The sequence below is a fragment of the Cryptomeria japonica genome, chromosome 8 (assembly GCF_030272615.1).
Source record: "Cryptomeria japonica chromosome 8, Sugi_1.0, whole genome shotgun sequence".
Classification (NCBI taxonomy): Eukaryota; Viridiplantae; Streptophyta; class Pinopsida; order Cupressales; family Cupressaceae; genus Cryptomeria; species Cryptomeria japonica.
The window spans coordinates 394,936,005-395,080,183 of record NC_081412.1 but is presented as its reverse complement, the minus strand read 5'-3'; the positions used below and the strand labels follow the sequence as shown (position 1 = coordinate 395,080,183).

General features: G+C 37.9%; 1 protein-coding gene across 1 annotated transcript; it reads left to right on the top strand.

Moving 5' to 3' along the window:
- The first annotated feature begins 32,804 nt into the window (after positions 1 to 32,804).
- Positions 32,805 to 122,169, top strand: LOC131079436 (serine/threonine-protein phosphatase PP1 isozyme 3). Its single transcript, XM_058017384.2, has 3 exons — positions 32,805 to 33,410; positions 120,965 to 121,527; positions 121,642 to 122,169. The coding sequence occupies exons 1-3, from the start codon at positions 33,233 to 33,235 to the stop codon at positions 121,861 to 121,863; spliced, it is 963 nt and encodes a 320-aa protein (XP_057873367.2). The 5' UTR covers positions 32,805 to 33,232; the 3' UTR covers positions 121,864 to 122,169.
- Positions 122,170 to 144,179: the final 22,010 nt, after the last annotated feature.

Here is a 144,179-nt window from a genome sequence, read left to right as displayed (position 1 = left end):
GAGTGAAGAGGATACATGGAGTTTGAGATGGAAGGGGATCACAAGATGGATTGGAGGGGATAGTTTCCTCTTGAAATGTAATGAGATTATGAGATGGAGTGATTTGATCTTGACATGGAGAGGAATATGTGCTAGCATTCTCTAGAACAATGTATTGACATGTTTGGGGTTGTGGGGATTGTGTGATGGAGGAGGAGGTGATTTCTTTGACTTGGATGGATGGGGGATGGGAGCATCATGAAGTATAGGGGATTGAGATGTTTCTTGATGGGGAGGGGATGTAGGTGGATGTAGGACTTGAGAAGATTGAGAAACTTTTATTTGAGGTGGAGATTTGGTCTCCTTTGCTAGTATTTCTTGGATAAAATTATGGAGAAAGGACTTGGAGGATGGGGATGATGTGGATTTTAGAGGATAAGGATTATGTGGAGGTTTAGTATTGGATGGAGGATTGGGTTTATGGATTGGGGGATTAGGATTAAGGCTAGGAGAAATTTGGTGTAAATGGTTTGGATGGGGAGTGGATATGATGGAGGTGTTATAAAAAGATTGGGATTGAGATATGAATGGGTAGAAAGATGGGTATACATGTTGGATCAGAGGGGTAGGTGGATGAGGGATAATATGGGTACATGGATGGGGGATAAGATGGGTTTCCCTTGTCAAAGGTAGGGGAAGGATAAGGAATGTGAGATGAATTGGGATTGACTTGGTAAGTGGGTTGGGGAGAGAGACATGGGTAGATGGAATTTGGATAGAATTGAGTCATGTATGAGCTAGATGGGCATGGTTGATAGGGTAATCCTTTAACTTACATGACCATTTCCTCAAACCAACCCATGATGTTTGAATGTGGATTTTGAATAGCTAACTTTTCTTTTTGTGAGTGTGTATAGACCATGCAAGGGTAACCTCAAAATGACGAGAATGGGGTGACAAGTTAGAATTGAATGGATAGACTTGATCAATAAAAATGATGAGATGATGTTAGATGAAGATGAGGATTAGGACTTAGCAACTTTGGATTTGATTGAGGATTGATTAGATTTGATTTGATTTGCTTGGATTAGATTGGGTTTGATTTGATTGGATTGGATTGGGTTTGATTTGATTTGATTTGGTTGGATTGGGTTTTATTTGATTAGATTGGATTGGGTTTAATTTGATTTGATTGGATTCGGTTGGATTAGGACAAGATTGATTAGATTAAGATGACACCTTAGCCCTTGGATTAGGACTTAGATGAGAATTGATGATGTTAACCACAAAGCAAGGTGACAACCAAGCTAGGTAAAATTTAGACCTTTGCAATTGCTCAAGCCTTTTTCTATTTAGGGTAGTCTTACGTTCCTAAGAAAAAGAGGGCAAAAGGATTAGGGTTTTGATCAACCCAAAATGATTTAGAAAAGGTACTTGGGGGAGATTATTTCCCAAGCACAAGAGCCAATTGATGATTGATTAAAAATAAAGGTCTAAATAAAACTTTCACATGTATTGACCTTAGGATGAGGTTGATTGATTGACTAATGATTGGATAATTCGATTGATTGGATTGATTAGGATTGATTGGGATTGATTAGGTTGATGTGCTAAGTCCTCAAAGGTGGAAGGGAAATGATTATGGAAGAATGAATTGATGATAAGAAGAAGGGGAAGGTTAACCAAGATTGGATTTATGATTTGATAGATATATTAATTGGGGATTGATGATTGTTTGGATGGATAAAAATTGATTAGAGATTTGACTTGAGCAGAGGGGTTTGACAGTGACAAAATGAAGATTGAAGGGTTTGGTTGAATGTTTGGTCAAATTTGGGAATCTTTTGGATGTTATCTACTCTTGGTAAGAGAAATCAAATAATGAAAAGCACATTGGCCAAGGCAACACTTTAAGACAAGCATGAAAGTGAATGGGGCCTAGATTAGCCCAAACAAATTTCACTTATTTTGCACAAAATGAAGACACTCATTAGACATACAACTTAGGCTGGAAGATGGAAATTGTTTATGGTAAAAATGGAAACAACAAATATTGAAAGACTAAATAGATTCAACCATAAAACCCTAGCCTAACAACAACAAAGATCCACCATAACATATGAAGATTACCTAAGACAAATGCAAATCAACAAAATCACAAAGATTATACCATCACATGTCCAATAGGGTTTGGATCTCCATTCTTCCTATCTCCATTGATCTTGCTTGATATATTTGCTCTCAGATTTTATGTGTACACAAGAGCTCAACAAAGAACGGAAATGTGGTTGATAGCTAGATCGCATATGAAATTTCAAATGCTAGTCGAGGAGGAGTGCTAGTAGTCGAATTGAATAGTTTTGATAATGAAATAGAGTATCCTCTTATATAGAAGACACTATAAGAAATGGAGGGATAAGATTGAGAGGTGTACAAGATGAATGGTCAGCTAGGATTAGAGGGTAGGCAGAGAAAATAAGAAAATAATGAGAGGCTAGGTAGTGTAGGAATTAAGAAATGAATGACATGTGTCATGGGTAGAAAAGGTTAATGAATTAATTAAATAAATAAAGATTCATTTAATTAATAGAGGAAGTGGGATCAATTAAATAAATGAAATATTTATTTAATTTAGGAAAAGGATAATTGAAATAAATAAATGTATTTATTTAAATGAGAAATAAGGCTAGAAGAGGATAAATGAATTAATTAAATAAATAAAGATTTATTTAATTAATAGAAGAATTAGGCTTAAAATAATTAAATAAAATAAAAATATTGATTTAATTAGACAGGACAATTTTAGGTGTCTACAAAAACCATTCAATAGGCATCACGCACAAGCAATACCTCAAACAAGCAGACAGATAGAAATTATGGTAGCACTGGCTTCCCCTTACAGTGCACACACTTCTCAAGCATACCAAATTCTCTTACCACAAAGATTTGAGGATCTATTATATGGAGAATTCTTGTCTCATCTTAAGTGGGTACATGAGAGGTAACTTTGGGGTATGATTTGTATCCCCTGCACTATGCATGTGGGATTTGGGCTACTACAACAAGATTCTTAGTGTAATTATGAGGGATCACCAATCCAGCAATGGATTCTTGAAGCAAGCCACTTAATGCTTTAACTAAGCTTATCGGTGAAGAGGGGGCCTCCACATATGTTGAATTCACTCAGCACTTCAGCAACCTAACTGACATATTTATATAGCGGCTCAGAAAACCCGCTCGAGATCGCGTTGGGAGAGTCGATATCCCCGACGTGTCCCAATTCGAACTACCCTTGTGAGGTGATGAAATCCCCAATCAAGAATAGCCCTCAACTACAAAAGAAAAATATGGGTGTTGTCAATCACCTTTCTCATCACCCAAGCTCCGCAAAGGCGAGGGGAGAGGATAATAGTTGTGACAGTGGATCCACCCTACACAATGTGCAAGTGCACCAAACACAAAATACGCATGTTCTTTTTAGGCCCAAATGAAATATTTTTGCTAATCTAGAATGCAAGAAAAAGAAACTAAATCTAGTGAAAAAGGTGATGGTCTTCAACAAAACATCCTGCAAAAGAGTGTTGGCAGTTTGATTTTATGTCTCGGATATACAAAAAAATTGCAAGGACAGAGAAAAGTTAGCAAAAATTTGAAAATAAGCACTTAAAGAGGCGCAATTGTTGAAATGTTTGTGCAGACGTCGATCGAGGCCCTGCACAGAAAAAATTTAGCATGCAAATTCTAAATTTTAAAAATTGAGAGTAAGCAGGAATAAGTGGAGATGCTGAAGGGTAGGCATAAACATTGATTGAGATCCTTCATAGAAAAAAGAAAAAATGATTAGCCTTCAAAAATTCAAAATTTTAAATTTAAAAAATAAGTGGGAAAAGTACTCAAGCGGAGATGTTGAAAGTATGTGCAAACGTTGATCCATGGATTGAACTATGCTCGGACATTGAAATTATGTGCATATGTTGATCTGCAGATTGAACTATGCGTAGACGTTGAAATTATGTGCATATGTTGATCTATGGATTGAACTATGCGCAAATATTGAAATTATGCGCATAGGTTGATTTGCAGTTTTTATGAAAAATTTCAAAAAAATTAGGCGAGTTTTTTTTAAAAATGGAGTCGTTGATTTGGGATTGCAGAGACACCAAAACAATAAAGTGGAGACGTAGATGCATAGTCTCAGACGCCAATCTGCTAACATGTGGGGAAAATGCTTAAAAAACAAAAAAAAACATTAGCTAAAAGGGATGTGGGTCCCACCGGGCGTGCCAAAATGAACCAAGGGAAATATTTGCAAGGGTTAGAAGGTTAGTTCAAATACAAATAAACATAAAAAATTCAAATAACAATGTGAAAATAACCTTACACCTTGCAATGAGAGCTCACTTGTTCCTCCTATAGAGCCTTTAATGAAGCCAAAGATGCACCCCTCCTTAGCTTGTTTGGATTGACTCTTTGCTTCATTGTGGATTTCTCTCTACACAACAAGATTAGTGGATTTGGATTGGATTTTAATGATGATGGATATGGATTAGATGAGAGAAGATTTAACTTAGATGAGGTAAGATTTGGGCATTATGAGAGTATGATACAGGATTTTCATTCTCAAATGGACAACATAAGAATATGATGGAAGTGGATGATTTGTGAGGAGATGAGACTCCAATTTATAGATTGGAGGAGGCCAAAATTAAGGGCCAAGATTGATTTGAGAATGAAGGGTTGAGATTGATTTGAGATGGAGGAGAGGATTGAGAGGACAAAGTGGGAGAACCAAGAGATTTGCCATAAAGGCATTTCTTGTCTCCACACTTCTCAAGATTCATGGGGAAGAGCTCCCAAGTACATTTGGAAGAGAAAAAGGAATATAAATTTCCTTTAGGGAAGGGAGGAGGAATTAAAAATTCCAAAGTAGAGGATGCATGGGCAGATTCAAAGAATTTGAATTTCCTTGAAAGGATCAAAGTTGACTCATCCCTAATAACCTTGATTAGGGATGTACAAATGATTAGGGAGATTGATTAGGTGGGTTAATGAGGGATTAGAGTGTAAGTGGGAAATTTAGGAGGATGTGACAGGAGGAGAGAGAATGAGTGGATGAATTTAAAATTGAGGAATAATAATAAGCATGCTTCTAGAAGAATTAATTAGGGTAGATGATAAGATTAGAAAGGGTGATTTGTAGGAATCACATGACTTAAGTTAATTAATTAAAATTAATTAACTAAGAGGAATTTAGAAGGATTAATGATTGAGATGACTTTAGTAGAATGGGAGAATAATTAATTTATTCATAAATTAACTATTGGACTATAGTGATAAAATTAATTAAATTATTTCATTTAATTAATTTTAAGAAGGGGATCACACAATTAAATTAATTAATTATATGGAGAGGCTTAAATTAATTAAATATTAATTTAATAAATTTTAGGTGTCTACACTTTGTATTGAAAAGATATGACATAGTCACTTCATGTTCACAATTGTATGCATAGTGTGAGATAAACTTATCTACCAATTCTTGAAATGACTTAATAGTAGGAGGTAATTTTGAAAACCATTCCATGGCTCTGCCCCCGAGAGCACAAGAGAATAATCTCATAAGGTAAGTCTGATCAATAACAAATTCCTAAGTTGCAGCACAAAATTCTCTCAAATGGTCCTTAGGGTCACCTTTCCCTCTATGCTTATCAGGTTTAGGTATCTCCCAATTGCTAGGAAAAGGTGGCATTGAAATGCTAGGATCAAAAGGACATGGACAAATATCTTCAATGGAAAACTTGTGAAGAGTATGTTTTAGCATTCTTGATAGTATCCAATTCATGTCGTAATTCTCTAAGCTCATCAAAATTAGGATCATCTATGGGTGTTGGTTTTGAAGGCTTTGTGGAACTCTTGTAATCCGATCTTAAATAAAAAGTTCTATGATCCTTGACTTTATCCTCTTTGTGATTTTTTGAGCTTTTAGACTTATTAGATCTAGGTTTTCCATCTATGAGTAACAATGCATCAAAATCGGGTGGCATTTTTATTCCCTCATCAACCATGGCTTTGAAATAAGGTTTTGGATTAATCTTTGCCACTTTTTTGAACACTTTGAGAAATATTTTATCTCTAAGTACTCATTCCACAACTATTGGGTCTACCTCCTCACCACTACTACTGCAACTACTACTGGTACTACTATTTTCATTTTCATTTTATTGATCCTCTGGAATGTCAACATGTGGTTCTTCTTCATCAAGTGAGTCATGATGTTTTCATTTTTCATATTCCATTCTTATTTGTTCCACTTCTCTTTCATGATCTTTTTGCAATTGTTCAAATTTCAATTGATATCTAGTCTTAGGTGGCATAACTGATAATTTTGATCTTTGACTTATATGACGATGTATATGAGACACAAAATTTGGATGAAATGCAAGTTCTAGAATGCAAGGACAACCTAAAGAGTGTAGTGGGATGAGACTTGAAATGGATTAAGAAGACTAATATGAAATTTGGATTGACTTGAATGATGACAACTCTAAAAGTGAGATAAAGGTAACTCTAGGTCTAAAAATGATCATGTAGGCAAGATTAACTTGTGCTATGATGGATAGACACAAGGAAAATGATCAAAGAATGGTATGCATGCTAAGGTAGGAGATGATGATCTCCAAGTAAGTTACCTTGTTCTAAGATATTGATATGATTCCCAACTCAAGTATGATAGACCTCAAGCGATAAAGGTGTTATGATAGCCAAGGTTTGATTTAAGACCAAAGAGAGTAACCTAAATGCTAGCTAAGAGTTTTTTTTTTTAGGAAATGAGGGATATGCAAATGGATGTGATGACTGATGAAGTGACTTTGGATATTCAAAGACTAATGACTCAAATTTTAAAAGATCAGACAATTTTCGATCACTAAAGTGTAATGTTCTCAATTCTTTGTCACTAAAGTGTAAGATCACTAATCAAATGTGCAAAGTTCTAATATTGTGACAAGTTTGGTTGATCTCTGAACAACTGTGGTTACTTTTCCTTATTTGTTGTGACCAATTGTGACAAGTAGACACTCAAGCACAAGAACACAATGTCTGAATGTCTAAAAGGTAATAGTGTAAATGCAATGTGTATGTTTAATAGCCCCTCCAGGCCAAGTTTTCAATTGTCTCAACACAATTGAAAACACTTGAAAACAAAATCCTATGGTCAATTAGTTTACAATGTGAATGATCCAACCCACAACTTGGTATTTCTTCACCTCGAATGCTCAACATCTTAAGGAGTGTTTAACAATCTTGGCTTTGTGAGAGAGGATAGGTAGGGGGGCCCAAACCTGGAGGCATAACCCAATCACCCTTTTTTCCAGAAAGCTATACATATCCTATACAAAGCCATAAAGTTCTATCTCATCTCAAGGAAATACATATGGTGAGTATCTTGGGGGGAAAACCAACTATCCCCTTGCACTGAAATCGCCACACCAAGGCAAAAAAGGGTAGGCTTCTTTAGTGATGTTCCAAGGGATCCCAATCCACCGATGAATTCTCAAAGAAAGTCACTTAAGGCTTTAATTGAGTTTATCGATGTAGATAAGGCCTTCACATATGTCAAATTCACTCAACACTTCAACTGCCTAGCCGATATATTTATATAGTGGCTCAAAAACCCACTCGAGATCGTGTTGGGAGAGATGATATCCTCAACGTGTCCCAATTTTAAATACCCTTGTGAGGTGATGAAATCCTCAATCAAAGATATCCCTCTACTGAAATATAAAAAATGGGCGTTGTTAATCACCTTTCTCTTACACCCAATATCCACGAAGGCAAGGGGAGAGGATACTTGATGTAACGATGGGTCCACCCTAAAGATGTGCAAGCACACCAAACACAGAATATAGTTATTCATTTTTAAGCACCAAAAATTTAATGTTTTCTATACTATAAGACAATTGATTTCAAAATCAAGTCTTCATCAAACATCCTGCACCAAATGTCATTAGTAGTTTCAAGATATTGTCCTAATAAAAAAAATCCAACTAATAAGACCACTGACACTAGAACATACTAACAACAAAGACCCACTAACAACAAATACACAAAAACACACTAACTCAACTAAGAAAATTAAAACTAACAAAGACCCTTAAACACCAACTAACAACTAACAAAGACAAAAAATGAAACTAACAAAGAACCCTTAAACACCAACCAACAACAAAAATAAAGACTCACTAACAAACTTAACAAAAGACTCCACTAACAAACTAAAACTAACAAGCAAACAAACAAAGATCCAAACTAACAAAACACTCTAAACACAACTTAATAAGACACAATAACAAAACTAACAACAAAACAAAACTAACACAAAACAAACTAAACACACAAATTAAACTAACACAAACAATCACTTACCAACTATTAAATCAAAACAAAAACAAAAAATAATAAACTAACTAACTACTAAAACAAAAACACTAACAAACAAAAACAAAGACACAAAACAAACAACCTACTAACACTAAACTAACCCAAAAAAAAACTAAATACTAACACAAAAACAAAATCAAACACAAAAACAAACTAAAACCAAAACAACTAAAACTTACTAACTAAACAAACTAAAACAAGCAATACTAACCTTTAAAGAAAAAACCAATACAATACCAACAAAATACTAACTAAAACAGTTATACAAAATACTCACCAACTATTGACAAAAACAACTAGCACTAACTAATCAACAAAACTTTAATGCTAAAAACCAATCTCAACATTGAATTGCTTGACCAAAAATACCCCTAAAATCTCTCCATAATAGCTACCAAATATATTGCAAAAACATATGCTTTTACAGACTGTAATAATTGTCAGATATATTGCCAAAAAATATATATTTTACCTGCCAAAACGTGAGTATTTAAAATGCACCAAAAATGTTTTAAATGGCAGCCAAAATGTGGACAATATGAACAAGGTTTGATCTAGTTTCCAAGAATACATCTTTCCGCTTGCAAATGTAAACAAAAATAAAACAAACAAATGTACTAATATAGCACATAGGCATTCAATTAGATCAACAAAAGGACAAGCAAAAATAAAACAAACAAATGTACTAATATAGCACATAGGCATTCAATTAGATCAACAAAAGGACAAGGATCATTTCATCGGGCGTGCCAATGTTAGATGGATGAAAATGATTGAAATTTTATTAGATTAACTTAATAGAGTACCTGCAAGAATAAAACAAGTGCAACACTAAAACAAACTAACATGCATATTTAACAGGCATTTTAACTATATTGCCTTCATATCTTCAAGATCCAACAATGAATAAATATACTCTTAGATTTTTAGCACTAAGCATCAAAAGGTATGAATAATAGAAGAAAATTATATCAAGTGTGAGAAACAATGAGATGATGACCAAAATGATGCAATATGCAAGCTAAAATGTAAGAACAAGATTTGCACATACAAGAAAACAAAATAACATTACGATCTCAAGGTTATGAGAAGTGAGAGAGGCTTATATGAGAGGTGCAAATGCATTTATAGGTTCCTCATGAAGGAAGTTCATTATGGGAGGAATGTGGGACAAAAGAAGGTGGTTGAAGGTAAGCATTATCCCACATTTCTAAATGGATGTGATTGATGGGAGGGCGGAAGGGATAAATAGGATGAATAATATGAAATTAGGGATGAATTTGAAAATGAGTTTAAGATAAAAAAGAGTTTAAATGATTTAAGAAAATGAAATGATTTTAGAATTAAAGAAGGTATTGATGAATAAATATAAAATGAAATCTATTTAATGAATAGAGGAATTATGATTACATCATGAGGATATTAATGAATAAATATAAAATGAAATCCATTTAATGAATAGAGGAATTATGATTACTGCATGAGGATAAATCGTATAGAAAATTTATGTGTCTATAGACCCCAATGATTTACCCTTGGAAGTCAAACATATAAACAATACTCCTACTCTTGTAAAAACCTATCCTCGAGCCTAGATTAAAGACTTTTGGGATCTTGATACAAAATTGGAAGAAAACAATGTTGAAACTTTTTGATGATACCTTTGTCCTGACCATAACCCCAATAACCCAAGACTTTTATCACATTGATGATAACATTCCCTTAGTCTACCCTAAGCTTATAAATTGGGACTAGAAAGGACCACCAAGCTTGGATTATTTTTAAAATGATGAAGCTATTGTTGGCATTTTTTATTATTAATGTTGTGATTGTCATTGATGGACACACACTTGATTTGAGATCACTCTTTGTATGTATGAGTTAAAGCTCAACCGGTATTTGTTCCAATCGGTATGATGTATTATAGTCTTTAGACTACTGGTGTTTTGCAGAAAGTGTTTACTGATCTGAAGCAGTATGAAGACCCCAAGCGGTTCGAGGATCTCAAGCGGTACGAAGGAACGAAGCGGCACAACTCATATTTCCCAGTCTTCATTATTGTCAAACCGGCAACCGGTATTTTTCTTTAACCGGTATTTTGTATGAATCGGTAATACTCTGTAATGAGTTACCAACCGGCATTTTGTGATGAGATACCTTCCACCGATTGTTTGGTGGTGTCGACACTTTAACGGTGCTTTTTGTGTCATGTTACAGAATATGTCTAGATGCATTGAACCTAGGAAATTGTAATGTGATCCTATTGGACCAACATGAAATTAGATTCCTTTATAAGGACATCATGTCTAGGTTTTTATGTTGTTGCTAGGGTTTAAGGTGGTTGAAGAGTTTTTGTGAGTGTGAAGATAGAAGAAAAGTTCAGGTCTGCGAGAAGAGGCAGAGAGTGAATGTGTTGAAGACTGAAGTAATGCTAGAATGCATTAGGAATGAGCTATCAAGGATCTAACCAAGCAATCTGTGCTATTTACTAGATCACTCACTTGTTGATTACTCACATCTTCAACAAGTCTAAAGCCCTTAACCGGGTAGGCCCAAAAGCCTTTTGTAAATCCTCTAACAAGGTGGTTCACATCTATGAATCTAAAATCCTCTAGCAAGGTAGTCTTTAATCAAACTTATCTCCTAACAGAGATTGAGATTCCTAACAGGATCTGTTCTGGTAAAGAACATTGTATGACCTTAACCGGTCTGGTTCCTATTCTGCAGATAGTTACTTGTGAGTTTCATCTCATCGTGGTTTTTCCCATTTGGGTTTCCACGTCAAAATCTCTCATGTTATGGTGTTTGTGCTTCTGTGGGTGAATGCATTATTTGCTATTTGGTTTGCATGTGTGCTAACCGGTTTGTCTGCTAAACTATTTTACCGGTTTACTGGTAGTCTAGTAAAGTGTTTAAGTACAGTAATTTTTGGCATACTAATTCACCCCCCCCTCTTAGTATTCATCAGCTATACTTAAATTTTTTGAGCTTCAAGAAGGCCTACCATTGGGTGATCACAAAGTAGGATTCACTATAGATCTGGATGCTATAAAATATTTTGGAGATTGAACTCTGTCTTCAAGTCACAAAAATTTAAAAAATGGATCTATTGGTGAAAACTGCAAGACGCCTATAGACCATAATTTTATTTTTTTAAATGGCATATTCAAGAATGAAAACCTCTCTAAGGCACCCAAGGATGGAATATTGGACATACCCCTGTCATATCGAGAAAAATATTCGTTGTTGGTAGAAATCACACAAGAAATTAATCTACGAACAACTAACAATCCCAAAAGCATCCACTTTGTAGCTTCTCTGACTAGACAAGAAAAAGAAAATTTCATCAAGTTTTTCTTGGAAAGGAAAATAGATTTTGCATGATCTTATGTAGATATGTTGGGACTCAATCTTGAATTGGTCCTTCACCATCTACCACTACAATCTGGTGCAAAACCAATTAAGCAAAACTTGATAAAAATGCATCCCTAGATAGCACTACTAGTCAAAGTGGAGCTAAAGAAAATGTTAAATGTGGGCTTCATCAAACCCATTGATTACACAAAATGGATTTTAAATCTAGTCCTAGTTAGCAAGCCTATTAGGGGCATCAAAATATACACTGACTTTAGGGACTTAAACAAATCATGTCCTAAAGATGACTTCCCCTTACAAAACATTGACACCATAGTGGATCTGATAGCTGGTTATGAAATGTTATCATTGATGGATGATTTTTCAACTACAATCAAATCAAAATAGCCCCTAAGAATCAACACAAAATAGTCTTCACATGTGCCTAGGGAACATACTGTTGGAACATGATGCCCTTCGGCCTTAAAAATGTCAAATCTACTTATCAAAAGGCAATGACAACAATCTTTCATGATTTTATGCATATTCTGATGGAAAATTATGTAGATGATTTGTTATGAAAATTAACCACCAAAGACAACATCTAGATATCCTAGATATGATATTTTCTAGAATGGAGAAGTATAAGCTTCATGTAATCCCTAAGAAGAATGTATTCAGGGTAATATCAAGATTACTCTTAGGCTATATTGTTTTTCGTTGAGGCATTGTAGTAGACCCAACAAAAGTATAATCAATAATGGATGTCTCTACCCTAAAAATTTAACACAACTAAGAAGCCTTCATGGCAAATTATAGTCCATCAGGAGATTTGTTGCATAGTTAGTTGATAAATATCACCCCTTTCGACATTTTCTCCATAAGGGTGTAACTTTTAGATAGAATGATCAATGCCAGCAAGTGTTTCAATAACTTAAAGATTACTTGTTATCCCCACCAATCTTGATGCCTCTAATTGAAGGCGGGACATTCATTATATATATCTCTGCAACAACAATAGCACTAGGAGATCTCCTAGAACAACATAATGAAGAAGGAAAAGAGAGAGCAATCCATTATATCAACTGAACACTTGTTAGCTATGAACTGAATTATACCCCCATTGAGCGTGCATGTCTAGCAGTTGTCTTCACTACCCAAAATCTTAGACACTATATGTTGAATCACAAGACATTGTTGGTAGCAAAAATAGATCCATTAAAACACTTACTTAGCACACCGACCCTCACGAGGCGATTAGCTAAATGGGTAATAATTCTGAGCAAGTTTGATATTGAATACACAGACTTAAAAGCAATCAAAGACAAATCGTAGAAAATCAACTCATAGATGCCCTAGTTCAAGATGATAAACCTTTGTTATCTGACTTTCAAGATGAGCCAGTGTTTATTATCACATCCTCAAATGAGTGGAAAAATTTATTTGATGGTTCGCACACAAGAAATGAATCGGGGGCATAAATTCTATATATCACTTCATAAGGAGATGCAATTCCCAAGTCCTATAGAATAATTTTTTAATGTATCAACAATATTATTGAATATGAGGCTTTGATTATAGGACTAAGGATTGTAGTGCAAAGGAATATCAAGAACCTTCATGTTTATGGTGACTCCTATTAGAGTAAAAGGTATTAGTTTACTTAATTAATTAAATCATATTAATTTATTAATTAAGTCACCTTTTCTCTATTTTTCACTTAAGCTAAACTTAGGAATATTAATAATTAATTTATTATTATTATTAAATTTTTTTAGGGTTTATGTTTTTAGGTTTTGATCTCCTTTTATAAGGATTGATCCCTTTGTAATCCTTAACCAATTTGATTATCATTATTGCATTCCTTTTCTCTGGGTTTTCAAAGCAATCTTTGTGTTTTGTGAATCTTCCATTTTTGTGACAGGTTATTTGCATACAGGTGTTCACTGGGTTCTGTGAGGTTGTATTTCTACAACTTTAACATGGTATCAGAGCTTCAAAACAAATGCTTTCTTGTTCTTTGATTGAGAGATTCTATCTATAGCAGGTCTTCTATGCAGTTTGGGTTGATTTGGAACTCACCATTGAATCCAGCACGTGTCAAATAGTCAAGATTGACCTTTTGTTTGTCAATTTTTGATTCACGGGGCTAGATCTATGAGGGTTTGAAGATTCAACTTTTTTTCTTGATCCAGGGGGCACCTATTTTTCAGAGCAATTTGGCAAAAAAGGACCTCATGGTTGGCTTTAGGAGGCCGATTCCACGAATTTTGATATATAATTTAATATATTTTGGCATCGCTGACCTCTGAGGCAATTTTTTTTTGCTTGTACAGTCGTACCGCCTACACACACTTCGAGAAAAAAAATTAGGTATTTTAATTTCTCCTTCTGGTTTTAATTTTTTTTTCTAGAATTTTAAAAAAAAAAAAAAATCATTTTACAAAAACAAATCAATTTTTTTTTTGTAAATTTACAAAAAGTAAAAAGTTAAAGGGGCGGCGTACCTCCTGCTGCAGTCCATCAGGCCTGCAACCGTATGACCCGCAACAAGGCTGGCAGTACCACCCCTGCTGCCCTCTGCCACGACCTTGTCTCTAGCCCTTTTCCGACCACCTGCCATTGCTAACCCTCGCTGCCCTCTGCCACGGCCCTACCTTTCCAATGTCGTCGCCACCTCAACCATTTTCTGGCCCGCATTCCAGTGTCACCACCGCTTCGACTGTCACCCACCTTTTTCCAGTGCACGTTTCTGGCACCCACGCGACCCTTTTTCGACCACAATTTTTTTTCCAATAGAATTTTCCAGCATGCGAGTATGTTTTTTGGTAGGAAGGGGAATATTCTTGGAATATTTCGTTGACATCAGCAGTACAGATAGTCTTATGGCCCCTTTTGAACCCTCTTTATGCCCTAAAAGAGGGGTTTTTTTCTTTTGGCTATAAGTTGGGCATACGATATCATTTTTTGGCAAACGAGATATTGTTGGAAATATGGTTTTGTTTACTTTCTAGATATGTGGGTTTCATCACTTGTTTTTGCTTATGGTACATTCTACATCCATTTGAAGTCAAAGGTGTTGTTTACAGTCCCGAGCTCATAACTTTTCACCAGTTTCTCAAGTTTTTGTGATTCCAGCGACGTTGGGATGATGTTTTAGAGATCTTCATAGCCATCCATGCACTTTTTCTATATTGTACTCTAGGTACATTTTATTCAATTTTTTATGTTTTTACACTTTGGTGAATTACTTGGACATATGAGATCGTGGAAACTTCTCGTTTGCGTGGGATGACTTGTTTTTGGTTGTTCTTCATGTATTTCCAATCTTGTGTCTTTTTTTGACATTATGAGCTTTCATTGTAAGCACTTATGATTTTGTAATCGCACTGAGATAAAGTGCCTTTATATTACACATGTATTATGGGATCTTGCACACCAGTTTTGTGCCTTATTGTACTCACACTATGATATAAAGTGACATGGGGGTTTGATATTTGCCTTTTTTTGCCTTCATACTTTTCTCATGCGAGTGTGCCTTGGTTTGCACGCCCTTTGTATTTGCTTGTACTTTCATGTCTGCTCGGTCAGATGTTCTTGGTTCTTCTTCATGCACTACATTATGGCTTTCAAATTCAGTGTACCTATCATATCTCTCCCTTGTCAGTATTATGGGGGGGTTTCTACTATTGGTGTTAATGCTTCCTTGGTTTCACGTTGGTGTGAGCTATGTATTCAGTAGTTGTTCCTATGTACTAAGAGGATGCAGTGACTGGTTACCCATGCATTTCAGTGAGATGGAATACTTACCATATGGACACTCTTGCATTCCTATTCCTGGAGGTGACCTTTCTTTTTTCATTTGATCAGTTCTTCAGACTATTGGTACTTGTGCCATTTGTATCTTCAGATTCCAGATGTTTTGTCTGTGTTTGCCATCTGATTCGGATTCGAGTAGTGTCATTGAGGGAAATCATGTAGATTAATGTCTTCTTGATCCTAATCATCTTTTTTTTCAAAGGAGGTTCTTATTTCAACATCTTAGTAGTCAATCTACGACAGAGTTTACAACTTCTACACGCTCTTCTTTCGTTCCTATCTTATGGAACATTCTTGTTTGGAGGCTTCTTAGTCCTTCACTTGATCTTTCATCTCTTCTTGGAGAGGAGTTTTGTTCCAACAGGGTTTTCTCCTTTTTCTCCATTTTATAGAGATTTCATTGTACTTGGGTACCTCATCAAGCCTTGTTGTTGGGACCCATTTTAGCTTTCTAGCATCTAGTCCTTAGTTTTTTTAGCTTCTCCCTAACTTCATCTTAAGGGGGGGTGTTAGAGTAAAAGGTATTAGTTTACTTAATTAATTAAATCATATTAATTTATTAATTAAGTCACCTTTTCTCTATTTTTTACTTAAGATAAATTTAGGAAGCTAAACTTAGGAATATTAATAATTAATTCAATATTAATTATTAATTACTTTTAGGGTTTATGTTTTTAGGTTTTGATCTCCTTTTATAAGGATTAATCCCTTTGTAATCCTTAAGCAATTTGATTATCATTATTGCATTCTTTTGCTCTAGGTTTTCAAAATAATCTTTGTGTTTGGTGAATCTTCCATTGTTGTGACAGGTTATTTGCATACAGGTGTTCACTGGGTTCTGTGAGGTTGTATTTCTACAACTTTAACAACTCCCTACTATTCATTCGTCAAGTGAATGATGAATATGAAACAAAAGATGAAAAACTTGTCCCCTACAAGAAATTGGTTGACTTCTTCAAGACCAATTTTGTTATAATCAAGTTGCATCAAGTGCCACAACTATAAAACAAACTAGTGGATTCTATGCCGACAATTGCATCCATGCTTGATATGCCATTGAATGTTGAAAAATGTGAGATCTTAGTGGAACAACAATTGATACCTACTTTTGAAGTTCCACAATTTGAGCTCATGTGCAAAATTGTTGGTCCCAATTCTCCCTGGTACCAATACATTTATGATTACTTGAATGCCCAAACATTACCCCTAAACCTGTCTAGCAACCAATGTCGATCTTCCATTCGCTAGGCCTCTAGATACATTATCATCGATTACACCCTTTATCATCATTTCTTTGACCAAACCCTCCTTAGGTGTCTTGATTCAGAAGAGGTACAAACTGCTTTACATGAGGTACACAATGGTATATGTGGAAGTCATTTCAAAGACCTAAATCTAGTAAAGAAACTCATCAAAGTTGGATATTATTGGCCTATAATGGAGCAAGAGGCCCACAACTTTGCAAAGAAATGTTACAAGTTTCAAATGCATGGGGACCTAATTCACACACCTGCACAAGAGCTTCAACCTGTTACATCTCCATGGCCTTTCTCTCAATGGGGACTTGAGCTCATAGGAAAGATCCATCCTACTTCTACAAATGGCCACAAGTTTATAATCACTGCCACTAAATACTTTACCAAGTGGATTGAGGCCATTCTTATGACATACATCATTGGCAAGAGAAATTCCAAGTTCATTTTGAATTACATTATATGCTCGTATGGTATCCCTTTGGCAATTGTTACTGATAATGGGTGTCCATTCAAAAACTAAGATGTTAGGGAATTTTGTGGTAAATTCCACATTCAACACCACTCTTCCACCCCATATTATCCACAAAGTAATGGTCAAGTTGATGCATCAAATAAAACCATAATCAAAGTACTCAAAAATATTGTCAATGACATTGGTGGGCGATCCCATAGTACTGGGTTACACTTTTTGGTACATCGTGATTTTTGTTGAAATCATACATTTTCTAAAAAATATAATGATTTAATACTTGAGAGGTCCTAGTTGAAGTAAATAATTTAAGAGAGTTAGATCAAACTCTCTTAGATCAAAACCCCTTGGATAGAACCTCTCTACTCTTAAATCATACCTACAGCATAGTCTCCTTCGTACCTATCAAAATGCTGATAAAAAACCACTTTTACATTAGCTTTTGGAGGTTCAAATGAATTCATTTAATTTTTTTTTCAAGTATGTAAGTCCTTATTATAAGCTTTCCAAATAGTATAACTTTTAATATATTTATGTTTTATTTCTTATTAATGTTGGTTTTTCATCAAACATTAAGGATTATGTTTCACAGATGTAGAAAATTCAAAAAATAGAGAATAAAAATTATAAAAAATATCTTTTCCCTGGGTATTGATATCCTCATTTCAACACAAAAAGAAGAAGTTAATTAAAATGCCTACAAAAAAAGTTATGCATTATGAAATAGACCTTTGTCCAAATTGCAATTACTTTGACTTCAAAAATTAACTAAAAAAATATATGTAACCAAAAATTAACTAAAAAATTATATGTAACAAAAAATTATGGAAAACTATCCATGCACTAGATATTTGTGTGACAAATCTATATTTTAAAAATTAGAATTTCCTTCTTGCTATTAAAAATGTTATGCATTACAGAATAAATGTCACTTCTGAAAATGTTGATTATTGTAAATATTAAGTTATTAAAAGTTACATAACAATATGAACAATTCATTTCTAATTATTTAAAAATATATATATTTAGAATCTATATAAAAAATCTCACAAATCACTAGTTCACTTCATCTTCAAATTCTTAATATTTTAGCTGCTATAAGTGTTAGAAAAGAAAGATATGGTGCAAAATGTTGATTTCAGTGTCATGTTTGGCCAAAAAGTGTGACCTAGTATTATAGGATCACCCTGGTCGGGATTGACATATGTAGCTAAATCCTTCCTTGTGTGCATATCGTATCAGTGCCACTCCCTATTCCGTAGTCTATGATATTGCAGACATACTTCCTGTTGAAGTTGAGATCCCATCATTGAGAGTCTCCTTGCACCACCTGATTGATGAAGAAAACTATAGAGTATCTAGACTACATGAGCTAGAAATGTTAGATGAGAGATGATAAGCTGCCCTAGTTCACCTGCAAGCATATGAAAATCATCTTTGTTAGAACTACAATAAAAAAAGTTTGATTTTGACACTTTGATATTGGAGACTTGGTCATTAGAGCAAATCCCAAGAATCAACAAGTCAAAGGAAAGCTAGGCAAATTCGAGCCTAATTGGCTAGGACCCTTTATAGTTTCTGCACCTTATGGGTTAAGGGCATATCAACTTGCAACACCAGGGGGAGAACCACTATCAGATCTCGTCAATAATATGCACCTCCACAAGTATTTCACATGATCTCGAAAAAAATAAACTAAAAAAATGATCCTAAAAAAAGAAACAAAAAAAATCACCTTGATGAAAACCTGACAAACAGGCATCTTGTGCGACAAAATAAAATAAATATAAAATAAAGAGAAACCATTAACCCTATAGTGAAAACCTAGCAAACATACACTTTAGGTAAGTATCGTGGTGAAAACCTGGCAGACAGGTGTCACGTGTAGCAAGTCAATGCTATGCCATCTATCCTCAATCTATATGTACTTGACCTGCATTGATGAGAAACCTTTCCTCCATTTCTTGATTTGACCCCATTGTCCTCTTGTGGCCTAAGACTGGTCGATGTTTAGCATCATTTCCTTTCGGATCCAGTTTTGTACATAAATTAATTTGCTTTTGCAGGACCCCTGTACATAGCTTTGAACTTGATTGGGGGAAATTCCCTAAACATGATTGAAAAATAGAGTCATTTCCACCAACAGATTGAAGGATGCAACATGCACACATCATAAAATTCCTAAAAAAAATCCTTAAAATTGCATGAAGTCCTGAAAAAATCCTAAAAATTTGCATAAAGTCTTGACAAAATTCAAAAAATTGCAATAATGTCCTAAATTTTTTTAAAAAAACATTCAAATAATGTCCCAAAAAAGAACACAAACATTCATATAATATCTTGAAGAAAGCATAAAAAAATCAAATATCCAAAAAAAACCTTAAAAATTAAAATAATTCAAAAACCCCAAAAAATAATCATCATTTCATTAAAAAATTATCCCTTGCAAAGACAGACATTTGAGAAAACACAGACTAGAAACATGCAAAACACTATGCTTAACAAATCATGCAACAATAGACAAACTATCTAATCACATTAGCAATTAGACATATCAAACTTGTCATGTTAATCAATCAACATTATCAGTCCTCTATCAACTATCATCTATCTTATATAGGTTGCAGTATACTCGAAACGGAACCGTAACTGTCTTAGATGGGGTACTTCATCCCTAAAACCAAACATCATGATTGTCATGTCACACAAATAATCAACTTTGACAACAAGATTAGAATGGTTATTGACTTGCTTGGTCTAGTGAATCTTATCTTTCATTGATTTATTTTTATTCATGTTCTTATGCTACTCAAGGATATCTACAAGTGGTTAGAGTGGTCGGGATAGTTCATGGTCTTTTGTTTTTTATTTTTGCTTGTTGGATGTTTTCATGAAGTTTTGGGGCAAGTATGTCTTGAGTGTCTGTGTTGGCACGTTCACTTAATGACTATCGCACATACCTCGAATTGTAACCTACAAGTTTCGGGTGGATGAGAATATTCCTTGTTTGCATTGTGTATGTTATTGTGAAGGGATATCATCATCACCTTCGTCTTTTCTATGCCTTGGTGCAAAGATATCCATTTTCCACATAATAAAGTTGAATGATGATAAAAGTGCACCAATGAAAGATCATTTCATCACACTAATCATTCCTCACTTCTTACTAATCTTTCTTTTGGCTAACATTTCTTTTATCAATCAGACAAATAATTAATCTACCAATCAATCAATCTATCATTTTATCTATCAATGAACAAATCAATCAATACCATGATACCTACTCTATCTTATCAATCACGATTTTTTTTTAGATATCAATCAACCCTTTTCTACAATCAATTAACATTATTCACTTCTTACTAACCATTTTTCTCTTTTATCATATTTCCTCTTTCATCCAACATTCTTCTCTTCTTTTGAGAGATCATTCATTTCTTTTATACGCAAACAATCTCTCGAGGGGGAATTGTACATCCATCCCTCAGTTTGCTAGTGCATGATTTTTCAATATTTCTTTGAAACATCATTCAAAATTACATTGTCTCAAAGAGGGGCAAAATGTAGACACTGAAAATTGTCTCAAATCTTCAATGACACTTTTAACTAACTTTTCATCTAAACTGACTATATACTTTTATTATTTAATTAATACTAATATTCTTCTTCTAATTTCCTATAGTTAAATAATTTTTAATTATTTATTTGTTCTAATTCTAAACCATTAATTAAATAATCTTCATTATTTAATTAATGTTCACCATTTTCTCTTTCTAATCAATTAATCTCAATTTTAATAGCCTAATTCTAACTATTCCTCTTTGATTAAATATTTCACTTAATTATTTAATCCTTTTATTCTGAGATAATTATTATTCCATGATTAAATAATTATTTAATTCCTTTCTCCAAATTATTTTTATTAAATAAATTTAGTCAGCGTGTGTAGATGAAATAAATTTTATTTATTTATTTATGACCCCACTCAACTCTTCCACTTGTTATTTTTTCTCCCCACTTAACTCTTTCCTCTTTCCATTTTAACTCCTCTCTTTCTCCACTTAACTCATTCCTCACTACTCCTTTCCTCCACTTTCAAATAACATATTTTATTGAAAATAAATATTTCCATTATTATTTTTCACTTAACTCTACCTCATTTCTATTTTCTCCTCCACTTGTAAATGCAACTTTCCCATTTTCTAATAAATCCAACCACAAAAAGCTAAATATCATGTAAACAACATCCTAATCACATCAATGAAACTATGAATATGAAATGCACAAAACAATATAACAAACTCAAAAAAACATTATGCATCTCCTTCGTTGCATTCCATCATTTTTCTTTCTCCTCTAATTGATGTTGCTCTCAAAATAGATGAGTGCACACATATGATAAAGCAAAGGCAAATTGAAAAAGTAATTGTGAGGAGAATGAAAGATCATGGTCTTTAGAATGAGAAATGAGAGTCCAATTTAGAGATTTTCAACATCAATTGGATGGACGAGATCAAAGAGCAATTGGCAGGCAAGATCAAATGTGATGGCCAGTTAAGTGGAGCCAAATGGGCAAGTGTTATTTGGAAGTGGAGAGGGAAATGACATGTTAATAGAGTTAAGTGGAGCAGAATAAGGAAGGTGGAAGAGTGAGGTGGAGTGAGGGGGAGTTAAAAGTGGAGAGGGAAGTGGAAAGAAATGAGGGAAGTGGAGTTAAAAAATAGAGTGAAATTAATAATTAAAAATGATTAATTCCCTCAAATGTTAGTAAATTAGTCAATAAAATAAATTAAGTTATTTAATTGTGAGAAAAAGGGTAAAGGGGTAAATAAATAAATGTATTTACCAAAAAGCTAACATTAGAAAAAGGGACAAATTAAATGATTATTTGTCCTAGACAAAGAATAAATAATTGACAAAATTATTTAATCGAACTAGTGATCGAGAACAAATTGACAGGACATAGTCAAATTAGAGAACAAAAATTAATAATTAATCAAATAATAAACATCATTTAATTGATGGAGGAATGCTACCATTTTGATGAATGATAAAAACCAAATGTACGATATAGAAGACATGTTAAAAAGCGTAGCTACAAGTGTCGATAATTTTTAAGTGTTTACATTAAATATAGAGAAGGATAATGGAAGGTCTGAAAATCTGGAAGATATGATGAACAATGAAAAACTAGTAAATGGGAAGACTGCATTGCATGCAAAAGTAGAGCCTAAAATGTAGATAATTGATTCTAGATGTAAAATCATATGATAGGGGAAAACAAAAAGTTCATTGATTTTGAAAAGCATGATGGTGGATCTGTAAAGTTTGCAGGTGAGGAAGTTGCACCTATTTGTGGTAAACATACTATCTCCACTGATGGTAAGTAAGAATAAGACTGATGATGTTTATTATGTTAAGGTTTCAAGACATAATTTATTGAGAGTGAGTCAGTTGTGTAGTAAAGGTTATAAGCTCATATTTCATGGGTTCATATGTGAAATCAAAAAAGGAAGTTCTAGGAGATTAGTCGTAAAAGGTATAAGAACTAATGGTAATGTCTACTATGTGAAAGATAATAGAGGAAGAAGTTGTAATTTGGCACATAGTAGTGAATGTTGGTTATGACACAAAAGGATGGGACATATAAACTTTGAAAATATGGTGAATGATGCATAGATACTTGGAGTTGCTCTCAGTCACCTAGTTGTCTTTTTTGTTCTCTCCAACCTTCTAACTCCTCAAGCCCATCCAATGGTACTTGGTAAGGGTTTTTATAGTTTGACCTCCATAGTACTTGGTAAGGGTTTTTATAGTTTGACCTCCAAGGCTTAATCCACCTTGGCTTGCCTCCAAGGTATAGTCACAAATGTTTTACAACAACACTTTCCTATTGAGGATTCCACCTCAATCCCTACCACAACGCTCCAACAACCTCTGCAAAGGATCTTTAATCACAAACTTGTTCCATGAGTGTAAATGAAGTTGACATAGTGTCTTTGGTGTCTTCTAAGGGTTTTATCACCTTTAAACCCATCACCAAGCCTTCTCAAGCTCACTTTGTCTATACCGAGCTCCAAATAGACCTAATTCAATTATGCCTTTTTTTACTGTTTTTAGGGCTTAAGATCACATCTACCCACACAAGGCCCCCAAAAAAATACTTTTATGAGTACCCTTTTCATATTTACATACAATATTGCAGAATGGCATTTGGGTTCTCCATACACATGGGGTTTCTAGAACTGTCCTATTTTTAAGGGTTTTAGGGCTACCCGGGTGACTTGCAAACTTGGCCTTAGAAATCTTCACCAGTCAAAACCTCTGCACAAACTAATCATGTATTATTAAAGGGAATTCAATGGGGTCTCCAAACATGTATCAATGTTTTCTCTATCAATCCATTTGTGCTCTGAAAATGCACATCTTCTACTATCCTAGTCTCACCAACTCCTAGTTGTGAGCCTAGGGTATCATTGTAAAACCACCAAAAATGTCTACAAAGCCAAAAAACCTACACTAAACATATTTAAAGACCCTAACCTAGCATTCCATTGGATTTTAACCGGTGCCATCAATGGGTGCTCAGGTTAGAGCCATTTATTGCTTAAGCCCTAGCCTACAAGGGTTTTGTACCTAGTTCATAGAGAATGGTTTGAATATATGCAACCAGACACAACCAAACCTTTAAATCTACCTTTATGGAAAGTAGATTCACCATTCCTTCATGCCCTGTAGGTAGGTTCCTCTAACAAGTACGTACTGGACCGTACAACACAACAAAAATTAAGGAAAAACAGTGAAAGTGGTGTAAAACAAGGTTTTTTTTCCTTACAAACAAAACTTGCTCTATATTCCAAACTCTTCCAACCTGTACAATGATGTTGTCTTTGGATTTTAACATCATGATTCATTTGGTTAGAACCAACTTCTTCACCGCCAACAACATAAAGTGTAACTTTTAACAATGTTGCAAATGTTGCTTAGCATTTTACATCTTTTTAATCCTTAGGATGCAACCTTGCACTCAAGTGTACTCCAAGTCTCCAAAGGCCCTCTATGCATTATAGGAGACCTAAAACAATGCAGTACACCCTTATTACATGAGGACTCTATTTTTAGAGTAGTGCACTTGTGAACAACATCAATATTACATCTTTCTAGGATATCAACATCCTGAATACAACAAAAGCTTGGACAACTCAACCATGACTTCATTAAGTCCCAAATGGTTGGTCCACTTATTACAATATGAAAGACAACATAAAATAATTAAGAACAAACCAAAATTTGCATGGAGTGATAGGTGCCCTGCACCATACTCCCCTGGGACAAAGAACTCAAGTCCCTTGAGTTAAGAGGTCTGCGATTTCCACCATGCTGAAGTATATCTGATTCTGACATCCACATAGCATTTGATTCAGGTAACCCTGCCCACTTTACAAGATAATACTTGCAGACCCCTTTCATTGTCTTCTTTATTACCTTGGTGTCCAAGATACTTTCCAACTTGACTGGTGGGCTTGGTGACAAATCTCTCACCCAATCTTCAGTACTCCATGATGAAGTGTCCAACTGATGTGTTTGTGATTTTCCCTTGTATGGATAGAGATCACATAAGTTAAAGATAGGATAAATACCCAAGGTGGGAGGGAGTTCAACTTCGTATGCATTATGACCATATTTATGCACCACCTTGAGAGGCCAAATCTTCTTCATCAATAGCTTAGTAGGCTGCCCTTTTGGAAGTCTCTCTTTCCTTAGGTATGCTAGGACAAAATATCCAATCTTAAATTGCACAGTCCTTCTTATTTTATCGGAATTCATCTTATACTACTTGGACTTTTGTTGTAAGGTTTGTCTTACCTTATCATGCACTTCTTTGATTCCTTCTGCAAAACTCTCACCTTGTGCACTCTTAGGTGTCATAGAACTGAGATTCCTGAGCTCTAGTGTGCCCCTAGGATGAAAACCATACACTATTTCAAAGGGACTTTTACCTGTACTTCGTTTAACTGAGTCATTGTATGCATATTTTGCCTGGTCGATTACCAAATCCCAAGTCTACCCGTGTTGTTTGGTGAGGCATATTAGTAGATTACCCAAGGATTTGTTTACTACCTCTGTCTAAGCATCTGATTAGGGATGGTAGGCAGATGAAAAAGATAATTTTGTGCACAAATTTCTCCAAAGTGTTCTCCAAAAGTGGCTTAAGAACTTTACATCTCTATCACTAACTGTGCTGATTGGAAGGCCATGAATTCTAACTATCTCTTTGAAGAAGAGTCCTGCAATGTAGGTGGCATCATTAGTGCTTTTGCAAGGTATAAAATGTGACATCTTGTTGAACCTATCAACCACTACATACACACTATCAAATCCCCTTGGAGTTCTTGGTAAGCCTAACACAAAATCCATGCTTAAATATTCCCAAGGCCTCTGAGGTATGACCAAAGGCTGGTACAAACCTGCCTTACTTGATGAACCTTTTGCTCTTTGGAAAATTTCACATTGTTCTACAAGCCTTCTCGCTTCTGATTGCAACTTGGGCCAATGGTAAAACCTACTAACCTGCTCCATAGTTTTATCTATGCCAAAATGACCTCCTAGACCTCCTTGATGATTTTCTTGAATAATGTTTTATCTCATAGAACATTGGGGAATGCAAAGAAGGTGTCCTTTGAACAAAAGACCTCTTGTATCATATACTCTAACTAAGAAACATGTGAGGTGTTAGAAAAATCAGAACAAACAACATACATCTCAGCAAAGTCTTTATCATCCTTGTAGAGGTCTTTTAACTCATTCAATCCCACACTTTGCAATTGTATCTCCTGCATAGTCATGACTCTCCTACTTAATGCATCAATTGTCTTGTTTGTAGTGCCCTTTTTGTGCTTGGTAGTGAAGGTATAGGATTGTAAGTATGTAGCCCACTTTAGGTGTCTTTGACTCAATTTCTCTTGCCCATTAAGGAAGCTAAGGGCATGGTTGTTGGTATAAACTACAAACTCTTTGGGTAGAAAGTAATGACACAACTTCTTCAAGGCTTGCACCATGGAATACAACTCCAAATCATATGTGGAGTATCTTTGCTTGGCTTCATTCAATTTCTCTGAAAAGAATTCTATATGATGATCTTCTTGACTCAAAACGACCCCTATTGCCCTTTGGCTAACATCACACTCTACTGTAAACAACTGACTGAAATCGGGCAATCTAAGGGTTGGTAACTCTGCTATCTTAGCTTTCAACAATTCAAATCCCTTATTGGCTTCCTCTATCCACTTAAATTGACATTTAACCCCTCCTTTAATGGTGTTAAGGATAGGAGCACAAACATGGCTAAAGTTTCTCACAAACTTCCTATAAAAAGATGCCATTCCATGAAAACTTCTAACATCACTTATGCTCCTAGGTGTAGGACAATTAAGTATTGCCTCTACTTTACTTGGATCCATCTTTAAACAACCTTGTGAAATGACAAAACCAAGGTAAACTAACTCTATTTTCAAGAACTCACATTTTTCAAGGTTGATTTTGAGTTGAGCCTCCTTCAACTTCTTCAAGACCATCTCCACATGCTTAAGGTGTTCCTCCTTGAACCTGTTGAAGACCAAAATGTCATCAAGATATACAATAACAAACTTGCCAATAAACTCATTTAAGACTTCATTCACGAGTCTTTAAAAGGTACTAGGTGCATTGGTGAGGCCAAAAGGCATCACCAACCACTCATATAGGCCTGCATTGGTTCTAAATGTTGTCTTCCATTCATCACTAGGTCTGATTCTTATCTGATGATAACCAGATTTCAAGTCCACCTTTGAGAAGTAGCATGCTCCACCTAGATTGTCCAATAGGTCCTCTATCCTTGGCATGAGAAATCGATATCTTATGGTGATCTTATTAATTGCTCTTGAGTCAGTGCACATCCTCCATTTTCCTCCCTTTTTAGGCACTAGAATAGTGGGAACAACACAAGGACTCAAACTCTTTTTAATAAACCCTTTGTCTAAGAGTTTTTGTACTTGTTTGGCAATCTCCTCATTTTGGCTAGGTGTCATTTTATAAGCAGCTTTGTTAGGTAGATTTGCCCCTGGTATCAAGTCTATTAACATCCCTCATTGGAGGCAAATAATTAGGCATATCATCTCCTATAACCTCTGCATATTGCTTTGATAAACCTTGCACTTCTTGAGGCACTTCACTCATTGGCTCTGCCTTAGCTTCATCTTTAGGCTTTGGTACTATAACATAGCCCTGATTACCTTCTTGTTTTAACACTTAAAGGAACTCTTTGCCACTCATCAACATAACACTTGAACCTACTTGTTTTTCCTCCTTTGGATCAGGTAATGGATCCATTTGATACTTCTTACCATTCTTGGTGATGAGATACTATTCTTTTCTCCATCATGATAGGCTTTCACATCATATTGCCATGGACGGCCCAAGAGCAGATGGCAGGCATCCATAGACAATATGTCACATAGGAGTTTGTCTTTGTATTCACCAATTTCAAAGTCCACCCATGCTTGTTCATCAACTAAGACATGTTGACCCCGGTTGAGCCATGATACCTTATAGGGAATGAGATGAGGCAATCTTTTCCATTTGAGCTTATTCACCATTTCAATAGAGACAATATTCTCTATGGAACCTGGATCCACATCCACCTTACAAATTTTGCCATATGACTTACAAGTGGTCCTAAATAGACTTTTCCTCTGTGGTGGCTCTTGAGCTTGGGGTATCTTTAACATTGTTCTTCTCATCATCAAATTTTCTCCATCTGTCACTGGCCCTGCCTTGTTGATTAGAGAGGTCACACTTTGAGTATCCTCCTCTTGCACTAACTGAGTCCTTCTCTCACTCACATATGAACTTGATGAACTTGAGGCTTTTCCCGAGCACCTACTCATGGTATGTCCAACTTGGTTGTAGTGGTAACACCTACCAGTGAAGATTGTATTTCCTCTCCCTGAGCTTCCAAACTTGCCTCTAAAATTGCTTCTCCCTCTAAAGGATCCTCTATATGTCCCTATTTGAGAGTCCCCACTTCCTTCTTGGTTTTGATGCTCTTCATTTCTTGAAGCACTCTGCCCTCTGCCAAAGGTTCCTCTACCCCTGAAGTTCTTACCACCTGTATGCTTCTGATTTTGCTCACTTCTCCTTTTGATCTTTTCCTCTGCCCTTAATGCCAATTGAAAACACTTGTGAACAGTGTCTGGTGTGAGGATTCTTATTTCATGTTGTATGTTTTGCCTAAGACCATTCATGTATCTAGCCAATTTCTCCACTTCATTCTCATGTTTCCTAGCCCTCAAACTTAGTTTGTGGAATTCCTCAGTGTATGCATTGACATATAGTTCCCTTTGTTTAAAATTTTGTAGACTCTTGTGGATTTGAACTTCATAATCCCCTGGTAGGAATTGAACTTTAATCCTTATCTTTATATGCTCCCATGAAGTTATCTTTTTCTTACCCACCTATACCCTTTCTTCTTCAATCGTGTTCCACCAAACCAGGGCTGATCCCCTCAATCTTGACTTGGATACATTTACTATTTTCTCCTCTACTACCACCTTATAATCAAAATGATTATTCAATGCTTCTATCCAATCTAATAACTCCTCTCCATTGAGATTTCCTCCATAGGTGGGTAATCCATCCAAATTATCCTTGGAGATGGATTTGATTGCATCCAAGAATAGTTTTTGGTCTTGAGGTATTTCTACTATTGTCTGGTCCTCCTCATCTTCCAATTATTCATCTGTCTCATCTCCCCATTCTGTCTTAATCTTCTCCTTCCCCTTCTTGGCATCTTGGGTCCCTTTATTTTCTCCTTGAGCCTTCAATTCTTCTAACATCTTTGTCACCATCTGTTGGATGGATTCTTGAGTCATTGCCTTTGGAGGCATTGAACTTGCTTCTGATTCCACAAAGTCTGACATACACCAATGTTTAAAAGGGTGGCTCTGATACCATTCTGATGCAAAGATTCTTGGAGTTGCTCTCAGTCGCCTAGTTGTCTTTTTTGTTCTCTCCAACCTTCTAACTCCTCAAGTCCATCCAATGGTACTTGATAAGGGTTCTTCTATGTTGACCTCCAAGGATTAATCTACTTTGTCTTGCCTCCAAGGTATAGCCACAAATGTTTTACAACAACGCTTTCCTATTGAGGATTCCACCTCAATCCCTATCACACCTTCCCAACACTCCAACAACCTCTGCAAAGGATCTTTAATCACAAACTTGTTCCATGAGTGTAAATGAAGTTGACACAGTGTCTTTGGTCTCTTCTAAAGGTTTGATCACCTTTAAACCCATCACCAAGCCTTCTCAAGCTCACTTTGTCTATATCGGGCTCCAAACAGACCTAATTCAATTAGGCCTCTTTTTACTATTTTTAGGGTTTAAGTTCACATCTACCCACACAAGGCCCCCAAAAAGTTACATTTATGAGTACCCTTTTCCTATTTACATACAATATTGCAGAATGGCATTTGGGTTCTCCGTACACATGGGGTTTCTAGAACTATCCTATTTTTAAGGGTTTTAGGGCTACCCGGGTGACTTGCAAACTTGGCCTTAGAAAGCTTCACCAGTCAAAACCTATGCACAAACTAATCATGAATTATTAAAGGGAATTGAATGGGGTCTCCAAACATGTATCAACGTTTTCTCTACCAATCCATGTGTGCTGTGAAAACGCACATCTTCTGTTGTCCTAGTCTCACCAACTCCTAGTTGTGAGCCTAGGGTATCACTGTAAAACCACCAAAAAGGTCCGCAAAGCCAAAAAACCTACACTAAACATATTTATAGACCCTAACCTAGCATTCCACTAGATTTCAACCGGTGCCATCAGTGGGTGCTCATGTTAGAGCCATTTATTGCTTAAACCCTAGGCTACAAAGGTTTTGTACCTAGTTCATAGAGAATGGTTTGAATCTCTGCAACCAGACACAATCAAACCTTGAAATCTATCTTGATGGAAAGTAGATTCACCAGTCCTTCATGCCTTGTAGGTAGGTTCCTCTGACAAGTTTGTATTGGACCGTACAACATAGGAAAAAACAAAGAAAAACAGTGAAAGCGGTGTAAAACAAGGTTTTTTCCTTACAAACAAAACTTGATATGCATTCCAAACTCTTCCAACCTATACAATGATGTTGTCTTTGGATTTTAACATCATGATTCAGTTGGTTAGAACCAACTTCTTCACCACCAACAACATAAAGTGCAACTTTTTGCAATGTTGCAAATGTTGCTTAACATTTTACATCTTTTTGATCCTTAGGATGCAACCTTGCACTCAAGTGTACTCCAAGGCTCCAAAGGCCCTCTATGCATTCCAGGAGACCTAAAACAATGCATTACACCCTTATTACATGATGACCCTATTTTTAGAGTAGTGCACTTGTGAACAACATCGACATTACATCTTTCTAGGATATCAACATCCCGAACACAACAAAAGCTTGGACAACTCAACCATGTCTTCATTAAGTCCCAAATGGTTGGTCCACTTATTACAGCATGAAAGAAAACATAAAAGACTTAAGAACAAACCAAAATTTGCATGGAGTGATAGGTGCCCTGCACCAGTGAAGATCAGTTCTACTCATGTTCTGAGAGACTTGCGAAGGATTATCAAACACGTCGATACTATGTGCAAGGAGTGTCAGTTGGGAAAGCAAACAAAAAGGAGATTCAAGAACAAGGAGTATTGAACTTAAAACCTCTAGAGTTAATTCATACAGATCTATGCGAGCCTGCAAGGACAAGAGGACTAAACGATGAAAGGTATTTTATGTTGCTTATTGATGATTATTCTAAAATGACATGGGTTACTTTCTCGAGAGAAAAAACAAGAGCATAATATTAAAAAGGCATCTTTTTTTGCTCCCAGGACCCCTCAACATAATGGAGTTGTAGAAAGAAAGATTATGAGTATTTTTGAAATGGCTAGAACTATGTTGAAGGATGCTAACCTGTCTAATGTGCATTAGAGAGAAGTTGTGCATAATGATATTTGCATTCTTAATAGAATGCAAATAATAGTGAATCACACAAAGACACCCTATGAACTATGGAATGGAAGATCTTCTATAGTTAGGTATTTCAAAATCTTTGGAAGCAAATGCTACATAAGGAGAGATGAGGAAGATCTAGGTTAGTTTGATGCAAGGTTGGATGAAGGAATATTTTAAGGATATTTTACAAGGAGTAAGGTGTACTGATGTTACAACAAGAGATTGAGTAAGATTGTGGAGAGTGCTAATGTCAGAGTTAGTCAAGATTGGAATTAAACTGAGACTATGCTTGAATCTAAGACTAAAATGGAAGTTGTCCCTGTTACAAAAGAAGAGCCAACTACTCCATAAGATAAAGAAGAGATAAGTGTAGAAGAAAAAGAACATAAGCAAACACCTAAGACACCAACAAAGTATATGCAGAAGAATTATTCAGAGGAGCAGATCATTAGAAACAGGAATAAAGGAGTTAAAACACAAAGAAGACTTGTAGAAACCAGTGAACAAATAAATAACTATATCTTAGGTGGAGACAAAGACTTATGTAGATGCAAGCAAGGATAAAAGTTGGATAAAGTCAATGGAAGAGGAGCTAAATCAGATAGAAAAGAATTAGACATGGGAATTGGTACCTAGATTAGTGGATAATAATGTGATAGAAATTAAGGGGGTGTTCTGGAACAAGCTAAATGAAGATGGAAAAGTCACAAGGAATAAGACAAGATTGGTGTGTAAGGGTTATTCACAAGTTGAAAGCATATATTTTTAGGAGAAAATTGCTCTAGTAGTAAAAATGAAGGCTATAAGGATGTTTCTTGTATTTGCTACATATAAGAACTTTAAGGTATATTAGATGGATATCAAGTCAACATTCTTGAATGGAGAACTTGAAGAAGTATACGTTGAACAACCAGATGGGTTCAAGCTGTCAAAAAGCTGTCAAAATATCTGGATATGGTCTATAGATTCAAGAAGTCACTTTATAGATTCAAACAAACTCCTTGGGCTTGGTATACAAGGTTGGAAATATATTTGTTGTAGTAACATTTCAAAAAAGGTACTATAGATAACAATCTTTATTTTAAAATTGGTAGAGACCTGCATTACTTGATGAACCTTTTGCTGTACCAACCTTTGGTCAAGATCAATAATAGAAGATTCAACATTGAAAAAAATTTAAAGATAAATTAAAGATTGGTTTTTTCTATCCCATAAACTATTTAATTTCATAAACATAAACGTCATTAAAATCTTTCATTCATTAATTCATCCAAGATATCATCCAAAATTTTTATTGCTTTCCGAATAACCATTACACCTTTAGTATAAAAGCTCTTTATCAATATCCATTCCAAACAATTATAAAGACGCATGCCATGACATTTGTTTACGACCACAAAGAATGAAAGTGACGGATATAATACCTTTCAGGACTGGAGGCTTAGTCAGAAAGCATCGATGGTTATTTGCTTTCTTAAAACTAAAAATGACAGTTTTGTTTTCTTACATTTTGAATTATGCCCACAAGGGAGAGAGTTCACGGCATTTTGAGCACTAGAACTCGAATATGATGGGAGCCCTGTCTCCGTCTCCACCGGTATGATGCCCCTGTAAATAAACACGCTGATTTATACACTGGTTATCGCGGTTGGATTCAGATAAGTGAAAGGAATCGATACGCAGAAAGTGCACTTGTTATTCCCATTATCATACAATGATTCTTATTCTCATTCTCCACTCCACTCCACCCCACCCCACCATCACCACGACCATTAAATTTCCCGTCCTGGGCTTTGTTGTGGTCTGGTGTTTTGAGGGTGTGAAGAAAGGAGGAAAATTAATTGTTTTGTCTTGGGCTTTTAAATTTGGATTGGATGGAAGCTGCAGCATTAGATAGTTTGATAAAGAGGCTGCTGGACGTTCGAGGTTCGCCCCCGGGGAAGAAGCTACAATTATCAGAAGCAGAGATACGACAGCTATGCGTGGTCGCCAAGGACATATTTATGAAGGAGCCTATGTTGTTGGAGCTGGAGGCGCCCATTAATATCTTGGGTACCCTTTTCTCATAATAGTTTTCCAATTCTTTAATCTCTTGACGGAGTTTTGAGTTTGCTTTCTCAATTATTGCATAAATTTTTTTGGGACTATTTTTTCTGTCAAATTCATTTGGGGGTTGTATTGATATCGTCTGCTAGGATAGGATACATGAGATTTTATTATTGTGCTCAATTTTCAGCCCTTCTAATGAGGGAGTAACTTTACTATTGGCTCAGTTTCAGCTCTACATGTTTCCTGGGGATATAAACTTAGGCCCCTGCTTAAAGCTGAATGCTTTATTTTAGCTCATTTTATTTGATGAATTTCTATTAATGATTTTAATGAATATAATGGCAGATATAGAGACATTTAATTTTACACAGATATTTGAAATGGATGCACAATTACACTATATTGACGCCAGCTTTGATTGACTGGTTGAGATAGTATCTAACCGAGCAAAAGATCCTCTTTCAAATACTGGAGGCCTTAGAGTCGGTTAATATTTTAAAAGGGAGGAGTTTGACCTCCAAAAGGTTATTTAAATGTTATTGAAGGTCTCCTGACTCTTTTATGTATTTATAAAGCACATATAACCATACCAAAATCAAAACGTCACAGTTCACACAATATCATAATTTATGATTTCATCAAAGATTGTCAAAGGGTCTACGGAGTCTATTGCAAAGCTGATAATTACTGGAGTCTTAAAGAAAACAAATTTGAGCCATCTTTTACACATTCAATAGGTTCACCGAGGAGAATGCTTGAAATAGTCAGTTTTGAGATCTTTTTATTATTACTATGTTAGGGGCTATTCTTAGACATTATCCACTTCAATATTCAAAGTTCAATTTTGGCCAATAAAAAAAGGACAAATATTTACCACATTATGGTGTGGATGAGGTGTAAAATTGCTATTAATTGTTTGATCACTGAACTAAGTAGTCTTATTTAGGGGAAAGACTTAATTTCTTTGTTGATATTGCTAAGAAAATTATAAAACCTTTCTTTCCTCTGCTTATATGTCACAATTTTTTCAGTTACTACATTATTAAGGGGTGTGCATTTAAAACTACTACATAATAAATACTTTAAACAAATACTGTCTGAAAAATTGCATAATACTAATGCTGCCATTTGACAACAAAGTTCCAAAACTTTTCCAATTAGAGAAAATATTTCTAGCATTTCTCTCAAGCAACTACTCAAATACTCCCTCTTGAAAATGGTTGTATAGGAATCAATCAGGTTTCTCTGCTTATATGGCACATTTTTTTTAGTTACTGCATTGTTAAGGAGTGTGCATTTAAAACTACCACATAACATTTTAAACAAATACTGTCTCAAAAATTGCATAATACTAATGATGCCATTTAACAATGAAGTTCCAAAAAATTTCCAATTAGTGAAAATATTTCTAGCGTTTCTCTCTAGCAAATACTCAAATACTCCCTCTTGAAAATGGCTGTATAGGAATCAATTAGGTTTCACTAATCAACTGAGAAATGAAAATTGGAGTTACATTCTTCTTCATGGTATGGAATAGTACATTTCAATTGGAGTTACATTCTTCTTCATGGTATGGAATAGTACATTTCCGATATTGTTGGGTTTGCCCATCCCAACCCTTGTACCAAGTTGCACATAGGTACATTTAGGGTCAAGTTTTTCACGATGGTTGGTTTGACCAACTTGATCCCATACCCAATTGAATAGGTTTGTTTCCCCATAGCTTCATCCAAGGCACGACCCAAATGGCCTAGACACCCCACAAGTGTTTTTGGGATAGGTTTCTTATTGATCTATGCACAACACGACCCATATGAACTGGGTACCCCATAGGTACATTTGAGATGTACTTGGGGAGCATCTAAGTTGTTCGGTCGTGCCTTCGATAGAGATGTGGGGAATCCACAAGGGTAGAGTTTGTAGAATATGTTTTGAGCCACAATTGTCCCTACAGTAAGTGTCACTCTCAGACATAGAAACATAATTGAAATTAACTTTGGAGCCGCCTAGTAGCTCTTGCAATTGAGTAGCCAAAACTTTGAGTCCAGAGAAGATGATGGAAGATGCCAACCATCTTGTAGTGAACAAGAATATATTTTGTCTAATAGTAGGGTTGTGCCCAGGAAATCTTGGTTTAGTGTCATTGCTGCAGCTTTTGGCAAACACCATGGCCAAAGATTTTGTTGATGGCATTGATGGAGGATCACAAGCTATTCATTACAAGACAATATCTTATATTTATGACATCACATGTCCTACTTGTGCAAGAAGAAACAAGCAGTTTTTGAAGAGACAAAAGTTGCTTTCTTTCTTTTGTTTCAAGATCTTAAAGACTTTTTAAAATGTATATATCATTTAATGTCATGTCTCTTTTTCAAAATTTCCTAAAAATAGCAATCTACTAAAAATAGTAAGTTGTTAGTCTTCAAATAGCAAATCAGGAACATTTGACATATTAGAAAATAAAATTCATTTTGGTGAATTGGTTATGATCAGAATATTTTTTATTTTTATTTTTATATTTTTCAAATTTAATGCCTGGTAAACTTTTTAACGTGACTGGCGATGCTGGCATGACACGCCCTCCGACTTCATGTGAAACGCTTTTGACCCGGAGTTGTGAACCGGTGAGACCACAAACGGGGGACCTCATCCCCACACTTCACTTGTTCAAACCCGTGAGCACAACAGCCCAACGAAGACACAAGACCTGTGAGCACAGTGGCCCAGCAGGGGTTTGAACCTTGGTGGCCGCTTCACCAACGAAGTGTTTTAACTACGACACTACACGTCCGAAAACTTAGAATATTATTTTATTGCCACATATATTTTAATTTAATTATTTTCCCAATCTTGGTGTGTGATCTTTGTGTAGCCTATTTTTGGCATTTAGTGGCTATGACAAGCCAGAGCAAGTGGCACGATGCTTTGGGAATGGAAGAAATTAGTGGACACTTGGCATCAGAGGTTACATGCACTTCATGCAAAGGAATCTCTCTCTTTGGCCATGGGTTTTGGTGCCCAACTTGGTTTTTGGATTGGTTTTCAATAAAAGAGGGTTTTTAACTTCATTTATGAGCATTCAAGTTACAGATTATGCTAAGCTTTTGCTTGTTTCTTCAGTGGCTTATAAACCAATGGAGAAGGAGAGTGTATAATAGGAGTTTGAAAGTTGAACTAAGGACGGGAGTTTGAGGGTTATCAAGGTGCAATCTCATTCAGAGTTTTCCATTGTGCCGAAGGTTTTAGATTTCAGAGTTTCTTTTAGCAGTTTGTAGGAATTTGCTAGTTGTTTTGGGGTGTTAGTTGTGGGCTTGTGATTTCAATTTGTTTACAGCATTTTGGCTTTATGTTGTTATTATTTTATTATTCAAATTGATAATTTATCATTAAGTAGAGATTTTGTGTGTTGGGTGTTTCTTGAAAGTCAGTATTGTTCGGTAGTGCCTGTTGGCACCCTTTTTGGAGTATTTTTGATTTGAGTTTGCAGAAGTCCATTGGCAGCCTTGAGGCCGTGGGTTTGCTTTTATTTCATGTATTTCCATGATATTTTGTCATCAATAAAGCTGACTTGAAGTTTGGTGAGTTATTCTTGAATTTTGTTGAAGTTTGCAGTGGGTTTCCTTTCAGATTTGCTTCCATATTTTGTATCAGATTCACAGCAAGTTTAATATGCTGTTGATGACAGAAAATTAGTGTATTTTCATGTAATAAATCTGAGATATTCATTTTCAAGAAGTTTCCTAAAGTTTGGTGAATTTTAGAGAACACTTCAGGTGCATAAATTGTGAAGGATATTGTTGAATCTTTAAGGATTTTTCGGTTTAATTTGGTTAAGATATTTTCAAAGGATTTTGAATTGATGAATTAAATTCAATTGATGTCCATTGCTTCAAATTGATTAAATTATCAAATTAATCTAATTTGGGACACTTAGTGGTATCGGAGCCAAGATCTTGCTAACGTGCAGGGTTTTTATTTGCTAACCATGGGAGGTTTCTACAAATCAATTTTCAGGGAGATCTCACTGAGAAAGTTCTTCCTAAAGGTGTGGTTTTTAGAACTTTTGAGGACTACATTTTGGAGGGCAAATTTGAAGTATCATTTGAAGAATACTTCACGAAAATAAGAAAGGAAGGAGTTGAGATGGAAACAGCTGCAAACAAGAAAAGTCATGAAGAATAGATGAAAGCAAATATTCAGGTTGTCTTTGAGCCAAACAAGGAGAAACAATAGAAAGAATGCATACATCAAACAAAAGGTTAGAATCTCTTGGTTGAAAATTTCAATCCAATTTCTGAAAAATCATTTATTTCAGGCTAACATTAATGAAGATAAAGACGAGGAAACCAAGTTTCAAGAAAAGATGGAACATGGAGATAAACAGATTGTCCTTTCAGAAGTTTTAGTAGAAGAGCTTGATGATTCCTGAAATGAATACTTAATGATTACTTTGCACAACACTAAGCTAGAAGCTTGGAGTCACAAAGATGAAAAGGTTGAGATTATCTCAAGTTCTCAACAATATCTATCATGGTAAAAAGAGGTATGAACATATTGATTATAGCACCAGAGTAGCTCAACGGAAGTCTTGATGTGTTTTTGATGCACTACATACATAGAATAAAATACCAAGGTATCTTATCCTCCCTTGAATAAAATCCTGCTAAATGCTAAACTAAGTGATCACTTGAGGTGACTCCAAGGTTTTAAATGTCAGGTCTTGATGTGTGGATAAGCTCAATGGTTGATGTGATTTTGTTGGAATCACAAGGGGGACTTACGTTTGTACTTGAACTCTTGCTTGAATGCTGCTGGAATGTGAAATTTACTCGATTTAGAAAAAGATAAAAAAGGTTGAGGATTTAGAAAGCTAGTCTAATCCTAGGGATGCAAGAGACTATGAATGACTTAGTGAAACTCTACTTGGCTTTGCTTTGCCCTGCAAAGAATAGCTACGCAAAGCTAGTGCGATCTTTTAAGATAATCTTATGATGTTCAAATCACCATCAACAACATAGACACCATGTGATGCATATCAATGGGTAAGTAGCAATCGAAGTTGGGCTTGTATAGAGAGTTCATTTGACCACACAAGGTATTTAGCAATCAGCAAAATACAAGTAGTATGAACATGCGAATTTCACCTTTAATAATCCACAATAGCTTCCATCTGAGAAGTAGAGGTCATGTAAATGTTGAATCAACACATGAATTTCACCATATCTTCAATGAAAATAATATGCTTCTTGCAACAAAGTCTTGGCAGCAATCTCTTTTCTTCTACACTACTCTATCTATTTGCTATCTCCTATTGATTAATTATCAACTATTATCGTCTGGCTGTTAACTATTAACCTTTACAATGAGAGAGTGGAGCCTTATCTAGTGCTCTCTATACAATTGAATGGCCAGGATCAAATCCACATGAATGGCCAAGATTGAAAGATGGAAACCCTAATTAGGGTTTTCTACACCCATTACATAACATTTAATATTTGACTGATGATAAAATTACAATAAATAGGACACATGTCCTTCTTTGAATTTTGACCAATGAATGATGAGGTTAGTACATCGAACTTTGCGCCTCTACATGTGGTAGTTATCCTCCTCATTGGATGAGTAAAGTGCATTGAATCTGGATGCCCTGACTTGGAATTATGTGATTGGATTGGTGATGACTAAGTGCCACCTTGGCTTCCTCCTCTTGTAACTCATCACAAATGTTTTTGATTTGGGCAATATCTCTTATACTCAACATTTCCAAGCGCCCGAGGTGATGATGGTGGGAGATATTCCCAAATTGTATCATCTTATCTGATTTGATCACCTTCACCTACCCTTCCTTATACTTGGGAATTCACCTTTGTGTGTTTCACCTTGCATTAGAGATGAATCCCTTCGCTTAAAGCCTTCGTCTTGGATTACTTGCCCATTGTACTGGCAACAATTCTTGGATTTCTGGAGGAAATTCTAGATTACTTTAGCATCTCCTTCATCATCACTATGATGTCTTTGAATATCCTAGTTCTTGATCTTGTATGTTCATTGCTGTCTCCTTCATTTTTCATTTAACAACATCCTTGAAGGTGTTGATCATTCATCCTTGAAACATGATTCTTTCACTTGTGTTTGCCCTTCTTAACCTTGAATGCATTGCTCTTATTCTTCCCTTTCCATGCTGATGAATCTTGAAAGTGTACTTCGTTACAGAGCAATCAACTTCCTTGCTTAGCTTGATATCTTCCCTCGTGGAATCTTCTCTCTTGCAATGTTGTCTTTGTGTTTGATTCCTTGAGCCTTGAATATCTTGATCTCTCCAAGTTGTAATGTCTTCTCTCTGTCATTCCTCATGCTTGCTTCTTGCATCGGACCTTGATGCTGCTTGCAGCTAGTTCCTTCATTCTTTTTCCTTAGCTATCTGCAAAACAAACAAGAGTATCATCAAACATGACTGATATATACTGATTTTACCTATTTTCAAACTTCTCTAATCTGATATGCATTGCATTCCTAATGATTTTACATGTCTGAATTTTTATTGATTTCAGGTTTGATCTGGAGCTTTCAGTCTGAGGTGATTTTCATATCAGCAGGTCTGAGTTTTCACCTGTACTATCGTGGATTTTGATGTGAAGTGGAAGACTTCTTCATGCTGGCCGGGCTTTTTGATGGTGAGTGTATAATATCGATAGAGGGAGGTATGGATGTCAACATATTGTGCTAACGAGTTGCAGATTGTAAGCTTTAATTTAAGCTACTGCTTCACAGAGACATAAGATTCATTGAAATGACAAAAAGGTATTAAACATGCCTGCTATTGGTTGAAAGATGATTGTGAGGGTGCACGGATATGAACCTCTGCGTTCTTGATCCACATCCACTACTCTCCAAGCTTGTTACAAAATCTACCATCTATGTTATCTATGCTCCATCCAAAATATGTCCCTCAAGGTTTGTGATATTGCAGTGTTTTTGTTCTCATTTTACCCATTTTTGCCCCAAACCTGACAAGACCCCATCCAAACATTGTTATGAGATATTCTAACTCTTGAAAGAAATTTATTACTTGCACTCTTGGAAAGAATTCCTCGAGAGTCGTGGGTGGAGTCAAGTCCCACACCCTCCTAACATGTAGAAAAAGCATCGGTTAAGACTGCCGTGGTAACAACCGATCACAAATCAATTCTTGATTCTTATTTTTATAATATATATATAAATATATGCATATGAGCCAATAAACTCATATATATATATAGGTTACTGGGTTCGGCCCCCTACCCCCTTGGTCTTGGTCCGGACAGGGTCCGTGTTCCACAGGCGTGGTTCAAGCAAGGACGGACCCGAGCGGACCAAAGCGGACCCAGGTGGCCGGTGGCCAAAAAACGTGTTCTTTTGCAAAGGTTAATTTTTTTTTTAAAAATCCGCATGTTAAAAAATGAAAATAAAACCCAGGAAGTGACTTTTAAACATAAACTTGGCTCATTTCTCCTCATTTGTGTTGCAAACAAAAGTTTTTTGCTAGCAGGTTGAAGAAAGGGTGAACAAAGTTTGGCTTCCAAAATCAAATAGGAGGAGTTGAAGACTGATTTTTGAAGCTTCAACAAGTGTTGCAGCATCATTTCCACACATTTGCAAGCTTCCATTGGCTACAAGAGGAAGGTTTTTGAACATTTTTTTTCAACTATTTTTGTTTTACAAATTGTCAAACATGAAACATTAATTGTTTTTTCATTATTTTGTTTTTGTTTTTGAATATGTTCGTATTATTTCTTGCCATAGGAACTAGAATGGCATCTACCTCTTCCTCCATTGGCACAAATGAACAATCAAAACAAAGAAATTATCCAAATTCTCCCCAATGGATGTATGTTGACATTATAAGACCGTTTCCAGGAGGTGGCGGATTCCGTTGGAGATGCCAAGGATGTTGTATAGAACATAATAGTTCATATTATCGGGTGGTAGGCCATTTGTGTGGAATACCAGGAAGAGGCATCAAAAAATGCCTTGGAAAATAGGGTAAACCTATATCAGATGAGACGGTGATGAAATATATTTGGGAGCATGAGGCAGTAGACGAGAAAGAAGCCTGCAGATTGAATCAAACCGCACCAAAAAAAACAAAGGGAATGCAAGCCCCATCTAATCCCAATGTTGTAGTAGAAAACCAACCCCTTCTTTTCCACAACTGAACCTCAAAGTGAAGCACCCTTGACATGCAAAAGAACAAAGGAGCCTTTAGAAACCACATTTCAAAATGAGTTGAGACAATGGTAACCAAGATGTAGCAAGGTGCATATATGCAAATGGGTTGGCTTTCAATGTTGTTTGCTCCCCATATTGGAAGCAAATGTTGAGAAGTGTTAATGAAGCTCCAAGAGGGTATAAGGGCCCAGGTTATGAAAAGGTACATGGAACCTTATTGGGAAAAGAGGTGAAGGGGGTTGAAGATGCATTGAAACCCATAAAGGATTCATGGGCTGAGACAGGTGTATCAATTGTTTTTGATGGGTGGAAAGATTCTAAAAATCGTCCCTTGATCAATGTCATAGCGGTGTCCCCTAAAGGGGCAATGTTTTTGAAAGTTGTGGATTGTGAGGGCCAAGTAAAAGATGGCCAATTTATTGCAGATGTTCTCATCTCCGCCATTGAGTCAGTGGGACCCCGCAATATTGTCCAAGTCATAACGGACAAAGCAAAAAATTGTAGAGCTACTGGTTTGTTGGTTGAGGAGCGCTATGATCACATCTTTTGGACACTTTGTGCGATCCATTCACTCAATCTTATGCTCCAAAAGATTGGGAATAAAATTAAATGGATCAAAGATGTGTATGCAGAGGCTGAGGACATCCAGATGTTCATCACAAACCACCACATGTCTCAAGGGACTTTTAGATCTGTTGACGTGTTTTTTTATGACTACGTTGAACACAGAATAAAGTTGCCTAACGGTCACTTCACTCTCTCTTGATCAAAGTGCGATTGCATGCTAAGATTGCAAGAAGTTCAAACAATCGACTCCAAGGTTCCTTTAAGCTACGGACGTGACTCAGTTGGCTGATGTGAATGCTGGTAATCCAAGGGGCCTTACGTTTGCATCGTTCTTTCACTTCTTTGCTGTGGCTAGAACTCCATCATCGGATATAGCGAATATGTGATGTTTCTGCTTCAAACGAACTAAAATGAACTGAAAGTAAAAGGGAAAGGGTTTAGAAGGATCTAAATCTACTCCTAAAGGCAGTGATAACAATGAATAGTGCTCTGGTGGACAAATTCCAAATAAACCAAGCTCTGCTTCGCCAAGTTTAACTACAACTCCGCAAGAACCGGTGCAATCTTCTGGGGATGCTAGAGGATTTTCAAATTGAGAAGGTGCATTTGAATACCTAAAAACGACGCAATCCAAACGACTATCCACAATCGAACTTAGCACAAATTTAGGGGTTCAGGCTAACTTTACACAACATCTTATAATTAACAAGATGCCAAAAGTATGAACCATGGAAATTCATCAAACACCATTACATTCTCCATTGAAATCAAAGCACTTTACTATTTCTAATCTAAGTGAGGAAGGTGAAACCATGCAAGTTTTGAAAAAATAACTTAAGTGGACACCATCAGAGAACAATGTTTCACTGTTATTATCTCAAAACTTATCGCAACAATTTCATACAAGTCTCCCCCTTCTGTTACAAATGAGGGGGGTCACCCCTTTATATAGGCCTCAGGCCATGATTACATGCAAAACCTTAATTAGGTTTTCACCCTAGAAGATTCCCCACTCAAGATGCAACAAGGTGGGAATCGGTAATTAATACCTACTAAGCCCATGTACAATTAATTCAAAAGTACCCAAAATAGCATCCATTGTGCATTAAATGCACCACCTCTTTCAAATTCGCCCAACATGAGTTGAATATTCATCCATGCAAAAATCACCCCATTATGTCATAAATGCTCCATCATTTCCACATGCGGCGATTGCATGCAAAAAGAATCTACCATAAATTCAACATGCAATGACCGAGTCGCCATTTGGTCAAATATTCCGGCAATGAATGCGCCACCATACTGCCATGCGTTCAATAGATCCTGGCCATGCAAGTGGAACCTGCTGTCATATATCCGCTCCTGCACATCTCAAATTGTTGGAGAGGGAAAATTTGATTCAAGAAGAATTTTCTTGAAGTCTCTTCAACTTTCCTTGCCTTTGAATTTTCATCTTCTTCCTTGGGCGGAATTTTCATGTCATGGAGGAATTTCATCTTGGAAGGAAAATTCCTTCCTTACCTTCATTTGGCGCCCATTCCTTTCTTGGAGTGCATTTTCTCCATGGTGAAGGAATTTCGATGTGGAGGAAAAATTCCTCCTTAACCTCATTTTGACCTTGATTCTACTTTACCCCTTGAGGAAGGAATTCCTTCATGCCTTAGCCAAATTTCACAATTCCCAAGAATTTTGTCCTGAAGGAAGGAATTTCCAACACTTCTCAATTTTCACTTTCCTGGAATTCTGTCCTGAAGGAATCATTTTTTTTGAATTTTGAATTTTTCTTCCTGAACCTTGATTTTTATGTCTTGTTTCCAACCTTGGGCACATTTTGGAACTAGAGAAGAAATTCTGGAAATTCGTTCCTTCATGTCCGCAGGGAGCTTTTTGACCAACTTTTGACAACTCCTATTTTTTAGGAACTTTCCTATAATTTAGGTCCCGAGTCCAGGAGATAGAAAATTCTCCTACAAATCCAAATCTGCAAAAAATTTGAAATTCAGACGAGATTTGGTGTCCAAAAATGGATTTTTTAAAATTTTTCTCGAGGGGTTTTTTCTGCTTTTTCAATCCATTCCTAACCTTCAATTTCCTCCTTGACCCTTGGATTTTCATGCCTTAGACAAATTTTCAGTTTTCCACCTTAGGCATGGAATTCCCTATGTCTTGGAATTTCATCATTTCCTTGATTCTCTTTGACTTAGCCATTTCAACATTCTTCCTTGGCCAGGGCGCAATTCCTCAAGGAGGGAGGAATTCATGATTTTTTTTACATTTTCCATGTATTCTTCATTTTGGCGCCCCTTCCCAGTGCTTGGGCGGATTTTGACCATGAAGGAGGAATTCACACTTTTTCCATTCCTCCCTGACATACCATTTTGGCGCCCTCCTTCACTCCTAGGTGGCATTTTGACTTGGTCAAGGATTCATCAAATTCCCGTGCATTCCAAGGAGACTCCATTTTAGCACTCTCACTTGGCTTTGGGCGGAATTTTGGCTTGAGGAAGGAATTTATGATTTTTTGGCTTCTCCATGACCACTCTTCCATATATGGATTTGATGTGATTTCTCGAGCTTTCCACTTCAGGAATGGGCTTTCAACACTTAGCCATTTTTTTTGATTCAACTTGTTTTTTCTTCTGACTCTTCCGGATTTAGAAATGATCTTCAGGAGCATTCAGTCTTCAGCGTCTTCAGGGATGTTCAGTTTTCAGTGTTTTCCTGTGAAGAACCTGCCAAAAATAGATGTTCCCAAATAGTAAGTGTTTCAAAATGTCAAGGTTTGGGCAAAATAGGTCAGGAAAGCACTTACTAGAAATAGAAACTTACTAAAAATAGAAATTACTAAAAATAGTAAGTTTGATTTTTGGCAAAATTAGACCAATTAGGGAGGCAGTGAAACTTACTAAAAATAGTAAGTGCTCAGAATTCGCTCAAATTTTACTGGGAGGTTCCTTGAAGGGTCCTAATTCTAGTTCTGCATTTAGTTTTTCCAAAACCCTAAAAGAAATCCCTAAAATCTAGGACTAAAGACAAAAACCCTAAAATTGACAAAACGAGCCCTAGACTTCATCAAATTCACCCAAACGAAAAACAAACTTAATCAATATGACCCCCAAACACTTGCAAAGCGGAGAGAGTGACGAGACTGCTGTGAAAAGATCCAAAAAACAAAGCCAAAAGAACGGAAGGGCCTAAAAAGTAGGGGGTCTCCATTTGCAATGGGGCGATGTGTGAAAACGTCACAACAAGATCCTTTTCGAATTTGGAGCTATTGAAGGTAAGTGAAATAGTAATTTAATTTTACATTTTTTGATTTTTAAAATTTTTTAATGTTCATAATATCATTGTGTAAGCTATATTGCGTATTCTTCTTTAAAGTTTGGCTTAATTTTTTTAATCATTTTGGCATTAATTTGTGTTATAGGTTGTTGAGACCTGTTTTGAATCAAACACAATCGTCTTGAGATGACTTGTGAAAGTTAGAGTGGCACTATGCAATATGGTGGTTAGCACCAATTGGACTATATGGAAGCAGAGTAGCAGTGAGAGGACAACAAAAATTAGGGACCTCATCATCCTTCACGATCCAATCATTGTAGGGCCCAATGTCATCCAAATCGATGTGTTTGTCTGGCTGGTCTTGCACCTTTCTTGTGCAAAGCCGAAGGTTATATTGCACAAAAACATGATCATTGAGGCGTTTTTGAGTCAACTTATTATGCTTCTTCGTGTGAGTGGCATCAAACACACTCCAGTTGCACTACAACCAGAAGCACTACAAGGTTGAGACAAAATGCAAAGGGCTAGCCTTTGCAAATTTGAGGTATTTCCACCAAAATCTTCCCACCGAGAACCTACAAATAAGATAATCAAATTTTTTGTAAATAAACAATATTCTATTAGTAATTGTAATTCATAACTTACAAAATATAAGGCTTCACTTTTTCTTACTTGGTGTTTGGATCTCTTTTCCTCGTATACATATTTTGGAAGAAAATAGTTGCCCCCTATCTGCCTTATAATTCTGCAACTCTAAAAGGACGAAGTCTATTGTTGCACTTGTAGGTGTAATCCTCTCAATACATGTGAATAGTGTTGAAGAAATTAGATTGTAATGGCCCCACTTTGAAATATAATTTAATAATAAATAATAATAAAATTAAAAATACAAAAGAATAAAAAAAATAAAAAATAAAATAAAAATATTAAAAAAGTATATAATTTTTTTTTTCAATAAAAGTGGATTATTCAACTAAACTTTTTTTATTAATATTTTTTATTTTTTACATAGGATTCAAAGAGCATACCAGAGGAAAGAACTCTGGGAAGAAAACTTTCGGTCACAACTCATAAAATAAACCTATAGTATCTAACGGATCATTTTATACACCCCGCCCAAAACCACATACAAAATGCGGTCACAACACACATAATATCAGTTTTGCATAGAGCCCATATGACAATTTGCCAAAAAAAAAACAAAAAAAAACCCATCGGATGATTTTCAAATGTAGACTTCCACAACTGCTATCAAAGGAAGAAGACAAATTTTCCAAAGCCCTATGCCAAATCCCATGAGCCAAAAACCTTCCTGCCAAAAAAGAAAGTATCAAAAAACCTTTGGAAAAACACTATTGTATCAAATACCATGAGCTCGAACTCTCCTCCAGACAACGAACATGAATACTTGAAATGAAAGGGGAAAGCGTGAATAATTATCATCATAAAATTTTACATCAAGACTACTCAAGAAAATCATATGACTATTGCTGCAAACCTTCCCATACCCTAGAAGGAATTTCCTCAAAACCCACCTCTTGCTGATTAGCATTGCTATCAATGGCTAAATTTGCCAAATAATCTGCAATCTTATTAACTTCTCTGTAACAATGGGATACCAAGAAAGATTCAAACAATTCTAACTTTTGTAAAATGGGATCAAGTATATACTACAAATTCCAACAATTCGATTTCTTTTTCATAACAAATTGAATAATCACCATAGAATCACCTTCAATTATTAAGTCCTTAATTCCCAAAGAGATTGCCATATCCAATCCAAAAGACAAAGCATGAAATTCCGCATAATTGTTAATTTTAAAACCAATAGCATGACACTTAGCTCGAATAAAATTTGCATTGTGATCATAAATTACCATGCCTACCCCAGCCGACCCAGGGTTACCACGAGAGGCCCCATCAAAATTCAGTTTAAAGTGCCTCTGTGGAGGAGGTTTCCATCTAGCAGAGCATCTCTTACCTATTGCATCATTCTTTTTTAAAATTGAACCATGAGAGGGTAAAACTGACAGCAGCTTCCAAACTCTAGTAACTCTACTATCCCAGTGCGAAAAAGAAGTAAGATTTTCCAAATTCTTATAAATAAACGACAAAGCAACCTCAGAGATTGAAGACTCAATTTTTAATAGAACCTCAGACACAGGAGACCTTGTTTTTTTAAATATCCTGTTGTTTCTCTCTAGCCAAACATTCCAAAGCACCTTAGATGGAGATATGATCCAAAGGCATGCATAAAAAGATGAGGCAAACATAAAGGGCCAAGATCTAAAATGGGAAATGAGATCCTTACCAATAACAAAGGATATATTTAACTTCTCAGACAACCATTGCCAACATTCATAAGCATAATCACAATTTCGGAACAGGTGTGAAGAAGATTCCAAATTTTTGTTACAAAGGACACAAGGGAAAACAACAGTAATACCAAGCCTGTCTAGTCTCATACCTGTAAGGACTCTGTCCTGAACTGCCAACCAAGCAAAGGCTCCAGCTTTAGGAAGACAAGCCGAATGCCAAAACAACTTATAAGGCCAAGAAGATAAATCTTTAGCAACCATAAGAGAGTTGTAACCATTTTTAACATTGTACTTACCAGAAATATTCTTTGTCCAAATAAGTTCATCCTCAGAATCAGAAAGAAATACAATTCTATCCCCCAAAATCTTCTCAAAATCTAATTTCATGCTTTGATCAACATCTAAGAGATCAATCGACTTCCATCTAGCTAGCTTATGGGGTCCACTAGTCACAATTTCAAAATAATCTGCTACAAAAACACCCCAAAGGGAGGAAAGAACAGTGATCAGAGGAGACCAATCCCTAATATTCACCAAAGGTATGTGTCCATTCCATACTTCATCCCAGAATCTGACCTTTCTACCATTATGAACAATCCATGAGAGATGAGGCAAAATAACTGATCTACATTTACAAAGGAAATTCCAAATAGCAGAACCCGAAGGCAAATTTGAGACTTTAAAAAGGTACTCTCTCGGTCCATTATTTAAATATTTGGCAAACATAATCTGTGCCCATAAGGAGCTAGGCTTGTCATATAATTTCCAAACCAACTTAGCACCTAAGGCTAAATTCTGATTCTCCAGACTCCGAATTCCTATTCCCCCAAGTTCCTTAGGCAAACATACCTTACCCCATGCAACTAAAGGGAGTTTCTTCTTGCCATCTTTATTATTGTTCCAAAGAAAATCTCTAAGAATATCCTGTAAACTAACAATAGCTACTTTTGGAGACTTCAAAACAGACATGAGATATATGGGAACAACATTCAAAACAAACTTGATGAGAACAATTTTACCCGCCAAAGTTAACCATCTATGATTCCATGAGAGAATTCTTTTAGAAATGACCAAAATAATCTTATCCCCAAAACCAATCTTATCCTGTTTAACAAAGAAAGGAATCCCAAGGTAAGTACATGGAAGATTTCCAGTCTCAAATCCCCAAAAGGATTGCAACCTATGCTGAACCAGTTGTGATGTATTAAGGAAAAAAATCTTTGATTTATCACCATTCACTTTCTGACCAGAAAACGATGCATAATTTTGTATTATTCCTTTAATCACTTTTGCCTCAACTAACGAAGCATGTCCAAATAATAGAGTATCATCTGCAAAGAGACAATGAGAAATACGTTGGGGAATATTCTGAATCCTTATACCTTTCCAAAGCCCCCCCACTTTAGCAGCCCTAATAGCCCAACTAAAGGTTTCGGCTAGGAGAGAATAAACAAAAAGGGAGAAAGGGGATCTCCCTATCTCAAACCCCTAGAGGAAGTGAAAAAACCACAAGGAGAACCATTAATTAAAACCAAGAATCTTGCAGAAGAAATACATGCACGAATCCATTTGACCTAGGCCTTGGAAAAACCTAACTTCTCAAGAACAACACATAAAGCCCCCCACTCTACTCTATCATAAGCCTTCATCATGTCTAGTTTAAGTATCGTGGCCGGGGTTCTTTGGGTGGAAATAGAATGCAACACCTCATGTGCTACAATTGCACCCTCTGTTGTCTCCCTTCCGGGAACAAAACCACCTTGCTCCAATGAAATGATCCTAGATATAATTTTTGCCAACCTAAGGGAAATTGCCTTCGTAAATATTTTATACATAGTGTTACATAAAGCAATGGGGCGAAAGTCAGCAAAAGTCTTAGTATCCTCTTTTTTAGGAATAATTGCAATCATTGTAGTATTAAGTTCTTTTAAAATAGACCTATTTCTCCTAGCTTCCTCAAGAGCCAATAAAACATCATTTCCCACAAAATCCCAACATTTCTGAAAAAATAAAGGAGTAAAACCATCTGGTCCCGGAGCTTTATCCGGATTCATAGCAAAGACAACACTCTTAACTTCTTCTAAGGAAAAGGGAGACATCAACATCTTGTTGTCTTCCAAAGATACTAAAGGAGGAATATTAGATATAATAGCATTGTTGAGATTTCCATTTTCCGAAGATAATAATGACTTAAAAAACCTAACTGCCTCTGAAGCAATGTCCTCTGGCTCTGTCAATAAATTCCCATTCTGACACTGAATACAAGATATCCCATTCTTACATCTTTTAATCTTAGTTGAAGAATGAATTTTTTTTTTGTTCCTGTCACCATCTGAAAGCCATAACTCTCTAGATTTCTGTCTCCAATAGATTTCCTCTCTAGCTAACACCTCCTCAAGCTGTAATTTTAGTGACTTCAATTCATCAAAAACTTGTGGCACCATACCATGTTGAAGCATGAGTATTAAAACACTCAATTATATCTTGAATCCTTTGTTTCTCCTAGAAAATGTTCTTAAAATGCGAGATATTCCATTCCCTAATATTTAATTTCAAATAACTTAACTTCTTAGCAATCTGAAACATACAGGACCCTGAACAAAAAGGAGCAGAATTCCACCATTTCATAAGCAGAGGCAAAAAGGAAGAATCCCTAAACCACATGGGCTCAAATTTAAATGGAGACTTAAAAGAAGCCCTATCCTCAATAACTGAAAGGGAAAGTGGAAAATGATTAGAACCCGAGACCGGTAGAATAGAGGAAAAGAATTCAAAATCTGAATCAATCCAATTCTCAGATAACAAAAACCAATCTAATCTCTCAGCAATCTGAGAAAAATCCCTTCTCATGTTTGTCCATGTGAAAACCCCATTCTGAGACTTACAATAAAAAAGGCTCATATTAGAAATGAAATCCCCAAAGTCATCCATAATCCTTTTATTAGGGAAAACACCTCCTCTTTTTTCATCTAAATCAGTGATAGCATTAAAATCACCCCCGAAGGTAATAAAGGAACCATGTTTTAAGGGAGAAGAAATCCTCTTTAATTCACCCCATAACTTACTCTTCCCTTGAATTCTTGATGGAGCATAAATGTTAAAAAGCTAGAATTTAACCTTCGAAATCTTGCTTATAACTAAAGCCAACATCCAATTTGTAGCAGATGCCACTAACTGTACCTCAATATTATAATTATTCCAAAGCAGTGCCAAACCTCCTGAAGCACCACAAGTCGGAGAAGAAAGAAAATTCCACCTTCTCCAAGATGAAAAAACCAAATCAGTAGACTCCATTGACAACTTTGTTTCTTGCAACATAAAAATATCACACTTAATTAAGTCCATCTGGGACTTAATTAAGCGTCTCTTGTTAGGGGCATTTAAGCCCCTAACATTCGAAGAAATAATTGTTAAAAATATCATGTACTTGCTGAACCAGATTCTCATCTGGCATAATAACAGGGACAACCTCTGACGGATTACTATTCCCTAAGGAAGATTCATTAGCCATATTAATTTCAACATTCAGAAGGGAATTATTAGACACGAAATTCTTAATTTCCTGAACTAAAGAAGCATCATTAGGAAAACCTATGGCAGGTACCTGTTTAATAGTTTCCATATCAACCACTGCATTTTTATCTAAATTCACATTCTTTGAAGATTCCAAAACCTCCTTTTGAGTGCATGAAGACAAATTGCCGTCCTTCCCCTTTGTGTGATTATTTGGCATCTTAGGGCAATCTATCATCAATGGATGATCTACTCCATTCATCAGGGGATTACCATCCACTATACCCTCGTTATTAGAAAATGTCTTCAGTAAAGACGAAAGTGAAACCGAACCCAAAGTGTGATCATTTGGTTTCCCAGAACTATGACACAATGGATTATTTTAAAGATTAATGTGACCTGTTTCTACCAATTTATGCGAAGAGACATTTCCACATCCTTCAGTTGAAGGTCCCGCCGACAAACTATCTTTATTAAGGGATTTAGGGACAAAGCCAACAACCTGCTGGTTTTTCTTAAAAACCATAAGTAAAGGAGCATCCAAAAGTAAAGGAGACTTAAGAAGCTCCGTATCTAATTTCTCAATTGACTGGTGCCAAATACCATCACGAGACTTGATATTACAAGTACGGGGGCAAACATTGTTAGGGTTAATAAGAACACAAATTTTTACCAGAATCTTCCCCTCCACAAAGTCCATTTTAGATGTTAAAAAAGTTCCAATAGTATTTCCAATTTTCTCAAGAACATCTGGATCCATAAATTCAAAAGGAATTTTAGGTAAACCAAACCAGAAAGGAATAAGTTTCGAACTAGACCAAGAAGGAACAAAAAAAGGTTTCCAAGCCGCAATTGAAATTAAATGTTTTCCAAACCAATGATGCAAAGTTCTTAATACCTCATCTCTGAAAGAAGGAGAATCAAAGACAATAATAAAAGCATTCGCAGACAATAATTGAAAATAATGCATATCCCTCCATCTTTTCTGCAATTTATGATAAAGCTTTAACAAACTAATTTGATCACCCCAAATTTCCTCAGAAATAGCATTCGTATGCAAACAATTCGCTTTCTTATCGACATAGGAACCTAAAAGATCGATACAAGGGATAGGAGCCCAAACCTGTGATGAAGAAACCCCCGACAAAATAGGATCAGAAGGTATCTTACTTACCTTTTCCGGACTAGCTTCCTTGAGGTTCACATTTACCTTATTTCCCACCTGCTGTGAAGAAATAGAAACCCTAGCCATAGTCTCCTTATTTGCCAAGCCAACAACCCTAACAAACGTTCGTTGATTGCCCAGATCCAAAGACCATTTCCTCGAAAAGTCCTTGAATTGCTTCTTAGAATTCCCTTGATTCGCACCAATATTAAAATGCCCTTGAGTGAATCTCCTTCCATTGTTATTCTGCCTCCATGCCACACTGTGTCTGTTCCCAAAGAAGCCTTGAAAGTATTTTGAAGCTGGCTGAAAAATCTTGTTATTTCCGCTCCGGTTTACCTGTATCGCCATGTCCTTCCATCTGCCGTTCGTGTAGACCCACTGCGGAACATGAGGCGGGTCTTCCCAGCCCCACATCCACCCATGAACCCAAATGTCCTCTAGCCATGTCCGATCACTGTATTATTTATGAATTGCTCGATTGTATGAAATGATCCATAACAAGATCGATCTCAGTCAGCCGTTTTGATACAATTGGATCCAACCATCGTTAAATATAATGTTCGCCGATCCTGAAATTCTCTGAAATGAGATCTGCGGTAAATAAGATATATCTTGACCTAGAAATCGCACTTAGTCGCCAACTGTGGAATGGCAATGCCGAAAGGTATGTGCAAGGAGCGTCCCGGTTTTCGTAAACTCCTGTAAATTCTGATCTCACATGCTCTATTTTGAAACGATACTGCCGAAAATTTTCTTTTCTGAAGCGTTGCAGTTGAAACTTTTCATTTCCTGAAGCGTTGCAATTGAAATATATTTTTTTATTCGAAGTTGAAACCCCTGCACTCTCTCTCAACAGATCCGCTGAGGCGGGCCATGGTTTCGTGTGGTTTCCTGTTGACGAAAATGTCAATCTGCTGGCTAATGTGCAGATCGAGTTCAAACCTTAGATCTGCTGCCTCGGCTGTGCCAAGCTCACAGAAGTGGATCCCGGCGCTTTTGAGATCTGGTTTGAGGTTGCTGACCCATCGGAGGTGGCAGGATTTACCAGTGCAAGCAATAAACCCTTGATACGATTCAAATTCCAATTGCGCGATTCACTTGACCAGTATTTTCATTATTATTCTATCTTCTCTGATACTTGTATTTGATGTCCTTAGGCTTAAACAACGAAGGATTTGATGCGCTGGGCTTCAATCCTGCTGAATCTGTATTTCCGAGTGTGAAAACAGCGTGTAGAAGTCCAACGAATATTGCAATTGATTTGCAAAATATTTGACTCCCCCAAATATAAAGTATAAAAGGGAGAACAAAACTCATTTGAAGGGGGGATAATTTGGGAATCAGAAGTGAAGATCTGATTTAAATAAAAAGTGCAGACCTGATTGTGAAAGGTTGCGTCCCTCTCAAAGGGCAGAAGTGATGAAGAGTTGCACTGTTTCAAAGGGTGCTAATGGTGAAAGGGTGTGCCTGATTTAAATAAAAAGTGCAGACCTGATTGTGAAAGGTTGCGGGGCAGAAGTGATGAAGAGTTGCACTGTTTCAAAGGGTGCTAATGGTGAAAGGGTGTGCCTCTTGCCAAAGGGCATCCATAATGAAGAGGTGTGACGTCTCCCTCACATTGGAGGATATAAAGTAGAGAAGTTTTCATTTTAGAAGGAAGGATCCATGGAATAGAACAAAACATCAGAAACATTAGAAGCAGATTTAGGAGCAGACCTAAATTAGAGTAATAAAAAAATCTGTAAGAATGATACGAGCATTTACCAAAGAGATCAGAACACAAATACAAATCTGCAAACAATAATAAAGCAAGCATTGAAGGAATAGAAGAGGGAACATTGAATCAATAACCAGGGAATCAGACCTGATGGAATAGAAAGGATTCTCATACACACATATATATATATATCTGAGTATTGATAGTAGATCAGATTGATATAAACAGCATACCTGTGCATTTAAAGAGGGAAGCAACATCGAATTGAATCTGTCCAAATTACCACAGCAGACTGAGAATACATAACTTGCAATAATTCTACAAGTATATTGGGCAAGAATTAGTGTCCTCCTAAAAGGGGACATTACATAGATGCCCAAGATGAAGTTGGTCAAGCTTCACAAGCAAGTAATAACCAACCACACCAAAGAGAATGCTGCAACTGAGTAATGAACACGAAAAGAGATCGAGAAGCAATGCTTGAATGGATAATTAATTGATGATTACAAATATACAAGATAGCTTGCTTATATAGGCAAGTGAGATGGAGTAGGTACAACTACTTGTTGATGTGTGTTTTATGCACTATCGAACACAAAATAAAGTATTGAATACTCTATCCTCTCTTGAACAAAGACCTCTCTAGTACCGAGTGCTAGGATCACTTGAGACGATTCCAAGGTTAACAATGTCAGGTCTTGACGTGTTGGATAGCTTCAATGTTTGATATGTTTGCTGCTCCTTCAAAGGGACTTACGTAATTGTTTTTCAAAGAGATGAAAATTCTTAATCACAAGGAATGCTCTTCTTATCAATGATATTGCAATGATGTTCTTTCTACTACTACTAATGATCTCTTGATAAGAAAATTCGCAAAAGGGGTTAAAGGTTTTGGAATGCTAAACTAACAATAGGAATGCAAGAATGTTGGACGACTTCAAGTGAGGCTCAACTAAACTTTGCTTTAACATGCCAAGAACATCTCCACAAAGTTAGTGTGATTTTCTAAGGATAGCTAATGATATTCAAATCACCACTACAAACTTAGATACCATCAAGACGATGCATATCAATGAAGAAGTAGTAATTGAAGTTAATCTTGGCTAAAATGAGTTCAACCGACTATGCAAGATACTTCACAATCAATGAAATACTAGTAGTATGAACAATAAGAGCTTCACCATCAATCATGCATGTAAGTCTTTCATTCATCTAATTACTTGAGCAAATTCTATTCTATCTTTTTTTTCGTTTTTTAAATTTTAAGTTCTATCTTAAAAAGATGAAGAAACAAGCAAATGCTCCAAAATACAATAAGTTACCAACACTTTAATGATTTTATTATTCTTGGTAGCATCAAAGCAACTATTCTTCAAAACTCTTCTAATCGATCCCTTACAAATGAAATGAGTGGAGCTTATATAGTGCTCTCAAATACAATGGATGGCTGAGATTAAATCAAAATCAAGGGCCAAGATCATGCCACCTAAACCCTAATTAGGGTTTGTTAAAACAAAATACCTAACTATTGCAAATTATTTAAATTCAGCCAATGGGAATGTGACATCCATTTTGGGAGGTTTTCATCGTTTAGCCTGTCTAGATTGAAAGAATTAGCCTCCTTGCAACCTATAATCACATAGGGGCCACTCCAAATGGCATCAAATTTCAAGTACCTACCTAGTTTTGCTTTGTCAGCATCCTATTTTAGGACAAAATCTCCAACTTGGAAGGTCCTCCAAATGGCTTTCTTGTCAAAGTATCTCTTTACCTGTCCCTGATGGACATTTGAAGTTTGCTTGACTCTTTCTTTGACCTCTTCAAGCTCAGTTAGCTTTGCATATCTTACTGAGATAGCATCATTTTCGAAGAGCTCCAATTGATGTGCTAGGTCTAGAGATGCAACTCAAGGGATAAGGGAAGCTGTGCTAGGTCTAGAGATGCAACTCAAGGGATAAGGGAAGCTCTGCTTTCCTTCCATATACTAACGTGAAAGGTGAGTTGCTCAAAGCTCTTTTGGGCGTGATTCTATTAGCCCATAGGGCTGTTCCCAACTTGAGGTGCCATGACCTCTGATTGTCTTCAAGAGTCCTCTTGATGATTCTAATGAGATTTTTGTTGGAGGACTTAGCCAAGCCATTGCCTTGAGGATAGTAATCTGGTGATGTTTTCAGAAACACATCATGCTGTACTACCCATAATCTGATCTGAGATCCCACAAAAGACTTAGCATTGTCTGATATAATTGTGGAGGGAGCTCCAAATCTAGTTGCAATCCCCTCAAGGAATTGAACTACCGAATTTTTCAGTTGCATCCTTCAAAGCAACTGCCTCTGTCCACCTTGTGAAATAGTTTGTGGTGGCCAAAATCCACTTGTGGCCTGCACTCGACACTGGATTGATAGGGCCAATAAAGTCAAGCCCCCACTGAGCAAAGGGCTGATCAGCAGAGATGGGGTGAAGGGGCAGAGCTGCAATCTTTGTTTGCTTGCTAAGAGTGCACACTCCTTGCACTTCCCGACCCACTTGTGAGCATCACCAAATAGTTAAGGCCAGTAATAGCCTGCTCTGATGGTCTTCATGGCTGTGGTCCTTGCTGAGAAATGACCACCTGAGGGTCCATTATGAAATTCTTCTAGCAACCTGAGGGTCTGATTACCCTGAATGCACCTTAGCTAGACACCGTATAGGTCCCTCTTGAATAGAACCCCATCCACCAAAGCATAAGGGATGGACTCCAGTCTGAGATGTCTCCTCTTGGTTCTATCAAAGTGAGGAGGATAGCTGCCATCCCTTAGAAAGGCAATCATGTTCTCAAACCCATAGATGAACTACTCGCCACTTGGCAAAACTCGCCAAGGCCTGAAAAAAAAAACTCGGGAAAAACTCGGCAACTTAAAAACACGCTTAAATTTAATTAAAAATGCATTTTTTTTGCAAAATTTAATGAGAAGATGCATCCAATGAGTCAATAAATGAGAGCACAAAAGAAACAAGCTGATTCTAGATATATTTAAATGCAAAGTGTCTACAAAATCGCATCCTCATGAGGAATGCTGATGGTTGGAAGTTTGGAAGCAAAATAGTAAATAGTTTTTGTAAAACCAAAAGTAAATACATCATTACAATTACAACTTCCTCTTCCCAGCTCTAACAAAAACTAGGGGAGAGGTAGAACTAGAGGGTCTAGTCCTAGAAGTCTGCAGTCGGCGTGACTGTGCCTCCTCGCTCAGTATGGCTGGCTCGTTCTCCATCCTGGATGAAGCTATGTCTCCACCTTCTTCTGGCATTGGCAATGACCCTTCATCCTCATCCTCTTCCTCTTCCTCCTCAATGTCATCCAACGTGAAACCAAATCCACCCCCCTCCTTGTAATGTCCCCACTTCTCTAGTTGCTATCTAGATGCTTAGATTCACCTGTTACCCATCTCCACAGGTGAAATTCAGTGTTGGGAGATGATTGGTTAGCCAAAGGGGGACATTTACTTAGACATAATTTACTTTGGGGAATCATTAATAATAAAACTTTATAATTTATGTTATAAATTTATTTTTTCTAAATTTAAAAAAAGTTAATAAAAGTGGCTTATAGGTTACTTTATTCTTTTAATAAAAGACTTTATTAAAAAGTCCTTTGCACACCTTCCTAGGCGAATCTCAATAACTTAAAAGTGGTTATTATTTCATGTGGAGACCCCCCCCCCCAAAGTTGGCACTATTTCTTGGAGGAGAAAGACTCCAAGGAATCTTCCATAGATGCTTCTAAGAGTTCAATTGGGTTAAGGAGGCTTGTACGATTCATTTTGGTCATTCATGATTATTGATTTTGCTTGCATTTTGGAGAATTACAGGTCTGGACCAGCATGTTTCAGCTTGGCAGTCATTGGAGGATGAAATCCCTCCTGATTTTTGGAAGTGTAGACGAAACCCCACACCTCTTGCACTTGTACGACAGCATTGGGACTTGAAATTGGGGTTTGGAAGTGATAACCAGCAGGAGAAATCACATTTGCAGCTTTGGTAGGATCGATTCTGCAGATCTGAGCATATTTCAAACAATTATCACCAGGTTGAAGTCCCTAAAGTACAAAATTACACCACCCAGGGCCAGTCGTACCATTCCTTCTTGCTTGGGGTTTACAAGAAATAAATTGGAGGGCTTTGCACTTGGGTTTCTGTGCAAATTCTATTATCAGCAGTAGGAATAAAGGTTTGAATCATTCTTTCAGGCTTATGATGTCACTGGAGAGAGATATGAGCAATTCAGTGTGGAAAATTGTCCATTTTCAGTGAAGTCTCCTAGGGGTTTGAAGGAAACTGCAACAGTTTGGTCTATTTATGTTAGATTTGTTTTTGGTAATTATTTTCTAGAGGATTTAAACTCATTGGAGCAGATAGGACTCATTGGTAGCTCCTGTAGCAGCATCTGGACTTACTTATGCTAATAAAGTAGCCCTCTTGGCAAGGCGTTGGACCTCTGGTAGGCCAATTTTGGCATGTCTTTGGTGAATTCCATTGTTTATTGGCTTTTGATAATTGCTGTTACAAAAATCAGTCAATCTGAAATTTAATTTTAGTCATTAGTTTATGTCTATTATTGTCGTTCAATTGCATTACTAAAATTCCAAAGCATACATACTTTGCAAAAACACAAAAAAAGTAAAAATCCACAAAACAAACAAACAAAACCAATTTTCCTTTATCGCTGGTCAAAGAATACAAAATCAGAAAACTAAGTCAGATTGCTACGTTCCATAGTTGACATCTTTCAGTGGTATCAGAGCGATGATCCTGCCAGCCTAGGGGTCATCAAAGTAATTCTATGCATCGGGGCAGATTTGGTACCTACAGATATTACACACAATGAGATCTAGAGTGGATTTAAATTTTGTCACAAAACCTCCTTTTGAGACTAATATGGGTGATATACTAGGACACAAGAGCCCACCCAGACAGGAGAGACAGGCACCACTCAATCCTGATGAGATTATGAGGAGCTTAGCTGAATCACAGCCAATAATTGTTCAGGCAATCAACAGGTTACAGGACACACTTGACAAATTGGACTTGGGAAATCATAGGGAAAGGCATAGGAGCCGTAGCAGGACAATTTCAGCTGTAGGGAGTAGGGGCAGCAGTAGGACTCCATCTTCCCTGGGTAGTGCATCCATCTCACCATGGAGAGACAGGACCCATACGGGGACAATAGACAGGCCCATGATCCCACGGTTCACTCCTAGAGATGAACCACCCTTGGCAGATCCACATAATGGAATCGCTTTCCAAGATACAGTTATGGCTGCCAGCGATGAATGGGCACGATTACCAGCACATGTCAGAGATGCATTTCCGTTGCATCAGTATTGTATGCAACATTGTGATTCTATGAGGGGACAAAATGACAGTGGACCCCGACAGCTGTGGAATAATGATCTGAAGAAATCTACTGATAAGCTGACCTTATCCACTTTTGATGGCAGTGGCTCTACTAGTGCACGAGCGTGGGTTCACAAGCTAGACATATACCTATCCTTGAAACCCATGGCTGAAAATGAAGCCATTCAGTTTGCTGTCTTGCATTTGGAGGGTGTCGCATATGACTGGTGGCACCATGGATTGGTCACCCAAAATCACGCCCTTATTCATTTATATGCAGAATTCACAGAGAGATTGATTTCCAGATTTGACAGGAAAGATGTGGAACTTTATTGTAGGGATTTAGCTCTCCTGAAATAGTCGGGACATGTTGATACATATATTAATGAATTTCAGCATATAGTAGTGATGGTTCCCGAGATGCCTGATAGGAGGGTAGTTATGCTCTTCATAGAGGGACTTCATGAGAGATATCGTGGTTTAGTCAAGGCTTTGAAGCCTAAAACTCTGTAGGAGGCTATACAACTCACTTTAGACTTGGACACCACACCTCCATCCTCCACTTTTTAGCAAAACAAAAACTTTCCCAGGAACTCCAAACCCTTCCAAAAGCCTTTTAATCCGCAGAAGGGTAAGACATCTTCCCCCAAGATTGATTAGGAGTCTAGAAATGAATTGAGGAGAAAGAAACCGTGTTTTACTTGCAAGGAACCTTGGGAACCGGGTCACAGATGCCTTGGCAAAGGCAAAGCCCATCTCATTGAGGTGAGTTCAGATGTGGAGGATGAGCACTTACAGAACACTGATGATGAGGGAGTGCATACTGATCCACCACAGATAGAGCTTGATTCTACTGATGCACAGGCTACGACCAATGTTACCATGGCCACTCTCTCGAGTTATCCTAAGTTTCATGCTTTCAGATTGAAGGGAACTATTTAGGGGCAGCGTGTAGTGTGTTTAGTAGATACTGGAGCAACCCATAATTTTATTGACCAACACTTGGTAGAGAAACGTGGGTTATAGACAGAGGAATTTTTAGGATTTGGTGTGAAGGAAGCAGATGGTTCAGTGTTAAGATGTACCAGTAGGATTCCTCAGCTTAGTATCCAGATGGGAGACTACACTTTGACAGATAATTTTTATGTTTTGCCATTAGAGGACTATGATGCAGTTATTGGTATGCAGTGGTTACAGGGAAATGGCAGATATGTTATTGATCACTGCAGGATGTAGTTGGAGTTCTTAGCTGATGGTAAGAAGAGAATACCGAGAGATGGAGGCCCCAAGGAGGTTTCTTCCCACAGGATGGAGACTATTATCAGCCACAAAGGTATCCTTTGGGCTACACAGTGCTTTATTTCATCTAAAGCACCTTCATCTCAGGATGGCAGAACTTATCATATTGATATACAACAGATTTTAGATAAACATGGGGTGGTGTTTGGTGATATACCACCTGGTGTACCGCTTGATAGAGGCTTTGAGCATGTAATAGAATTAGAGGAGGGGGCAAAACCAGCCATGACCACTCCCTACCGCCATCCTAAGGCCTACAAAGATGAGATAGAGAAGACCATCAGGGAACTTCTAGACATGGGATTCATTAGATTGAGTTCTAGTCCCTTTGCTTCTTCGGTTGTGCTGGTGCAGAAGAAGGATGGGACCTTACGCATGTGTATTGACTACCGTGCACTTAACAAGAAAACCATTAAGAACCGGTATCCCATTCCTCGCATTGATGAGTTGTTGGATGAGCTTCATGGTGCAGTTTATTTTTCAAAGATTGATCTTCGATCGGGGTATCATCAGATTAAGGTGCAAGAGCCTGATATTCACAAAATAGCCTTTAGGTGTCGTTATGGTCATTATGAGTTCTTAGTGATGCCTTTTGGTCTCACTAATGCCCCTACTACATTTCAGTCATGCATGAACCACATATTTAATAAGCATTTGCGTAAGTTTGTGTTGGTATTTTTTGATGATCTTTTGATTTACAACAGAGCATGGGAGGAACATCCTAGGCACTTAGATGAGGTGTTGAGCATTATGGAATCTCAGTCTTTGCATGCTAAGATGTCCAAATGTGAATTTGGGCTCACTGAGATTTTATACTTGGGTCATGTGATGGAGTCAAAGTCCATCAGGAGAAGATCCAAGCTATTCTTGATTGGCCACCTCCCAGGAACATTTCAGAGTTGTGTGGTTTTCTTGGATTATGTGCTTACTACAGGAGGTTTGTTAGAGGTTATTCTCAGCTTGCAACACCTTTGACAGATCTCACCAGGAAAGGGGATTTCAGATGGACCCAGGAAGCACAGGAGGTATTTGATAGGCTTAAGCAGGTGATGAGCACTTGTCATGTGTTGGCACTTCCTGATTTCACCCAACCTTTTGTGCTTGAATGTGATGCTTCAGGAGAAGGTGTGGGTGCAATACTTATGCAAAATCATCATCCTAGTGTATGAGATTAGAAAACTGAAAGACAATGAGAAATTATACTCTACCTATGATAAAGAAATGTTGGCTTTTATGCATGCTCTCACAAAATTCCAACAGTACTTAGTGGGAAGGAAATTCATTGTTAAAACTGATCATAACAGCCTTAAGTAGTTTTTAAAACAAAAAGATCTCAATGAAAGGCAACAAAAATGGGTCATTAAGATCCAAGCATATGATTTTGACATTGAATATGTCAAGGGGAAAAAGAATATAGCTGCTGATGCATTATCTAGGAGGCCTTCTATTGCTGCTCTTTGCTCATTAAGTGAGATTTCAGCTGATTGAAAATCTCAACTTTTGGTAGAGTATTCCAAAAATCAGCATGCTTGTGAAATTATGGATGGGATCATTCAGGATGACAGGTACACAATTGTGGATAATGTGATTTACGACAAGGGAAGAATATATTTGGTTAAGAATCTAAACTAAAAAATCAGATTTTACATGCTTTTCATGACACTCCTGTAGCAGGACATCAGGGGTATGGTAAGACTTACAGGCAGATTAGAGAGAGGTTCTCTTGGAAGGGCCTCAAAGATGATGTTTTATTGCATGTAAGTGAATGTATTACTTGTCAACAAAATAAAATTGAAAATACACACCTTGCTGGTCTGCTGCAACCATTACCCATTCCGGAGCAAAAATGGATGGGAATTTCGATGGATTTCATCATTGGTCTTCCCAAGGTACAAGGGAAAGATTGCATATATGTAGTTGTGGACAGGTTGACAAATATGTTCATTTCTTTCCCATAACAACAGATTATATAGCTTCACAGGTTGCTGATATGTTTTTCAGAGAAGTATTTAGGCTCCATGGTCTTCCAAAGACCATTGTCAGTGACCGTGATAGCCTGTTCATGAGTTCTTTTTAGCAGGAGTTGTTTAGGCTCACTGGCACAGAGTTGACACCTAGCACCAGCTACCACCCTCAGATTGATGGCCAGATTGAGATTGTGAATAAGTGGATTGAGGGGTACTTACGCAACTATGTGTTAGGACAACAATGTACATGGGTTCGTTGGTTGTATTTGGGAGAGTTTTGCTACAACACGACACATCATATGTCTATTGATATGTCTCCTTTTCGTGCACTAAATGGTTATGATGCTATGACATTCATGGATTTGGCACTTGGAGATAATAGAGCACCGTTGGCCCAGGATTGGCTTCAGGAGAGCCAAGACATTTTTAAGGCACTTACGGAGAACATTCAGCGAGCCCAGAATCAACAGAAGTTATATGTTGATCGCCATAGGATTGAGAGATCATTTGAGGTTGGAGACCTGGTGTTCTTGCGCCTCCAACCTTACCGTCAGAGTTCTATGAAGATGGGTGGGGCAGAGAAGCTCAAGCCCCGATTCTATGGCCTGTACCGTGTCTTGAGGAGAGTTGGGGAAGTGGCATATGAGATTTAGCTTCCACCAAAGAGCAAGATCCATAATGTCTTTGCCTCAAGAAGGTAATTGGACAGAGCACAGTGACTTCTTCAGTGTTACCTCCTTTAGATGAGGAAGGGAAGTTGGTTATGGTTCCAATTGAGATCCTGGATAGGCGTGAAAGGACACTGAGGAACAAAGTGATTAGAGAATATTTGATTAGATGGAAGGATTTGCCCATAGAGGATGCCACTTGGGAAGGAGAAGCTATTCTACAATATCTAGCTCTTCAGTTGCTTGAGGACAAGCAATTCCGGGAAGGGAGGACTGTAATGTCCTGTTGTGACCATTTCACACATCGCCCCATCGCAAATGGGGACCCCCTCTTTTTGCTTGTTTTTCGCTCGTTTGCGCTTCCGTTTTTAGGGTTTTGTTAGTTAGTTAGTTGTCTGGATTTAGGGCCAAGCCTTAGGGTTTTAAATTTTGTCTTTTCAAGCCAAAATCCAGTCGTTTTTGAGAGCTTTTGAGCTTCCTTTTCTAGGATGCAAATTTTGAATGCAATGAGTTCGCCAAAATGGTCTAATTTTCAATTGGAATGTTGATGCAGAGCTTAAATTTGTCTAAGTATTGAAAGTGAAATGTGAATTTTTGTCCGATTGAATATTTTGACCAAATTTTGACTTTTTTTGATTTTGATCCTGGGCATTGGAATTGATTTGTTTTTGCCTCGTGAAGTGTTAAAATGTGAAAAATCATGTTATTTTGGTTTGTAGGAGCAAAATCGCTCCTGTCCCTCAGTGAAGGACGGGAGCTCATTTTCAAATATCTCATCATCCCTGCAGAGTCCAGACAAATTTCGAGTTGGAAGGGATGGAGAACAGCGATATCTTTCCATTGAATATAAATTGAAGATTTTCATGAGCACAGAAATGCCTCCAGGAGGAAAATCGCTCCTGTCCCTCAGTGAAGGACCGGAGCTACGAATCAAATTTCACCTTGTCCTTGCAAGATTTCGATGACTTAACAATTTGAAAGGGTCCAGAGGAAGATGCTTTGCCAAATGAATATAATTTGAGATGCAAAAACGAAGGAGAATGACCTATATTGACCAAATCGCTCCTGTCCCTCTCCAAGGGACCAGGGCGAAATACCTTATAGCTCTCGTCCCTCTCCCAGGGACCAGAGCGATTTCCTTCATTATGCAAAATCCAGACAAAGGTCAAGGCAAATTTACGTTCAAAAACAAGGAAAAACATGAGATAAATGCGTTGAATATAAATTGAAGATTTTTGGGACGTCCACAAAGGTTCTAAATGCCTAGTTCGCTCCTGTCCCTCAGGAAGGGACCAGAGCGATTTTTGATATAATTGATTTTCTTGCAAAGTTGCAAACAATGTCAAGGCATGAACGAATAGAGTGAAGAAGGACGAGTCCGTTGAATATAAACTTGGAACCTGGCAAAGTGAAAATAAAGGCCATAAAGGGAGGATCGCTCCTGTCCCTCTCCAAGGGACCAGGGCGATACAATGGTGATGATACTTCCTATGCAAGTTCAAGGTCGTCCCTACGCAAGTTCAAAGACGATCCAAGTTAAGTCAAGGTGGCGAGGGACACTTCAAGATTTTTTTTAGCAAGCACAAACATTCAAAGGTTGTCGCAATGATGAAATTCGCACCCTATAGCCTAGTTCGCTCCTGTCCCTCAGGAAGGGACCAGGGCGATGTTGAATGCATTGGCCATTTCATGCAAAATTTACGTAAGGACAAGACTTCGCAATGTTTTAGAGGGTCCAAGGCATCGTATGAAGATAATTCGCAAGGGTTTTCAACGTCCAAACATCGCCAAACAATGTAAAAGTCTCACATCGCTCCTGTCCTTTGGACAAGGACCAAGGCGATACTATCAAAAGCACTCATTTTCCTTCAAGATCAAAGCTAAGCGAAGTTAGGTAAGGTGAAGGACGACGCTTGAAGGACATCACCACGAAGATCAAGGTTCAAAGTTGACAAGGTCAAGGAGAAAACATGGATCGCTCCCGTCCCTCTCCAAGGGACAAGGGCGATGATCCCTTTAATACACCCAAAACTTCATGCGAGCAAATAAGATAAGCGCAAAAGACACGAACAAAGGATGTTATTCGCCAACAATAAAAGATCGAAGTTAAAAGATGCAAGATGGACGTGGAAACAAGAAGATCGCTCCTGTCCTTTGGACAAGGACCAGGGCGATATGCACTTAAAAGACACCCATATGCGCACACAAGGCGATCAAATTCGAAGGACCATCAAAATGATCGATTTTCAACGTGGAGATGAAGGAGTTGGACGTAAGAAATGCAAAAGTCAAGACAAAAATGGTGAATCACTCCTGTCCCTCTCCAAGGGACCAGAGCGATGAGGTACGTCCCTTTGTTTTCCAAATTTGGCGCCAAATAAACAAATTCAAATTTTCCTTAAATGCTAAATCGATTAAAAAATTTGAAAATCCATTTTTATTTAGCATTTAATATGGCGTTATCTTTTATTGATTATTTTTTTTTTTGCCTTTATTAAAAATCGAAATTCTCATTTAAAAAACGCAAGGCATTTATAATTAATTAATTAATTAATAAAAATCGATTTGGAGCGCTCAATTAAGCAAGTCGGCCTTGTTATTTTATTGCAAATCATTTAAAAAATGGTTTTATTTATCAAGTCGGCCTAAGGGGTGAAAGGATGAGTGCGCTATATATGAAGGGTGAGAGATTTCATTTTTACATAATCATTTTTACCTTTCTTCATGCGAATTGAGGAGAGGCGAATATAGTGCGAAGTGTGTTCAAAGGTGGTGCGAATTCAAACCAAGGGTGGCGCTTAGTTATCAAAGGGTGGTGCGAATTTGAAGACCACACCAAATGCGAACTTGAGGATACATTAAGGCGAATTTGCTAAAGACTTGGAAGATTTGTTTGAGCGATTTGTCAAGGGCGAATTTGAAGATCATTTAAGACCACGTCTAAGGCGATACTTGAAGATCACGTTCTCTCCAGAGGTGGCGAAGTCGATTTTGAGGAGACCACATTGAAGATTATTTTATACCTCAATTTTGCCCAGGCGAATTTTGTTTTTGCATTCTAGAGTTAGCTCTCTATCGAGGTATGGCGATTTAATTATCATTGCTTTATTCATTCGTCGTCATATTTTAAATTTTGAAATTTTGAAGTTTTGAATTTCTAAGCTCAATCGTTGTTTTTTAGGAAATGATAACTCTAAAGACTTATCATGAGGTTTCCTAAAAACTTTTCTCTCTTATTTACGCTATTTATTGCAAAATATAGTTCTTATAATGAAATGTTGTGTAGGTATGGCGACCCCAAAGGCGGGAGCATCCACCAGCCGCTCGACTCTCATGAAAGAAGATCAGAAGACCGAAGAAGTGGAGACCAAGATCGTGTCGAAGTGGAGCAACATTGGAGATACAAACTTGGGGAACTTTAGCACAAAGAAGTTTCGAGAGGTCCCTTACATTGGCAAGCCATCACCTGTCGCCCGGAGAATAATAGAGAGTGGCATCATCAAGGCAGCCGGTTTTCCTCCAGCTATTCAGTGCCACGAGTTGATGATCGAGTGTGCCCGTCACTACAATCCACAGTCCAGGACAATTGTGTCCAATGAGGGAAACACTTTGGCGTACCTTTCAGAGGAAGCCATAAGTGAAGCTTTCCATCTTCCAGAGCACAGGGACATGATATACAAGAGCATTGAAGGAGCCAGATCAATGTACGATGATGATCCAGATGCTTGCCTAAGCATAATTAACAAGAACTGGCTACTCAAGAGTCGCCCCCGTCTGAGCAAAGTACCGAACACACCGCACAGGATTGATTTCCAGGAGGAATACAGAGATTTGATTACTATGCTCAACAGAGTTACAGGAGCACCTCATGCCTTCTATTTTGAGAAGTGGATGTTCTACTTCATCCAGGTGATTGTTCAAGGAAAGGGTACAATACATTGGGCTAGGATAATTAGCCATTGCTTAGACGTACAGTTGAGAAGACTCAGGGCTACTAAGTCCTTCCACATGAGTTCATACGTCATCTATGCCTTAATCAGGAGCGTTGAGTACGCAGGACTACCTCACAGAGGAGTGATTGGAAGAGGACCCGGCGAGGTCAGAGCTTGTGAATCCTATACCTACTTGCATCATCCGCCAGGGAAGAACTACAAGTTAGTCAATGATACTTTCACGATGAACATCACAAGGACGTTGCAAGGTGGAATTCACAACAGATTATCTCAGGATGCCCAGGAATTCATCAAGAGGTACGGTGCTTGGTTCATTCAGTTTCCCAAGTTCACTTACATTAGAGTGCATGGATGTCCTTTACCTCCATACATGTTGCCGAGGTACCCGACAGACAGAATTGTGTTACTTGAGGTAACAAGGCAGTTGGCAGCATATGTGAAGGCATTCAGACACAGACATCAGAATGGAGTCCAGGTACCTATTATTTTGGGTAATTCAGTTGAGGTATGTCCTAATGTCTTAGCCATGGATGACGCAGAGAAGGAGTTAGCCTTGTATTCTTTTTCATCTTTTGCTTGGAGGAATAGCTTTGATCCCCATGGACATTTAGAGGAGACGGTCGGTAGAAGATTTAGACATGAGCACCAAATTGAAGATTTTATGATGAACCTCCTAGATGATCTTGAAGTGAAACGTAAGATACATTCTAGATTGCCTTTGGATTTCATCAGGAAATGTAGGATTTACAGAGTGGCCGACCAAGCTCAGGACAACGGCAGGCACATCCAATCTTCATATGATAGAGAAAGCAAAACAATTAGTTTGAATTGGAATGAGCCCGAGGCCGTGGATTTAGATGATTTGATGGCACCAGTTTTGTCTTGTACTCGCAGATGGGTAGACGTTCAGCATCAGAAGTTGAGAGAACAAGGCATAGCTATGTCTTTTACTTTGGAAGAAAAACCAGCCGAAGGTGGAGCAAGTGTTAGTGAAGGCAATCCTAATCCTAGGAATTCAGGTGAAGGTAACCTTCGATGTGCCAGTGAGGGCAATCTCCATCCAAGAGGTTCGAAGAGAAAGGAAAGATCAGAAAAGAAAGAGTCTTCCAAGAAAAAGCAAGGTGCCAACAAAGATCAAGTACCAGGTACTTCTTCCAGACCAGAGGATAGAACAGTTTGAGTGGAAGAGTCCATGGAGTCGATGGTACAGAATGACAGACAGGAGGAAGGACAGGCACAGCATGTTTCGTCAGATGGATCTCTCCAAGACTATGATTTAGATAATGATAATGAAGTAACATCTCCTCCCAGACAAGAAGAAATAGTACATAAAGAAATTCAAGTTCAAGAGACAAGATCGAATATCCCAGATTGGTTGAAGGAAAGATTAACCAAGGTGATAGTAATTGAGGACGAGGACAATGCAATTGATTTAGAGAGCCTTGTTGGGCGTTCACATGTAATAACAGAAAAGAAGAAGGCTACAAAGATGTCCAAGATGATTCGAGATGAGACTGGATCCAGAAAACTGCAGATAGCTACACCGGCAGCAGATAAATATGAGGGTGAGATCCTAGCAGAAGATTATGATATACAGACTATTGAGTTAGGACCATCCACTGCAGAGCAGACAATGGATGATGCTACCGACACATTTGAGGCATTGAAGGACAAGCTTAGGGAAGAAGTAGAAAAGAATAGAAAGCTTGAGAGAGAGGTCGGTGCATGGAGGACATATTTCAGTCACATCAATGAACCTTTGGGACGTCAGGATCCAGTTAGGTCACCAATGCAGGCATTGCCCCTTCAATCAATCAATGAGGCAGAAAGATTCAGGAACCTGGTCCGGCGTACATGTAGTTGGATGGATAGATCTTATACAGTGGCCATAGAGTTTGTTACAAGGATGTCGAAGATCATTCATCAGGCTATCCAAGTTCTTGAGATTATTCACAGATTGATAGCAACAGTAGCTGCATTTGCCCATACCAAGGACGTTGTCATCCCTGTCTTGAAAGTAATAAGACATACATCCAGAAGAATTTTAGCACAGGAGAGGATCTTGGAAGGTGATTCTCACAATTTGTTTCAGTGGTCAACCTTACTTCATATAAAGAGTGTTCTCTTCGAGGACATCAATGTTAGATGTGGTCAAGTTGAGGAGGTGATCAATCCGATCCAGGACAGAGTATTTGAGGTACTTCGTACCATTCTTGGCAGAAGGATCGAGGTCGAGACAGATGTGGATATACAAGAATTTGAGGATAGAATCAAGATCATCTTTCGCAAGGACGCAGATGTTACAGATGAACAGTATGATCAGATGTATGCCACCATGCTCCTGATTGATAGGACAAAGGAACTTGAACCTACTTGGGACACAGCTCTTCTAGATGCATTCGATCAGGTCATCCACTTAGAAGAGAGTATCAAGAATCTTCCCGAGATTCCAATCACAGAAATCGAAGGAATTGTGACAAAATTCATTGCATATGCTAAGAAAGAGAATTGGAAAGGGAATAAGATTCTAGATGAAAGGTTGTTACAGATGACATGACATCTTATTTCTCATTGGTTGACACCTCCTAGGTTTTTGTGCCAAATTTAATATTTGGCTATGTATTTAATATTGTTCAGTAAAAAGGAGGTCATTTGTAACAAACCCTAATTAGGGTTTAGGTGTCATGATCTTGTCCATTGATTTACTTTCAATTTGGACCTTTCATTGTAACTGGGGATGCTATTTATACCCCCATTTTTCATTTCATTTGATAATAGTTAATAGTCAAATAGTCAAGAGAGTAATAGAATAGAGAGATTAGAGTTAGAAGCAATTTTTATTTTGTAGCAAGATTGAGTCTTGAAGAGAGAAATTCAAGCAATTGTTGTATATGATGACTTGGAAATCAATAAAATATTGAAGTTATGGTGTTTTGTTGCAAATTTCTTAAGTTATCTTCATGGTTGTTGGATGTACTTGAATCACGCTCAATCAAAGTAGTTTGTTAATTTGAAAGACTAAGTGTGAGATTTGATATTTGGTGGGATTCGCAATCCAAACCACTAGCTTCCTGCTGATTGTAGGAACGCCTTGCGTGGTCGACTGGAGAACATTTTGAGTCCTTAACCTTCAAGCATTTTCGTGTCTAGGATATGTACCTTCGTAGTAATGTCCTTGGTCTTTGATGCATTGAATATCATTATTACCTTAGAAGATCGCACTAATTTCAATTAAGTTGTTATCTTATGGCAAAATTGAAGTTGGTTGAGTCTTGCCAAATCTCATTCATGCTAAGTCGTTCATAGGGTCAGGCTAGATTAGACCTCTTAAACCCTATCCTTTTGCTATTTTTTTGAAAGTTCCTTTAGTTTAGTAGAATCTTCGAGCCTTTGGAATCCGTAAGACGCCTTGGAGGAAACAGCAAATCACATCATACCATTAAAAAGCTTGTCCACACGTGGAGACCCCACTAAAAGAACCTTGGAGTCCATCTAACTGATCCTTTTTGCAGATCTTCAGCAGTTAGAGACTATTTTCTCAAGAGAGGATAAGATGCCCTTGGGTATTTTATTCTGTGTATGATCGTGTACAAAATACACGTCAACATGTCCCCACTTCTCTAGTTGCCATCCAGATGCTTAGATTCCCCTGTTACCCATCTCCACAGGTGAAATTCAGTGTTGGGAGATGATTGGTTAGCCAAAAGGGGACATTTACTTAGACATAATTTACTTTGGTGAATCATTAATAATAAAACTTTATAATTTATGTTATAAAGTTACTTTTTCTAAATTTAGAAAAAGTTAATAAAAGTGACTTATAAGTTAATTTATTTTTTTAATAAATGACTTTATTAAAAAGTCCTTTGCACACCTTCCTAGGTGAATCTCAATAACTTAAAAGTGGTTATTATTTCATGTGGAGGCCCCCCCCCCCTCAAGTTGGCGCCATTTCTTGGAGGAGAAAGATTCCAAGGAATCTTCCATATATGCTTCTAAGGGTTCAACTGGGTTAAGGAGGCTTGTACGATTCATTTTGGTCATTCATGATTATTGATTTTGCTCACATTTTGGAGAATTACAGGTCTAGACCAGCTCGTTTCAGCTTGGCAGTCATTGGAGGACAAAATCCCTCGTGATTTTTGGAAGTGTGGGTGAAACCCCACACCTCTTGCACTTGTACGACAACATTGGGACTTGAAATTGGGGTTTGGAAGTGATAACTGTTGGTGTTGGAAATAAGCCACACCCGGACCAACGATGGACTGGTCCAAGAGGGGCCAGTAGCTTAGTGGTAGAGCACTCCAGCAGCGTATGGAAGGTCCTAGGTTCGAGTCCTAGCTGGTCCATGTCTCAACATGGTATCAGAGCCAGGTCCAGGCTAGGAGCCCCAAGCACACGAGAGGTGTGGCTTAAGGGGGGGTGTTGGTGTTGGAAATAAGCCGCACCCGAACCGACGATGGACTGGTCCAAGAGGGGCCAGTAGCTCAGTGGTAGAGCACTCCAACAACGTATGGAAGGTCCTAGGTTCGAGTCCTAGCTGGTCCATGTCTCAACAATAAGTAGCAGGAGAAATCACATTTGTAGCCTCGGTAGGATCGATTCTGCAGATCTGAGCACATTTCAAACAATTATTAGTAGGTTGAAGTCCCTAAAGTACAAAATTACACCACCCAGGGCCAGCCGTACCATTCCTTCTTGTCTAGGGTTTACAAGAAATGAATTGGAGGGCTTTGCACTTAGGTTTTTGTGCAAGTTTTGTTATCAGCAGTAGGAATAAAGGTTGGAATCATTCTTTCAGGCTTATGATGTCACTGGAGAGAGATATGAGCAATTCAGTGTGGAAAATTGTCCATTTTCAGTGAAGTCTCCTGGGGGTTTGAAGGAAACTGCAACAGTTTGGTCTATTTATGTTAGATTTGTTTTTGGTAATTATTTTCTAGAGGATTTAAACTCATTGGAGCAGATAGGACTCATTGGTAGCTCCTGTAGCAGCACCTGGACTCACTTATGCTAATAAAGCAACCTTCCTGGCAAGGCGTTGGACCTCTGGTAGGCCAATTTTGGCATGTCTTTGGTGAATTCCATTGTTTATTGGCTTTTGATAATTGCTGTTACAAAAATCAGTCAATTTGAAATTTAATTTCAGTCATTAGTTTATGTCTATTATTGTCTTTCAATTGCATTACTAAAATTCCAAAGCATACATACTTTGCAAAAACACAAAAAAAGTAAAAAACCACAAAACAAACAAACAAAATCAATTTTCCTTTATCGCTGGTCAAAGAATACAAAATCAGAAAACTAAGTCAGATTGCTACATTCCAGAGTCGACATCTTTCACTCCTCCATAGCCTGCCTCTCCAAATCAGTGATGTCATCCTTGGAAAACAATGGAGGCTGCTCCTGTGATGTCCAATCACTGTAAGGATCTATATCATCCAAGTTAATTGGACCACCTTCTACTTCCTCTACCTTCCTTAGGTGCAATCGAAGATTATATTGCACGAAGACAAGGTCATTGAGGCGTTTCTGCGCTAACTTGCTCCTCTTCTTCATGTGGATTGCTTCAAACAAGCTCCAATTGTGCTCACAATTGGATGAACTACAAGATTGACATAAGATTTTGAGGGCACATTTTTTGAGATGGGGGGTGTTTCTACCCCAATTTTGCCACCAAGCATTTGCAAAATAAAAAAAAATGAAAAGTTAGAAAGCAAAGAGAAAAGAGAAAACATAATTTATCAATTTATCAATCACTTTAGATCCCAAAATCCAAATGGCAAATGTTATACGTGGGGATTGGGTGGTTCTTCCTCTCCTAGCCAGCTCTGAAGAGAATAGCTTAACCCTTGCTTTCTCATAATTTTGGAGTTCGCCCACAATGAGGTCTCTCTCCTCAACATCGGGTACCATCCTCTGAATGCATGTAGTGAGGCCCTCCATGACCTCTCCATTAGGATCTGAGTAAGAACCCCCAGACTTAAAACGAGGGTTGAGGAAGTACCCTGCTGCATGAATGGGTTGGTGGAGCTGATTGTTCCACCTCTTATCAATAATTTCCCAAATGGGATCAAATTTGAGTCTATCCCCCTCTTAGTAATTTTTGATAGACTCCTTGGCCCTATCCATGGCCTCATAAACATACCCCATTGGGGTTTTATCCCCATCCACCAAGCGGAGAACTCTAACCAAGGGCTCTGACACCTACAATTGAAAAATACAAATTACAAAAAGATTAATTAATGAAGTTACAAATGAGTAATGAGAGACTTGAATCAAGAATAATTAAAAATTAAAGTTTTGAAGTTACCTTCACAATCTCTGCAACCCTTTGTGCAAATTGGCTGTCAAAGACTATGCATGCGACAACCTCTCCTTCAACCTTATTTGAATAAGGTGAGTTTAGCCATGCTTCACTCACAAACATTTGTTTCAAAGAATTCAATGCAGCAATAATGCTTTGCAACGTCAAGAAATCGTTGCAAACCTTGTGACACCAGCTCTCACCAAATCTTTCCCTTGGGTGTGCTTTCTCATCAAATGTAGAACCCAAGGGTGATTGTAAATATATTTCGTGATCCTCCTTGCATCTTCCACAAATGGAGTCACCCACTCAAGTTTCTCTATGTCCTTGAAAAGAAGGTCAAGGACATGTGCTGCACAAGGTGTCCAAAAAAGAGTGGGGTGCCTCTCTTGGAGGACTCTACCTGCAAAAAAAGAAGTTTTTTTTAAGAAAGATGCAACTAGGAAAAACAAAGCCACAACAAATGAAAATATTGCTAAAGGTGATAATTCAAAAGGATTCTACCTGCTGCCACATATGCTGCTACATTATTTGTGATGAATTGCACCACATTCTTTACTCCCACCTCCATGGCAACGTGCTCCAACATTCCAACCAATGTTTCTGCATTTTTCACCTTACTGGAGGCATCAACCGATTTCAAGAACATTACATTGTCCTTTCAAGCAACCGAAAAATTAATGATGGTGTGGTTCTTGCCATTTGTCCACCCATCAGAAAGAATGGTGCAGCCATATTTTGTCCATTCATTTTTTGGTCCACTTCTTTTGCCCTAGCAACTGCATTTGTGAGCAACTTACAAGAACAAAGTGAAATTAGGTCTTAGTATACAATTTTGATTTAATAAACAAGAAATCTAAAAAACAATTAAAAATGAAATCAAGTGGACTATTTAGTAATTTACTGACCTCACACTCAAATCCTTGTGAGAAGGGGCCTTGTACCCCTTTCCTGCAACTGTCATTGCGGTCACCGAATTCAGCCAATAAGGATTGTCTACCACATTGAATGGAATGTTGTTGAAGTACCAAAAATCAGCTATTGCAATGTCGGTTTTCTCATGTGCCTCCCTATTCCATCCAGTGGTCTCTAATGATGGTTGTGCTCCAGGTGTGTTCCTGGGCACAAAATAATTACCTATGGACCTTGATTGTGATGCAACAGTGCCACTGCCAGCCCTAGGTACTCTACTAGAGGAAGTAGAAGCGATGGGCGAGGTGGTGGTGGGTTTGCGGATACGTGGGCCACGCTGAGAGCCCACTATGCCCTCAAGTGCTTCTTGTTCTTCTTCAATGTTAATAGAAGCACCTTGAGATTCAGCTATGACTGGTCTCATGGCTAGCTTTGCCCTCTCCCTTTGCAATTTCTTCTCTTCCCCAACTGCAAGTAGGGCATTCATTTGTCTTTTTATTTCAGGATTGGTCCCTTGGCATTCTTTAGCATCATGCCTGTCTATGCCTGCAAGGTGGTATTTGAGGTGGTTGACGCCTCCATGAAGTATTTTTTCACACTTTATGCAAATAACTGTCCTAAGATCCAATCCCTCATAGGCATACCTCCAAGCCCTATCTCTAGCACCTTTAGGACGGGTGGCTATATATCTATATGGGCATGGTTCTAGTGGCCAATCAGAACTTGCCATAATTAATGCCTAGTTAACCTACACATACAAAGTGAAAAATAAAGTTAACATTTTAGTTAAACAATTTAGCAAACTATCTAAATTAGTTGAAAAAATTTAGACATCCTTCAAAGTTAAAAAAAGAAAAAAAAACTATTAGGGTTTGATTTTTTTTGAAAACTAGAGATTCTTAAAAAAAATAGTGAAAAAATCAACAAAACTTGTCAAAACTAGTGTTAAATCTTGTTCAAATAACTTAATAAGATTTTAGACTACTTAGGAATGATTTCTAATTCATCTAGATGCAACAAAAAATAAACAAAATGTTTTAAAAAAGTATAGAAAAAAATTAAAAAACCAACCTCGGAATCTGATTTTTTTTGAAAAACCACCTCAAATCCACTTGAAATTGACAAGAATAGTTGGAAATCACTATATTTTAAGTAGTAAGATCTTCGCCTTCGTGCCTGATATTGCTGTGAAGACACTCCTGATGCAGAACGAGCTAGGAGAAAGGCGAGGAAAGTGGGTCGCCACCATCCAAGAGTATGATGTAGAATTACAACCAATGAAATTAGTCCGAGGGCAAGCCCTAACACAAACTATGGCAGTTGAAGGACCTGGACTAATACAACAAACATATGTCTTGACTGATGTTTCTCAGAAGGAATGGTACTATGATATCATGTCATATTTAACAGATTACAGATACCCCACCTCCATGAATTCTGCACAGAAACGAGCCTTGAGACTCAAATGCCAGCGCTATATGCTCCAATGATCAGTACCCTACAAAAATAATCATGAAGGTATATACCTTCGATGTGTCGGATATGATGAAGCCAAGAGAATAATAGAACATTTACACTCAAAGTTTGGAACAGGCCACGGAGGGAGTCAAGCCACTGCTTTTCAGATCCTAAGGGCAGGATATTATTGGCCTACTGTTTTTAAGGATGCCTATGAACATGTAAAGACATGCCACATTTGTCAGGTTGCCGCCATTAGAGAGAAGAACCCCGCAATGCCGTTGCAACCAATCATAGAGGTAAAACCATTTGCCATGTGGGGGCTAGATTTTATTGGAGCAATAAATCCACTATCATCAGCACAACACAAATACATTTTGACAGCAACCGATTATTGCACCCGGTGGTCTAAAGCCCAGGCATTAAAGAACTGTACAACGGATATAGTAATCAAGTTCCTTGAAGAGAACATTATCACCGGATTTGGATGCCCCCATGCTCTAGTGTGCGACAATGGCTCCGCCTTCACTTCTCTAAAGTTTTCTAACTGGGCATTCGATTATGGCATCACTTTGAAATTCTCTTCAAACTATTACCCCAGGGCAATGGACAAAAATTTGCTTAGTGTGATCAAGAAGCTGCTTGATAAGAATCCGAAAGATTGGCATACACAATTGAGGTTTGCTCTATGGGCAGACAGAACAAGAGCTAAGAAATCCTTGGGCACTTCCCCATACCATCTGGTCTATGGACAGGACCCAGTCTTCCCTATTCAACTAAGAATCCCAATTTTGAAGTTCATGCAAGAATTTCTGGATCCAGAAGAGAGAGTCCAAATTCGTCTCTCCCAATTGCTTTTTCTGGAGGAACAAAGAGATCAAGCCCTAGGAAAGTTTGCCAAGTACCAAGGGACAATCAAAAGATGGTTTGATAGACGAGCCACCACGAAAGCCTTCAGAAGCTCAGATTTGGTCCTGTATTGGGATAAACCCCACGAACGAAAAGGAGATCACGACAAGTTCGTTTGCTTATGGAAAGGACCATACCAAATTGCCAAGATACTAGGAGAGAACGCTTTCAAGTTAAAGACATTGACAGGTGATGACATTCCTTTGTCCGTTAACAGGCAATTTCTGAAACACTACTTCATGCCCTGAGTTCCATGGTGGAGCTCGTTTGTGCATAGCTAGATTAATTTTGCTTTGGTTGTGTGTTTAGTTTAGTTGTTTTTATTTCCTCAGTTTAGTTGCTTCTGTTAGCTTAGTTGTTTTGCTTTCGCCTGCTTCCGCGTGCTCTAGTTTAGTAATAAAAGAGGATTCCCATTGGCAAGAAGGTCATGTTGCTTAAGCACGCGCATTCGGGTTTGACCCCGCTAAGTTATGTGTGGGGTATTCCTTTGATGAATATTTGTGGAAAACTTCTGAATTTTAGATTAGTTGTTTCTAAAGTATCTCAAAGTTAGGATGAGCATTTGACTAGAAAGGGAATCATCAATTGTATCGCGACACTGAGTCTTTCAGTCATTATATCTTATACACTTAATGAATTCTCTGAGTCATTTTGGTCTCCCGCAGTGAAGTTATGGCAAGCAAACATAAGGAAATCCGTCAAAAGTCTTACTTAAGCGCCACTATAATGCTCAAGCCCATGGTAAGCTTCATTGCTTGCAAGCCAAAGTGTGGAAATATGTGAAAAGAAAAGAAAAAGAATATGAAGAAGAAAGAAAAAAAAAGAGGAAAGAAAATCAAATTACTTGGCTTTTGGGTGTGTGGAAATCTCTATAGGTGTATCCCTCAAATCAAAGTATAAATCGCCGGAAGTAGAGCAATCTCCGCGAGATTATAGAGATAACCTTGCCGGGGCTATGGATGCTCGTTGGCAGCGAGGCTCTATCCAAGGATGCTTTTGGAGTTAAGACAAAGCACTTAAAATTATGAGACTTGCCATGATGGAACCAAAGAGTCATAATGATCTTAAGAGGCGGGAATGAATGCATTTTGCACACACTTATAATTGAAGGATGAAAGATCTTGATACAATTTAGGATTCCTCTTTCCTTTTTTAATGCCCTTTTGAGCCGATGGGTAAGTTAGTTATAATTTATTTTTGATTCTAAGTTCAAAATGGGTTTTATCCTAGGAATATTCAGGAACATTCCTCTCGTGGAGTCGCCAGATGTTGTGACCTTTTTCACACATCGCCCCATTGCAAATGGGGACCCTCTCTTTTCCTGCTTTCTAGGGTTTTGTTAGTGTCCCGTGGCCTTCCGCTTCAGTTTTACCAAGCCTTGCTCAATTTTGAGTAGTTCAAGTCCTAAGGATTGAAAGTTAGTTTTTGCAAATCATGAGATTCCAGAATGCGAACACCACCAAAGTGCTTAGAAAGGCCAAAGGACGAAGGTCGCAATTGATTTGGACTAATTTGAACAACTTTCTATTTTAAGAAAGTTTGCTTTTTTGCTTTTTCCTATTATTTAGGAAATTTCATTTTTGGCATTTTTAGCCCGATCCCCGGTATGGCTATTTTTAGAAAGTTTTTCCTATTTTTTAGGTATACCTGCTTTTTGCTTTTTCAGGATGGGAATCTAGGGTTTGCACTAACACCACTGACCTGCTTCGATCGGGACCCAAAATTGCCGAGGTTTGACCTAAAAAGCCAGTTCTGTACATTTTAGGGGTCGTACTGCTTCAGATGGTTTGCCTAAATATGGATTTCAAATTTCAAATTAATCTGGTTAATTTTGGTTAAAATGTGAAATTTTGAAATTTTCCAAAATTTTGTCTAAGTATGGCTAATGGATAAGGTTTAGTGTCATGACAGGTGTGCAGAAAGTCCGCCCAAGCAAAGGTCCGCATGATGAAAGGAAAGCGAAAGTCTGCCATGTGGTGATCCATCAAAAGTCCACCATGTATGGTGATCCATCTAAAGTCCGCCTTAGAAGGATGGCATGTGAAGTTGAGAAGTCATCAAACCCCGCCCTTGGGGATGTGTCCAAAACTCTGCCTATGAATGAGACCCTCCAGAAAGTCCGCCATGTAGAGGGATGTCTAAAGTCTGCCCATAATGGTGTATAAGCCTCCTTGATGCCTTCAAAACTCCACCATACCTTGGAGAAGCCATAAAGAGAGGCTCCCAAACTTCGCCATGCCATATGGAAGGGCCATCAAAACTTCGCCCAAGCATGTCAAGTGGTGGTCATGCCTCTTAAACTCCGCCCTATGCCTTGTGGAGTGAGAAAAGAAGATGTGGGAGCTTTATCAAAACTCTGCCCTATGCATGAGACCCTCTAAAAATCCGCCCTATGACTTGGGGTCACATCAAAAAAGTCCGCCCTATGCCTTAGTAGCCCTTGGTGTTGGAGGTAAGTCCGCCTTAGCAAACAAGGAGATAGGGGAAGACAAAACCCCGCCCAAGATGCTAAGCATAATGTTGAAGAGCCTTATGAAAACTCCGCCCTAGGCCTTGAAAAGGTTGTAAGAGAGGTTCAAGAAAGTCCGCCCATAAAGAGACGCCTTCAAACTCCGCCCTCCAAGCAAGTTGCCAGACCTTCAAAACTCTGCCTTAGTAGTCATCCTTCCAAAGTCTGCCTTGGTAGAGGTAGCATCAAAGTCCGCTATGTGGAAGCCTTCCTAAACTCTGCCATGCCTTGAAGAGGTAATGAAAGTCCGCCCAAGTTTGATGGATAAGATGGTGGGGTCATGAAAGTCCGACCAAACATGAAGGTGAGTCTCCAAAAGTCCGCCCTAACATGAGGGTCAAACAAAGTCAGCAAGTTGAGTGATGTCATCAAAATCCATAAGGATTTCGAACTTGAAAACCAAGATAGAAAGTTTTTGGAAAGGAATATTGGAAGATCCATAAAGATTTCGAACTTGAAAAACAAAATAGAAAGTTTTGAAAGAGAATATTGGAAGATCCATAAAGATTTCGAACTTGAAGGCCAAGATAGAAAGTTTTTTTTTGAAAGGGAATATTGAGGATTACTAAAGATTTCGAGCTAAGTTCTAAATTAGAAACTTTTGAAGATATTCTATTACAAGCCTAGTTTGAGTTAACCAACTGAAAACAAATTAGAAACTTGCATTATTGAAGGATTTTCGAACTAAAGGAGATGACAATACTTTCCCAAGATGCGAGCTAGATTTAGAAATATGAGTTGGAGGATTTTGCGTGTTTCTTTTTGAGAATTCAACTTCATTTACAAATACTTCATTTGTAACTTCGTTTTTACACACCAAGAAGTTCCAAGTTATTAAGGAGAGCATAGTAAAGTATTTTCAGTTTGAAGTTCATCTGGAGAAAGTTCTGGTATTGCTGGTGGTTGGACAAACTTTGTGACGAAGGATTCACAGATTTTTGAGTGGAACCAGCCGGTACAAGGGAGAATTATTGAACTTTTCTTGAATTTTCTGAGTATTCTTAAGAAAATTCCAGCCTTACTTCCATCCATTCGAAGGTGAAATTGAATTCATGATGCAGATTTATGTATTTTCTGAGTATTTTTCAGAGTTTGAGAAATGATTTTTAGTGAATTTATTCGAATTTCTAGGGGAAGAAAAGCATTTTTTTTGGCTAAGTATAAGAAATTTTCGGAGTTATAACACTTGGTGTTGATTTACGATCACAACCATCCTTGAGATTGAAGGGTTTTCAGATGAAATTTCAGTTTTTATGGCTAAGTATGAGAATAAAATGAAATTTTCCAACACTTAGCCATTTCGCAGCCCTGTTATTTTCTTCAAATTAATTCCTAACTTAAAATTTCATTGTCTGTTTGCAGATCCTAGGCATTATGAAATTTCAAGTGGATAAAGATGCTCCTCCGGAGTCAAGGATGACTTCAAAATGGAAAAATGTTAGCGACACCAACCTCGGACACATCAATCTGAGGGAATTTAAGAAGCGAATGTTTGGTTTGGATAACCTTGTGCCTACCACAATCGCACGAAAGATGATGAAGAGTGGCATCGTGCATGCTGCTGGTTTTCTCCCCACCATGCAATGCACTGAATTAGTGGTTGAATGTGCTAAACATTACAACCCCACCAGTAAGGACATTATTGCACCTGATGGAAGAGTGCTGGCGAACATCAGTGATGAGACCATCAGAGAGGCCTTCAGGATCCCAGAATATCACAACACGGTGTATGTGACAAAGGACGAAGCTGACAGTTTGTATCAGGACCACTTGGAGGAATATGATGCCATAGTCAACCATTCCTGGCTGGACAAGCCAAGGAAGGGCGCCTCCAAACTTCAGAGGAAGAGCCTAGTGAGAGCATACTTCAAGGAAGACATTGGAGACATGATCGTTCTGCTCAACAGAATAATGGGTAATCCTCAAGGAGCACCATTCGAGCCCTGGATGTATTATTTCATTAATGAAATAATGAATGGAGTAAAAATGATAGACTGGGCCAGGATGATTAGCGACAACCTAGACAACCAGTTGAGGAACCTAGAGGCGAATAGGACTTTCTTCATTAGTTCGTACCTGTTTTATTCCTTGGCCAGGACCTACAGATACAGAGGTCTCACTTGCAGAGGAGAAGTAGGGAACAAGGAGAACTAGTTTCCAGTCTATGATTGCTATCCCCAGCTCCACATGGAAGAAAAGTTCCATTTTAAAAGTGAATGATACCTTCCTCATGCACATCACTTGGACATTGCAAGGTGGATTGCACCAGAGACTCTCTCAGGAGTCTATGGACTTCATCAGTCGGTTCGGGTATTGGTATATCCAATATCCAAAGTTCACTTACTTTAGAATTCAAGGATTCTCTGGGTCTCCATACAAGCTTCCAGCTTACCCTACCAACCGAGTTGTGTTACTCGAGGTTGTAAGGCAATTGGAGGAATATATGGTAATTCAGAGGGAGAAACAGAAGAAGGCAAGAACTTCCTCTCCTACAATTGGTAATGGGCTGGAGACATGTCCATCGGCACAAGCTGCTGCAACTGCTGAGAAGGAGCTAGCTTGGTATGCCTTTTATCAGTACAAGGCAAGAAGGAATTTCGATCCATTCCACAGAATAAAGAAGGTCGAAGGAATGACATTTGAACACAGGGCTGATCTAGAAGATTATTGGGCTAACGCAGCCGATAGTTTCGAGATCAGGAAGAGGTTTTGGTTGAGAATTCCTTTGATCATGGTAAGAGCAACAAAGGTATTCAAAGTTGCTGACCAAGTAGAGGATAGCCTTGAGCTTCAGCAGCCGGGCTTTGAAAAGATGAAGAGTGAACCACTAGTTTTGATAGATTGGGCAGAAGGGGAGAAATCAGATCTAGTAGACCTCATGAAGACGGTGGTTGAGTATTCCAGGTGGTGGACATCTAAAAGGACAAAGCAATTAAAGTCCAAAGGTGTGACCTTGACCTACGAACTGATGGGAGTGGATGACTCTTTGCCCTCCAATCCTTGTACCTCTGCAGGTAATGACCGGAATCCAGAAAGTGTTGGGTCTTGGAAGAGGAAGGAGTTAGTTGGAAGCTCCGTAAAGGTCACAGGAAAGAAGATTGTAGGAGAAAGAAGGGAGTCCAGTTCATCCTAAGTGCTGCTTCTATCATGCCCGATCAGAATGCAGTTAGGGAACAGGAAATGAACATATGCATGATTAATGATGAAGTGAGAGTGCCTTCTCCCTCGATTGAGGAAGTAATGAAGGAAGTGGTCCAAAGTCCAGATAGAGAGCAAATTGAAGCGCCTACAGTCTTCTTAGATGGCATAGCTACGAACCTAGGAGGGACAAATGATGGATTTGACCAGAATACTGTAGAGCAATCAACTATCCCGGATTGGCTAAGGGAAAGAATAAAGGCCAAGGTCCCCAAGGAGGCCTGTTCTGAAGAAATTACAGCAGCATTTCTGGAGAAGGTAAATGAGCCAGCTATAGCTAAACCACCTAAGCCCGCCAGAAAGTTTTCTTTAATCCAGAGAGATAGTTCAGGATACAGGACAGTCTAGATATCAGTGCCCAAAGAAGGAAAAACTAGGGACAACGTCCCTACAGATGACTACAAGATTACCACCATAGAGCTGGGCAAGCCCACCCAAGACCAAGAGGTCCAGTATTTCGATGACTCTTGTAACGCTCTGAAGGCAAGTTTAGCTCAGGAGAAAGAGAAGAGAAAGAAGGTTGAAGAAGAAAACCAACAATGGAGAAAGTATGTTCTCCATCTTACCAGACCACTTAACCATGAGATCCCGGTTACCCCTCCACAGCCTCTTCAGTAGGAATCGATGAAGGATTATGAGGATATGAAGGGTACATTCACACAGGCCAAGGAGTGGCTCTCAGATGCTTCAGCACGTGCAGATATACTAGTAGAAAATTTAGTGTCAGCACATGAGTCGGCCTCTTCGCTGGTCAGCCGTATCCAGGATCTAGCTACCAATTGGGAGGACGTGGAGGAAATTCAAGATGAAATACTTCCTCATCCGAAGGTTATCTGGGGGTTGTTGAAGAGAAGTCTGGTAGATGCAGGTGTCATACAGGCTAGAGATAGGTATGGCTTTAACACCTGGTATTACGCCTTGGTTACCCGGATTGAAGTTTTGAAGAAATCCGAGACCAAGTGCTTTGAGATAGAGGAGAGTGTCAGGGAGATTTTGAGCAAGGTGTTTCATGTAGCGGCTGAGATCTGGAAGAAAGAGAGTATAAGGGAGAAGCACTTGCAGGCAGAGAACCTGAGAGCCAGGATTCAGTCAAGCTTCTTCAAGGATTCAGGGATGATTGACAAGGGCGATCTTTCAAGGATTGCAAACTTTCTCTTCATCGATAAGAACTTTCTTGCCCAGGTGGTTGAGTGGGAAGGTATCCTCGCCACATGTATCGATGATGTGGACATCATCGACTTCCAAATTAGCAGTTTGACAAGTGTTGCTATGGAGGAGATCATTCTTATTGTGTTCAGGTACATCGAATTTGCGAAAGAGGAAAGTAGGCGCTCACCCCAGTGAGATTAGCAGCTGTGCCACATGTCACTTGCTTATTCATTCGAGCTGATAGTGTTTTGGGAAACCCTAATTAGGGTTTATAGCTTTCAATCTTGGCCCTTGATCACTGTTTGATCTCGACCGTTCATTTATTTCTGAGAAACTATATAAGGCTACCTCCTCTCATTTGGAGAGTGTGAGGTTTTTGATGTATTGTTGCGTAAGGTCATTTCCAGATAATATATTGCATGTGCGCTTGCTTTGTAATCTCTATTGTTTGAATGATTTGCATGGTTTCAATTTCCTCAACACTTAGTTAAAGTTAATCTAGATTTGCTTTCATTGTTTTTAATTTGAATGAAGGATTTGATAAGTGTCAATTGATGGTGTATCTCCACTCATACTTTTGGTATATGGATGATTTCCATTTTACCATGCAAAGTTAGTCTGAGCCCATCCTCTGTGCATCCCAACATCTTAATCATAAGCACAATCCATTGAAGATTGCACCGGCTTTGTGTAGTTGTCCCTAGTGTGGCGAAGCAAAGTTTGGTTCCCCGAGAGCACCCAGTTGATATCGTCTCCGAAGTTCGTAGGATTAGATTAGCCTTCTTGAACCCTATCTCTTTTATCCTTTCTTTTGAAAGTCTAAATCCTAGAAAATCCCCCCAAAAAAAGAGAGCTTAAAATTGCTAAATCCATCTAAGTCCAGCAGTTCAAGATACTTGTTAACGTAAGTCCCCCTTGAGATTTTCAGCATACACTACCCAAGAAGCTATTCCACTAAATTCGCTTGTTTGCACATATAGACCTTGGAATCAGTAGTGATTTTTCAAGAGAGGATAGAATGCCTTCGGGCATCCTATTCTAATGTTTGGTAGATGATAAAATAGACACCAACATAAAATGGCGCTAGAAGGAGGGATTTTATTGTAATGAATGTTTGAAAAGTTGAACTATAGATCTCATCAAATTGTACCTACAGGGAATTGCCCAGAACTTTTGTTTACCCTCCCCAGATAAATTTAAGAGAATCCTCAGATCAGCACATAGTTCATCCAAGGAATTTGTGGAGTTAGAACGACCCATAAGATCTAAACAAAAGAGAGTAGTTTCACCAAAAGAAGGGGAAAGTCAAGCAAAAGAGGTAGGCCAGAGGAGGAAGATATTTCCAAATTATTCCAAACTCCCTCCTCTCAAGTCACAAGCACTCCGCCTCCAGTATCCTATCCACCAATTATCCAACAAGTTCGACCAGTAGTTTCCCAAACAAGCGTCTCAATGGCTTGGCGTCCAGCTAATGCATCCCCTATGGTTTTTGCAGCCTATAATGCAATGCCAAAGAGCCCTGAGCACTTTTGTTCTAGGTTTCATAGTTGTGACCTGAGTCGCTCTGCTGATGAACATATAAAGATTTTTGAAGACCTCCTGCATAATAGAGATATCCAGCATGAAGATGTGGCCTGTAGGTTGTTTCCTTACACCTTTGATGAAGAAGCCTCTCACTGGTATATCCACCTGCCAGCTGACTCCATCCATAATTGGCAAGAGATGAAAGACATTTTCTTAGAAAAATTCAGATCGCCAATTTCTCCATCTGAATTATATAGACAATTTGTGGAAATAAGAAGGCAAGAGCATGAGCCTATTAGCACTTTCAATAATAGATTTCACAAGGCTTATACAAGGCTAAGAGATCCCTACAATTTGAATAATGCTGCAGCACTACCTGTTTACCATGCAGCATTAGATCGCCTCACTTCCATGTTTGTAAAAACAAAAGGCACCCCCCCAACCAATTTAAAGGAAGCATATGCTTCAGCTATTTCAATTACCAATGATCTGGAAGTAGGTACTGCTACAGGACCCTTGAACTATGTAGGAAACCCCGCTGCACGAGGACAGATTCAGAATATCAACAGAGCATTGTCTCAAAATACTCCGGTGATGAACCCAATTCCCGTCGCCAGTAATCAGTTGGTTCTTCATCCTGGAAATCCCGTCTCGCAAGTGCATCCGCCGCAACCAATAAACCTCCAAAATGCGACAACTTCAAGTCGAACCTCGGAGGAAAAAGAAGAAATGAGGGAACTAATCAATCAAGTAAAGAAACTGTTAGCAGAGGTAACCTATTTGAAAGGATAGAACAACCAATTGCAGAAAAACTATCAAGGGAATCATCAAGGACAAGGTTCTTCTGGATATACAAGAGATGGTCAAAATTTCCAAAGAGACAATCAAAACTACCAAGGGAATAACCAAAATTTCCGGAATAACAATCAGGCTCCCCAGAAGAGAACATGGAATATTGGACCTAACAATGGTACTGTGCCATCCCCCTTGGATAACCAACCTGTTGCAGACAATCGTCCTCAAAACAAAGTATTCCTAGCAGAAGCTGCACTGTCAGGATTGTGTAGGTTGCATAGTACTGATCAACATTCTGAGTTACAATGCCATGAATTCCAAGTAGTAGCAGACATTTTTCAAAGTGAGAGAAGGAATTCCGGAGCAGAAGAGGATCCAACGACTGGATATGAGATTGTTCCTGTAACAAGATATGACCAAGCTTTGGTCATAGAAAATGTCAGATCCCCATCCCATAACGACCCATCATACCGGCCTAGTCAAAGATTTCTACCGGCATCTGCCAATAGTCCCGTGGAAACGCTGCAAGGACAAATCAAACCTGAAGTCCAATTGGTATCAAATCAGCCAACCATAGTCAATGGCTATAGCTTCTCCCCATTATATGATAGTGTTTTGGTAGAAGGCACTAGGGAAGTGCAAGCATTCCAACAAACGTTTGGAAACCAACCTCGTGTATACCAGAGGAATACTCGATACAATGAGCCTTTAACTACATCTATTCCTCCCAACAACTTTCAAACCCCACCAAATCCCAATGCCACCAATGCACCAACGCCTCCTAGGGATTCTCCTGAATATCGCCAACAGAATGTCCAACCTAGTGGATCAAGACCTGTCAATTCTCCTCAAATCGACCAAAGGCAACCAACAGTTCCCCAACTGGAGCCAGTTCAAACTCAAGCAAAAGACAACACCAAAGATGAGTTAAAGAGGCTAAGTTCATTCGTATTAGAGGAGTTCAAGAGGATAAAAGTCAGTCTACCTTTGATTGAATTGATGAAAATTCATGAAATTAGAGAAACAATCTTTGGTAGTATTACTGAAGTTGTGGCACCGAGAGTCCCTTTGCCAAATGTAGTAAACAGAGGAATGTTTAATACTCCTGCTAATACCAATGTTGTATCATCCGATGTTCCACAACAACCTCCAAATTTTGTAGGCATGATACATACATCAGTTGAAAACCAAGAAAACATCATACCAGAAGAGGTCCTCATGGACACAAACATATTCCAAGAAGAAATTCTGGCAAAGGAGTTATCACAGAACTCACAAAGTGGAGATTTCCCCTTCAAAGAGCAGGAAGATAAACCAGAAAAGGACCAAGTAGTCTTCTACCAAGGAAAAGATGAACCTGCTCCATTCCTATTGTCAGTAAGAATATTTGGCAAAATGTTGCATAATTGCCTAGTAGACTCTGGCGCCTCCAGTAATGTAATGCCCCTAGCCGTTTGTCAAAAGCTAGGACTTATTCTGGCAAGGACTAATAAGAAAGTCACACAGCTAAAAAGACTGAGGTACCTGTGATGGGAGAGCTCAACAATATTCACATGCAGTTGGCGGCAAACCCAAGAGTGCAAAGTTGTATCGATATCTCTGTCGTAGACATCCCAGATGGATATGGCATGTTGCTAAGTAGGGATTGGTCCAGAAGACTGAATGGATACATTCCCACTGACTTTTCTCATATGTGGTTGCCATGGAAAGGGGTTCCCAATCAAATCAAAATCGATAGTACCCCAAGGCTTAAGTTGATGATTACAGAATATGGAGAAAATAATGAAATATTGTTTCTCGAGACAGACCTAGGATCCTATGCACCTAGGGTAAATGAAGTTCTGACATTACAAGCCTCCTCCATAGGAGAAGCAATTGGAAACGAATTTGACTTCATATTAATTGACGATCCAGACAAAGAGAAAAAATTGTTCAAAAGCTTCAAAGAATTCATCTAGACAAATGTATGTCAAAGGACAGAAATGAGGAGTAAGATTCATGAGCTACTGCTGACCAATTGGTGTCGGGTTCACGACACATCTCATTCAGAATTCACTTGTAAAGAATGCCACAAAGCAATCACGGAGATTCGTCGGATGCTCCAGCAGTTTGCAGACCCTGGAAGCGATACCGAGAGTAGACAAGTCCGTCAAAGGCATTAACCTCACCAAAATATAGAGGTAAATATGGAAGAGGATCAGGTCTCTTGATGGTTGAGGATCAGCTCTCCCATAAACTCATGGGGTGCTCTCTTGATGGTTGTTAGCTGCTCAACCAGTGACAAATGGTCACTTTTTTCCTCAAAGTGCTTGCATAATTTTTCTCCCAATTCATCCCAATTGTGAATGGAGTTAGAGGGTAGACCCCTATACCACTGTAGGGCCTTTCCCTTAAATGATGAAGCTAAGAGCCTCACTGCAACATTGCCCTCTGTGACATCAAAAACTGTGCAGATGCTTGCAACATCTTGGATGTGCTCGTTAGGAGTAACAGAGGTTTCCCTGGTAAAGAATGGTATAGCCTTTAGGGCTGCAACTGGGATGCCATTCTTTTGGGTTAAAACTAAAGGGCTGCCACCATTAAAGGTGACAAATGTTTGTGCTCTTGGCATTGCCATGGCAAATAGTGGCCTATTGATATGAATGGCAGGGCCTTTAGGTTGTGATAATCTTGTAATAGAACTAGAAGGGGTAGAATGGGATGTTAGGGGTGTAGATGCTTCTACTTGAGTTCCCCTAACCGGTGATAAAGAATGTCTACTGCTAGTTCTCCTATAACCTGAATAAGGAAGCTGAGTGAATTGAAAATTACCTCTTGAAGATGACTTGGTTTGTCTTCTTGGCATATAAGCTGCACTGGTAATCACTGAGAGTCTGAATGTGTTCCTTAGAGTCACCAAGTGCTTGATTGATTGCCTCCAAAGTCTGAATGCTAAGAGCAGCACTAAATCCTCATCATGAATGTTGAAATGTATGCCCCACCGGGTGTGCCAAAAACTGTGGTATGGCCGGTGGCTTGAAATGGAACTGCCTGATGCATGAATTTATCTTGAATGCTTTAAACTGTCCCACTGAGTGTGCCAAAAACTGTTGCCACAAAAGTTGAACCCGCTTGATGAACAACCTTGATCATCAACCTTGTGCAACGTGGAAACAACCTCCCAAGCGTGGGACTTGTAGAAGTGAGGTTGAGTCTTCAGAGAAGGCCGACTTCCTTTCCAATCTGAGTGCAAGTGTTGGCCTAACCCAACACTGAAATGTCTTTTCTATTGGTTTTGAGAGGGAAAAGGGAGAAAGAAAGAATGCTTGAAAGAGGGGAAATAAGGTTTGCTCCTGGACTGAAAGTTTGATCTTATCTGCCCATGACTACACAAGACATCAATAAAACTACCTCAAGTATGCACAAGTTTCTATCTAAATCAGCTTCCTAAGAATAAGTGAAGGTTGGAATTTTGTAGGATGATAAGAGGAACTGAATTTAGTTCACAGTCAACATCCACAAAGGGATCAACACAGTCAGATAAACTAGAGAAACAAAAAGAGATGCATTCAAATAAAGAGGTAGAACCTCACTACACAGGTTATCTAAACCGAAAAGAGGTAAGAAAGATGATTTTATTGATGTAAAGGCAAGACAACATTTACAGTTACAAAAATAATGAAATTTTGTAAGAGAGATGAAAAAAGGACCTTGAAGCAAGACTACAAAATTGCCTTTAAAGCTCAGGCATAACTTAGATCGAGATGGAGTTAAGAAACCCTAACCCTAGCTAGGGTTAGGTTACAAAATATCAGAGCATGAGAAGAAGATCGGATCAAGGACGATCTGATGGTATGCTGAATCCGACTCTGAGAGCGTCCTCTGCCTCTGGAAAAGCAAAAAATCCTTGCAAAAGGAGGAAATCTTTGCAATTGAATGCACTGGGATGGCGTTTGCAAGCACAAAAGACTTCATAGCGCATTGAACATGTATGGGTGGCGTCTAAAATTGGCTGCAAAGGCATGGGGAGGGACAATCATCTCTTGAAAATCGGGAGAATTTTGCATTGGGATGGCGTTTTAAAAGGCCTTTAGACCCATAATAAGGAACTGCAAGTGGTGTTCAAAACTGGCCACGGGGTCATAGCTGGAGTAATGGCGAAGCCCCTTCTGGTGGGTGAATCGATTCTAGTTAGATTCGGTCGTCGACTGAACAAAATATGAGCCTCAGCCACTTGGTCGCCAACTACCCTACAAAAGGATTTAAATTTTCACCTGCCTGCATGTTTGAATTTTGGCCCTTCGATCCTCTAGATCATGTGAAGATGGGTGCTCGAGATCGAGCCACATAGCCCCCTACAAGACTCGAAATAAGTTTAAAACATGGTCGTCGAATCGGGCCATTATGAAGATCCGATGACCGTTGATGATTGATGTGGTGCCTTGGGCCCACATTTCTTTCTGTTGTGCTTGACCGCTGAGTTGGCTGACCCACCACGCGGGATGGCGGGGAACAACAATCCCCCTTAAATTTGGTCACCCTTCGTGGCGATCTCTGTGCATTCTTATTCGGCGCGGGATGGCGGGAAAAAGCCCCATACTTTACTTTTTCCTTATCCCGCACGCATCATTTGGGCCTTCACTTACCCTGTGGGATGGCGGGGAAAGCCATCCGCCCTTGTCCTTTGTTGCCCCGCAACACTCTTTCCTAGGCGCTTTTCGCCTTGCGGGGTGGCGGGGAGCATCGCCCACATCGCCTTGTGTTATCTCGGACGACCTATTCTTTGTGCTTTTGTTTAGTGCAGGATTGCAGGGAAGCCTGTGCTTCGCATGTGTATTTCTTACCCCGCGCGGTCCCTTTGAACTCCTACTTTTTCCGTGGGATGGCGGGGAATGATCCGCTTACCTTTTTGCTTACTAACCCCGCAAGTCCCCCCCTTGGCACATTGAAAACCTATGCGGGGTAATGAGGCTTAACCCTTAGAAAAAAATCCTCGCGGCCAGTAAGGGGAAATGGGAAAAAACCAGCTCACGAATGGCTGAAAACCCTCCAGATGGTGAAACTAAGTGAGTTGATTGGTGAAGCCGGTCAACTCAAAAATAAAATTTTGGAGCCCGAATAGATGATAAGACTCCTTTCTGGCGCCGCTCCATTGCGGTGATTAACACATGTTAAACACAACGCGCATAACATGCAGGTTAACTAGGTGTGCATAACACGCAAGTTATGTGAAAAGATTTCTCAGGCCTGATCTACAACTAAGTTGACATAGAAACAGTCAACAAATCCTTAGATTTACTAGCAAGTACTGTGAATGATTGTATGTCGTCCAACTGCTTCGTTGAGGGTGATCTGGATGTCCCAAAGAATATGAATTTTACTCTCTCAACCAGCTGATCGACATCTATATGGATTCCTTCATTCATCTCTTTCTCAAGTATGATTTCAGCTACTTCCACAATTTTATCATGTATCACATTTATTGCATTTTCTACCTGAGTACAACCACTACTAATATCTTCAAACATGACCTTCCTCATTCGGATTAAGTTATACCAATGTTCGAAATCATGTGATTGTCCTCCTTTCACCACTTCTTCGCTCACCAAAGTCTGCTTAGGTAAATTCTTCAACGCTTGCAATCTCGACATGGTGTAATCTTTGGTGAAAGTTAAAACATCATAAGCTGCCATGAGGACTTGAGTCCTGTTGAGAACACTTGAAACTTTTTCAAATATCCTCACTCTCTCCTTCACGAATGCATTTACCCTTTTGAAAGACTTATTCATCCAATTCTTCATCACATGAGTTGAAGTCCTCATTTCTTCTAAATTATCAATTGAATCTGGAGGGAGCAGCGGTGGAGGCGTGTTTGAAGGATCATGTTGCCTTATCGATTCTTTGAGTTGCTGTAGGTAGTTCCTCAATGCATTCACCTCTCTCTTGAGCTTCTTGTTTTTATCTACCTCAAGCTTCAACATATCATAAACTGTCTTCACTGTGTCCATTGCCTGCTCAATGGTGGGAGGACCTAAGTCAATAGACTCCAAGTCATACTCTTTTGCTGTGATCTCACCTTCAAGCTTATCTATTCTTAGAGTGGTAGTTTGTATTACTTGAGATCCTATATTGTCCTTTGTAATTTTAGACATCTTGGTGTATTTCTTTATTTCAATTGTCTCTTGAGCTTTATTTAGGAAGCTGTCCAAATCATCTATAGGCTCCTCTTCTACCACCACGACTTCCTTTTCTAGTCTCTCCTTAAGCCATACTGGGATAGCGGATCTTTCTTCTCCCAGTTGTACCTCCTCAAGTTGTTGATCTTCTCGGGGTGGAGAGGTTAATCATCTTCTTTCTCAATTTCAACATACTCATCTTCGGCTGCCTTGTTGCTAGCTTGCTTCTGTGGCGTGGAATTGTCTTGAACCTAGGATTGCTTCTCTCTATCTATCTTTTCACATCTATTTTTCTTGAATTGTAGACTCCATGGACTCGTTCACACTATGATTTACGGTTCCCTTGGGTGGCTGACTCCCCTTGGTGGCTATTTGATTCATCTCTACTTCATGTATGGATGAAGTACTAGTAGGAGGGCGGCTTGAATTTGACTTATGCCTCTTATATGACGATCCTTGTGACTTTCTTTCCTCTTTGAGCCTTTGGAGTGAGTTGACCGGGTGGCACTTTCACTCACGCTCATACTTTCTGTATCTTCATTAGATGAGTTTGAAACTCCCATCAAATCAAATGTCAGTTGTGCATTCTAGCCTTTTAACTTTTGAGTTTGAATGTCTACTCATTGCTGTGTGTATGCCAAGACCGATTTCATCAATTCTTTCAAATCAATGATCTCAACATCAATCCAATTCACCTCTACCTTCTTATCTTTCTCTCGTTCATACATAGGATGGAGGCGTTTTTTACCATCTTGTGCTTGATTTGGAATGTCAAAAACTTTACACATCATGATGATGTCAATTGGTAGTCTTGAACACATCTTCCTTCTTATCTGTAAATCATCTTGGGCATTCATCCAATAGTCTTCCAATTGCAGGTTATGCTTGTGCTTTCTCTCGTTAGCTCTTCTCATGTTGCCATACGCATCAAAGTTATCTTTGGAAGAATAGGGAATAAAGGAGTAGGTTCTCAATTCTTCCTTCGATTTCTCAACTGCCTGTAGGGATGGACACACTTCTATTGATTGTTCGATTGAGATGGGGAAAAGCAATTCCTGTCTTGTGTCTGTTTTTTTGGACTTTATCATAGGTGATCAACTATCTTACTAACTCCAGCAACACCATCTTATCGGTAGGGTAGCATGGTAGCATGTATGGCGAACAAGAGCATCCCTGAACTCTTATATAGGTGAACTTGGGAAATTGAATATACCAAGCACCATACTTTACCAACTCTTTCACCTACAGGGATAATATCTGATGAATACCGCCTTGTTGTGTTCTTGTCAAGTGCACGGTGAAAGCATCGTTTACCCTCTTGAAATGGGCCTTGCTAGGGTAATGCAATTGTGTGTAGGATTCACATGCTCTCATTTCTCTAGCTCTAGTTCCAATTGGGCCTCTATACATCAATCCCACATATTCACGAGATCTAGCAAGTGATTATATGAGGTGCGAACTCATGTAGAATGTCTTAGTATGCCCAAGCCTCTTCAATTGTAGATCAAGTTTGTTGTGTATGATTCTCGCCCAATTGGTCTTTTCTCCACCTGTTGACACTGCTTCCATGAAGTAGAACATCCAAATCTCAAACTAAGATGCTTGAGAAATTCCCATAATTCGGTTGATCAAACTGAGATGTTTGCTAGGTAATCTTGGATATACCGAGTCTACTCTTCAACAACCAATACTTGTTGATTATGCCAAGGCATTTGTTGGGATCATCTTCATAGAATGCTTGTGCTCCTTCTTTGCTCTTGTAGACCATACCTTTGCGATCCAGTATGTGGAAGGCTTCACTAATGGCCGTCTCGGATAGGTAGGCAAGTACTTTGCCATCAGGTGCTACTATTGTTCTAGTGCCGGCATCATAATGTTTGGCACACTCAACTATCAACTCATTGCATTGGATAGTCGGAAGGAAGCCTACTGCTTGTATTATCCCGCTCTCATTCATCTTCTTTGAAAATTTGGAAGGCTTGCTTGTGTATCGGGGATGTTGGAACTTCATGTCGATTTGACCTAGGTTGGTATCTCCTACATTGCTCCATAATGATGTGATCTTCAATTCGAACATCACTCCCTTCGAATCCTCCTTGATGAGAGTTTGTCTTGTAACTGCTGCTGCCTTCGTGGCTGCCATGCTCTACTTGCAAGAATTGTCTAAGTTAGGGTTTTTAATGTGATATCAATGTTTACATGCCAAAATTAATCATCCAACTCAACAATTTCCTTCACTAAGGCTGATAATTAAAATCCTCAAATTGCTAAAACCCTAGCTCGTAAAATCTGATTCTACTTGTACATAATCATCAAATCATCCTAGATTTTGCATTAAAACATGTCAAATGATAATTTCAAGTATTCCAAAACAAAATGCAAAAGAGATTCTGGCTAAAATTTCTTCAAAAAACCTAGCTTTACAGCTGTATCAGTAGCGAATTAAGGTCTGATTCTTAAGAAAAATGTTCATAATAACTTAATTCAGACCTGTAAATGGATTTCTACTTGACTGGTTATCTCAGAATTGCCCTCAATTTGACAAGATTATCCTTAATTCTCTGTGAATTGGTAAGGTTTTGCTAGTTGGATGACAAAATTTGCTGATTTTTGCTTGTATTACTTGATCAAATCGCTGTGATCTGATATTGAAGATCACTTCCTTTGAAGGTGAATTCACTGATCTTGGGCTTTTGAATTCGCTGATCTTGGGCTTTGACAATGTCTGATCACCAACCTTGATGTTGAAGTATGTCACTGTCTCCTAATGGAGCAACAAATTCGCTGTTTGTTTGATGAAGAGATGAATTGCTGCAACAATGGTAAGATGGTTGGGTAATCAATAGTAATTCGCTGTTGAATGTGATGAAGATTGCTGTCTTGAAGGTGAATTCACTGTTTGGAAGGGAAGATTCACTTCTGATTTGATGAACTCACCTTATGCTTGAATGGAATTGCTGCTTTTCTTGACCAAAATCGCTGTACTTAGAAGAGAAAAACGCTTATTGATCAAATGAAATGATCAATCTATCTCTTTATAGACATTGAGGGGGTGCATCTTTTCATTTCAAGGCCGACTTGATATTTCATTAAATGATTTACAATTTTTTGTTTTTTCAAAAGGCTGACTTGTTTTATTCTAGATGTTTGAAATGAAACGTCTATCCCCTAAGTGCCCCCCCCCTTTAATATTAGCGCTCAAACTCATATCTCTTCACCTTGGTCGTGAATCTTGGTGATCACAAGAAGTGATCGGACTTTTGATAAGGCATAGTAAGTTTGGGCTTTTAAAGCTTCACTGAGAGTAGTGATAAGGAGATCGGACTTTTGATAAGGCATAGTAAGTTTGGGCCTTTAAAGCCTCACTGAGAGTAGTGATAAGGAGATCGGACTTTTGATAAGGCATTGTCAATGGTCAGGCTTTTGGAACCTTATAGGAAGTTTGCGGATTTTGCCTCTAACTAGAAATTCGTGGAATTTGGGGGGCACTTGCTATCACCAAAAAGTGATCAGGTTTTTGACCCTTCACTGGCAATGGCATTAGGAAGGCCGAGCTTTTAGGTAGGCATTGACAATGCCTTGTTTGTGGTTAAAGCCCTTAGGTGGAAGTGAAAGGCTTCTACTCTTGCCTTTTACATGCTTTAATTATCCCCCTTTGATCTTTCACTTGATCAACTTAAAAAAATTGCTCTCTTTCACCTTAGATCGGACCAGCATGGTCGAACTTTTGGAGGTGCACTAACAATGCTTTGTGACAAGTCGTGGATTTGAGGCCTCACTGATAGTGGTCATGGATTTGACCCTTCATTGGAAGTCATGCAATAAGGTTGTGGATTTAGCCATGAATTGGAAATGATGCAATTAGTTTGTACTTTTGGACACCCACTGACAGGATATAAGGCAGGTCGGAGATCTTGGGGTGAATTGGAAGTGATACCAAAGTGTGAGTTCATCTTACTCAGTCATTTCAACATGCTTTCACTTGTATTTTACAACCTCACTCATTTCAAACATGGTTAGCTTCAAAATTCTAAGGCATTGACTTCAAAGAACACTGATCTTACCAAATTCATGAGTCTTTCAACCTGATTGGGCTTTAGGTAGGCAATTGGAAGTGATCTCAAGGCAGGTCAGAGATCTTGCCACCAACTGGCAGTGTTGGAAGAGACAAGTCGGACTTTTGGGGGTCACTGACAGTGACCTCACTTCATCAATCTTAGGGTCCTTTGTCATCAACACAACCTCATCTTGATTGTCTATGCCTTGACTATCCTCTTCTCAAGCATCCTTGAATTCTCTTTGACAATCCTCCATACTTAGGCTCAATTTTCATCTCTGATTTTGGAGGCATACGACATTGATGATCAAATGAAATGATCATCACAAATCGTTTATCTCCTAAGCCCTAAGAGCTAATTGATTCAATTCCACTCTAACTAAGGGATTTAACTACTACCAAACCAACCTAAGACCTAAAATTGAATGAAAAGAGGGGGTCCCCATTTGTGATTGGATGATGTGTGAAATGGTCACAACACTATCCTCATGACAAACTTAAATGCAAGATGCTGACTCATCTTTATCTAGGACACCTAAGATAACTAACATGAACAACATTAAATGATTGTGTCATGTGACAACTAAGCTATCCTAAGTAAACTTAACATGTGTGAAGAGGTGCTAACCAATAACTAGCTAGGAAATATCCTTACTCACACCAACACTGCTCCTTAAGTGCAACTTGAGGAGTGGAATTATTATGCAAATGATGCAGGACTAATTATGAAGATTCAATAGATGGGTTTCGACAACTAGGCCATGTTAAGTACCCATGCACAACTAATCATGCAACTAATACCTCACAAACGGAGAAAAGGAGAAAACCTCATGGGACAAAAATCCTCTCCAAAAAAGAGATATGCAAATATATACAAGTGAAGGACGAGGGATGTGTGAAGGTCTCAACATCAATACCCCCCATGAACTACATCCATCACGAGAATCCAATCAATAGCACCCCCCATAAGAGGGAAAGTGAGAGACTATTTAGCCCCCCATAATGAATAATCACCTACAAGAATGATAAGTGTCTGAAGGAAAAACATTCTTTGATGCATAGAAACCACTTGTCTCACCTTAGGAAGAAACAAAATCATATATAGATGCAGGGATGCTTCCCATTCAGGATATGCTCGAAAAGAGGGAAGCATGAAAAATGATGATGCTTCTGAAAACTGCTCATGTGTCTCCTTGTCCACGAAAGATGATGATGCCACACTCCATTCAGGCATATACCCAAACAAACAAGAAAGTGACAAGGTGGAACTATGCAGAAATTGATATAGAGCAAACTCCAAAGATGAAGAGGGTGTGACAGCAAAAATGCAATGACTATCATCAAAGAGGAGAGTTAACCCCTCAAATGTGTCCTCCAAATCTGAAATGTGAGGTTCTACAAACAATGAACCAATGTTTGGCAGATAGGAATCCCAATCAATGTTCCTAGGGGCATGAGTGGTAATCAAGGCATAACCTTCTCTTTTGTAATCAAGAGATCTGTCCTCATGTTTGGTAGGAGATGAACTTGCTGAAGAAGAAATGGAAATGTTATGCAGCTTGAGTAATTGTTGCAACTCATGAATTTCCTTTTTGAGCAACTCAATCCTTGGGTCTGCCATGATATAGAAAAACACAAAAGGATGCAATTGCAAGAGAACCCCCCCCGAAAAAGATAATTTTACAATTCCCAAATATTGAATTTGTCAAGTGAACAAACTATTACACTTATGACAAATTGCAAAAACATATAGTAAGTTGGAACAAAAAACACCTGAATGGATGAACTTGGCTAGTGGGAGGTAGTCAATGATGATTGATTAGCATTGGAAGGTGCTGGTGTGATGGATAGTTGGTCACCAAACAAAACACTCCTTAAAATACTCACAACCCTCGAAAAAGTCTTAGTCCAATAAAAAAACTGTCACAACCAAAGGAATATATATTGCAGCTTGTAGATGGGCAGGTAGAGTTATATAACTACCCTTTATACATGCTGCTCACAATCCTTATGAATGATCAGAGCCTATAAAAACTGATGCTAAGAATTAATGATGACAAGGCAACACGGCTGGTCCTTTATCGTTCTATATGCTTGGACTTTGATATTGTTGCAAACCAATAGTGTTTTCATCAACAACAATGAAGCAAAGATGTAATGTCCCCATTTTTGGAGGCAAAATAATTAATTAATTTAATTAATTAAGTTGTCCCAAGTAATGATATTTCTTAAGGATAGCTTAATTGATTATTTTAATTCAAAAGTATTAAGTTAATTATTTATAAAGTTATCAAATAAATAAAAATTAAAAGGTAACTTAATATTTAATTAATTTAATAAAGTGACTTAAATTTATATTATATCATAAAAAAGTCACTTAAGTGAAATAATATTATTTCTAGAAGCTTCTTGAAAGGTTGGAGAAAAAGTATAAAAGGTCAAGTTAAGCTTCTAATCATTGACGATTTGATATTTGATTTGGAGTTCTTCGTGGTGAAGGAACCAGCTTGGGTTTCTACCATTATTGGTCATTGGGAACGATACCTCCCACTGATTCACATAACTGAGGTGGTGAAAGATTCCTCTGAAGGGTTGCAGCTGAGAGGAAGATATTTTAGTCTTTCTAATTGAGCTTCATTGGTGGCCATAGGCCAAAATTTCTGAGGTTATCTTGCATAGCAGATTGGAGATCATTGGTAGAATTAGATTGCATTTATTAGTTGCATTGGAGGCATATTGGAGGCATTGGAGGACTGATTTTATTATTTTCTAAAGTCTGATGTAAAGTTACAGTCATATTGGAGAGCCATTGGAAACCACGATTTGACTCATGGAGGGTTCATACTACATTGATTCCACTTTCTAGTTGGAGTGCCCTCTTCCTTGGGTTATAGCAATGGAGTTTAATGCTTAAAAGGAGAAAGGGGCTGGCATTTATTTATTATTGACATTCATATCAGAACAGGGGTGATTTTGGGAAAGAGGTCGATTTGGCAAGAGGAGAGCATCAAGTGTATTGATATTGCTTGCTTCTTCATCCTCACACCTAGGCACTTCATCCAAGTTCACTTTGCATTGTTTGCATTCAAATTTCAGTCATGTATGCATGAATTTATGGGCTGCCATTAGTACTCAGAATTTTCTGAAATAGTATTCCATTGTAAGCCAAGAGTCTTGGCCATTGCTCAAGTACTTTTTAATTAGTCAATTGCTTTTCAATAATAAGGAGGAATAAGGTAGCATTCAGCTCACATGTTGTTATTTCAATTAATTAGGTGCATGCCAATTGTTTGTAAAAATGCCATACTGCTGTTGGTGCTCATTTGTCATTGAAATTCATCTATATGCATTTGAGAAGAGCAAAGAGTCATTAATAATTTGAGTTTATGATTTAGATATCATAGAAAATCATTTGCAATTGCATTCCTTGTGTATTGGTGTCAATAACACACAAAGTTATCAGACTGAAACTCAGACCCACAAGCTAAATGTTTGTATGTAAATTGTTTGATAATATTCCTTGGGCTATAAACATCAAGAAAGCAATCAGATTTTAGTAACAACAGGTTTAAGGGATTGAAGGACAACTGTTTGACAATATTCCTTGAAGTCAAAATTAAACATATTCAGTCATACAACAGCAAGGGATATTACAAAAGAGGTCTTTGGTGTCACTGCCACCTTGATGATTAGCCTCGAACTTAACAAATGATATCGCAACCTTTGCTATGTGCAGTTCCTGATATTTAATGGTGTAGGTTCAAGTGTATAGAATTGTAGCTAAAACACACTCCACAATAGGATATCGCTGTCACCTTTGATGGCAAAATACTTATGTTATATTGCTTTATAATGATCGCTCTAGACAGTGTACAAGTGCCAAAAAAAACATAGTGCCTCAACAGCTTAAAAGGGAATTTGGTCAAAGCATTTAAGAATAGCGTTGCATTGGAGAAACCATAATATCACTGCTCAAAAATATCGATACTTTTGACTGAAGAATTTGCTCCATCTTGGATGATAATCGATCCTTATTATATTGCAATTGCAAGAAATAGATATTGAGTGGAAAAATAAAAAATCACACTTCCAATATCGCTTATGAAGCTGGAAATAATGTTGCAACCAAACAAATAATAGTAGCTTCCCAATATAAGATATCGATGTAGGAAAGAGGGGTCGGCTCACAGTAGGTCACGACAAGAATCACCTAAATGCCAATAATATATTGTTGCTCTTCAATATGCAAGAAATACGTCATTCTGAATGTCGCTGCCAATAGTAGTGCTGGAGGAAATGATTCTATTGCCAAGAATGCCAATATAGCGTTGCCCCAAAAATGACCGCTCCAAAGACTGCGATAATACCACTGGCAGGAAAACTTCACTAATAAATCGCTCTTTTCCAAGCCCTGCAGGTATGAATATCAGTGCAATTGATTGACGGAAAGAGGAAAATGTCGCCACAGTCAGGAACAACAATAGTGAGGCGACTTTTGAAAATTCCGAGAATTTTCAATGCTGAACTGATATCGACTCTGCGAACTAGATTGTAGGAAGATGAATATTGGATCTCGATTAATTACTCAATCCTTTGAACGGGAAGGCAATTAGCTTGAATCGGCTCTGATACCATGTTGAAGAAATTAGATGCCCAAGATGAAGCTGGCCAAACTTCACAACCAAGCAATAACCAACCACACAAAAGAGAATGCTATAGTTGAGTAATGAACAGGAAAAGAGATCGAGAAGCAATGCTTGAATGAATAATTAATTGATGATTACAAATATACAAGATAGCTTGCTTATATAGGCAAGTGAGATGGAGTAGGTACAAGTTACAACTACCCTCATGACAAATTTGAATGCAAGATTGAATTTAATATTTTTTGGATTTTATTGTGTATCAATTTTTTGCATCAACACCCTCTGTGATTCATCATCAGGATGAAAGAGTGCAATCATAGTAAGAATAAGAAAGGAGAAGAATAAAAAGGGGGGGGGGAGAGGCGACACAAAAATCAAGGATGGAAGGAACAAATTGAAGCCTTCGATTTGTTCCATTTATTATTGTTTTTTGTGTCACCTCTTCCCCTCTGCCCCCCTCTCCCTTTTTATTCTTCTCAAGTTTGCTCCTTTCTTATTGTTACTATGATTACATTCTTTCATCCTAATGATGAATCACAAAGGGTGATTTGAAACATTGATGCAAAAAATTGATACACAATCAAATCTAGAAAATATAAAATTCAATCTCATGGATTGTGGAAAACTCATGCATCTAAATGCAAGATGCTGACTCATCTCTATCTGGAAGGACGCCTAAGCTAAGTAACATGAACAAATTAAATGATTGTGTCATGTGACAACCAAGCTACCCTAAGTAAACTTAACACATGTGAAGAGGTGCTAACCAATAACTAGTTAGGAAATATCTTACTTCACATCGACAAATAGGCCCTCCATAACCTCCCCATTAACATCCGTGAAGCTACCAGTGAAGTTGAACTTGGGGTTGAGAAAGTACCCCACTGCATGAATGGGTTGGAGGAGTTGATTGTTCCACCTCCGATCAATGATGTCCCAAATAGGGACACATCTATTTGTATCCACCTTGTAATAGTTTTGGATGGTCTTTGCCTCATAAATATATCCCATCACATTTTTCTCACCATCCACCAAGTGCATGGCCCTCACCAACGACTCGGTCACTTACAAAGTACAAAGTAGAAACAAATTTAAATTATGAAACAAAATACTTATAAAGTTTAAAATTAAAAAAAAGGATTCAATTTGAAAATTAAATCAAGTTGAAGTTACCTTGACAACCTCTAATGCTGTCATTGCAAATTCACCTTCAAAAATTATTTTTACAATCTTTTCTCCATCAGCCTTCTTTGAGTAAGTTGAGTCTAACCACCATTGACTCACAAACATCTGCTTCAAGGGAATCAATAAACTTGTAATGCTTTGCAACATTAGGAAATTTGTTGCAAACCTGGTAGCTCCTGATCGCACAAGTTCTTTGCATTTGGTGTGCTCTCTCATCAATTAAAGAACCCATGGGTGATTGTATATATTTTGTTATATCTCTTGCTTCTTCTACAATTGGTTTCATCCAATCAATTTTGCGTATGGTCATCCAAAAGAAGGTCAAGGCAATGAGGTGCACAAGGGGTCCAAAAAAGTGTTGGATGCCCATCTTGAAGCAATTTACCAGCTGCCACATATGCCGTTGCATTGTCAGTAACAACTTGGACAACATTTTTTAAGCCCACCTCTAAAACAACCTCCTCCAATGTCATGCCCCGATCTGATTTTTTACTCCAGCGATGAAATTGTCTTACAAGTTGTAAGACTCCACAATTTCAAATCGAACAATTCACACCAGCCATGAAGAATGGAAGATGTTATAATGAATCGTCTCCACTTTCCAAGATCAGCGATCTCACACTTGGAGACCAACGACTTGCTAAGTAAAAGGAATATTATTAAAAGGTGGTTTGGTTAACTTGAGAGATATTGCCAGGGAATGATTCTTTAAGTTTCAACAATGCAATTAATTAACTATGGGAAAGGTAGCGTTTGAAGAAGGAAAGGTGTAATGTCCCCTTCTCCTCACTGATCATTTAGGTGTTGATTAGCCTATTCTTCTGTCATTCCGGTAGGCTGATTTGGGGAGATAAGGGATGAGAGGCTGACATTGTCAATTATTTATTGATGGAGAATAAATAATATTATTTTGAGCCCATAAAGTAATATTATAAGGGAAAAGTCACTTTTAATTATAAAATTAAAATATAAAAATAAAGTGACTCAAGTTATGAAATAAAGTCATAAAGTGGCTTTATTAAGAAGATAATAAAATATAAAGTGACATTATCATGAAGGCAAAGTCATAAAATGAATTTATAACATTTATTAATCCTTCTAGAAGTGGGATGAACTTCTTGGAGGAGGGAAAAGTTTATTAATAATCATTCATTGTGATTTTGAGGTCCAAAAGCGATTTAGAAAATCTATTTAAGGGGTTTCCTTCCTTCTCCAAGGATTATGATATGTTGATTTGATACTTGATAATTTCTCCATTGTTGCTGGTTTGACAGTGGCAGCCATATCTGAGGATGGAAACCCTTGGATAATTGTAGGTTGGACGAAAACTCAACACTACTTGAGAGGTGGGCTCACTCATGAGTTCCTCATTGAGCTCATTTCAGAATTTTGAGCAGATTTGTGGAAGTTCCAGCTAGGGTTTGGACACAATAATGGAACCATGTTGCAGGTTGAAGGTTACCTGAATTTATATGATATTTCTAGCTTGGGCCATTCCTTGTAGGGCATGTTTGGAAATGATTGCAGAACTGGGTATGTGTTGCTTGTATTGTTTGTAAATTTCTGAGTGATTGTAGCATCAAATGCTATTGTAATAAGTGCCAAAATTCACCATTCCAGTAGTAATATACAAGGGTTTACAGCTCTATTGTGAAAATTCTGTTATTTATATTTATTGCACGTTCTTATCGTTGCATACACAAGAATATTCAAGATATGAAATAAACACCAAGCATATATCTAAACAAATTCATAAATTCTATCAAAGTTCAGACAATAGGATATTTCAAAAGGGCAACTCTTTTGCAAACAATGCAACCGCTGAAAGGGTCATGACTACCCAGAACAGGGCATCAAACCATTGAATCTTTAGCCTACAAAACACTTCATTCTGCAGATCGGTTACTTACTACAATTGGGTCCCAATCAAAGTTACAAATCATTACAAACGCAGGGATATATAGGTAAGGAAATCATATCAATATAAGGGTCAGAAGTTCTATTATATCATATCATGATAATTGGAAAGAATCCACTGCTAAGTTAAGCTGAACAGATTTGTCTATTTTCTAAGGGTCATATCTGGCCTACCCGTTGACGTGTTTTAATGCACTTCATACATAGAATAAAATACCAAGGTATCTTATCCTCTTTTGAACAAAATCCTCTCAAATGCTGAACTAAGTGATTACTTGATGTGACTCCAAGGTTCCAAATGTCAGGTCTTGATGTGTGTATAGCATTGGATCATGCTTGGATGGACACATTCCTTAAACCGAGCTTTGCTTCGCCATGTTGCCAACAACTACACAAAACCAATGCAATCTTCCAAGGGAATTGAAAGGTTTTCATATCATGAATCATTTATCCAAATACCCAATACACTGGTGCAACTTGAATAAACGTATCCACAATTGAACTTAGCATATTTTAAGGTTTAGGCCAACTATGCACTGTAATTGAAAGTCATCCAACCACAAATAGTATGAACCAAAGGAATTATCAACATCCATACATTACTCCATCACAACCAATGAACTTCATTTAACATGAGGATACAACGAGAAACCACGCAATATGTAGAAGAAACGACACATTCCACTATAAATTCAATGAAAAGGATGTTTATACAAGCTTGGCAACAATTTCTGCATTCTCCTCCTCTACTCTACTTCTAACTATCTTGTTGCTAACTATTAACCTTACAAATGAGGAGAGCAAGTCCTTTTATAGTGAGCTCATTACAAATGAATGGTGTGGATCAAATCCAAGTCAATGGCCAAGATTGAAAGATAGAAACCCTAATTAGGGTTTGTTACACCCATTACATAGCATTTAATTCTTGACCAATGATTAAATTACATTTTAGGACACATGTCATTTGAATGTTGACCAATGAATGATGAGGTTAGGTACATCAAACTTTGTGCCTCCACATGTGGTAGTTATCCTTCTCGTTGGATGAGTCAAGTGCATTGAATCTGGATGCTTTGACTTGGAATGATGTGATTGGGTTGGTGATGACTAAGTGCCACCTTAGCTTTCTCATCTTATAGATCATCACAAGTGTTTGTGGTTGAGCAATCTCTTGATACTCAACATTATCAAAGCTTCATGACGAATGTGATGATGGTGAAAGATATCCTCAAATTGCATCATCTTATTTGATTTGATCACTTTCACTTATCCTCCTTTATACTTGGGAATTCACCTTTGTGTGTTTCACCTTGAATCCTGCATTAGACCTGAATTCTTTCACCTAATGTAGGGATTTCTTCATGATTTACTGGCTTTGGATCTTGGATTTTTGGAGGAAATTCATGATATTTGCAAATTTTTTTCATCTCATGGATATGCCTTGAAACTATCTTGAATTTTGATGTGTAGATGTTCTTCATCATGCCTCCTTGAAGTATTTCAATGCATGACTTGCTTTGCCTCATGCGGAGTCCTTAATCTTGAAAGTCTTTGTCAACATTGAATCCTCTTCTATGTGCTCCTTGTACTATTTCCTCACGTTTATTGCTTTTCTTGGTGTGATGTCCTTCTCTTGCATCTGTCATTGTGAAGTTCTCTTTGAATGTCTTGACTCCCTCTGCATGATGACTCATCTCTCCATCCATTTTCGTAACCATGAAGTAACATCCTTGTCTGACGTCCTTTCCCTTCTCCTTATTGCATCTACCTCCTTGCATAAAACCTGGAAAACAAACATACTTTACATCAATCACCATGGAATAAATGAAATTACATTGATACCTCATTAGTGTGCATCCTAAAACCCTCCAAATCCTGAAATGAACATTAAAACCCTTGAAAATGAACCACGTAATGCTAGAGAACTATTCCCTTAGGTCTTATCTAGAAATTTTGAATTAGGTCTGCTGATAAAAAATGCATGAATCTGCTACGCAGGTCTGTAATTTGTACTTAAATTCTGGGACAATTTACCCTCAATGCCAGTTGGAATTCACACTATGAGGCTGATGGAAAGATTGCTTGCAATGGCTGCTTATAACACAAAATTCACTCTTCCTTCAATGCTTCAGGTTCGCTGATTGCTGATTGGAAGATTAAAGTTGCTGATTGAAGAAGGGAATTCACTGGAGTCTGCTTCAGTGTTGATCAAAGTTCGCTGCTAGTTGATGGAGGAATTTGCTTGAACTTGCTTTGATGCTAATCACAAATCGCTGCTAGATGATGAAGTTCGCTGTAACCTGCCCCAATGCTGATCAAAATCGATGCACAAATAAGGAGAAATTGTCTTGAGTTGATGATCAAATGAAATGATCATCAACTCTTTATAGCTGCTTCACCATAAAGACATGACCTTTGGCATTTTAACTTCCAAGGAAGGCCGACATTTCACATTCAATGATTTGCAACTTTTCAAATTCCTATGCAAGATCGACTTGTTTTTGCTCCTTTAAATTCAAATTAAAACGTCTATATTCCAAATGCCGACTTATGCTTGCCTTAGAATCAAACACACTATCTTATCATCCTTGATCGCAGATTCAAGCAACCCAAGGATAAACCTTTCCTTGGTCATGGATTTTAGCAAGTGAGGGATAAAGTCTTCCTTGGTTGTGGATTTTAGCAAGTGAAGGATAAATATCATCAAGGTTGTTCTTGCCAACTCCAACACTTAGCATATCCATTTGCTTTCAATATCACGTTGATCTTCACTCTTCAAGCAAGGATCAAGTCAGTTCATTGTTTCTTCTTCACTTCATGGATCAACCTTGCTATCTTCATGCTTGAGGCGTGGATTTTAGCATGTCAAGGATAATCTCAAGTCATGAATTGATCGTCATCGTTCACTTTCAACATCAAAATCTCCTCATTCAATTCACTTCAAGGCATCTTAATTATCATTCACCAAGGCATTAGGTTCTCACTCATCATTGCTTTCAAAGCTCTTTGAGCATTGGACCTCCTCAAGTCGTGGATTCTAGCAAGTGAAGGATAGAAATCATCATTCACCTCCTAGGTCGGGGATTTGAGCAACTCAAGGAAAAATCTCACCTAGGTCGTGGATTTGAGCAAGTGAAGGATAAACTTGATCGCATCTCTCCAACTCATTGGTTCTGCCAAGTGAAGGATAGCATTGTTGCAAGGGTGACTTGATCTTTCCTTGTCATAGCTGTTCTAAGTATTAAGTGACTCAAATCATACGCTTCACTTATCATCCTCTATTGAGATACATATTTACTTGAGGATTATTCAATCACCCTGAGCATCCATCAGGAGATTCATGCCTTGAATTAGCCATTTATTGATTGAAAGTTGCATTGCGAAGCCTTAGTCAATGAAGACCTTGACTCCTATCCTATACTCAAGCACTTTGGCAAAAGGAAGCTGAAGGTTGTTTGCTCATTCGAGTCCAAGACATGGAATGCTGACTTGATCACATGCTGACAATCAAAGGCATTACATTTTCTCACAAGCAAAAGCTTAATGACTAAAGAAACTACTACCAAGCTAAGCAAACTAAGCAAAAGAACTAACCTACGAGCCAAAAAGTGGGGGTCCCCATTTGCAATGGGGTGATGTGTGAAAATGTCACAACACTACCATCAGATACCCACAGTTATATCAAACTTCATATAAGGAGAGTTATATTAATGTTATTAACATGTTGATGATACACCCTAGAAGCCTTCAGTATTTCAAAACATAAACTTCAGTATTCATTACAGAAATGTGGCTTCATTATTATTGACATAATATCTTCTTCTATATATATGTGATCAACAACCAGAACTATTGTTAAATTAGACTGATTCTTTGAGTAAATCGAAGGTGACATAATAAATCCAGAAGGGTTATTGGTTCCGTGCCCTAGTTGATACCTTATCTATCAGTTTGGAAACAAAATCTAAGTAGTTCAAAAACGGGACATTACATCCAACATCAAACTCAATTTTTCTGCCTCTCAGTATAATTGTGTTCTCAACAAAGATAACACCACCAAAGGTGGAATTTCTCCTACAACCATATTCCCTAGATATGCAATTCCGTAAGTGTCATATGCAAATTACTATGAAATGCATTATCCTAAGTCAACTTAAGTAAAGTGTAATGACATTAGACATAAATTACGCCAACAACTTTCATCATCATATTGTCAAATACTTTTCATACTTCTGATGTTGTATTGTTTATGGAGATGACAGTTTCAGTTTTGCAAGTTTGAATATTGCTTATGTTTGAGGTTTTTGGTGAGTTTTGCATATGATCAATGTCATGTATTGCTTGAAAGAAAAGAAATGCTATGTTGGTCACAAATAACTTTTCACATTGTAGAATATTCATCCAATACTGAGGAACACATTTGCATATGCAGAAACAGGGAATAGGAAAGACATGAGTTTAAGCATATTGTTGTTAAATTTTTTGACTAAGTAATATTGATTTCTGACCTATTGTAAATACATAGCAGCACATATAAACTAGTCCAGTGCAATTCCATACACAAAGAGACTCTAGGAAGAATGATTATCCAAAATCTACAGACCTATTATAAAGACTTGCAGCTTTAAGTAAAATCATCCAAACTTGTGCCAATCCTCCCAAATGGCCAACAACTTAGTGATAGAGATGGAGGCGATCCACATGATGCGTCTAACTCACCCAACAGAGTATTCAATCACAGTGAATGGCACATAAATTCGCACGCAGCTGTGCATGCCTCATACGATATGATATATTAAGGAATCACACCAGCAATGACTCCCAGCACCAACAATCCTCACGTGTATCCTCCAGTCAGCCTCCTAGAATGTGTGCACCCAACACTAGGATGAATAACCTCTACATATACATTATTTCCACATCACAGATTGCACCTAACAAATAATTATTCACGATTTCCTTGCTTGCATCAAAAGGAATATATAAATTTTCTTTAATAAATCAATCTCTCTTAAGTCTTATACATCACCACCTTGCCTCACACCAAAAGCCTTGATATAATCTTTATGATTAATAAGTAAGCAAGCTTCATATAGTAAAATAAACTTTTATTTAATGCACAACTTTCATTAGATATAAATTGCCCAACTTTGTAAAACCACCACTGCTCTAATATTAACTCCCTTTGACACGGGAATAGGGGAACAATCATTAATCCCCACGATTTGACCTTAGTCCTCAACAAGTATAATTTTCTCAATCACCCATGTATTTGCTATGCACATGTCTTAACTCACATTCAATATGGATTAATAATTTCAATGCTTTGTAAAGGAGATTGAAGCCTTATTTGCCTCGCATACTAATATAAAGGGATCACAATTATTATAATACTTGTCCTGATAATTTTCATCAATATTTATATATATCCTAGTGTTGATATTGATCCTTTCTACGTCAACTGGGGTAATATGCAAAGCCACACATCACCTGATTTGTATAAGGAAAGCCTTATTTTGTCTTCTAGTGCCTCAAGACAAATAGGAAATCACCCAAGTCAAAATATTTGCTATTTAATCTACCCAATTGAGTCTTGATGTTCCATATCTCCCCATAAATAGAACTTCCACGACCAACAAGGTTAAAGAAATCACCAATCTCCAATAGTTACGCCAATGAGACCAACATTACCATTTTAATATGAATAAATCTCTCAAATTAAATCAAGAATAAAATATTCACAAGCAATCTTTTACAATCAATAACACTAGAAATTACCATTATTTTGAAACCTGTATCAATACCTCTAAAATAAATCTTTATTCCGAAATTCATCTTTGAAGAATACTTTTTTAATCTCACCATCGAAGCCCAAATGTGAACTCCGTCGCACATCCACCACTAGTATCTGGTTGGGTTTTCATCTAACCCTACAAGTTCGAGGGTTTTTGTCCTCCAACTCTTTGAAAGCCAAGGCTCTACAATAACTTTGTAATTACCTTTCCGAATGAATCCTTTGCTATTTGAAAGCCTTCCTTTAATAATAACTTTTGGCAATTGTTTTTAATTAAATAATTAAGTCATAAAATGACTTATTAATATTTTGATTTATTTGACTCCAAAAGCACTTTAATTTTAAATAATTATTAATTGCCTTAAATAAATAGAACAACATAATAAGTAAATAATTAATTATTTAATTTTCCATTGTCGCCAAAAATGGGACATTACATGTTTCTAGGACGTCCTCTTGTAATGCAGATGCTTTGACATTGTTGGGACTCCAAGTTTCTCAATTATACTCAAGATGTTGAGGCCTATGACAACTGAGGCAACGGGTTCATTAAAAAATCAATGTTCTTTTGGAATTGCATGCTAGGAATGCTAACCTTAATGGTTTGTGGGCTCCACTTGTCCTTACCGAGTCACAAAAACTTAGAAATAGACTTCTAAGCCTCACTCCAAATCACTCCCAAGTTTCAACAACATAGTTGTTCGAAGTTGCATTAGCATGTAGCAATTTTGCAAAGGTGATAATGATTGCAAGCGAGTGCATTAGAAAGAGTTATTAGATGTGGGACACAAATCCACTTAGCCTTGGAGAGGTGTAAGAGTGCATTGATAGTATGTTTGGCTAAATGAAAGCCATAGTACAAGAGAAAGACCCCACAATAGAGTTTTGCAATAGACATATTCAACCAATCACTCATTATGGGTGAGAGAAGCTCAACAGTCCCTTGCACATGTTTGTCTATGCATTGAATCTAATTTTAAAACTTGTAAAGACTAAAGATACATCATTCTTCATTCTCTTGGAGAGGATGCTTGAGTTGCAAGAGGCAGTGCAATTAATGGTCATGACAACAAAGTGGAATTGGTGGCTTGATTCTTAGAGTAGGAAGGGAGGGTGAAGGAAGTGGTGAAGACTGACCTTTTTTGGGCTAATGCGAGATACATTGTTGCTATCATTACTCCAATCTTTAGATTTTTTAGAAATGGGGATACAAATGCAACTAGCCTTGGAGATTTGTATGAGTGCATTGATAGTATGCTTGGACAAATGAAAACCATTGTACTGGATAAAGACCACACATTAGAGCTCTACAATGAAAAAGGAAAGAGATGGGCTTCAGTGGGAAGGTATTCTAGGATGGGAAAGTTGGAAACCTTGACAATAGATTATATATAGGATCTTAGACAAAAACACTCAACACTTAGGAAGATTTGGACAAAAAGGGGGATATCGATTAGTCTTAACATAGCAAAAATGGAAGGGAATAGATTAATGGTTTCACATGAATTTATTTAAACGGGGACATTACAAAGATCAAAATGGATAGGGAAACTATGACATAGGATGATCCAATTCTATGGACTATGCATAGGACTAATCATTGGCAACCAAACTAGCTATTTTTTTGTTTCTTGTGTTTCTAGTTTGTTTGTTGCTAAGAGGAATCAATCTATTTATTGTTTCACCCACTTTGTTAAGAGGAATTGACATACCTCTAGGAGGGAAGAGAAGCTTGTAGATGTGCATAGTGCCTTGCATCTTATTGACTGCAATATGCTTACATACAAGGAGAGTCCAGCTGCCCAATGGTATGTAGATCTAGAGCAACTATCATAGTTTGATGAAGATGTTAGTATGGGTTTGGAGGAGCTTGACCTTTAAGAGTCTAGTAGTTTGAGTGATGAGGATTTTGGCGTAGACTTTGGGGATGAATGATGATTTGAGGCATTGTACCATTGGCTAATTGTATTTGGATTTTGAATGCAATCATCATTTGGAATATAACATAAATATGCTGATATTTGACACTTCTTTTGTTCAATGCAATATGTTTGAGTATGTCAAAGTTTCATATGCTTTCCTTGTAAATTTTTTATAACTACTTTTTGAAGTACTATATATTTGCACCGCCATCCTCTTGCCTTCCCCAAATCTAGAGCCTTGATCTTCTTTTCTGCCAGAGCCACCTCTGCATCCCCCTGTATTGAGACTCCATGGAACACTGCCCGATAATCACTTTCAAGCTTTCGCTTTCCATGATATGTGTGATGCTGAGCATTGAATAGCAGATATTCAAGCAAATAGGTGACCTAGTTGCTACCCCAAGCACATGTGAGCATTGCTATTCCATATTATTTCCAGATTTTTGGTAATGTTGACAACTTTAAACATATTTTTTTTACCAATGAATTCCTTCAATAGACGCAAATGTTGTGCTGGTTGAGTCTCAAACAAATCTTTCTAATGTATATGTGAAAGTTGGAAATGAAGATTCCTTTGCTCATAGGAATAAAGCTACAAGGCATGCATGATCTTGGCGTTAGAAATTGGCCACCCCATTCGTGTGAATGGAAATGAGACTGCAAAAAAGATAGATGCAACTCATTCACATGCCCAAGCAACAAATCAATGCCATTAAAAATCTTGTCCTCTGAAAACCAGTGGCAAGAATTTTATATCCCAGGAAGATGTTAGCAGAGATCCTATGAGCAATACCACCAGCATTGAAACCCTTTCAAATCATACAAGTTCCCTCACTGCTTACATTACTGTTGCACTTTATGCTTCAAATTGGATGCTACAGGTCTCTCCAACCAAAAAACTCTGTTTCAGATCAGCAAACAATCAACTACCAATTGTTTCTTCTTCATAATCTATTTTCAAAGGTGCTCTAATACCATGTTGAAAAACAGACGAACAAAATGTTGAGAGATATTAAACCATAATAGCACATCCAACAACATGGAATGATAATAATGATATTAAGTTATTTAGAATGATAACCCATACATCACAATATGGCTTTTAAAAGGCCTTTTGAAGCATAACTACCCAAACCACCCAAAAACTAACATGGCAGTAAGTGTAACTAACATTTTAATTGCTAACATCACTAAGTCACTAAAGTTTCCTATAAAAATTACATCTCTAAAATATAATCCAAAATGTTAGTTTCTACACCATTGAGTACTCAACTTCTGTATGACTGTTGTCATGAAGGATTGCACCCAAATGCTAAGCTCTTAGCTCAGCAATCCTGTGCAACATGAGATCAGTCCTAGGCCTGTGGGTTGTAGTTGGAGTGAACCTCCAGATTAGGGACTGGTTCCCCCAAAAACTTCCTAGAAATTATTGAAACTTGAAGGGAAAAGGGGATGAAGATAGGACATGAAACGAAATTCTACTGTTACTAGAAGGTGATGGACCAATAATTTGAATACGAAAATACTGATCTAGCTCACAATCTGATTCAAAAGACTTTTAATTTGCTCACAACTCGATCTAAAGCATGGAGTACATAAATATTTCATATGAAGGTGCTGTTTTCAACTGATTGTATGAAGGAAAATGAAGTTTCACAACTCCAAACTATTGATAAACAATCCAACACAACATAAAACCTGTACTAAGCATGCAATCTCCTGCTCAACATTGCTTGAAATGAAAGAGAAGTAAAGGATTCAAAGATAAATCCCAATGACTTTCTCAACATCAGACATACACAATAGGAGACATGAATATAGAGAAGGACCACTTGTTGCTTTTATTAAATCAGAAAAGAGCTTTTGTTACAATGCATAGTATGACTGATAAAACTCAGAAAAATTGGATTTACAAGGCACTCTTTCTTTGCTGTGTTAACAAGAAAGAAGCAAGATCTAACTGAAAACAAGACCTGGAACTGCCTTCTATGAAGAAAAGTACTTCTGATCATGTCTTCAGTTGACTGGATTTGATGATTCAGTTATCTCCCTTGATTGAAGGTGTGAGTGAAGGTCTTGATGTGTTGCCCCCTGGTCACTGCCACCTCTCCTTGCAATTAGGACTCCAACTGATGGATTAGCTGTTCTAACTGATGTTCCATGTTGATGATCATCCTCAAAATGTGGATTTCGGCTCATTAGGTCGACCTCTTTCTCTGATTTTAAATTTGAATGATTGTCACATTCCTGATTTGGAGGTGACTAACTCTTTCTTCTGTCTCTTGCCCTTGAAATCAGGACTGTAACTGACCTGCAACTGATGGTTACTGCTCCCCGTTTGAAATTCAAACTTTTGTCTCATTAACTCATGACAATTTTCCTTGAAATCAGGATCCTACTATCCTTAAAATCAGGGGTTTAAACTGATGCTGAGACATTTCTAAGTGATTGTATACCTTGGATCTTCAATGGTTCCTTGAGAGACTCGAGCTTTTGGTGCTTGAACTGCTCCCATTGTCACCTCACTGCCCTTAGCATGATAGCTGATCTTTACTGTCACTGACATTACTCTTTGTCCCTTTTTTTGCCCGGTGCTGGAAGGTTGCAAGGAGAAGTGTAGCTTCAAATGGAAGCTCTGTTCTTTGCATTAATCTTTTATTACTATTACCTAAGTTACCGGTTCGGGTTCGGGTACCGGTTCGGGTTCGAAGAACCCGGTACGCCGGTACGGCAAAATTTTGAAAAGGGGTTTGGGTTCGTTTGGGTTCGTTAGTACAAAAACATGTAAATTATATATATATGCAACCTATAAGCATGAATTAAGATTAGCATGTCACATAGCATCATATAAACAACAAAACCAACATAAACTTGTAATCGTAGCATCATGATCATACCATAACAGCATCATATACATCAAGTCTAATATCAAAATGATAAAATATTCAAGTATCATTGTTTCAACTTTCAACAATTTAAAGTTTGATCATTAAATGGATTCAAACTAAGAACATCCAAGTTTAATTTTTCAAACTGAAGACCTGGATTTTGCCGGCAACGCCCCCAACGGGGTCAAGGGGCAGCGCCCCTTGCGGGGGTCTGGGGGCAGCGCCCCCAGCGGGGTCAAGGGGCAGAGCCCCTTGCGGGGTCGAGGGGCAGCGCCCCTCGCAGGGTCCCGGGGCAGCGCCCCTCGCAGGGTCCCGGGGCAGCGCCCAGGGCGCGCTCCCTGTCGCGGTACAGGGCGGGGTCGAGGGGCAGCGCCCCCGCCGCCAACACCAAATCACAACCTTCAAACCCACACGGAACTCCATGGCATGCATCAGTTTTCTGTTTTTTTAAGACGTCTAATTTTCTGCTTTTTAAGGTTATAACTTTCACTTTTTACAAGGCGGAATTGAAAAAAAAATTAAATTTGCATTGTTTTTTGACTTTACGGGCCGCCCAACCGCCCAGGTTCGACTGGGTCCGCCCGGGTTCGACTGCGTTCGACCCCGGGTTCGACTGGGTTCGACCAGGGTCGAACCCACTCTGGGTTTTTCGAACCCTGGTCGAACCCAGGTCGAACCGGACCCGTACCACGGACCCGGTCGAACCCGGACCCGTACCAGGGGGGCCTAGAGGCGAACCCGGTAACCTAGACTATTACAGTGATAAGGAGCTTCCTCTTAGGTTGATAAGACCTCTTAAGTTTGTCTTTTAGATTGCTTATTCTATAACCATATCTGCTGCATTAAGTTGCTTGAAGGAGCCAATATCACTATGACATGTTTCCATACATTTCAAAACACTGTCATCAATTTGCCAACTCTGTCCTTTGTCATCATTGTGCTTATCCTAATTTGTGATGGCTCTTCTTGTGACAGTATTCACAATGACTTGACATCATTTCCTCTTAAAGCTCTTTCACTGTCATTTCATGGTGCTTTCCTTGTTGATTTCACTGTCAAAACATTATTGAACTGTCTTAGTCTCTGTTTCATCCCTTTGATCTCATGGTGACTGCAAATACTATGATTTTTGAGCTCCTTGTGATACAAGAATGGAGATCATAGTTTCCACCTTTTCCTTAGGACATCAAATATAATGATCTTTCAGTCTCTTACCTGTCATTGCTCTGTCTTCATGTTATCAGTACATTCACTGCTCTATGTGGCTTCATTGAACTGTCGTAGTCATCCTTGGATGCTTTCTATGACTGTGTTTGACAACCCTCAATTCATTTGGCTTTGTACCATTCTTGTTTTAGAATGCTTAGGACTTTAGCTGCTCTTCAATGATCTCTTTCATGATCTATTCTTCACTACTATGGAGGCTCTGCCTTATACGATCTTCAATGGGGTGTAAAGGTTTCTTATATAGAGTATATATAACCTTAAAACTTCAATCCAGCTATAACTGTAATACCTTAAAATTCACCTGACTCTCACCTGTGTGTCCTTATACTTGTTCCTTGACTGGCTTCACATTTAGCATTCAATCATGAAGATACTATCATTTGCTCTTTTTGAAGGTGAAGTACAAGCTAGTTTACCTCTGGACAGTGAAACCTCAGTGCTTTTTACATTTACCTCATGACTGTAATGTTTTTTGAGATCTGAGCATGCTCTAGTGTGTCCTCATATTTGAGTAATCTGCCCTTGATCACTCACATAACCTTAGCTTGTGACTCATGTCTATCCCTATGATAGATTTTCCCCTTCACCCTTGGAATAACTCTTCAAATGACTGCAAAAATTATTATAAGGTTATATGTATACCACATGACTAAGACTTCATTACACCTATCTGACCTATGAATCAAGCCTTATTAACTGATTTTGAGAGTGGAAGACTGTAGACTAGCATCCTTGTGTTTGTCAGTGAATGAGCTGCTCATATCATTCATTACAGTGAGTGAACCATTGTCTTTCCTATGTTCTTGGTTGAGGTTTGTATAAGATAATTCTTAAATTCCTTTTGCTTCGAAACCTCCTATCTCTGCTGCTACATGGCTCTATCCATCCACCCTTCTAAGGAGTGTAACTAACCTTTGGTTCTGTGGACTCTCTTTTCTCCTTTTGTTCTTCATGAACACTCCCTGGCCTGTAGCTCATTGTTCTTCAATGATCCTGTGGGACCTCTCACACTGTCTTTCCTCCCCTTCTTGCATTTCTTTGCTCCTTTCATTGCTAAACCCTCTGTAAAATGAAACCCTCTTTACCACTGCCTTGTGAAGTTCTGTCATGGCTAATTGGTATGCAAACCAAATCTGGAACTATTACCCTATAACTGCTACCACCACAAACTTTTTTTAAAAACTTCAATCTCTTAGTTGTGGTAAGCTTTTGACAAGGGTTTTGTGTTTGGTTGGTGGACAGATCAAGGGCTACCTTTCCTACATAAACTTGAGTATAACCTCAAAAAAACTTTTCAAGAGTACTATAAACTCCACTCTTCCATACAAAACTTAATAATGGCTCCATATATGCATTTTATGATAAACGAGAAAGTTCTAGTGCAACAAAGACTTATAGTTTTGTTCCTTTAATGAGCTTCCACGTGTATGAGGTAACACTGGCTGAAAAAACATGTTTTAGGATCCCTTCGATTCCTTCATATGAAAACTGCAGTCTTCAAACTGCCTTTCCTCTCCTCTGGGCACCATCAAATGTAATGTCTCCCTTTTAAATGCCCTAGATTTGTGTCCTAAAATTCTACTAGGGTTAAGAACATTAACTTAATCATATGACATTTCTAATTTATCGGGGAAATTCAACCATAGGGAAGCCAGAATAAGGCGACTCGATAAGGTGCCTTAGAGATCCTCTACCCTGGGCCCAAGAGCAGATATACCATCCCTCTTGGCCTCATGTGGCCCATGCCATCCATATGAGGTGGTGTACCTAGTGAGGTGTCCTATAACCATTCCCCTTCATCTTTCCATCCATTCCCTATTTCCCATGATTGGCTTTCTTGGTATATTAAGTCATCATGATAGAGGGATGAGGTATATTCACAATAGGGTGCCCCGGAAGCCCATCTCTTCTAAGCCCAAAGGCAGTACTCCTTGTACCCCCTTGGCCTAATGGGACCATTCAGTCACCACCAGGAGGTGGCGTACGTAGAAGAGTACCTCATCGTCATTCCCCTCCTTGTTATCCCTCATTACCCCTACCATGGCTGACTTTAATGATTTATCAGTACATATAAAGAATCCAATATTATTCATGTATTCTATGATAATCACTCATAAACAACAGCATGTCCTAATCAGTAATGAGCAGATACAAATAACACTCATCATGCTATGTGTAAAGAACTCGTACCAAACCACAAGTATGTTCAAACTGCTGTACATTTAATTATTAATATTCAATCTGATCTGTCTGATTTGATGCCTCCTTGGATGCTGAATGTTCTTCTTATACCCTTCCATTGGGGTGGAGGGTTATGTCTTTCCCTTAAGTGGTGACCGTTGAGTGGTTGGTGTCCCTTTTCAACCATTTGAGTCTTCACGCCTCTTCATACTTAACCCGCTCTCTTAATGCTTTATTGTTAACTTCTAAATTAAAATTTCACCCTGTTTAGAGGAGATCGCTATTGCTAGAGGGAGAGAGGGTCAATCAAATGGTAAGTTTCATTATCTCTATTCCGTAATACCCCAATTGCTGTAGCATGTTCGGTTTCTGAAACTGCGTAGTGTTACTTTGTAAGACAGTTTCATCTTTGCGATTAACTGTTTCACTTTGTACTGGATCAGGTCATGACATCAAAGCTTCAAAAGGAGCTTACAAGACTAAACAAAGAGTCCTAGAGTTTCTCCTCACATGAACCAGTCGGTCCAGTCCACGTGGGTGAATTAACTCACTGTCCAACTCAAACTTCAACCCCCATGCTGAACCATGGTTAAGAAGACTAACTGTTTGAATTAAAGCTTCCCTCCAAAAGCTAAAATGAACTCATCCCTTGACTATTTTAACGTGAAGGATCTCTTTGAAAGCTTTTGGAGCCCTTTTTGCAAGAAACCAAAGACATTTTTATTTCTTATTTACTTAATAGATCAAACATATTGGAAATGAACTTTTACCTCTTTTAACATTTTAAAAAACCTTTCTAAAACCTTTAAATAAGACTTAGGATCCAACAAGGCTATTTTTTGACCATAGAAGGGAGAATATTGGTAACAATGACATTGCAGCTTCCTTGTCTTATTCTGGTTTCTGCAAGGCTCATTTGGATTGAGTTTGAAGGCGCTTAACACAGTTGCATTAAAAATACATCTAACTGATGGGTTATGAAGGACCTGAGACTAGAAATTAAATCCTAGATTCTATTTTATAAATTTGATGGTTGGTTTGTATGCCCTGTTCTCCCTACCCCCCTGGAGCCCCTGCCCCTCACCCTACCCTTCTGTGTCTCTCTCTCTTACTCTCTGTGCCTGTCCGTCTTCTCTGTCTCCCTCTCTTTTCCGCCTCTCTTCCCCTCCTTACTTCCCCTCTTTCTATGTACAGATATGATGGTTTGCTCGTTTCTCTGCATGGTGCAGCATTGGTTCAATCCTGGTAAAGTTGGGACCAAAAATCATTCAGAAAAAGCTATTTTGTCTCAATTGAAGCATGAAATTTTATCCTAACCTCTAGTTCAGAGTGGAAATATGCTTTTTGATGCTATAGAATTTTTTGTGTTTTCTGTTAGATTATCAAATTTGTTGCAGAGGGAGACAACCATCCGACTGGCCAAGGCTCTTTCTCCCTCTTCTTGTTTTGCTCTTTTTGGTGGAGGGAAGTTTCTTCGCTCTAATTTGGCACCACTCGAATTGCCTTTTTAGTTTATATCCATAATTCATTTTTACAATAATTTTGTTTAATAACATTGATGCTCTTTTCAGAAAACTCAAACCATTAGAGCATGGGACATGATCTGATGAGACTCTATATTTGGCTAGAATGGAACCTGCTTAGAGAATATTTGTCTGAGATTTCATGCCCTGATTAATTAACAATGCTCTTGCTTTTGCCATAGGATTTTTAAATGGTTTGAATTCCAAGGTGTCTCCAACATTTATCTTTATTGGCATGAGAATAATGAGAATAAGGTCATTAACAATGAGGATCTTGACCTTGAGGAGTCAAACAGTTAAAGTGACCAGGAGTTTGGCATGGACTTCATGGATGACTGATGATAGATGAGTTCATCTTATCATCTTTAAAATATATACTCTTTAGCAAGCATGTATAGCACTCAACTTCATTTCATCTTTAGTGATGTATACTCTATAAATATATAGATTTTAATATAAATTGAAAAAAATAAAAATAAAAATATTAATGGATCATTTGTGACATGGTGTTGGTGTTTAGGAACTTACATATACATGCTTGCTATAGAGTATACTTTACCATGTCTAGCTCAAAGAGCTTTTTTGTCCTCTGTTCGAGTATCACTTGGCTTCTTTCTTCACTGACATTGTTAGTATGTGCAGGGCTGAGCTTGCCAATCCGATATTGCGAGTCCTTGCGAAGGGACAACATCCAGTGGCTATTTTATGTGAACCAGTTCTCTAGCAATTGCTTCATTGAGACTTCCTCAAGATGGAGCTATTTTTTCAATGTTTAGCCTCCCAATTATTGAGAATAGATTTCTAGTTTAATGTATCAGCTGTTCTCAACTTCTTTTACCTGACTCTCTCTATAGCAATTGTTTTATCTGTTTCTCACCTAGTGACAGCCAGATATTTCTGTCAGTGATGACCTGTTTATTGATAAATTAAATTTCCACCACACTAGCTCAGGTATGGAAAGTGAAACCATTATGAAGTGGCAGTATACTTTCCCATTTACCATGATTTAGTCATCCAACTTGTCCACGACTGAGCTTATTCACATTGGATGGGATTTCTCCATCTTATATTACTGTTCTGTCATTCCATGTTGAGATCACAAGCGATGGACATATTTTTGTACCACTATTCATACTAATAGTGTTGGCATTAGAAAGTAGATGTATTGATGTACTTTTATTGTACTTATCCAAATTGTTACTATGGTTAGCAGTTTTTGGGTTCTTTCCAGTTAATTTTGATTCTACATATTGCTTTTGTAGGTGATATTCATGGCCAGTATTCTGATCTTCTTCAGCATTTTGATTGTGGTGGTTTACCACCCAAATCAAATTACTTATTTTTGGGGGACTATGTGGATCGGGGAAAACAAAGTTTAGAGACAATATGCCTCCTCCTTGCTTACAAAGTCAAATACCCAAAACATTTCTTCCTTCTGAGGGGGAATCATGAATGTGCCTCAATTAATCGCATATATGGCTTCTATGATGATTGTAAGCGCAATTTCAGTGTTAAGTTATGGAAAACTTTTACAGATTGTTTCAACTGTCTTCCAGTTGCTGCTCTTATAGACGAAAAGGTCCTATGCATGCATGGAGGTCTGTCACCTGATTTGAACAGTTTGGAACAAATTAGGAGCTTACCTCGCCCTACAGATGTGCCAGATACAGGACTGTTATGTGATCTTCTTTGGTCAGATCCTAGTAATGAGGATCAAGGATGGGCTTTAAATGATGATAGAGGGGTTTCTTACACATTTGGTCCTGACAAGGTCTCTGAGTGTCTCAAAAAGTTGGATCTGGATCTCATATGTCGTGCACATCAGGTTTCTTATATGATTTGATGAAATTTCTGTCCTTGATTTTTGAATGCAGTTTATGAAACTATGAGTACGTACCCTCTATCATCTTAACTAAATTCCTGATGACTTACCATGTAGGTGGTGGAAGATGGTTATGAGTTTTTCGCTGATAGACAGCTTGTTACGGTCTTTTCAGCACCAAATTATGGTGATCTGTTTGACAATGCTGCTGCAATGTTGATCGTTGATGAAACTCTCAAGTGCTCTTTCAGTATTCTTAAGCCAGCTAAGAAAAATCAAAATGGTAGTTATGCAAATGCTAATACTAGATCTGCAACTCCTCCTCGTGACACAAGGTAGACTGTGTTCAATCTAAAGCATTATTATGCTATTTGCATATGCCCATTAAGTGTTGGGTATGTTATATGCAGGGAATCTGAATTGACAAGTATATCATCTCTTGCCATTATTGGTACTCTCATAAATGTTCATATAGAAGTTTGTCTTGTTTAATGAAAGCCAGGTTCCTGTTTTGTTGGGAATCCAACGGGAAGCAATGCCATAAATGAAGCTTTGCCAATTTCATTTGATTTTGATTTCTGTTAAGGATAATAAATGTTTAAACAGACTTTTCTTAAAAAATAGTGAATGATGTTCTTGTGTCTACTTCATTGTTTTTGGTTTCGAGAGTATCATCTTTTTAGTTGTAGTGAATTTTATGGAATAATTAATGCTATTTTTTTTGGATTGTTTTAATCATTTTAGTTCTTTCAAGTTCAAATAATGATTGAAGACCTATGGTAAGCTGTTTGAATTACAAAGAAGATTGTAGTCCCTGTTTGAAAGATCTACTCTTGTTTAACTACTTGTTAAAGTGAAATCAACGGCTTGGACTTTCAAAATGTTCTTTTCACACTTCTGGTCCTTGGATGATTATATGCATACATCCTGCAAGTCTCTAGTTATCAGTGTGCATTTGTGCTGGATTTATCAGCTAATAACTAGAATGCTTTTTTTGTCCACTTTGATACTCATGAATCCATAAACCTATATCATTTCATAGCTTCCACTATTGCATTTAAAAAAAATTTGACTATGAATTACTAAATAAGCAGAAGAAAATATATGATGTGCCTACCAGCCAAATCAACGTCCATAACAGCAAGTCAGAACAGTTCATAAGGATCACATCAAAACCAGCAAAAGTATGTAGAGCAGGCTAAGGTCCAAAGCCTTTGCAAAATTATTTAATATTTATAACATTCAAAAGGAGACCTTGTCTGTTCACCACTAGCATCAAATTGCATTCTAAACTATAACATATGATAGATCCTGGGAGCAAACATAAATATTATTAGATGCATTTGTTTCCATTTTTCATTGATCAATATTCATGTTCAAGGGCGAATTGGTACTTTTGGCTAGACTGCCAAATCCAGGATCACATGCTAATTCCAAGTTGTGTTGTTTGTAGGCTTCTATGATATAGCTAAGTCATTTGTATGTGAGCTCACGAATCCTTTGTCATTTAATCTGTGGGACTGTCATAGAGTTAGACAAACCTATTTGTAATAGAAATATACTCCCTTTCTCTAATATTTTTTAGATATATCAGTAGAATCAAAAGAATATGGCCAAACTCTCAGTCACAGAGACTTATGACCGTTGAAGAGAAGATAAATAATAGGAAGGCAGGAAAACTAAAGGTTATAAATGTTTGATAAAATCCATGTTTTCGTTTTGTTCAGTTTTGTTGAATAATGATAATCTAAAGTTAAACCCCTATAATTATACCTCCTAATATAAGACTTAGCATTAGAGGAGCCAAAGGAATATCATATATTGTTTCAGGTCGATTAATTATGTGTACAATAAGTTTGAATATTATTTCTTCCCACTCACTAAATAAAAAGTTACTCCATTTACTTACTCATTTAAAATCACTCTTTCCATTTTGTCATCATGCAGTAAGGTAAAGGTGTATGAAGGAAGCCAAAGAGGAGCATCCATTGGACTTGTACTTTAGGTTTGCCAGTTAGCATTCCTAGTTATATATATATATATATATAAACTAAATTTGAAGCTTCTAGGATTTGAGTTGCATATTTGTTCCCTTGTCAACTTAAGAATTCCAAATATGGTGACCAACAGCTCATTCCTAGTTTTATATATATATATATATATAAACTAAATTTGAAGCTTCTAGGATTTGAGTTGCATATTTGTTCCCTTGTCAACTTAAGGATTCCAAATATGGTGACCAACAGCTCATGCATAGAGTTCATAATTTTCTTATTGACTGTTGTGCTAATGCTTTCGTGCAGTTTATTAATCAATAAGCATGCTAAAACAAAAACATCTGCTCTATCTTTATTTTTGGGCCTTTCATATGTTGTGCAAGGTTTTACCCAGTCAGGATTACAAGGCACTTTTATTGTAAAACTAAGGTTTGGCATGCCATGCATTTTTTGGAAAAAAAGGTGTAAAAATTTATTCAGAATAAAGCAGAAAATACAGAAGAAGCATCCAAGGTCCAACAAAGAGCAACCAACAAGCAAGAACATGCTCCGAAATGAGCCCCTAAAGAAAACCAACAACTCACGTTTGTCCTCACGAATTAACCCATGCAAGGTCTCAGAGTACTCTAGAGACAAAGGGCCCTAGTCATCTACATTCCGATTATCAATATTTTCAGATGCCCATTTGGCCAAACAATCCTCCACTCTATTCCACTCACAAGGAACATGACTGAATGAAATAAATTCTAGAGAAGAGCATAAATCCATAATCTGCTTAACTATCAAAGATAAATGCCAGTTCACACCATTTGACTATTGATCCTTCAACATATCGATCACAATTTGTGAATCTGATTCAAAAGCAATCTTCTTCCAGCCGAGGGAGTACCTTCTCTCAAGAGCATGAAAAATAGCAAGAGCCTCCATGAGGTTATTAGAATGATATCCCTTGTAGGTAGAGAAGAAAAACACAACATTTTCATAGCTATCCCTACCAATGCCGCCCAACATGTCCTGGATTCCCCTTGGATGAACCATCCGTGTTAACTTTCAAAATACCTTGGGGTCGAGGATGTCGACACCAACCCTATTGATTTTTTGTTTGACCTACCTTGATCTCTTAGCACCAAGTAAACCCAAATCATGATTTCCTAAAGATAAATTCCTAATAATAGTCTCATCACTAGGATCAACATCACCAGATAATCACATTTTGCAACAATAGTCTCTTGTAGCTTGCCCAAGATCTTCCTCCACAAGAAAACAACCCTTAATTTTGAGCCTTGAAAAACCTCGCGATTCCTCTCTAGCCAAAGATTCTAGATAATGAAAGTAGTGCCTAGAGTCCAAGCAACTTGAAGGAAAGTTCTTCACTGGGAGTCGACCTAGGCTGTCCCAAAACTCAACAAGGGAAGTAGCATGGACACAATCCTGATTCCAGACCCCCCACCAAAAGTGCCAGAGTTCTCGGGAATAAGAGCACTAAAAGAAATGCCATGTGCATTCCTCGTTCCTTTCACACAAAACACAAATAGAAGGGCCATGGAAATCCCTCTTCCGCAAATTCTCCCAAGTAAGGCATTTATTTTTAGCCACAAGCCAAAGGAAGAAATTTCACTTAGGCTAGGAACATTTATTCCAAACCTGCTTCCACCAAGGCACATTGACCTAGCCATGAAATTGCTTGTCCAAGACCAAGTATCCCGAGGCAAATAAAAATTTACCTTTCGGATTAGGGCCCCACGCCAACACATCCCTTCCCTTAAGAGAGCTACATAACCTATCGGCTAAAATATTAGCTAACTATTGACGATCCTCCACCGTACCTCTAGGTGGCCATTCCATAGGATCTTTCCAACATGTGATTTCTATCTGACCTTTGATCCTAATACTCTTGAAATCCTCAACCTTACTCCAACCAGCCTCAATGAAGATGTTACATAAGGCTTAAAGATGAGGAAACTGGGAAATAATAGGGGGGTGAACATCCCAAGAATCCTGCCAAAAAGAGCATCCTCACCTCTATTATAGATCCAAAAAAGTTCCTCCTTAATGTGTTTAGCTCCATGTTTGAGAGTGTCCCAAAACATGGAGCCTTTACCAACAAGGCTGCACCGAGGAACGTCCAAGCCATCAACACCTCTAAGGTACTTATGAGTAAGAATTCTGGCCCAATCTTGATCCTGCGAAGTACACCATCTCCAATATAACTTAGTCAATAAAGCCTGACTAATCAACCTAAGAGAACGGAGCCCAAGGCCTCCTCCTTGCTTAGGCATACAAACAAAGATCCATCTAACCAAGCTCCATTTCGAACATAGAAAGTTACCAGACCAAAGGAATTGTTGAGAGAGAGCATCAAATTCTTTAACAAAGCTAGAAGGGGCAATCTGCACAAAGTATTTGTAAATAGGGAGCGCTTGCACCACTTTCTTTAACAGTCACCCTACTGGCAAATGACAACCATCTACAGTTCCAGTGGCAAACCCTCTTGCGGAACTTATCCAAGATCTCTTGCCAAAACTCTCTACGTTGAGTTCCCACACCTAGGGGGATTCCAAGATAAACCAGAGGCAAAGAATCAATTTGAAATCTCAAAATTTGAGCAATGCTATTCTAAATCAGATGAGGAGTGTTAAAGAAATAAATAGCAGATTTTGCCTTACTAATTTTTTGCCCTGAGATTGCCAAATAAATTTCCAAAGTTCTTCTGAACATACTAGCCTCTTCAATTCTAGCCAACCCCAATAAAGCAGTATCATCAACAAATTGGAGATGGGAATAAGGAGGCAAACTCTCACTCCTGCTCCAACCATGAATTAGACCTTGTCGCACTTGGGATTTAATAAATTTGCCCAACCCTTCAACCATAATAATAAATAAGTAAGGAGAGAGGGGTCCCACTATCGAAGACCTCGAGAAGCACTGAACAACTTAGAAGGTTCAACATTAACCAGTTTAGAGAAGGAGGTAGTAGAGACACAACTCATGACCCAATTCACCCATTCTCCATTAAATTCAAAAGCCAAAAGGACATTCCATAGAAAGTTCCATTTGACCCTATCATAAGCCTTAGCCATATCAAGCTTGTTGAACATTGCTTTATCTTTAGAAGATGCCATAGAGTGAATTGCCTTTGCAACAACCACAATTCCATCAACAATCTATCTGCCAGCAACAAAGCTTGCTCGCATGCCATGCATTTTTATTCTTATGATCAAAAGTAAATTTTCTTCAGCTTGTTCAATATCAAACATATAATGGACCTTGAAATGTTTGTACAAAGTGGCATGGTAGTAGAAACCATACTTCAAAAACTTGATAGTTACCCCCCAACTTGCTGGTACCCAGGGGTTGGGAGTCATAAGCCTTGGTAAGTCACTCCTTGGAAAACTTGCCAATGATTTTTAGGGGAGTTTGGTGAGTTTTCCATCAAGAACTTGCTAGGTAAGTCCTCTGAAAACTGCAATTACTTGCAAGTCTCTATTGACAACCTCACATTGATTTATCGATAGTTGGTTGAAAGCAATATAATCATACAAAAGTATTAATATTTGTTTTGGGCTGCATTGGGTGTAAATGTAGTCATTGTTTAAATTTATATGGCTTGAAATAAAAAAAAAAACATTTTTCCCAGATTTTATGAATATTTCAGCATTTTTTAGCTTCCATAATTTTTCCCAGGTGAATCAAATTCCATTCTCTTCTTTTGGTTTGCTGAATCAATCTTGATTTTGTGTAATGCTACTATAATTATGCTTGTGTGTCGTCTAATTTCATTCTTTATGTTTCTCGTGGACTATTCAAGTTTATTTTACAAATTTATATATTTTTTAATATGCCATGTTTTTCTGAAGTTGTGATTTGAGTCAAAATTTAGGCTTGCCATGCTTTTGCCAAGTTGAAGTTTTTGAACTCTTCTAGAAACACAGAATCATACTTGAAACTGAAAACCAGACATGAATACAATGATCATGTATCCTTAACTTCTCAAGGATATTGATATTTGATTGTGGCCATTGTAGTTGGGAAGTTTTACAAGTTTTTATTTGCTAAATGATTACCACAACTTTTGTGAATAGTGAATTATGTGACTCTTGGGATAGAGAAGAAAATACTGTAAATATGTCAAATCCCCTGAAAACAAATTCTAAGGTCGATAGTTTACATGGTAGGTCATTCATGTCATAATGTGTTATGAATTTGAGACTTTTGAGTTTGATGGGATAACATGTATTGAAGATAGGTAATAATATGTTGCAAAAAGTAAATGAAGAGATTGAAGTAGAATTAACATAACAATAATGCTTGAATAGAAATAAAATAACAACCATAGGAGTTAAGAGAAATCTTGAGGGCCTACTAGGATTTTGTTAACATTATTTAGGGAAGGTGGACAAGATACACGAGGAGCAATATCAAGCATGGTAGATGGAGCTATACCTAGTTCTTGTTGGAATCAAGGAACACTGAGAGGGGGGGTGAATTAGTGTTCTACTGATAAATAAACTTTCAAACTTATTCTTAGACCACCAGAAGGAAATGCAAGAAAGTAAAATGCAGAAACACAAGATAATCAACCATAAACCATAACACCAGGATTTTTAGGTGGAAACCCAGAAAGGGAAAAACCACGGTGGGATTGGAACACACAATATTCATATAGTGTGTACTTAAAAATCAATTACAATGATGACTACAATGTTTGAACTCCAAAATAGCATCAAACTATGCCTGGATGAGTTCCGGTTAAGTGCATAAAATGTGACTGTTACACCTCTGCAACTTTGCTCAGTTCTGCTTCTCAGTTAGCTACCGGATCAAGAATGTGCACGTGAAAGTGCACCAAAAATGGTTTCTTGATCACAACTCGCTCATATCATCATCCAAAAGATCTTCTACACTGGTCTTATATATCCGCAACCACAAAATAAAACATCCATCAAGTTGACCTGCACAATATGCAATGTAATGTGTAACCGAGTTTCGGCTAAGACTGGATCACCAAAACAAATGCGGATCCATCAAATGATGTCAAAATGACTTCTACAAGTCGGCCCTATCATCCCATGGATGAATCTCACCACCACAATCATTGCAATGCTTCCGGACAAAAAATGCTCTTCTATCCTGAAATACCAGAGATAGATTACCGGATCACATCCTCTTCCAGATATCAACATCCACGATTACCAGATAGGATTTCCAAGGAGAGTTGCCATCAATGACAATCCTAATCCATTATCCATGCACTAAAATCCACCGGATGAGTGTCAATTGACAACAATCTCTCCCTTTGGCATTGATGGCAACACTCGTGAAAAATGACTGTGTTGAAACTTGTACACCTGGTCAAAATTTCTAAGGCTCCCCCTTAGATCAAAATCTCAAAAATCTGCATCATTTTGTATATTTTTCACTCTACTCTCCCCCTTTGACAACAATGCCAAAGATAGAGTGCTCCTCAAAAACTTATATACAAGTGTATACCGGATATACTATACATACTTGAAGGTATATGCAAAAATGGTCTTCAAAAATCCTAAATTAGTATACCACCCACTCTTCAAGTTATCCAAAACTGTGATGAATGCATAGGCATATTATATCTCTACATCCTTCAATTCTGATGGAACAGGTTGAGTCATTGTCTTTAAACAATCAACTTTATTGCTCAACATGGTGTTCATCCGGGGAGCAACAAGGTTCCAGAGTTCACCTACCCGCCTTAGAATTCTCTCCTTTTCTGAATTAAGGCTCGATATTTGATCAGTAAGAGCCATCACTTGACCTTCAACATTGTTGGCAAGAGCAACATTAGAATCAAATGATTGAGATATATTGTCAAGCTTGCCCTGGCAAACACCGATCTGCTTATCAATATATGAAGTGAATTTGGATAATGAAAGGCATGATTTGTATATCTTTCCTCCTTCACTTAGTGCTTCAGAAATAGTTTGCAATCCTTTATTTAATCTGACTCTGTCATCCTCAATCATTTTTCGGAAGGTCTGCATTCTCACCTCCTTGAATCTGTCTAATACTTTTTTGATGGTTTCCTTCTCTAATGACTCAAAATTGGTATTGATATTGCTAATTAATTGTAAGACCTTACCCGAGGGGTTAGAGTTTGGATCTAGTTGCACTTCCAATACCACCTTCTGCAAAATACCTACAAACATCTCAATTAACTTCTTGTCCTCATTCTCTGATTTTACTAAGTCCTGACTAGCTTGAGCCTGGACTGCTGCAACTACCATTAGCCTTTCTGTCGGGGACATCTGTCTGATATCAAGAGGTTTATCAAAATTAATAGAGATCTGCGAGATAATTCTTTTCCCTTTGTCCTTAGGAGTGTCAATTGCCATGACTACCGGGACATTGTCAATTTTTTGCTCTCCCTTCTCCTATACCTTATCCTGTGCTTTATCCTTATCCACCTCTTCTCTTTCTGCAACATTTCCTTCTTTATCCTTCTCCTTTCCTTTAGCTTGTGCACCGGTGTTGCCACTTGGTGCAGTAACATCCTTAGGAGTCTCTTGGGACTCTTCACCTTTTGTCTCCACTATGTCCAGATGATCAACCGAAGGATTTTGACTATCTGTACCATCAAGGGTTGAATGGGTCTGGTCTACCAGATGAGAGGTGTCACCCTTCTGAGATTCATCTTCATTGATTTGCACTCGATTGTTCTTTAGAAACGTTTTCCATATCTCTTCTATTTATTTTCTCACTTCTTCAACCCTGCCAACCATAAGCCTATTTACTTTGTTCTTGCTTCTGAATTCTTTCCAGTTGGCCAACTCCATAAATCTATCAACCTATTCTTGAGATATGCAAGCACTGATGTTTATCAATTCACACTCTTTCATCTCTTTATCTAATCCGCTTGTTGTTAGCCTTCTAGCATCAATAATATTATACAAATGTTTGGGAATACTACGTTCTAATTCAATTAAAGACTTGCTGAAGTTATGCAAATGCAACACAACAACTTCCTCAACTTCCCTTTGCTCATTTTCATCAAAATCATCATAGTATACACTGATATTCTTAAGACCATCTGTAACAATTTTATCAATTATCTCTTTTGTAGTTAACGAAGGAATAAAGGTATATTTACCTTCTACCTTGTTGGATTCAAAGTCCTTATCAAATTCAGTTCTTACCCTTCTTCCTCTTTTAGGCCTGTTGGTTAAAGAGGGTTCTAATTTTGTCTTCTTGCTTTTTTCACCACCGGACTGAGGTTTCCTGATTACTCTGACAAATTCACCTTTCTTCTTTGCTTTCTCTGCTTCCTCATCTGACTTTGTCTCAGAAGCAACAAGGGATACAACTACATAAGTTCTCTTTGGTTTCTCCTTCTGCTTCAACACTCCTTTCCCAGATGAGCTTTGTGTTGTAGATGACTTCACTGGAGTAGAGGAAGACTTAGTCTCCTTAGGCTTTTCTTGGGAAGGAACTGACTCAGTCTTAGACAACTTAGATTCCATCTGAGCTTTCTACTTAGCTTTCTTGATAGCATCTTTGGCGAAACCCATCTGCTCCGCTACTTCCTCTTCCATCTTTGTTACTTTTCTCTTCCTTTCTGGCTAAGTGAATTTCTTGTGCAATTCCATGTCTTTCTCCTTGAAGGTGCCAAATTTTTCTTCTTGTGGGTCTATCGGTTTGCTGAGAAGGTGTTGAGCATAGGCTTCAAGAGTTTGAGCATCTACCTCAGAACCCATCAACATTATCCATATTGTCCTAGGCTCTACTGCCTCCATATGGCACTAGTCTTTATCCACCATGAAACAGATAGAGTCAACATATTTTTCCACCACTTCCTTAGGAATTTTTATTCTATTCTTCATTCTACCTTGGAAGGTTTTAAAGAAGCTCCACAGGGCAGTTGTTTGATTTTCTCTGTTACCCAGTCTCTGCAGACCTTGTTTGATTTGAGTTGCCACTGGTAAGTCATAAGCCCATTGGACTTTACCTATGCTGGGGATCTCATTCATGAAGTACAGTGCAAGACAAACAATCAGAGAACCAAATTTGAAGGCATTCTTCTTGTCTGTTTTGATCTTCTTCAAATTGCTGAAGAGCTCTTCAAGAAGAACTGAACACAAATCACACTGCATATCTTCTTTTACCATTTGATAGGTTGCATATATCGCTGTACCAGAGACAAAATTCAATTTGCTAGATTGATAGACTTTTTAACCAATGATCATGGATGCAAATCTCACATCATTCTCTTGGATATCATCAATTGTCATTGATTTGTTATCAAATTGAGCACTGGTTAGCTTTGTAACGGTAGGGTTCGTTACCTTTCTCAAATTAGGTTTGTCACCGGTTTGATTCAGGCAAGTGACTGCATGGATGACCTGCTTGGTTATCTTGTAAGGTCTGTCCAACCATATGAATTCATCATGGACACGACTCAAAATGTACCTCACCCATTCATCCTCATCAAATGACAAAAATGACAGGAAGTGAACAAACTATGTAAAACCCTTCCTCTGTAATTGCACATATTCTGGCTCAGGATTCCCAACTTTGTCCATTATTCGCTCAGTATACAGGGTTAAGATGTCTTTATTTCTAGTTTCCTGAATTGAACAGTGAATATATGCTCTCACATCATCAACATGCAAAACTCCGTAAGGAACAAATGAAAAAGCACCATTTGGATCATCTTCAATAAACTTAAAAGGATGTCTTTTAAATTGCGGTCTTGCTCTCTCAGAAACCTCTACTACCAAGGGTGTACCAACAAAAGAAGACACCATTTCAAGAAATTTAGTGTTCAAACGCGTCGATAAAATACCTTTTTCTTGTTCCGGATGCACAAAAATTCTTTGTCGGATCACCTCAAGCCTTCTGATCGCCTAGAAATCTGGTTCGCCTCACTTTGTAGCTTCAACTCTTCATTCACAATGTGAGAAATGATTCATATTTTTCCCTTTTTAACTTCGCAAACCCTAACTTTAAGTTGAAATAAATGCCACTGTAAAGTTCAACCGGATGTCCAGTTCAACATACTCCAATCAACTGGATGTCAAGATCGACATGAAGAATTCCAAATAATCATCTCCAAGCATATGCAATCAACCTTGATCGATAACAGATCTCTCCAGGGGGTTCTACAAGATTGTGCATGAAGATTCCACCCCCTAAGGCCAAATGCCTTAGTTACTGGATGAAGATCCTGCACTAGATTCAGGTGCAAATCCACTGTCTATCTTGGATTCATCTTTTCTAACCCACATCTTCTCATGCTTGTTCTTTATCTCTTCTACCTTTGCTTTGCCTTTCTCATCAGATTTGCCTTTGTTTACTGGATCATTATTCTTGCTTCTGCAATACTTTGCAATGTGACCGATTTTGTTGCATGCACGAAAAACAACATTTCTCTGCATAGGTCTGAAATTCATCTGATTTGGTCTCATCCTGCATTGGTTAAAGATATGTCCAAACATTCCACAAGCATAACATCTCTTATTCTGAAAATTGTTCATGATTGCTCTGCACATGTTTGATTTGTGACCAAAATTATTGCATTTGAAACACTGACCGGTAAAGGTAGGACCATTGTTTATATTATTCACTCCATTATTCATCCCGTTTTTGCATTGATTTGCGATATGACCAAATTTATTGCAAGTAAAACATCTACTATTGAATTTTTGGGCATTAGGCTATCTTATCGGAGGATTCTTGCTTTTCTTATGATTAGGCTTTGCATTGCTTTGTCTAGAACCGAAGGATTCTCCTTTCTCAAATCCAAGTCCTCTCATGTCTTTCCCATGTCTCTGACTTTCCAGCATCTCATCAAGCCTTGCTGAGCTAGCATTGAATTTGTCTTTGTATTCATTTGCAGTAATCTCTTAGGGCAACAATCTGTCCCTCAAGCTCTTGACCATTATTCCTTGATTGTGTCAACTCAAGCTTCAACTGATCATCCTCATAGGTAAGCCTGAAGCATTCATCTTCTTTGTCCTTCAATGATTGAGTCAAACCTTCTTCATTCTTCTTCTGGTCTTCAATCTCCTTAGTCAGCTTCATCACAATGGATTGCATCTCATTTTTCAATACAACATTCTCTCTAGCAAGTTTATCACATTCATTAGCTTTATCCCGATTTTATTTACTTTGACCTTCTTTCTCCTTCAGCTTGTCTATCAACTCTTTCCTCTTATCTCTTGAAGTGTTCACTTGATTTTTCAAATCATTAATGAAGTCTTTAGATGCATTCAAGTTTCTCTCTAAGGAACTTATCTCATTTCTTACTGCATCAAGATCCTCAAGTGCTACACAAAGCTGTCTCTGCAAACTGGAATCCATTGATTCAATCTCCTGGACCTTCCTCAAGCAGTTAGACTTCCTCAGAGGAACTAGGCTCCGATACCAATTGTTGGAATCGAGGAACACTGAGAGGGGGGGGGGGTTGGTAAATTAGTGTTCTACTAGTAAATAAAATTTCAAACTTATTCTTAGACCACTAGAAGCAAATGCAAGAAAGTAAAATGCAAAAACACAAGATAATCAATCACAAAACCATAACACCAAGATTTTTACGTGGAAACCTGAAAAGGGAAAAACCATGGTGGGATTGGAACCCACAATTTTCATATATTGTGATCAGCAGTACATAAATATTACATAAGGGGAATGCACTTGCATTCAGGGACACTGCCTAGAACCAAAGGTTCAATTACAATATGGAAGTCTCACTGACTTACAAATCAATTACAATGATGACTACAATGTTTGAACTCCAAAATAACATCAAACTATGCCTAGATGAGTTATGGTTAAGTGCATAAAGTCTGACTGTTACACCTTTGCAACTTTGCTCTGTTCTGCTTCTTAGTCAGCTACCAGATCAAGAATGCACACGTGAAATTGCGCCAAAAATTGTTTCTCGATCACAACTCGCTCATATCATCATCCAAAAGATCTTCTACACTGGTCTTGTATATCTGCAACCACAAAATAAAACATTCATCAAGTCGGCCTGCACAATATGCAATGTAACATGTAACCAGGTGTCGGCTCAGAATGGATCACCAAAACATATGCGGATCCATCAAATCATGTCAAAATGACTTCTACAAGTCGTCCCTATCACCCCATGCATGAATCTCACCACCACAACCATTGCAACGCTTCCAGACCAAAAATGCTCTGCTATCCTGAAATGCTAGAGATAGATTACCGGATCACATCCTCTTCCAGATATGAAAATCCACGATTACCAGATAGAATTTCCAAGGAGAGTTACCATCAATGACAACCCTAATCCATTATACATGCACTAAAATCCACCGGATGAGTGTCAATTGCCAACAGTTCCAAACAAGGACTATGCTCTAATGATGTGTCACTTTGTTTGTCACTTAGAGCTAGGGTTAATGCTTTGGAAAATATTGAAAATATCCCATGATTGATTTAAATAACCTCATACATATCATCAACTCAATATTATCATTTGCATCGACATTGTTAGAATTATGAACATTATCATCCATATCATCATCTAGATTAATAACAATAGGATATTTAATGCACAAAGAACAAATATCATGCTTAAACAATTTGATTTTATTAATATTTTCTTCCTCCCTTGGGCTAGTCATAGTTTGGTCAAATGGGATCAAGGCATTGGTAGGTGTCTTAGGTGAGGTTTTTGTTTTGGGAAGCAAGCTCATGGATCTTGGTACAACATCTTCAATACCGCTCTCGAGCACTGCAATTTTTCTTGGTTCAACTTGAAATTTGAGAAAGGTTGGGATCAACCAACATTGGCTCCTTTTCTTCCTTTGTAGGAGGAACAAAAGAAACCTCACTAGGTTGAGAGATAGAGGATGTTGGACATTTGTATGATATATGAGGTGAAACTTAAGAACAAATAGGAGGAATGAAAGGTGTAGGGAGGAGTCCAGGTCCAAGATGAGGAGGGACATCCTTAGGTTTGATCAACTTGGAAATCATTTCATGTTTGAATTTTTGGTAAGATGGGAAGAAAATATCTTGATGAGGCTGTAATGGTTGAGGTGTTTGAGGCTAAAAGAAGTCAAGGGAAAAGTTTCCATGACACTAGTACATTCAGGTCAAAATTTCGACGGCAAATCGTCGGTAGTCCGACGCATTTTTGTCACACTACCGACCAAAAAAGCCGTCGAAAACTTTTTGTCGGAAGTTCCAACTATCCTTGTGGTCGTCGCAATTCCGACATCAGCCCCATCGTTTCCGACGGCCGCCATTGATACTCATACCCAGAAAGAATACCGTCTCAATCTCAGGCTACCGTCGGAATTCTGACATCAAAGCATAAAAATTCCGACAGAGGAGTGTCGTCGGATGCACAGAATCCTCGTCGGAACTCTCCTGGAGGCTGTCGTAATTTGAACCCCTTGGCATCGGAATTTCGACGGTCCCCAAGAGAGCTCCGACGAGGATGCTGTGCATCCGACGACACTCCTCTATCGGAATTTTTACGCTTTGATGTCGGAATTCCGACGATAGGTCGATTTTTCAGAAAAAAAAAATCTATAGAAAAAGATTGGCATTGGTATCTCTATTCTATCTCTCTTCTCTATCCCTCTCTACTATCTCTCTTCTCTCTCCCCTCTCTAGGTCTCTTTCTCCATCCCTCTCTTCTTCTCTCCCTCTCTACTTCTCTTTCTCTACCCTCTCCAGGTCTTATCTCTTCCTCTCACCCTCTCTCTCTCTCTCTCACCTCTAGTCTGTGCATATGAGCCTTTCAAACCCACTCGGGCATAAAATAGCCCTAAGTTGGCCTTATTTTGAGGAAAAATGCAAACGTTTAAAGGATAAAATCAGTAATTTTCTACATTGCTGACCCCAATCTGTGCAAACCTTCTTGTTATTTGCGCCTAAATCTGTGCATGAGAGGAGTCCAAACCCACTCAGCAAGAGAAGAGCACCTTAAGTCAGCTAGAAGGAAGGTAAATTCATGAATTTAATAAACAATTATTGGGCTGGCCGACCTATGGAGGTGAAATGAAGGCAAAGGTAAAAAGGAAGCATATAAAACAAAGATCAAATGCTCATCAAATTCAATTTGCAACCAATTAAGAGGAGAAGAATTAGGGAGTAGGTCTGTGAATTAGGGTATAAAATCAGATTAAATTTATTTGTGATGCATTATTTGTTTTTCATTTCATTCACGATATATTCTTTCTTGCTTTCAGGATGTCATGAGGACTTCATTACAAGGAAAAGAACACCTTACCCAACACGTAGAGCATGCCAACATCATGCTTCTATGCAAGGATGAAGACACTTGATGAAAGGAGGCTTCAAGGCATGAAAGAGGACATTGGCATCATGGAGGGTTTTCACATCAATATCAACACCAAGATTCACGAGTTTAGGATGGCAACATGAGGAGCTAAACCTATTCAAAGCTTTCAACAATGCAATACAAAGGAAGGAGCATCTCAAGGTGCAAGGACAATGTCAAATGATGATCAAGATATTATGAGGATTCAACAAGGAAGAAACAGAAGACTATCTTGCATTCCCTTCGAAAATCCAAGAATAGCAATCAGTAGAATAAGGAGAAATCAATAAGGATTGCTTTAAAATGAAGGGATCTACAACACAATAGGCCATATGTAAGACATCAATCACCAATGATCAAGGTATTCAAGTCAGAGTTACAAAGGTGATCAAGGTTGGATAGATCAAGAATAAGTGGGTTCTACATCAAGCCTAGGCATTACAAAGTCTATATCAAACATATTCACCAAGGTGAATTACCCCACAAAGAGGTAGATTTTTGAATCTCAAAGAGGATTTCATCAAAGCAAGCCATTCAAGTCAAGTATATGCACCATGAAGTTGAAGCAAGCATCATCGGTATGGAGATGCAACAAAAGGAGGACGAAGCATCATCAAACATATACTTCATTAAGCACACGGTCACATAAAAGGATCAAGAACTATCAGGAAGATGGAATGACACAAACATGATCAAGTAGATAGTTTCAGAAGAATTAATCAAAAGCTAAGGACTTGATCATCTAGATGATACAATTTGGGAATATGTCCCACCACCTTCATCATGTTGAGAAAACTAGATAACGTTGAGTATCAAGAGATATTGCTCAATCACATAAGCTTTGTGATGATCGACTTGGCAAGTTGAGTTGGCATCCAATCATCGTCAACCTAATCAAGTGAAGCCACATTGACATGTCCAAGTTCATCGTACTTGATTCATCTAATGAATGAGCTAGTGACACATTGCAATGCATCAAAGTTTGTTCAAGCATACCTAACCTATTTCCTCATTGGTTAGAATTCAAGGTGGACATGTGTCCTATTCAATGTAATTATTTAATTGGCTAGAATGGAGTTTGTTATAACAAGCCCTAATTAGGGTTTCACTATATTATCTCGACTGTTGATTTGATAGTCAATCTGGGTCATTCTTTATCTCTTTTGTCTTTTATTTTCCAAGCAAGTTAGTGTAGAGTCCAAGTTCCGATAGAGTTCAAGAAAAATGTAAGCCCCCTTGCGATTCCAGCAAAATCACACCATATTCACTAAGTCTATCCCATGCAATTAAGTTGCATAGTTCGTATTGTAAACCTTGGAGTTGCTTTGATTGATCACTTTGTTTAGCATTCAAAGTTTCTTTGTTCAAGAGATGATAGAATACCTTGGTATTTTATTGTGTTCGCGGTGCATAAAAATACATCAATAGGTGGTTCTAGATGAAAGATAGTTGTGGGTTTGCATGCATGTTTAGTGCATGATTCAAGGAGGTTGTTTGCAACTTTCTCGTTGAGGAGATGTTGGTATGCAATCATTAGTCCCTCATCATCTCTACAATATTTTCTTGATGGATTCCTTGACTAGTGGAATTGTTTGGCAAATCGGATTTGGAGTTGATTTGGTGTCTTTGTCTTGAGATCCATATGGTATTTCTTTGTATCTCATTTTGCAAGTTATTGATGTGATGATGAGTTTTACATGCGTCATTGTTTTAGATCTACAAGTTACGCAATTGTATGGATTTAATCCACCCATTGGTGATGCAGATCCCTTGTTGCTGAGACAGGATCCTTCACTCAAGAACCCCAAACAAGGACCCTACAACTTCTACAAAGACATCAAGGGTTGGATTGGTTTCAATTTGATTTTTTTCATACCTCTCCCCATACTAAGCCATCTGGACAATGCCAATCCCACAGTGTCTCACAAAAGTCTCTCAAGATTCAAAGGCCACTACACCCAACCAAAGGTGGACACACACTTCCTAAGGCAATGGGGACCTCCAATACCTTGATTTACTATCCTATAGGGTTAATAGACCTGTTCCAATCATCAAACATGATGTATTGAGAAAAATTAGTACTGCTGCTACAATTAGGCCTGTCATGCCTAGTAGCCCTGCCAATCTAAAAAACTTAAGGTTTCTTGTTAATTTCTCAAAAGACCTCTGCAAATAAGAGTGGATTTTGTTTCATTCAAGTGAGTGCCAAAGGATTCCAAAAGGGTTTTGGCAGATCCAATGTCTAAGGGTTATAAACCCAACTTCACTCCTAGGCCTAATAGCCCTAATTAGGCCACCTTAACAAAGGAAGTATACTCAAAACCTATTGCCTAGGAAAAGTAAGACCTGAGACATGTGGGGGACATGGATACAACATAAATTACCAAGTTATAGCCCTTGGTTCCACCACTATCATCATTTGTGGGGTCAGATGCATACCCAGCCAAGGTGGTCACATAGAGATGCCCACCTCTAAAAATTCAAACCCTCGCCTTTGCCTATCACTTCCCTGCAAAAGGTCTTGGAAATATTAAATTACATTGTCACCACTTGCTTCACCCCAAAGGCCATACAAATCCCATGAGGTATCAGCAAGAAAAACTCATATTTGCTATCAAATCCTAGGTAGACTGTCAAATCCGGGGTACCTTCACAAAAAACCACCTTTCTCATGGCTCCAGAAGAGTTAGAGGCTCACACTTGTTGCATTGGAAAGGTAAGACACGTGACTTTCATATTCAAGAGGTTTTATGCCCTGGAGAAAGTCGTACTGTATGAAATATGGGAAATAGCAGCAAAATGTAGGAAAAAGACAGATTTTTATTAGTTTCTTTGTTCACAAAACTTTCATTTTCCTTCAACAACCTTGCCAAAGGTTGGAATTTGACCTTTAATGAACCTTCCAATAGTTATCAACTGATTTTGGAAACCAACATGGCGGTTTGGAGGAAGTTGCAATTTTGGGTTAAAAGTTGTCATAGTTGCTTGACAACTTTTGACAACTTTTGACATTTTGTCCTCCTAAACACACCTAGACACTAATTGACCCATAAGAAACTTAAAACTCTTCAAATGCACTAAAAATGCCTTCAAGGCATGAATAACCCCAATTGCCATATACCCAAGGTGGTTTATTACCTACCTAGGGCATAGGCTTACAAGGTGGGGTGACTTATTACATCAACATGAAAATAAACCAAAACTATCCTTAAGTGTTTCAAAACCTGAAAACCAATCAAGAGGAGTTTGATTCTTGAAGAATCCCATGATTTGAATTTGAAGATGCCCTTGCATCAATTGGCTATAGTGAGATGACTTGAATGTGGACTGTCTATATCCACAAATCTATGGTCATTTGTGCATTGGTATGTTGCATTGGGATGGGAGGAAGGAATATTAGAGTACCCAGCTAGTTATATATTGCCACTCTTAGTGTGGGCCACTATTAAGGGATTCTTGAATGGTCATGGAAGGCATACAATTTAGTTTGCAGCAATGAAGTTCCCTCAGAGGGCATGATGCCAAGGTTTTTTTTGGGGAGTTACCTCCCCATTTGATGGGGAAGTTGCAGCTTTTTGGACAAGACTTGGCTTTGATTGTGAAAGTTATGCTTGCATGATTATGAAAGGATATAAGTTTTACACGTAGGATCTAGATGCTTTTTTTCCTTACCTATGCGGGGAGAGATTTTCCTTCAAATCATGCCCAGCCGAGGTAAACCTCTTTGGAATAATAATAACAAGCATTTCTTTAACAAAGTAAATTATATATAAGAGTAGTATATGCATGGATTTACAAAAGTGTCATGCAAAATGTAGATCTATACCTTGTTACTTAAAAACAAAAGTTCTTCTCCGTGTTCATTTTTCCATGATATAACTTGACCTCGGGCAACCTTTTGACTGTCAAGAAGTGATTACCTCGGATGAAAGTAGTGATAAATGTCACTATCAACAAAAGAACAACCAATAAATGATAAATTTGCAGTGAGATCATAGTGCCTAAATCAGTCTAAAAGCTTATAAGGATCAGAACCAAGCCATATAAGCTTCAAGAACAATTTGAGAGCATCAAAGTCATCTACCAAACATTAGAAATTGTCAAATCAATGACACATTCATATCAAGCATCTTTACTTTTTTGAAAAGTAGACCACATTTCAGATCTAGATGACACCATAATGACTTTGATTTCCTCTTGCAAGATATTCCTCCATCATGCGTATTGCTTCATCGAAGTTCAAATTTTCTTCTTCAAGGGCTCTCAATGATTCTCTATATAGGATTCTTCGTGTCTATGAGATCCACTTCATTGGGAGGCCTACTTAAACATTTCACATCTGTTTGCGGACTCTCACCTTTCAAACATTTCACATCTTATAATTGAGCTTCGCTTTGTTTCGAGAATAGTTTAATATTCTCTACTTAACAGGGCCAACCACGTGAAGGTGGAAGCTCATTTGGCCCCTCCCCCCCCCCCTAACATCACTCTAAATTCCCCGTTAACATCTAACATTCATTCATTCTTTCATCCATTATTAAAATATAACATTCATTCATTATCACATAACATTCATTAACACATAAAATTCATTAACTTTCATTAAAACGCAACATTCATCAATAATCATCAACACATATCATTCATGAACATTCATTAGCACATAATTACATTCATTACACATAAAAATCAGTCATTATCAAATAAGGTAGATTACAATCATTTCTTTCTTTTTTTTTTTTTTTGAAGCTATGAAAAGACTAAGTGGAACATCAATTTCTTCATCATTTCCCCCATCTGCGGATGTTATGCCCTCTTCTCATGCTCTTGATGTATGCCTAGTCCTATACAAAGGACAAGGATGCTGAACCAAAGGGGGGTCCTCTGCAATAACAAAGAATTGGGTTAAATTAAAAACATTTTTTTATTATTGTTACAAGTATTTCATTAATTTAAAGAACACAACCGTTACACTCTTTACCTGATGGGGCCACATCATCTTCCACATCATTTTGTCTAGCCTCAACCTCGACATGTTGAGCACCGTCTAGATCCTCTGAAGTTGAGATACAAAATGTTACATTAATCAATACACCAATTGCAATTAAATTTGTTTAAAGGAATAATAGTGGTCCTCTTTACTTGATTGGGGAACATCACGTTCCTGATGTTGTCTACCTGGATCATGCTCCACTTGGTCACCACCGACTACATGCTCTAAAATATTAACAATAAAGGTTACATTAATTACTACACTAATTTTCAATTTAAGATGTTTAATTGTATTAATAATTACATAAAAAAATTTGAATAGCAAATGAATACCTCCACTACTAGGATGCACATCCGGACCTTCATGTATAGGTTCTGTTCCACGATTATCATGCTGCATTGCAATGTCATGCGCAGTGTTATCATTGCTTGCTTATTTAAAAAAAATATAGTCACTTTATGTTGAAACTTAACATCAAATAGATTATTGGTTAAGTATTCAATTTGAAATAATTTTCATTTAGCTTAATTACCGTTGTGACAGATGCATCAAAATCTCGTGTTTGCCCACTCAATTCTCGTAGCCGTTCAGCCACGGCTATATAGCCTTTCTGGTAGCCAATTCTCTTGTCATCTTCTGTGGGCACTCTATTGAATTTAGAGCCTTGCATTTTTGCTTAGTATTGTTTGATAAAAAAAAAATTGTTTACAATTTATAAATATTTTGATGTGATACTTAATTTACTGATTCTTACAATTCGTGCGGCAAGTTTCATATAATCACCAGAGCTGAGTTTGTGTTGCCCATGCTTTTCTTGTCTTGCCTTGGTTGCCTTTGACGTGTCACTCAATCTATGAAAAGTTTGAAATATGTTAGATTATATAAATATAATGAATAATTAGTACATATTCACATTCTTAATAGTATCACATACCTTCTTCTGGCGTCTGGTGGTGTATTTCCTTTTTTCCTTTCAATTCTCTCCTTTGCATCCAAAATCAGGTCCTTCCACTCCCTCTCTGGAATCATGGGGGGATGCTCATACTTTACGTTCTTCTCTAAATGTGTCCTATATTGGTCCCTCACATACTTCAGATATGTGCCAGCTTTTTCCAGGAGCTTAGTCTTGTCGAATGTGTCATTTCCAAACAACCCTACCATATGGTTTGTGAGTTCATCTTTTAACTTTTTTTCTTGGTCATTCCACCTTAAAAGCAAAAACAAACCTGTTAGATTTAGAAAGAAACTGAAGCTACCTTTGATATAGCTCAAGAAATGGATAAAAGGAAAACTATTCTAGCAATGATATGAAATCAAAATAGTGGATAAGGGTTAGTTCATGTATGATGTTCCACCTTTTATGTATGGCGGGCCTAAATATCTGCAATGAAATGTCATTAAGATTTTTATAAAAAATATCATTTCCTGCAAAAAAAACATGGGATCATTAGTCCAAAATGAGTGATCAGTAAGTAAATTACAATTAGACTATATATAATAATATTTTTAAAGTACCCGAAACCTTCTGTATCTTCAAGGGAATCATTTCTTCGTCGCTCACCACCAATGTGGCCTGCAACGTTCCCGTACTAGCAATACAGGAAGATCCAGGAAATGATGGTATATTATCAGCAGTACTCGCCTATGGCACATCCTCATGTGCATCTCCTACCACAGTAAATGAATCCACTATGAAATGCCTCCAAGAAAGAACACTTCAAGGGTAATAAACACATAACGAAAGAGGGAGAAAAAGAGGGATCTACCACCAGTGGGCGGGTCAACACGAGCCGGTGCAACAGATGATGTCTGCATGCTACGTGTTGTCGACATTGCAGTCAGCAATACAGTTGGGCTCGACCTCGGACCCATGTCAGCACTTGAAGAGTAATACATTAAATATGTAAAACATTAAAAAAACAAGTTCACAAGTCCAAAGGAGTGGTTTTAATATATAGAACATGGTCATCACTTGAACTACTCGCAATACCCTGATCATCGCCACTAGGATGATGAGGCCCTATAAATTTATGTAAAAACAACACATACATATTTTAGTTAATGACATAAAAGAGATAAAAATATAAACCATTATTGAACTTTTGTTATGATTAAAGCTTTCATTACTGCTTACTTGCAAGTTTTCCATTGTCGTCAACAATAGTTGCACCCTCTTTGTTATCTCATCAGTCTGAGGACTTATGGTTGCCAAATCAAGAATCTCTTGCCTAATTTTTCTAATATTCTTATGTACAAATTGCATAGGGTTTGCGGTAAGTGCGATGTCATCAGCGCATAACACTGTCGACTGCCCCACATCCCTATGGAGCTGCTAAGGTACTGCAGGTTCCTTTCCCTTATCCCGAAC

Bases quoted from the DNA above. Each gene is read 5' to 3' on its own strand.
- LOC131079436 (XM_058017384.2), top strand. From the start codon at position 33,233: ATGGAAGCTGCAGCATTAGATAGTTTGATAAAGAGGCTGCTGGACGTT. The intron at 33,411-120,964 runs GTACCCTTTTCT...TTGCTTTTGTAG, and splicing joins GGCGCCCATTAATATCTTGG to GTGATATTCATGGCCAGTAT. The intron at 121,528-121,641 runs GTTTCTTATATG...CTTACCATGTAG, and splicing joins TCATATGTCGTGCACATCAG to GTGGTGGAAGATGGTTATGA.